Source organism: Balearica regulorum, chromosome 5, assembly GCF_011004875.1.
Source record: "Balearica regulorum gibbericeps isolate bBalReg1 chromosome 5, bBalReg1.pri, whole genome shotgun sequence".
Lineage (NCBI taxonomy): Eukaryota > Metazoa > Chordata > Aves > Gruiformes > Gruidae > Balearica > Balearica regulorum.
This window is the reverse complement of record NC_046188.1, coordinates 284055-426502: the sequence shown is the minus strand read 5'-3', so window position 1 is coordinate 426502 and position 142448 is coordinate 284055. Positions and strand designations below refer to the sequence as shown.

Here is a 142448-nt window from a genome sequence, read left to right as displayed (position 1 = left end):
ACGGGCATACTTCTGCTTACAAGGGTTATTAAAAATCTGGCAAATTTACCATGGACCTGGGAATTTTTAAATCAGGATAAGACTGTTTTTTTTTTTGTTGCTGTTGTTGCTCTTCAGCAGCACTCTAGCTCGGTCAGGAGTTTGTTGAAGGATCTCTCGAGGCCTCTGTTAGGAAGAAAGTAACACTGGTCCCTTCTGGTTTTATAATCTATAAATCCATTAATCTGTGGATAAAGCCCAGGCAGTGAATCTGAACAGTTAACAGGCTAAGTGGAGACTGAATTATTGTTCTTTAATTGAGAATGAGGAAAAGCACAGTTATTATGAGAATTAAACTTGACTTTGGGAAGAGCAATAGAGATTTTTAAGAGCAGACAACTGCTCTTCTCAAAACAGACTGTTTGCAGGCAGCTATGCACAAGTGATCAAGGACAGACCCACAGAGAAAACCACTGGCTCCTTTCTGAATAAAATACCTTGTTCATGGGAAATGAGGAAAAGAGAGAGAATGTGGATTAATGAGAACAGTTTCTAACGAACTGAGATAATCACAAGGTAGCCTTTACACAAGGGAAAGCAGCAGAGGGAAAACTACAAGCTGAGCAGGAGCTTGCTTGAACTCAGCTCACTCTCCGCCTAAACCCGAAGGCTCCTGGGAATACCTATTTGCTGAGAACAGCAAAAAAACCCCTGCAATTGGTGAAGTCTTCAGTAGCACACTCTGCTCAGAGGACGCGGCTGGCGAGGGGCAGGGGGCCGTCAGCACGTCCCTGCCCACCGTGGAGCCACCGCCAGAGCCATCCCCCGGGAGAGATGCACTGCTGGCTCCTGAACATCACCTGTAAATGACAAGCCACAAAATGCAGTTTTAAAACAGAGGAGGGAAGGATTAGAGTAACAGGATTAGAGTTTCAAATTGCCATGACACTCTAGAAAAAAAAAAAATTAGTTTTTTTAATTATCATTATTCAGAAAAAACAACAAACAAACAAACAAAACATTGGCTGCAATACCTTCTCTACATTTTGTACCACTGGTAGATATGTTGACAACTAACTGAGAGTCCAGAGAGCTTTTCAGGCTCTTCCTACATTGTGAATGGCTTGCCTGGACAAACTGTGATTGTAACAAGCCAAGGGATGCGATGCAGGCTTGTCAGCTTGTAATCATGCCTCCTACATGAGAAGATGTCAGCAGACAACAGCCCAAGGAAATGCCCTTCACCTTTTCACGCACATATGTACTTTCACAGCAGAATTCATGCTGCAAAGCTTCTGGCAAAGACCTTATTTCTTTGTATTCCCCAGCAAAACTAAAAGCGAGTCAGACGAGGTCACTGGAAGTACGGCACTCATCTGAGGGTGTCCAGCACATCTGGTTCCCGCTGCAGTTGGGTGAGCATGGCACGAACCCGGGCAGCCGCAGACCATCTCCGAGCACCCTCCTGCTCTCTGCGGCGTGCAGAGCCATCTGCTCGGTGTGCCGGCAGCCGCAGCCCCACGCCGGCCCTGCACCTATAAGTGCCGCTCCGCAGCGCGGCAGCACCGGCCAGGGGCTCGCGACGCAGCCACGGCTGCACGCCAGGCGCTTTTCCCGTCCGGTTTTCTTTGGGTTGGAAAGGCACCATATGGATTCTGAGGAGTCAGGGTATGTTTTTCAAAGTGTCCTCTTAGAGTTTCACACATCATCGGAGCTCGGTATTTTGAGATTCTTCCATTGGGAAAAACAAAATCATTTTCTTTCAAAATAATTATGAGGATCAGAAGTTTCATATATAAGGTTTTTTGGTGGTTTTGGGAGGGATTTTTTTTTTTAAGTGAAAATTCATGGCAACAAAGTATTTTTCAAGAAAAAGTACTTTTCTTTTTCATCCCCAGAGAAGTCTCACCTGCTCCAAAGCTCCACAGAGCAAGGCCAACGGTGAGGGCTATGCCTTGCTCAAAGCACAGATTCGGATGGGTGTCCCACACCACAGCCAAGTCCTCTGCCCGTGGGATGCAGGCTGTCCTCGAGCGTTGGCTGCTGAGTGTCCCCTTTTGTCTGCATAAAACTGAAAGCTCTGGATTTTGTTCTACAAGAAGGAAAAGCAAACACCTCCCATCTCCTGCCCTGGAAAAAAAAAAAAGAATGTGGTGCTGGAGTTTGCTTTCCAGCGGTGCCAAGCAGAAATGCTGTCTCTGTTAGGAGAAATGCGAGTGCAGCACGGGAAGCCTCTACAGTAGAAAAATCTCCTTTCGTTCTTCCCCCACCACCTTCACAGCACAATATCTGTCCCTGAAGGTGACAGAGTGAAACCTCACTCCTCATCCTGACTGCGGTCCCTGATGTGTGCACAGGATGGCACGGTCTTGAATTGCATTGGTTTATGGTTTTTTATAGGACACAGTTCTGCTCCCAGTCGTGTCTCCCCCGCCCCCCGCCCAATAGAGCAATCCTCTGGAATTACACTGCAAGATCAGAAGATCTCTGCTTGGATCTCTTTACTTAATTAGCAAAAACCCCTTTCTACACGAAATGACCTTACAGCCTCACGTCCCACGGCACAGAAGGACACGCACTCAGTTCTGCTGTAATCTCGTTACCGGCGATTCTCCCGATGATGTTCCTGAAAGGGTTTTACGCCCGTGTTAAACACGCCAGACCTCTGGGCAAGAGACTCACCAGGACACTGGGTGTCACTGGGGTAATGCTGTGCCCATTCCTCACCTGGCACACATCACCCACCGCGGTCCAGCCACGAGGCAAAACCACGACACGGAGCTGCTGTTTGGGTCTGAGCTGCCCTCCTGGCCCTCGGTCTCCAGCAGGAACGACGGTGTCCTGGGGCTGGACACAGCTCAGTGCAGCTCCCCGGCTGCCTCCTCTCCTCTCCTCTCCTCTCCTCTCCTCTCCTCTCCTCTCCTCTCCTCTCCTCTCCTCTCCTCTCCTCTCCTCTCCTCTCCTCTCCTCTCCTCTCCTCTCCCTCTCCCTCTCCCTCTCCCTCTCCCTCTCCCTCTCCCTCTCCCTCTCCCTCTCCCTCTCTGCACAGTAGGATTTATTTCTGGTGGGGTACTCAAGACACCTGTTAATTGTGTCTAAGTACGTCAATTAAGAGCTGACCTGATAAATAAAAGGTATGGGGGTTGCCCGATTTTCATGTTTGTTTATTTTGCTTTTTGTGTCAATGTCTGTTTTGCTTTTTGTTTATTTTAATCTATCTTGGTAAATTATACTGCAATTCATATTTGTAATTCAAAGACAGGGGAAAAAAAAGGTGTGAGGGCTGGCAGCACTTCCCAAAACCCAAGACCTCAGATGTGGAAACCATCATACATTCACAGGGCTGGAACCTGGGTTAGCCCAACGGAAGTGCAAGGAGATGGTAAGGGGTGCGGACGAGAGCACGCCAGCGCCGCAACGGTGACGCTGCTTCACCTGTGGGCTGCTTTCCAGGGAGCCCTTTGCTCAGCGGCGCTGGGCGCAGGCCGGACGGAGCTGGGCGATGCCTGGGGGTGTGCGCGGAGCCGAGCGGGCAGAGGCGAGGGAGGGCTCTGCCCCACGGGACCCCACGGGGTCTGCCCACACCTGGCAGCCGGCACGGCCCCGCCGGCACGGCAGGAAGGGCTGCCCTGGCACACGCTGTGGGTCTGCTGCCCGTGGGGATGGAGGGGGATCTGCAGATCGTCCCACCCGCCTCGTCTCTCCCCAGGGAGGGCACGTCTGAAACATCCCTCAATTGCCGGTTTGAAATTCCCAGCCCAGCTCTCGCCTCAGCCCCGGACGGAGCTGCACTGTGGTGGCAACGGCAGGCACCCAGCGCTGGCGGAGCTGGGCTCTCCCAGCCCGGTACGCTTTGGGCAGCCTCAGCTATGTTTGAAACCTGCCTTTCACACGCAGATTGTTGGTGGTGCACGCTGCTAGACAACTGTTCGTTTTCTCACTAAAGGCCCGTACCAAGGACGCTTTCTTACAAGTGGTGTTTTGCCACTCGTCCCTCTGCAGCTGCAGCGACTTTGTCTAGAAGGAAGTACGGCATCCCGTAGAAGATGGACAGGACAGCTCGCTACAGTGTGCTTCTGGCAGAAGGTTAATTAATCCTGTTTTACAGAGCTGTGCCAGCTGAATCCTCAGTACAAGGGTTGCAGAATTGTCATCACCAGAGTTCCTTTTTAATATAGCCCCAGAGTAATGAAAACATAATTACTCCACTTGCAGCAAATCTGGATCCCCTAGTAGTCTACCTGAAAAGCCTTTCATTTCCAGCTGTTCTCCTTGGGCTGTGGGAGCAGCTCATCAGACAGGCTTCTCCGACAATATTGTAGGATATTTTGGGTGGGCTGAGGGTCAGTCAAGCTGGTTGCCTTTGCAATAGCTCTGTTACTATCACTTACTAAATTTCAAACAACCATTCCTTTGCACTTATGCTTGAGTAAGACCTCGGAACTTGTAGCCAGGCTTCAGATCAATATTACAGCCGCCAGGAAGGATTACCTCCTGTCTTTTCACCCTTGCTGTCACACAAGTTGCACCTTCGTTCTCTACCCAGAAGTCACGGGAAGGAATCACTACACCTTCTGTGAAAGACAAATAACATCAACCACAGCAACGTAACTGCTTCTGATTCAGAGCGGCACATGTTTTAACGTCGATGGAAGGACTCACGGTGGTAATGCTGTACATGCACACAGCGTATGTACTCAAGCGAGCACAAAGCAGGAACACCCCATACCCCGTGCTGTGCAGAATGAGCAGGTTTTGAGTGCTAAGACACCATGGTTTATTTTTCACTTCCTTGTAAAGAACATTTTAGAGTATTCATAGGGTAAAGAAGGCAAAACCTGACTTCCATCCAGCATTTACTTTCCAGTATTAGACCAGATGAAGTTGGGGTTGTACCGCGGGAGCTCCTTTTAACACTCGTCTGCCTGACACACTCTTCCTCTTAGCACCGTACGGCTGGGGACTTCTAAACGACTTTGTACCTAGCTCTGCCACTCTCTCTGCTGCGTATCTTGGTGTTTTATTGTCTTGTCTTTGCGCTTGTGAGTCATCTTTCCACAAGAGACAAGCGCTGGCATTTTTCAAGCAGCGTGGTAGGTAATTGGACCTTGCGGCAGCGTGACTGTGCGTGCAGCACGTGTGGGTCCTTTGGGGGGCACAGGGAGGAGGTGATGCTTCCCAGCCACAACCCAGCTGGGCTCCCACCCTCTGTAACGGGGTGCGAAGGTGACGTACCGAGATCTGGCTGTGTGCTGGGCTGTGCTTCATGGAGTGTGCCTGATTCGCCTCGTCTCCTGCCCCCAGGGCTGTGCCTGGGCTCGGGGACAGCCACCCACGCCACCCATCCCCTGCGAGACTGCCACTGCCCGCAGGGACCGGGACAGGCGGGTGGCTTGTCGTCCCCCCCCCCCCCGCGCACTTGCTCCTGCAGCCTCTCCCACAAATAAACGCGCCCATAAAACCATGTTTGCAAACCCGGGGTTTCGGGCACATGGCAGTGATGCCCCTGAGAGCCTGCCTTAAAGGTCTATGATTCAGCAAAGGCAGAACACCTTAAAGGTCATGGATAATTAATTTATTGCTGTTTTCAGATAAAGCTGAATTTTGCAAAGAGATTCAGATGGTATATGTGATAATCCAGGTGATATACATGATTTAAAGTATTGAAGAGCCTCAGGGTAAAAGGAAAAAAAAAAAGAAAAAAATCAGAGTGAGCAAAAAACAAACAGAAAAAGCTAAAGTAAACAAAGAGAAAAGGAACATTATATTTTCAACCTCGTAAAGCACAAAGCATTAGTAAATAGATGCTTAAGGCTATAAAACAATAAAAAGATATAACAGGCACAGGGACGTTGTTTCTTTCATAACAAAATAATTATTATTCTGTTGGCCTCAGATGAACTTCCAGAGATTCAGGCAACCAAATTCCTCAAGTTGTAACACCATTACAGAACAACCAGGACTGCATCACTTGATTACCGTTGTTGCTTTCTTTGTAAGCAATACATCAACTTTCTTGAATTTTATCCCCATGTAACGAGACTAACTGTTATGACAGCGAGACATATGCGTCTTGCATCTAAAAACTTTGAAAACCACCTGTCTGGGTTCCTTCATCGTTAAATGGATTACAAAGAAAATAAAATACAATGTTTTTTCCGGAGAAAATACCTCAGAAAGTGTCAACAGTTTGGAAAGTTTGAGTAAGGAAGATGTTGCAGTTCTAACGCCACACAAGACAAAATGAGCACGTCCAATTACCACCGTGATGAACAGCTGTCAGTGCGGGGAAGGGTCGGGCTGCTGCAGAGGAGCAATTAATTGAAGGTCTCCAGACAGATTCTTGGCCGTGTTTGCAGAGTAGGTGGGTCCAGCACTGCCTGGTGCTCTGCGGGAGGGCTGGTAGGTGGCCAGGGACATCTCTGCCCGAGGGGTCCCCTCCAGCTGCGGCTTGCTGATGGGCGTGCTGGAGAGGTACGGAGGGGCTGGGTTACCGCTGCTCTCCCTCTGCGGCCACAGGTGGGGGACGACGCAGGACTTTCCCTGGTCACTGACACGGGACAGATGTCTTCACAGATCAGCAGAAGGTGCTGGTTGCTAACATTGTCTTTACCTTTTCAGCAGCCCCCCCGGACCAGAGGAGCCCTGGTGCGTGGCCACTGCTTTCCCAGAGGTCAGCCAGCCCTGACGATCTCCAGCGGAGCGGGATCATCACCGCCTTTGCAATGGTGACGACACGCAGGATGGGAAAGTGCTGGATGAGGTGACCTCAGGTGTGGTTTTGTACTTGGTCAGGTAAGGCCTAGGTTTTATGCAAAAGGGATACAAATAAAATAGTAAGAACTGAAGAGCATTCTGTCCGTGATCTGCGATCAGCGCAGTCGCAGAGGATGGTACTGGGTCTCAGTGGGTCTCACGAGAAGCCTTGAGGAGGATCTCAGGACAGCTCTGTGCAAGGCTTCCTCGGCAGCTCGCTTTGGCCACACAAATCGTCTGTTATGGGTGAGCAGGGGCAGAGCCAGCAGCTGGGACCTGGAGGGGCATTCGAGGAACTTATGCAAAGGGTCGGTCATTAGATCAAACGTGAGCTTTCTGGGAGGGGTGAGGATGTGTCCAGAGATCTGTGCGCTTGCACATCCCTCTGCTGAGCCTGTGAGAAACAGCCGCTGGTTCACCATGGGCTGCGGCCAGCTCGGGGCTCTGCTCCCGGGATCGAGCCCCGGGTGAGCACGATTAGATTTTAAGGGGGTTCGTTGCATAATCAGCTCTACTGGAGACCAATTCCACTGAGATGCGCAATGTACGGATCCCTAGAGCTTATGTATGTATGTACAAGTATATTTATACACTAGATATATTTGATGGAAATATAAAATTCTGCAGTCTGCGATGTGGTGGGTGGTGGCAGCTGAGAATTTCAGAACACTCGAGAAGTTTCTATTCAGCAATTGTTTTATTTCCTATATGGGATAAAAGGCCATGGGCCCAGACACAAGAATAATATATTATGCATGCTGAGACTTTAGCTTTTATTCAAAATATATAATTTCATAGTGAGTGACATTTTCCAGAGAGGTTTATTAAACAGCAAAAGCAGTGCCACTTAGACTCATGTAGAAACACATTGAAGCAATGTATTTCTGAGAAGCAGGTTATTTGATTTTCAGCCAGAGATGCAGAATTTCCTCACGGCTCCTGAGCAGCCTAGGGTTTGGTTTAACTGTTTATTTCACTTGCCACAGTGACCTTCCCCCAAAACTGAGCTCTGAAGATTAGGTATCACCTTCTCTTAGAGCTTTGCCTTTGGCTGCTGTGCTGATAACTGCAATATACTTCTGTATAGCCGACCACTGGCACTACAGAGTTCATATTATTTGCTCCATAATTATGGAATAAAATATTCCTAAGTGGACCTGAAGTAGCAGAAACAGAGTCTTGTCTGGTTTACACCATGGGTTTTCAAAGAACTCTAGACATATTTCAGCTGACGGCATCTTTTCCATTCCCCAGTGACCAGACATTCCATACATCAGTGTTTCCCCCGTGGGCTGACTTTCTGCACCGCCAGTTCCTCTGGCTCCTGCGCTCGGGATCTCCGCAGCCAGGTCCCCAGCCCGACACCGCTCCAGCATGGCCTGGCTGGCACTGAGGGGGCTGGAAGGGACGTGTCCCCTGGCTTGCAGGCTGGGCTGCTCTTCACAGGTGCCCGCACACTGGCTTCCTCACACCAATGGGATTTTGTTGAATTCTGGCCATCCTGCAATTCATATGAGCCCCCAGATCCTTTTCTGAAGAGCTGCTACTGAGCCAGGCATTCACCAGCCTTACTTTTCAGGTGATTATTTCCTATTCTGTTTCCACCAAAATAAGGAACTTTTTCCCTGTCTCCCCACTGAACTGAACACTGACTCTTTCATACCTTTTTTCCAGTTTATCTGTTTGAAGACAGGCCAGAAAATTTCCTCCAGAGCCCCTTGCACCAAATCCAGAGAACCTGGCTGAGACACGACACGCTGTTTCTCCAAATGACACGCAACCTTATGTGAAAACACGCAGATGATAAGAATTCATTCAGATCTCTGGGTAAAGAGCAGATTAAGAGTGCTTGTAGTTTATCTAGCTCTCTTCCAACTTTGTGCTTTTTGTCTGTCATATTAAACACTCGGCAGCTGGTCGCGGGTTGCTGCCTGTGCGGAAGCTTGCACTCGGGTTTCCATGCAACCCTCTCTCAAACACGCTGCAGCAGGCAGTGATTTAGCCTTTTTCTGAAATGCAGATTTTTCAGACCTCTCTGCATTTTCGGAATCACTTGGTTTTAATTCTGAATTAGTCCATGTGAAATGCAACTAGTTACTTCTTAGTAATAAGAAATTACTTCTTCTTAGCAGTTTCCTCAGTAATTCAGTAGAGCAAATTAAGGGCAGCCCTGCTGTCCTACACCAACAGAAGAACATCCTGACATTGACTTCATGGGAGCATCTTCGCATAAGGTGCATGTTGAACTGAACATCCACTGCCTGGAAAGAGGAGGTTCTTAAGCCCTCTGGCCTGCAATGCTATGGCAGTGCTTAAAAAGACACTGGAAATTCTCCAAAAAATGAATTTTCTTCAACAGCTCTGAGCAAACTTGTACCTACCATGTTTCTCCAAGACCCCAAAGCTGAGCAGGCAGAACACGGGATAATGTCACACTTCTCCTCTTCCTGAAAAAGAAAAGAAAGATGAATGAGTGACTGCACTCAGTCTCCAGGGATTCAAGCTTTCTGATCATCAAAACAAAGATGGGGTAAAAAAGGGAACAGTTTAAGGGCAGATGCTAAGTTACAAACCCACCACAGAGAGACAGGGTCTTCAAAAGAAATTCTTCTACATATCTGGCATTTTCTATCAAGAACAGTACGTCATTTTTCAGTGGCCGAGGATGTAGTTGTTCAAAAAAACCTTTTTTTCTTCCAAGGGTTACATGGTGATAGAATTTTCTTTCAATTCATTGCACAAAGATTAAGATTTTAGTTGGCAGAAAGTGAGAAATTAGTCCAATTTGCACAGTAATTAGTGGTTACAGGTGCCACAGGTGTTGCTTCCTGTACTTACTATGCCCCATTTCCTCCGAGCGTTTTCTGCTGTGCAGCATTAATCTAACCTTGTTCACAGTCTCGGGCAGTCTCGATATATCTCTGCTAGAGCTGCTCCCTTCCTGAAGTCTACAGCGGCAGAGGCATTCACACTGGTTTTGCACGGTGTATCACATCACTGATTAGTTTCTTACCCATCCAGCGTATTTCAGCTGTCCTTAAAAATCACTTTAATCGCTCCACTTTGGACAGAAGGCATCGCTGACATTTGACTGAACCGGTTAAGTGAGCCAGCAGAATAATGATTTCAGTGCTGAATATTTGATATTGCTCCAGGACCCTGATGTCTGGACTCCTGTCCTGCCGATTTACAGTGCAAGGACATGAAGGTAGCACAGAGGTAGCTGATGGAGACACTTGATCGCAACATGCCCTAAGCTCCTCCACTTAGAGCCAAGCGGTGCTGGCAGCCTGTGCAGTGCACGTCAACTCCTGAATTCAGGGACTCCAGAGCATCCTTCCAGAGATCCTGCTGAAGTCTCCTGGGAGTTGCACACTTTATTGTCTCCAGCTGCCCTTCATTAGTAGTCATGGTGGTATAAGGTGTCCTGCTGCCATGGCAGTGAAATTTTCTTGCAGATTTTTTTTTGTTGCTGTATTTCCAAAGCACGGTTCTGGTCGACATACCTTCTGCCAAAGCTAGGCTGATACAGTTCCACTGTTCTCTTTATGCTGATATTTGAGGCAAACCTCTGATCAGAATCATCATCAAAACTATTAATAGTGTTCTGTAACACTCTAATTTATGCACAACCAAAGCACGCTCGTTACCAAACGCCCTTTTGTGGAAGATCAGCTTTGTAAGATTTGTTTTAGCTCTGACGAGGAAGGCTGAAAAATCCACCCTTGATAGGGTGATAAAACTTAGCATCTTTGATTATTATCTCTAAATGTATCGCAGGATGCCGCATGGAAGATGATAACGGTGTAACAGTGCAAGCACAAGCCTGTCTCTGTGCTGTCTTAAATTATGAAACAGTTCTGGCATTACCAGGCTATTGTGAGATGATGAGCAGTTTTCACAAATGTGTCTGGGTAGCCAGATCTGCGATGGGAAGTCTGAAGTCTTGCTCAGCTGACAGCACTGAAGTTTGTTGGATTGGTTAGGTTTTACTCTCACTGCGTCCCTTGAGGGAGCTCGGCCATACAAATCGTAGAGACACAGTAAGACTCTTCCAGAAGCTGGAAGAAGCAATAGCCTACAGACGTTGCATCGCCCACATTTGCCATCTCTTGTTTCTAAAGCACGACAATGGCTGCAGAGCGTTGAGTTTCTGAGAAATCATCTCCTTGTGCCACCAGCAATAAATGGTTCCCTGCTGTGCCCACAAAGCTGGAATATGTTGAGAGGAATAACCCTGATGCCTGTTGTCTCACCCTATGACACTTGTTCAACAATCCACTCCAAAACGTTGGTGTCATCTTCTAATCAGATTATACACCCAAGCCCCAAAACGTTTTGCAAACAGCTTGTGCCAGCTGATAAGTTCCAGCAAGATGAGCCAGACTCATAACAAGGGGGGTCACACGCCAGAAGGGCCCCGCAGCGTTCTGCTCCCCAGCGTCGGGAGGAATTTGGAGGCTACATGGTGCAAAGTTCAAACCGCTCCTCCACTCGGTACTCTTCTTGCACTGCAAAATGACCCAGACGTGCAGGACTGTCTGGATATAGGCAGAGGGAAGTATTTAAGGAGCAGTTTTAAAGATACTCGAGTGGGGAGGACAAGGCTGTCCTTGGGCCTGCAGCGAAGGAGTGTCCAATCTCAATTGCTTCCCCAAACACATGCTTGCAGAGATCGTTCCTGCTTCACCTGTCTGTGAGTGGAGACCTCAGCAGCCAGGTCTGCGCTTTGCCATTGCTTTTTCATTGCCAGAGCACTTCAGCTGTCAAAAGAGGATATAGGAAGCACAATACTGCTGAAAAGCCTGCACATTAATTGACAACATCAGGATACATCTGCACGAGGATGGATCTATTCTCCTGCCCGTGGCTGTCAATACTTGCTGGTACAATTGATTCCATCAGGGTGATGATGACAGATAAAGATCGTTCCCAAGTGCAGCAGATGCATGTGATCTAGCAGTTTTCATACCAGGCTTCCTTTCCCAAATCTGAGCATAGATTGCTTTTAAAAAGAGCAATGCAGTTAAAAGCTGAGCAGCCTGTTACAAGCATAATCCCCGCACTCTGGTGTTAGTGCTTAGCCTTCAGAGCTGCAAACAAACTACGGGCAGGGAGCAAGATGTCTACATCAGAACAGTAGGTAGGAGTTTTGGAGTTGCCTCTTTATTAAAGACAGACGTTATAATTATTCACATATTCAGAGGGACCTTTTCCCAATCTGTTTGTCTATGTTTCATGTAACAGAAATTCTGTGCAAAGACCACTTCAATTAAAGACAGGAGCCAGAGTCACTTATTGAGGTCCCACCTTCCGCTTTCAGACAAGGTACATACAGGTCTTCAGCTCGCTGCGGGGGAAGCAAATGGTGGATGCCATCTGTGCAAACGAAAGAATTTTCAGGGAAATGTCCATCCACCCGTCCATTTTATTCCCCTTCTTTTGCCAGACCTGTGATTACCTTGGCTCTACCACATGTCCTCCTGCCCTGCCACCTTCCCAGACAGGAACCAGTGCCTGGCGGAGGCATGCATCAGCAAACCTCGCCGCTTCTCCAGACAGCTGTGTCTCAAGGATGGCTGCCCTGTAAACGTGCAAGGCAGGCAGGCTGCAGACAGGTTCTGCACATCCTCTGCGATGGTCTATAGAGAGGAAAGACAGCCAAGGTGGAGGCGACCCAGTTTCACGTTCCTTTGGCAGAGGGGACAGTAGATGCCTCACAGCCCCAGGATTCAGACATGAAGCACTCTAGGGGGTAGCTCCACATCTGGGCTCTCTTCAGCTTTTAAGGATGGAAGCCGAGGTAAATGCCTGATCTGCATTCTTGCAGAGCTGGTACACACGACGTCAGGTTACCAAGGATTGCCATATGATTTATTCAACCTGCTTTCACTTCCATTTGTTTTTATGTTTGCTTGCTTGTTTGTCTGTTGGTTTGTTTTTTCTAGTCATTAATGGGATCACCTGAAGACTGAAAGGAAATCTAAAAATTCATTTAAATGACCTTCAAGAAAATGTGAACTGCTTCAGCCAATCTGCCTCAAGTTTCTACCATAAGCTGGTGAGCAGGCAGATGAAGCATAGAATTGTCATGCACTGATATCTACACATTAAATTATTCATCTTAATTGGTATCTAAAGCTTTGCAATATTTGTTAATTTTATAAGAATTTTTTTTTTTTTTCTGTCATGGAAGCAAAGAGCATTGAAATATTAGAAAATGAAATAAGAAAAGGGATGTGTTATGCTTCTTGTTGTAAGAATATTCACTGGAGACACACAAAGTTTTAATGTTAATGTCTCTGCATCACTACTCTCTGCATGCTAAAATAGGTTTGGAAATGCTTGAAAGGTTAAAGCTTTTGCAAATTATGAAACCAGACCATTTTAGAGCTATAAATCCTGCTCATCTGGGATAGTGGTTCTTGTGTAAAAACTCATGTTTTCTTGAGAGGCTGAGCTGAATATTTATGCTTAGCACATCAAACACAAGGAAGGCACAGAGGTTCACTTGTCTGCAGTGGGTGTTTAAGAGTTTACTGTTGGTAATTAAATCTAGAAATTATAATTAGTCACTTATCCAAACTGGAGTGCCCAGTTTTTCCTCATTTACCTTTCCAGCACAGGACTAGTATAAGTTCAAGGGGAATCCTGGAGCGATGTCTTTGTAAATCCAACTTTTGTCATTTATGATTTAAATATGCCCTGGTGGCTCCCGTGCTCCCTGTTCTTTGCCAGCACACGAGCTGCCTCAGGCGGGTGCACTTTCTGGTACAGAACCTGATAAACCCAAACCGGAGACTTTAGAAAACACTTGCCAACAGCCAACGTGTTGGCCAAACCCTTGAGAAAAGGGCAAAGCTGATCCACCAGCAGAGGATGGCTTATGGTAACATAGACACCGCGTTCGGAGCTGGGGTTCGGTTTGGTCACCGGTGATGTACCAGAGGCCTCGCCATCACTCACCCCGTTGTTCTACAGGGAGATGAATGTCCCTTGTCCAGAGGAAAGTGTGGCTGAGGAAGGGCAGCACAGAGGACCATGACTGAGGTCGTGAGCCAGCAAACAAGCAAAGGAGGGGAATGAGCATCCTGAGCAGCAACTGAGGAGATATTTGAGGATGCCCTCTGTGCCATGTGTGCTGAGAATCCAGGTTGATGTCTTTGAAGAGTGCATGGATGTCTTTGGGTGGCTGCTAAAGCAGAGCCAGTTGTGGTCAGCAAGTGGGGATGGCTTGGTTTGCTAGGAAAACATCGGAAGAGGCAACCTTTCTGGGGTTTCAGACATGCAGAGGCAGAAGCACTGGTGCAACCTGGGGGCTGGTGCTTTGTGCTGCTGCAGCAATACCCAATAGCTGCAAATCCAGCTGACCGGGCAGCTAGACACGCTCCGGGGCCATGCTGAGCCGCTGCAGCAATGCCACTGGCCGGCCAGCCCTAACACGTGAACCCAAAGTCAGGTGAAAAGTTAGAACAGCTGAGGAAGGAGAAACCCACATGTATTGGGAGGATCTGATACTCATTTCAGGCTGAACTCCCTGAAGGAGGAAGAAAGGAGCCATACACAGCTTCAAACGCCTCCTGGCACAGAATGCCTGCTAAGGGCTTGCAGGAGACCCAGCCAGGCGCCTGACCCTCCGACACGCAGCTCAGTCCCCTGAGGCAGGCTGTGCCCGGCGTGCTGCCGCTGCCCTCCCTTCCTCCCCGCGGGACAGAGGTACAAACCTGGTCCCCGGTGCCATCTGCACCTCTCCAGCTCCAACTCACACCCATCCATCTCCGATGCCGCCAGCCATGCTCCGCAGCGTCTCAGGAGATGTCCGTACACCTACAACCCTTTACCACGGCACCGCAGACCAGCCCGTCGTCACTCCAGCCCCACGATTCCCGAAGCGATGGCAATGTTACAAGTGAGCTGCCATCCAGACCTCTCCACTGCCATCTGAAATGCAATCCCACTAATTGTGTGCCTCCCTACTCCTTTTTTCACTTTCAGTGTTATGTCAACACCTTAACTCTCACAAAAGCAATTCTGTAGAAACTTGCTTTCGCCAAATACAGTTTTGTGTGTTTTTCATTTCTTCTTAAATAAACACCTTCCCCATATAGTGAAATAAAATCCAGAGAGAGAAGAAAAAAACAACAAAAAACCCAACAAGCCTCTCCACAAACACCTCCAACAACCAACAACTATTTGTGGCTCTTGTGATTCTGATAAGTCAGAGCAGAAAGTATAGATTTATCGATTTGGTTGTTGCGGGAGGATTTGTAAACATTTTCTTGGCTCAGAGCAGGCTTTCCATGTCTCTCTTGGTCTTAGTGTTGCTTTCCAAAACAGAAACAAAATAATTCAAACCTTCGTTTGGGAAGTTTAACCTGCTGTGTTCCACCCGGGCCCTTCTGCCACTCCTGGACTTCCTGACTCTCACGGTTTTGAGGACACAACAGCCCGTTTCTCCCTGTGCTGTCCTTCCTGTCCTGCCTCTCATTGGCCTTACCAGAGCATGAGCAGAATGCATGTGCATAAAAGCACCCGAACACCAAAAAAAGTCACACCTACATCTCTCCCTAAAAACAAATGCCTTCGCATTCACCCACCTGCAGAACAAATTCTGCTATTGTCTACTCCTAAGCTCTCATTTCTCTTTCAGCTACAAGGCACAGTTCAGCAGCTGCTGACAGCACATCTCGCTGTCATTCTGGTAGATAACAGTGAAGAGCAATGGAGCACCCAGAGACTGATGCCAGAAAACACAGAAGAATATTTAATTCACTATCAGCGATGCAGTCGGGGTTGTACTACAGAACACCAGAAATGAAGAAGGGAACAGAAAATGTCTGTGGCATCTTGCCAGGGATCGCTGTGTCCCAGCTGAGTCTCCGAAATATGCCACAGCACAGAGCCACTGCACCAACTTCAAAAATCCAGATGCAAAAGTCTTGCATTGAGCCCGTCTTTCTATTTTTGAGCTAGGACACAAGGGATGGGGATGCGGAGTAGTTCTCGAGCCATGCGTCTAGGATCATCTTTACATGAGAAATGCTCCAGCACTTTACCCCAGACAAAACTGATTGAAGGTGGTGTTGCCACAGGCAACTTTTCTTCATTTGCAGCAGAAAAAAATAGTAGTCTTGAACCAACTTCTCGCTCCTGCTCTCTAAATCTGAACTGACTACTTTCATGTCAACAGAAATCCAGTCTTGTCACACCAAGATGGAGAATGAAGTCTCACACAACATCTCTGAACAAGTGCAATTCCTCCTCCCTGCATAAGATGAATGGAGAAACATTTTATCTGGAGGAAGGTGAAGGTTTGGCTGTGTGTGGGAAACCCAGACACCTGAACTGCTGCGGGATCCCTGCTCAGCAGGAGCTGTCAGACTGCCTCCACCTTCCCTCTACGATGAGCATCCTAACATCACTAAAAATAGAAACCGATGGTTAGGTTTTATACAAATAACAGCTGGAATGAGATGTGGTTTAGATACAGAATTTTAGACCTTCTGGAGGAGAGGAAGTGGACTGAGAGGAACCTGTTTCGCCACAGCAAGGGTCCCCTTGCAAAGCTGCTCCTCTTCTCCCATGTTATTTAATTTTATAGTGTCCACAGGAGGTGTCTTCTGCTATCACCTAGTCAAAGCATAATTACTTATTCCTTCTCATCACCACACAATAGGCACGAACAGTTGCATTTTTTGCTTTTGTGTGCATTTGTATGAGTTAAACAATTCATTGCTTAAATTATTACAATTTTAGACCAACCTTTTCTGAACTGAGATGCTGTTTTATGTAAACAATTTATGCATGATGAAATGGGAGAAGCAGGCTCAGCCATCATACCAACAGCATCCGCAGATCTTGGTCCCCAAGGAGCCAGTTCGCTGCTCCTATCACTCCATGTTTTCACCAAGGAACTCCCCCCAGCTCTCGCAGTGCACTGCAGAACAGCGGAGACTTGCCCCTTCCTTCTGTGCCAAGTGCAGTATCTGCAAATTTCACAGCCTGCCCGTCTAGCATTTATGTATTTCTCTTTCAAAGTTTAATTAGAAGCAGGGGTTGAGCACAGAGGAGGTCAGGCAGCAGCACGGAGCTGACGGGAATTGTGAAGCTTCACAGGGTGCAGCTGTGACTACATCAGCCTTGCAGCCCCCCGGCTCTGCACGCAGGGGTACCCCCCCCCCCCGCCTTCAGCCGGGCTTCGCCTCCCCGCTCACGACTGAGGTATCAGTGAACAGCAGGAGCCTCCCTGCTCCTTCCAGTCAGGGCAATTAATTTGTAAACTGAGGGAACATGCAGCTCTGTCCCTGGTGAGCCGCCCTCTCATCTAGTGACTCCCGTTAGCTTACATCGAAGGTGATTACGGTGCTAACCTCACAGCTCAGCTGCTGCTGGTGGTAACTGGAGTGGGGAGAGAGCCTCGCTTCGTACGGGCTGTCAAAGGACAGGTCTTGCATCCTGCTTGCCCTGTGGAGACCTCTGGCTCTACAAACAGTTGTTAAAAAGCAACCAAAGAAAAGGAAAAAAAATAATAGACAAAATAAAAAATAAAGCAAACACTGTACGGGAGCACAGGAGAAACAACCACAGCTACAACCTAAGGTCAGGGACGCTTAATTGTACCCATTAACACAAAGACATAACCTTTGCCTCATCCCTGCTCCCGTCTAGCTGTGCCTGAACACCAAAAGTTTTTCTTCATGTAGTGAGCTCTGTCCACCATTTGCGTCTCGTTCCTCAGCTCCATCTTCTGAACACTCTCCAGAAACTGCGATCATCCTGGAGAGCAGTCTTTTTTGTCTGAGCTTAGCTTTGCCGGTGCTACCTCTGTATCCACCCAATTCCCCCTCTGTCCTCCTACAGAGGATGCCGGGTGGAAAAAGACACATCTGGCTGCTTTTGACCTTGCCAGGGGTGTGGGAGTCTGTGTGGTCCTTCATCCCAAATTCTGAGCCTTTCTCCATCTCTGACTCCAGCAAGGTACAGTTTCACCGAGTTCAACTCATGGGACAGACCCCAGCGCTCACTCAGCAAACAGCTCTTCTCAGGGACGAGGGCAGAGGTGAGCAGAAGAGACCCATCCTCCACCTGGCAAAATTCCCCGCTCACCCCTCAAAGCATCCTGCCCAAGCCAGCAGAATAGGGGTTCCTCTGCCCACAGCACCAGGAACAGCCGACTCAGCTCTGAACTTGGCCGTCCTTTCCACCCCTGGTCCCGGGGGTGACGGTCTCCTGCTGTGGGAAAGACAGAGCTGTCCTCTCTCCGTTTCCCCGCACGCAGCCCGCATGGCTGCACAGCCATCCCCACGCTGGCCTGGTGGGGCGGGATGGGGGCAACCACCAACGTACCACGGGCCAGACGATGACCAGCACGGAGCAGCCCTGAGCGGCACTGCATCCCCGCATAACTGACCGTGGGCTTATGGCGAGCGTGTGCTGATGTAATGCCGGGGCTGCAGGGGAGGTGTTTTGATGGGGAGGCAGCCAGCAGCAGAGTGGTATGAATCACTGCCAATTACCAGGATATCTAAAATTACATGAAACATCTACAGACTGAAGAATTACAAGCTACGTACCAGGCAGTTTCCTCCCTGGTGCTAACAAGCTACAGACATGAGCTGATTTGGTTTTATCTGTTCCAAGCAAAAAACATTATGCTTGCTCTGCCTGGGTTGTCACAGCAAAAGCTTCACGGGGCTGCGGCCACTGGCCTGGGGCAGGAGACAGAGGGATCTGCCGCACAGCTCTTCCTCTGCCATCGCTCTGTGTCTTTGGGCTGCTCTTGTGATTCTCCCTGGTACAACAAAAAGGTCTTGTGAGCGTGTCCAAGTGCCTTTCAGACCGTGTGTTTCTGGAGCTTGACGCAGACAGACTCCGTTCCCCGACCTGTGAACTCGTGAGCAAACCTCGCCGGTGAGGAGCACAGTCACACCTCAGGAGAAGTGCAGATGTTTGGTAATGGCATTCACAGCTGCCTCTCTGGTGGCAGCACTGAACCCGTTTGCTAGGGAACCTCTACTTAGTGTTCATAATAATTTGCCTCACCCTCAAAAAATAATTCTACACTAAAAAACCCCATCTATTCTTCCTGGTATACATTCAGGTTAATCAGAAAGCATCAATTGCATACTATTGCTATGGGCACACAGAGCTTACAGCTGACAATGTCATTCTTGTCCTGTCAAGCATTCCAGCACGTTCCTTTAGGGCACCCATCGAGCAGGAGGCTGCACCCCCCTGAGCAGTGCAGGTCAGGGAGCGACGGGGATGCAGAGCTGGGGCAGCAAAACGTTCCCGCAAGCAGCCTCAGGCGTAACCACTTCACAAAAGAAAAAGCAACAGGAGAGGATTCGTGCTCTTGGGAGCGTTGGGCACTTCTGGAGGGTTTCCTCTGCTCATTGCCCTCTGCAACCAGCTCTGAAAGCAGAGCTGAGATGCAGCGTGCTCCTCCGTTTGGCAAAGGCACAGTCACTGTGGACAAGGATGAAGAAGGTAAATGTCCCATGTCCCGTGCTGCTGAACGGAGAGGTCACCCCTGCTCCTGGTCCTGCTCCCCCCATGCCCCAGGCTCCTTTCCTAGTCCTTCTTCTCACCAGGGCAGGCACCGCAGGGGAGCGCAGGGCCTTCGCTGGTGCCCCACGTCCCCTGAGAGCTCCTGGGAGCCAAGGCTCCGGTGGGGTGGGAGGTTTGGCTGTGCCCCCCCGGGGCTGGGCAGAGCGTTCCCAGCCCTGCTGTCCCCACAGAGAGCGGCCAGCAGCACCACAGCACCGAGCCCAGGGTCCTGCAAAGGCTTCCGAGGCTCTCGTCAGGCTAAAAGCGGGTGGTGTCATCGAGCTCACCCATCTCCCAGAGCAGACACGGATTCAGCCGCCGTAGCCATTCGTCCCTGGACAGGCATCTTGCTTTCCTCTTCACGCAGAGGGAGTCTTGCCGAGCAGGCAGCGATTTGCCTCTCCGGCAGCTTTTCAGGAGATGCTACAGCACTGAGACCACCCTCTCTGCTCTCCCACCCCTTCGCTGAGACCGTGGAGGCCCTCACCCCACCAAGCACCGTCCCTGCCAACGAGCAGGGCACCCTGACGGGGGTGGGCGATGTCGCCCTGCTGCAGAGAGCTGCACGAGGAGCAGGGCCGCGGGGACGCCGTGCGTGGTGCATCGCCCTCGCCTCCAGCCGCTCCTGCCCGGGGCGCACACAGGACGCAGCCAGCCACATCTGGAGCAGAGGTGTGCGCGGCAGGTGGGATGATGGTAACCACCGGAAAGATGCTTTCTATGTGCTTTTTGTAACATGCTAAAATAACACCCATCGGACTAGTTTCTAGTAAGACGTACGTTGACAGAAATGCTCTGAAATTTTTTAAAAATAAGCCTATGTATTTTGGAATAGGTAAAGTAATAGGAAAAATGCAGACTATGGCTCTCGCTGCTTTACAGTTAAATATATGTATTCCTGTTAGAGCCAGCTAGGTTTTACCACTACCTTTGTATAAGGATAGTTATATGACTAAAACTTAACAAATCAACATCTTTGATGAAAAAAATGAGGAGTCTTCATGAATTTAAAAACAAATTATTAGATTTCCTGGCATCTGTAAATGTTTCAGCCCTTTTACTGGAAACATTTGAGGAATTAATTTGCAAAAAAATATTTGAAGAAACCACACAGGAGTATGCAAAACAGCAAATGGAGCCGGAATATTCTAGGGGCTGAAGGTACCCTCAGGGCATCCCTGCCCGCATCCTCGGGCATTCAGGGGGGAAAAGATCTCTTCTAGTCCTTGCACTACAGATCCAAAAATGTAAAACTCATTGAAAAGATTATCTGAGGAATAAAAGAACTTGTTTAATAAAATTTCACCTCTTTGCCAAGGAGCAGAAACATGATAATTTAACATGCAAAATCAATTATACCATGGAAATAGCAAAGCTCATTAACGCAACATTGTTAAAAAGTGTTTTCACATACTATGTGAAGTAACTGTAAAAGCAGATTTTGAGTTTTCAGCAACATGGTTGTTAGCAGATGAAATCTCAGCCAGTAGTAGGCAACAGACAAGAAGTAGGAGCATTATCACTATCATCCCTAATTTAGGAAAACATTCTTGAAGAAATTGCTCCAGCCAAATGTGTGTAACATTCGGCTCCAATTTAAATCTCACCTAAACCAATATGCTGTAGGCAAGGCAGGATGGAATTTGAGATCTTTGGTCTTAAAACTACTGAGCTTAAGTTTCTCTCAGTTTGGAAACTGCCCCTTGTAGCTTTTTAACAGGATGGTGTGAAGTGAAGGATTCCTGTGTATTTTGGGGCTCAGCTTGCTTTTCAGACCTCTCAGGGACAGGGTGAGGGCTTCTGGCCCCAGCGCATCCTTCCAGCCTTACGGAGTGTTTTGCTGTCAAAAGCCTCTGTGCCACTGGAGTCCTCCAGCCTAATTCTGTGCGTGCGGCACCAGAGGAAATGGTTCAGGGTCTCAGATGGCTCATTCTGACTTTCAGCTCAAGCTCTGGCTTTAAGAACATCCAGCAGCATTCATATCTTCAGGACAAATTTAGATTTTTTTTAATGCTTTGTTATGGTGATTGCCACATTGCAGAGCAATTAAAAATTAAACATCAGCAGTGTGGCAAAGATGAAAGCACAGTTTCTGTCTTGGGGACAGACAGCATTTCCCCACCATTCCAAGATGTTTTGCAATACCTGGCTCCTTTCTGGCACTACAGCCTTTGCTTCAGTGTCATGGACGGCAGGTCTGCGGGCTCCTCTCTGGATAATCCCATCCGCACGTTCAGGCTGCAGGGTGCTCCGCTCACCCAGCTGAGAACTGTGAATTGGAAGCAACAGGCACCTGCTGAAAAATATGTGGTTCTTCCCACTCACTACAATGGCCACACTGCAAGCTTCCCCTGAAACCGCCTGCGTCCCCGTCCCCTGCTCCAGCCTTGCCCGGAGGAAGGGAAGCACAGCGTGGCGTTCCTTCAGCTGGCAGCCACCAGCGGGCAAGGAGAGGGGGCCGAGTACCCGGCTGCTGCAGTTTCTGCAGAAACCTCTGCTGTTGTGACTGCTGACGGCTTCCCTCGTGCAACGCGCCCAGCGGCCCTGTGCAGAGAAGCACCGGAGGAGCACCAGGTAGAGCACAGGGAGGAGGCACGGCTTTCCCAAGCAGCTCTGTGCGGCTGGCAGAAGCACAGGATGGGCAGCACAGCTCTGCAATGCTGCGATGCTCGTGCACAGGCGCTGGAAACATCCGGGGCGTTCACCCCGAGTGGCCCCGTTCAAAGGTGGTGAACTAGAGCAGCGCCTACACGCGAGCTCCGAGCCAAGGGCATGCACGGCGCGTTTCCTACCTGGAGTATCTCAGTCCACATCCCACCCTCACATCCCACCATCTCAGTGGCCACATCCCACCCTCCCTTCACATCCCACAGCTGCTAGTGTTCCTTCGGTCTCCTCTCAGATGGTAGCATTTTGGCAAGGATAAAGAGACACAAGTATTAATATGTTCATGTGGTGAGGGCAAATATTACAAAAGGCAGTAAAAGCATTATAAGACACAAAACTGTAAGTGACGATTCACACTGACAATGTGTGTGAGAATCACACACACATATGGAAATCAGAAAACTTAAAAACTTCACCTCCACCAAAACCACGGTTTTGTTATGTTGGTCTTTCATACTTAGTTCTGCCTACCATTTTGGAGAAAAGTTGATTTAAAAATACAGCATATCCATGTACCTCAAAAGAACTTAAAAATAAGGGCAGGAAATAGGTTTTAAAGTGTTAATACATAAGAAGCTCTTTGCAACATAAAATTATTAATTTGTGCAGTGACTGCATAATTAATACTGGGTCTCATCTCATTCTCTTTTAAATGTATTCCCACATTGCATAGAAATTGTTGGCTAATGAATTAAACAGTTTGATGTTGATGAATCACAATTTTGCCTATCAATATTAAAATATTGCCAGAGGTATGTTTTTCAGTTTGGGTCATGAAAGTTTAAATTGTAATACTGCCAAAAATGTAGACATCATGTTTTCCCAAGCCTCAGTGCGAAATCAGAAGAGTCCAAGTTTTGTTTTCAGATTTGGGGTTTTTGGACTATTTTTATTTTCTTTCTTCCATTCAAGCAATGACATGAACATAAGGTATCTTGCAAAACTTCAGACTTATCAATAATAGCATCTGAAATGGAGAAATCCAGTTACTCAGGAAACCTCAAGTCAAAACTAGTTTGTTCCTTGGACTATGATTAATGTGGTGATAGCAGATGGTAAATGCTTTGAGAAGCCTCTGCTCTCAAAAGAAGTGTTAATTACTTCCAAAGCTGCAGCAAAAGGATATTGGAGAAAGAACAGGTCCCACCCCAGCGTTAAAGGGACACAGGAGTGAAAGGGACCTGGGCACATGGTCCCTTGGAGAGGGACCCCATGGAACCGGGTGCTCCCACCCAGCGCTCACCTCCCGGGCAGGACCAGGGTCTCCGTGCTGGGTCTCCTGGGGCAGCTGATGGCATCCACACCACCCTGCTCGCCTCCCACGTGCTACCTCCAAAAGCCATCTCCTGCCTCCAGAGGAGGAGGGTAACTCCAGTCTAAGGCAGACAATAAACCCTTTATGCTCTCCACGATAAAAGACAGAAGACACTGACCTAGTAAGAGGTGAGCCACATACTTGTCTGTATTTTGGCATCACGATGCCTTTTAGGCACTCTGGGGTCTGACAGACTTGCAGAGTCCATAGCTGTGGCTTTGGTGGCAGGCAACACTTCTCCATTAAACACACGCTTAATTGCTGGGCCAGGCTGGTGCTGAGGTGGTCTCCACGCAGCACAGTGGGCTTAGTGTTATGAGAAGCTCTCATCGAAGAGACCGTAAGAGGAGGAGACCGTATGGCTGCTAAAAATTCTTTGATAGGCAAAATACTTGGTCATGAGCTGAGCATTTCAGCAGGAGAAGGCAGAATAGCTTATACCCCTTTTAATAGCTTGGGAGACCACCGAGGGATCTTCTCGCTCTCCGTGGCAGAAACCACCTGAGCCCTACCAGGACAGCCACTTGCACACGCAGTGATGCCCTGCATGTTTTGCAGACCCAAACCAGAACCCAGCATAACACAGACCCAACAGCGCAAGTGCGTTCTTCTGCACATCTGGGGAAACCGCAGCCCCCATCCTGTTTCTGGAGGTACAGCCATGTTGTCCTGGCTGACCTTCACTGCAAAACCATTGCTGGGCTGTCCAAGGGAGAGTGTGTTACCTTCTGCTGTGAGGGTAAAAGCAAAAACAAATACAGAAGTGAAATTCTTGAGTCACAAATAGCTTCAAAGGAGGGACACCAGTGTGAAAAGCTGCGCCACTCCAGCATGGAGGAGCAGAGCCCGGGCACGTCTGCTCTGCAGGAGAGACCAGCAGTGCAGGCAGCAATGCCCGGCCGTGGGTGCCTACCTGTCCCGCAGCCCGGCAGGGACACAAACCGCAGCACATCGCCGCTCTCTGCCCTCTAATGCTAACAGCCCTGGCCACCTCAGCACCAGACATCTCTTTTCTTTATTGACCAATAAATACATTTCTTGCGCACTTGCAGGTCACACACGCCTGCTTCCAAGGTTCTGTGAACGGTACAAATGCCCAAGTAAAACCCACACGAGGCACAGGGTTACAGATGGGAGCCCTTGGGAGCGAGGGCTGGGGCAGCAGGAGCCAGGGAGGAACAGGTCGGAGCAGCAGGGCTCCGGGATAACGAAATTGGGATTGCAGCCTGCTGGACTCTGACCGACAGCCTGACAAAGGGAAGGGGAAAAGGCTGAAAACGCCTGGCTGCCTGGGGCAGGCTGACTCCCTGGAGACCTCAGCAGGGCCCAGGCTAAACGGGGAGATGGAGGAGTGCAATCAGCTAATGATTCCAGTGACAAAAAAAAGGTGGTGTCAGTTTTGCTGAGATTCACCACGGCTTCAGCAGCTGCTGACAGCTCAGCCCTTGCTGAGGTGGTCAAAATTCAGCAAGATCAGTTGTCCCAAAGCCAGACAGGGCTTGTAGACCAATGGCCCATTTCATGGATTAAAGAGAAAAAACAACAGCAACAACAACAAAAATAGACAAGATTAAGGACATTCAAAGAGCATCATCTCTGCCTTTCTGAAGAAACCTGACTTTGTGTGTTGGATGGAGATGCCTCACAGGTACAAAAATGATCATAAGGTAAAGCAGATCTGAATCCCCAAAGCAATGAGAAATTGCTGTTTCATTATGAATTTCCTCCAGGGCAAAAAGAAAAAAAATGCAACTGCATCATGAAGTACCACAAATAAAACACCAGCAATAAATGTAAACTCTCTGTAAGGCTCAGCAGTCCTCCACACCTGTGAGCGCTGGTTGTGACCGCTGCCATGACACACAGCAGCGACAGCTCCTTTCTGAAGGGCAAACCAAGGAGATCTTCAGGTCCAAACAGGAACACGATAGGATCTGATACTGATGACAAATGCAGATCTTTCAGGTTGACAGCATATAATTCACAGGAAATTGAGCGGGCTCCTTGCAACTGTTTAATTTAAGACAGTAAGTGAAGACTTACTTGGATTATTTTACAAGTAGAAAGAATAAGTCTTTAAAGCGAGTCTGATGAGAGATCTACTTCTGTAATTTCACTGCTCAAAAGGTCACACTGCAGAAAAGTGAGTTCTTCTAAAAACACCTACAGAGGTGAGCCTCTGGAGTGAGTGTGAAAGTAAAGTGGTTGTTAATGTACACTTAACCTCTACACCACTGAGAAGGTAATAACTGAGAGCAATTGCACCAGCAGCAGTCTTGAAACATGTGAATTCATCTCCACAGAATGTTAGTTAAAACTCGAACAGCCCCCATCGATACCTTTGGGGACTGCAGTATTGGCCCAAAAGCTCTAACAGGAAAAGCTACATTTGGAAAAAGGGTCAGCTCTTAAGTTTCACAAACCTTGTTCTCTTTCTTCTGCGATACCGTGATAGACAGAGAAAGCTCCTTGCTTGCACAGCACAACGTCCAGCAGAGTCGAAGCCCCTCAGCACTGGCAAGAATGACGTTGTCCGACCCGCCGTGATTTCCAGCCACCAGCCCAGCCTTGCACGAGGCTCAGCTGGCTTAACTTCTACCAAGAAAGGGAAAGCGGTCGCCTCCTCAGAGCCCGGTGAGGATTGCAATGTACTGATCTCTACAGCTCCCGTATGTAAAGAAACACTGAAGACTCTGAGAAAAATCAAAGCCCAAAGGACATTTCGGTACTGCATTTGCATTACAGCCTGCTCCCACCGCTTGGTGAGATATTTTGGAGCAGGTACTACAGCAGTCCTGGGCATACTGATGGGAGCTGCCTGAGAGCTTCCCTCAGGGACTGTCAGACCAAAAAATGAGGAGAAAACGTACAACAGTGTCAGGGGCAGTGACGGTTTGCGCAAGCCTCCGACAAGTCTGGTGTTCAGCAGCGGTACCAACTGAAGTCGTGCTCTGACTTCTTCCAAGGGAAGATCCATTTCAGTGTTGGGATCAGCATAATGCAACGGGAAACTTGCGTCTCCTGGACAAACTGCTACACAGTAGGAAGAGATAGTGGTGGCTTCGTTATTCCAGAGATGTCTTGTGGTACGGGACACCCTTGCCAATAAAGGCAGCATATGCTGCTTCCTCTAGCAGGGCCGGAGCTTTACTAAAGATTTAAGATTTCTGGCCTCAGCAGAGCTAAGACCCTAGACAGTGGGAGACATGGTCTGGGGAATGGACTCTCAGCAGCCGCTCCGTGATAAAAATAATTTCTTTCAGTACATGTTCCCAGCTACATGGTCCAGAGCTGGTGCTGAGGGTCCGCACTGCAAGAGCCGGTGGCTTGACGTGACCTGCATCATGCTCCTGATGCAACGTCCCTGCCGTCCGCCGGGGATGGGGTGAGCCATTCCCAAAATCTGGCTGCAGGGCACCTTCCCCCCTCTGACCCCCGCAGCCACCAGCGATGGGGGAACACAGCCCCAGCCCGCTGCACCGCACAGCACAGGGTCGGCAGGGCACGGAGCAAACCGCCCAGGCTTTCATCCTCTGCACCGCTGAAGTCACCTAGCACCGCGCCTGCAGAGCCCCGAAAGCTGCGCGGTCCAGGGCGGCATCCCCCCCGGCTGCAGCACTGCCGGCACGGGGTGCCACCGCGACTCCAGCCCTCCCTGCTCTCGCCGGGATGGTTTCCTCACTGACTGCCAAAGAGCTTGCAGTTTGTTACCAGCAAACCGCTGCTTCACGAACATCACTGGGGTCTGCGTTGCCTGGCTGCTATTAGGAATATTTATTCCCTCTGCAAATCCAGCTCTGCAGCAGAGACTTCTCAACGACAGAAATTAGTATATCTGTAAGTGCTTAACCAGGCTAACACCAGCAAACCACTTTTAGAAGGATTAAGGATCTTTGAACTTACTCTATGGAGAATTTCAAGCCTTTAAATTTTACTCCTAAGGATATACTAATTCATATAAAAATTCATATAAATCTCACAGATTGATTTAGGAGTGAGTATTCAATTTTAGTTACTTCAGGGATTACCTTTCCTTGACGTCATTACCAACATACACAGGAGTGGCTAGATTCTTCAGCTATATTGAGGAAAGCATTTTACCAAGTACTGACTGTGCTTAGGAAAAGACCATTTCTACCCCAAACTGCTCACCATCTAAGTACATCAGACAGAAAACAATGATGTGACATACCATCTTGTATTGACCGGAAATATTATATATTATCTCTTCAAATATCTGACCTTGTTCAATAGCACATCATGAAATAATTTTAATAAATAGAAACTTAATACAAGCTGTGACCGTGCATAACCAAAAGTAGCAGTTTTGCACATTGCATATCAGGCATGTCAGAAGGCAGCCATGAAGACAGGGGAGTAGCTACGCTGAGCTGAGCTATTAAAGGTGGGGCCGAAGAAGTGTACAAAAAGGAAAATAGGAACTTCAGAGCAAGAGTGTTGAAATTATGGGGGTGTGATGTCTCTGGAGGAAGAAGGACCAACTGCCTAGCATCATCGCTCTTCAAGTGAGATCCCCCCATCTTCCGAAGCACTGGGGATTCAGCTCTGGGATTTCTCGCTCGTTATTAGATATACTGCATCTACAATCTACACTAGCCTAACAGAACGTTTGCCAGTCATGAACGACTAATGAATGAACAGTTTATCCTACTGTGCAATTCAGTCATCTTTCAAAGAGATTGTCAATGATAATGTCAGTGATCACTAAACCCAAGGAAAGAGGGAAACAATAAAAGGTCAAGATACGGATTCCTCTACTGGCATTTGAGTCACAACAGGTCTGAACCTGACTGAAATAAATCCACCTCCCATCTACACGCTGCAGAGAGTGGTCACTGCACACCAGGATCCCAGGGGAACGATCCCTTGATGGGGGTGAGGAGCAAAGTGCCCCCAGCCTCAGAGCTTCATCTTCTATGAGCCAGCCAACCCCCCCACCAGCAACCAGCTATTTAGGGAGACTCCAGTTTTGCAAGTGATAGAGAGCCTGCTATACCCCAGGGTGAGCTGCAGTTCTGGTTAATCACAGACAGCCATCAAGACCTGTGCCTTATGTCTAGTCTCAGGTTTTAGCTTTCACTGACTGGCTTTTGCGAGACTTTATTTCTACTAGATTAAAAGAGCTGTTAAAAGATGTTTATATTTCTAGCTGCCAGCTCTGCAAACCTCTCCAAGGCGCTGACAATTGAGCCAAGTTTCTTCCTGGGGATAGGGGAAGCATGAGCTCCAAATAATAGACTTCATAGGCTAAACTTAATCTTCAGTGACACCTGTGCAAACAAAATGCCTTCAAAGGGATTGCTAAAATATAATTAACTGGCCATGCAAGCGGAAACAACTGAAGATGCAGAAGGAGACGACTCAGCTCGCTGCTCCCACTGCACAGGTCTGCAGCAGCAGCAGAGTTAAGAAAAGTGCAGACAGGTTTTATGTCACTCGGACATCAGGGAACTGCTCACAGAGAAAGCATCTCTCTCTGAAAAGTGTCCTTTTAGCACGCTGGTGCATCCATTTCACCCATCGGGACGCGATCCAGAGCCGATGAGGACACGGGACCAGCGCTGTGCCGTTGCACCCGAATGCGATGCCCCGTGGGGAGGGTGCAGTAGCGGTCGCCCCTGCAGAAGGTGAGGGGACAGGGCTCAGGAGAGCGCAGGTGGCCCTGCCAAGGCCATCCCCAGACCCCTCACACCCAGTTTTGCCTGACAGCTGGAAGACAAACCAGGCTGGTCCCCCAGCGTGCCTCCGCCGGGGCACCGGCAGGAAAGAGTGGGGCGAGGTTCCTGCCCTGGGCCCGCTCGCTGCTCACCCGCAGCATCACCCCAGCAGACCCGGCTTCTCTCCGACACTGTGATTTCCAGGTACTCATGCAGAAAAGTGCAGTGTAGCCAATTATCTTGTGTTTGCGCCTCTGTGAAATGCTCTGTTCAATTGACAAATTGACCAGAAAAACAAGCGAGGAACTTCCCACCTTCCCCATGCCTTTGAGCGCCAGCTCGCTCTGCGCACCGAGCTCTCCTGCAGCAGGGAGAGGAGATCCTTTGAACAGGGAGTGAAGTGTTACCCGTACCTAGAAGAAATCTTAATTGGTTATAAGAAAAGATTTTGTATATTCAGTGTAAAGGAGTCTAAGCCACTTAGAAAAGGATCAAACAAATCCTCTGAAGTGGGCCAGTATCATTTGATCAGCACTTGGTGTCTTCAAACTGAGAAGAGATTTTTTCCTTTAGCTTGAGAAGGAGATGCTCTAGTTAAACGGCAGGTTCGGAGCCTATTGTGCCCACTTATGGAAGTAGGAGAGAATTATCCACGCTGCAGGAGTTAGGAGCCTCATATGCAAAACCTATCCAAGCAAACAAGCGATTCATGTGGTTTAGAATACAGAGCTGGGGATGCACTGCAGCCTGTGAATGAGGGAAAGGATGTTTGCATCAGGCTCGAGACCTGGGAAATGCGGCACCTCCTCACCCCTTGGGCTACTCGAACCAGGGAGGCACAGCTCAGCTGTCAGGACAACCCTCAGGGCTGCAGCTGGCCACGGCACAGGCACGTCAGCCCTCAAAGCCCACCGTGGCACGCTGCACCCAGCACCAGAGGACCTGCTCCCCGGCCTGGGATGCAAAGACACAGCTCCTGAGCTGAGTTATGAGCACTGCATGTCTCACACCATTGTAAAGGTCAGATGAAGTTTATTCCAGCATCCCTAGTCCTGTCCGATTTGCTGGGGCAGGAGCCATCCCTTGTCACTTGTCTTTCATCACTCAGCACCACGGCACCTGCGCAGGGCTGGGCCCTCCCAGCACCCAGGGCTTGCAGAGGCAGCAGGAGGCACACAGCCCCAGCAGTAACAAAGATGCCTCTTTTCAAAGACTTGTTCACCAAACGCAAAGCAGGCACATCGGCAGATATTGCAGGCTTCATGGCTTCACTTCTTCTGTAAAGAAGCTGGAGTTTTGTCCGAGACCTCAGCTTCCTGGCTCAGCAGCTCAGCTTTGCTTCAGCAGAGATAGTTTCCTTTGAGAAGGCTTAAGCTCTAACTACCGTTGCTAGTTACCAGGCTCAACAATCCTGGTAGAGAGGGAAATCATCAGCACAGGAGCCAGAAAACTCCTGTGCAAGTTTTTCTGTTGTGAAGGTAGTCACCCCACGCCCTTGCCCACACCAAGGGCCATATCCCCCTGCCCAAGCAGCAGCACTGGAGTGCCCAGGAGCAACCCACGGTGGCCGAGGGAGGTGCTGAGCCGGTCCCTGAGTGCAGGGCTGCTGCGCCGACACCAGGAGCACCAGCATGGGATACAGCACAGAACCAACACGGGACCACCCAGCCCAGGAGAATGACACCTGCCCTTCCTGGAGCAAGGAGATCCAACAGGTTTTCCAAGGTCGAGAATTCAGCCAAAAAGCAGTAGAGATAGTAAAATACTAGAATAGGGCTGAGGACATTTAAGCCTGTAGGACAGAAACTTGGCACTGCCAAAGAAGAACCAGCCCCTTCTTGTGTCAAGGAGTGCAAATGAACTGTGCTTAGACAATAAAAGAAGAGAAAAAGCACTTCTCTGCACATGCAGAAGTAAATGTGCTGACCTAGAGGTAACATTCAGTAGACACTATCTCTTCCGGACACTGACAGTAGACACCACAGAAATTCCATTAAAACCTGCCTTCCAGCCCACGTACTCTTCCCATCTGCACACACAGAAGCAGCCTTGTCTTGCCGAGCTCAGATTATTTATTTATTTTGATGTATGCTGATCTTGCAGCCTGGCAGTTCACCAGAGTATTTGTTTCACAAATGCCCTGATCCTTCCCAGGAGCCAGGCCCTCTCCAGCTCGGAAGACAGCTTTCTAGATGGCCTAGGAGCAAGCAGGTACTTATAAATTCCTATACACGCATAGTGCATTATTTTGGAATAAGGATGGTGTCTCAGAAGTGATGTGCTTGTGGTGCTAAGGAGCTTAGAGGTCTGTTGCATGATCCTGACTTTGCAAGAACGTATTTTCAGTGTCGCAGCAGTGTCTGCACTGCACCGTGGCCAGCGTCAAGAGCAACGGTGCCACTGCACAGGGACCCTGCGCGTCGGACTCGGGGGTTCCACCGGTGGGCTCTAGGGCAGCTGCAGTGGGTCTGTAACGAGCTCTGTAATTCGTTGCAGAATTTGAATTCATACTTGCATTGCAATCTATTTTTAGCACCTGGAACTTTTAAAATTATTATAGTTAAATGGTGAAGTTGGTATTCATAAACAAATATATGTATATAATTGTTTAATGGAACCAAGGTGCAAATAAGTAAGAAGATAAAATAATGCAAGGGTTTTAATCAAAAGGTCCTAGGTCGCTTAGCTTGGCAAATCGTTCATCATGAACACAATATTTAACTAAGTAACATCATAATGAAATAAAGCTATCCATCAGGGTCACAAAAGGACCAATTTAGCCTGTTTTACCTATGGTACAGATGATTAAACAGCAGCATAGTGCTCTCATATTAAGTGTCTGATTTTATTTCCAGCACAGGAAGGTCAGAATGGAGAGTATCTTCTTCTTTCTGCTCAGTTCCAGTTGGGCGCTAGTGACATCACGTATCTTACACGAGCTAATCAGCCCTCTGGTGCCCCGAACATTTCTAACAAAGACCTGAGTATTCATTTTATAGGTGTTAGGCCCAACGGTACGTAGGAATTCCTTTGGATTTAATGATGACTAAAGGTAGTTTAATTTATGTCATTCTCATGCTCATTTTATAATTCAATCCATGACATCAAAGTCCTGTGCCGAAAATACATGTAAGAGACACCAGCCCCCAGATGTCTAACAGAAGCTGAGCAGGGAAAGAGAGAGTGCGCACCGGAAACCCTGACCAAGGTTTTAGAGCAAAACACAGGAAGTGTTTGGATTGGGGTTAAGGACTTTGTATTCCAGTAATGTTTGCCAAGGCTTTTGGCATGAGCCAGGCTCTGTTGTGCTAGATGCAGCACATGTGGAAATACCAGGGAAAAGCATAGTCTGCCTGAAAAATGTTCTGATTAAAAAACTTGGGGGAAAAAAAGGTGATGGTTAAAGGCCATTACTGTTTCTGACTGCAGGTGGGAATGGGAAACCCAGGGAACTAATCTGTCCGAGGACTCTAGTGCTCTTCCCCCACCTCAGACCCCAAAACAAGGTTTCCCCTACATCCTGCACTCCAGTCCTAAAAAATCGCACAGCGTTTGTTGCAGGGCTCAGCAGATAAGTCAGCAGCTGGGCTGAGCCCTGAGGTTTCCCTATGATTTATCTGCATCATTAATACGTTAAAAATGTATTTATTTTCTTGTTATGAAGATTCATGAGAGTAAAACTCATAACATGGTCAGCAGAGAAAAATATTTCTGCTTTCCTCTCTGTTCCCCAGCCACAGCTCTGCATCCAAGCTTTTGGAGCACTGCTCTTCCCTTCGCTCACCAGTATCGAAGCGGTTTAAGACGAGAGGCAGCTGAACGCCCGTGCCCAGCTCTGCGGGAGGAGCGATGCGTTGCAGGGGACCGGCAGCAAGTGTCGGTCAGCACAGCGTGACTGGAGCGAGGCGTTTCGTCCTCTAAAACCCCTGTAGAAATGGCCTGCCAGAGCCATTTTCCGTGTCAGCCACACTTTTCCCGTATTTGATGTCTTCAAGGCTTCGCAGTCCCCCTGGATCCACTCCATCTCAGTTGACGATGACATCGCCTCGGTGCCGTGGCCGTGCGGAGCGTCGCAGCCCCCTTCCCCCTTTGCTGGGTGAGGAGCAGGGGCTATTGCTGCCCCACGTCCCGTCCCCGCAGCGGCACCGAGCAGCCGTGCAGCAGTCGTGTCTCACCATCATCTGCCCGGAGGAGCCTCTCGCGGGGCCAGAGCAGCGAGACACGTCCCAGGGACAGGCCAAGTCAGAGGGGCAGAGCTGGGGAGGTCGCTGTGGGGCTGCTCACGGGCGGACGGGATGCAGCCGCCCTCCCCACCGCCCACGGGCCGGTCGCACAGAGGACCCCGGAGCCCTTTTTCCACGGCAAAGGTACAGGGCGGGTATGCAGGGATTTTCCTAACGGGAGGAACGAGGCTCAGCAGAGATTTCCTTCCCCGTCTGTGCAATAACCTGTGCCAAAATCCCAATAAATGAGTTAATTTTTAAGAAACACTCTGGTATGTATGTCTGTGCAACAGAGCTGATACGCTGTGCCATTAGGGTAATAGTTACATCTGGAGGCTTTTCCAAGAAAGAGAGAAAGGAAAATGCTTTTCTGTATATACACTTTAAATGCAAGCTGCAACTTCAGCCCAGCACTCTGGGGTCTCCTCTGCTGAAATGTTTATGTAAAAAGCCACCCAACACCAGACTTTCTCCGAAAATGCATTCACTGAGGAGAGTGCCTCATTTAAGTACCAGTTGGAGACCAAATTCCTGTACACAGATAAACTGAGCTCAGGGGCTACTGCTTTATAATAGCACTGCATTAGGCACAGGTGATTTTCTTTTCTTTCCTTTTTTTATGTTATTTTTTTTTTAAATGGGCAGTCTGGCATGCTATCTCTTCCTACTAAACTGAAAAACAAAGAAATTAAGCCTTTCCTTCACCTACAGGAATGTTAAAGTCACAATTTTCCCAACATTACTCTTGTATGAACCTGCGAAATGGCCTTGGTGTCGAGTCATAGCGCTGGTGGTGCCAAAAGTGGGCAGATATTTTTTCCATCGCTGTGGTTTGTTATTCTTTCATCTATGCTTTAGCTAATACACTTCTGAAAATTAGCAAAGTTTCTTTTAAATTCTAACTGAAAATAAATTATATTTGCTTGGTGCATTTTGCATACGCCCAAAGGCACCCATGGGAAGTGTCTGTTTCTTGTACTTTAACTGCACCGTGAACGTTTCTAACGCCCCTTCAAACCCCCCCAGCACACGCTGGAGTTTCTTTCCCCGTAGAGGCAGAGTCCCCGCAGCCGCAGAAGCAGTGGAAAGGTGCAGCGTGGCTGCGAGCCGTCGGCCTTTTCCTCGGGGATGCTCTCCACGGGGGATGCAGCTGCCCGTCCCTACGGCTGCGGTGATGCCACCCCGTGCCCTGGTCCCCGGCGGCACTGCGATGGCACACGCAAGGCCACTGCCGCCAGCCCTCCCCCCTTCGCTGAGGTTCCAGCCTCAGCCTCCCTCCGTCTGGGATGAAACAGCCAAAGGAGGGACGTCAGCCCCGCCGGGAACACAGGCAGGGCACAGCCCCCACGCCTCGCCGGTGGAGGGATGCTCGGTTTGTCCATGGCGTTGGAATCACAGTGATGCCAACCGTCGAGCTGCCGCTGCGTCCCACGCCGGTTCGGAGTGCGTGCCGCGCTGTGCATGGGTTGATCCGTGTGTAAAGGAGGACAACTGCCAGGATCAAACCTTTTTTGAAATCTCATGTCAGCTTGTATAGCATCGTTCCTAGATAATGATAACGAGACTCTGCCATCGCCTATCAGTTCTCAATGCAATTAACGAGTCTCTCCTGTGGCGTTAGGAAGTTAATATGAACTTGGGAACTGTCAGCTGAGGCACAGCCCCTGCTCAGCACACCGCCCTGCAGCTCTCGCCCACAGCCTGCCCTGCCGCGGCCCCGAGGCCGGTCCTTACCGAACACCTCAGACAGCTTGCACCGCAGCCGGCTGAGCCGAGACAGGACGCACCTGCTCGGTAACAGCAAAAAAAAAAGCCAAAACCGAAAAAAGGGAGGAGTAAGAGAGGTGGAGAGGGGACGCTGCTGCAGGCCCCAGAGGAGGAGACACCCCGCTCCTGCCGGCAGCGCTGCGCTGGCCGTTCCTGGGGCCCCCCAACTCCTTTGCAGGGGAGCGCTTGAAGCAGCAGCCGGGAACAGGGCAGTCACCCGAAGGGACACGGTGCCTGGCGGGACGGGACAGACCCTGCGGCATTCGGCCGCGCCGGTGCGGGGGGACATCTGCCCTCATGCCGGGGCCAGGATCCCGCCTGGCAGCAGTGAGCCCTGGAGCTGCCAGCATCCATTTCTCTAGGAACGCTGCAGCTAACGCTCACCAGGGCATCAGCGACCCCGACCTGCGCGTGCGTGTCCCCCTGCCGCTCACAGCACAATACCTGCGGCACGGAGCGAAAGGCCCTTATAATCACGCACGTCACTAACAAAAGCGCTGCGGCACCGGCGCTTTCTCCTCACACTAATAGCAACGAGACATCGGCACAAAATGTACGAAAGCAGCGCCAGGCATCTGAATTAAGCACAGTCAAGTTAGTTATTATTCTTCAAACCAAACTGTAAAATTTCAAATGAATTTAGATGCAACTTCAGCTTCAATTTCTGAAAAAATAGATGTCCTGCGTGTCAGGGCAAAGACAATTTCTGAAGGGGAACAGGGGTGCTCTGGGAGCATGGAGGCCGGGGCTCACCTCTGGACCTACGTGCAGAATAAACCTGGTGTGAGGTGTAAGGTTATGGCTCTGCAGTCAGGGAGATGCTACTTGCAAGAAACCAGCATTTTGCCCAAACTGGGATGCAGATTTGGCCGGGTGAGTACTCTGCTGTTCCAGTGAGTTAAGGTGGATCAAGGCACCTGAAGCTGAAGTAAATTCCTTTTCAGTTCACAAGTGAGATCCTCCAAGGCTCCAGCTGCTGCTTCCAGCGGCACCAGAACAATCCCCACACGGACGCGTAAGCATGGCCTTGGCACGGCCAGGGCGCTGCATTTTCTGCCCTTTTATTTCCCTCCCTGCCCTGAGCACGGACCAGTCACTCCACGCAAACTGTCCCCCAGAGCCAGCCCCCAGAGCGGGGATGAGGGAGCGTGGCTTCCCGTGGGCCGTACCGTAAATTTATTAAGTCTCACTTTTCTTGGGGCCGGAACTCCGTTGTTTCCCCGATCCCATCGTGTTTGACTCACTGTACCATCTCTTACGCTCTTGACAGATACGAACGGCACAGATCCATATGTCAAACAGTTTGGTGCAGTCTGATCACAGGTTTTACATCAATACATGCGAAAAGTTTTAAAGGATTTGCAAAACATCAGTTCTGTGACTTCTGTTCCTTACATGTACTCTGCTTTGCATCTGTTTTCCTGTCAAAAAACCTTCAACAAAAACAGGGTAAAAGAAAACCTCAAATGACAAGATGACTTGCCTAAGCTCTTAGTCTTTACATAAGTTAACTTAAATCAGATAGTGAGAATGATTATTCATACTCTTAAAATGTGCTGTATTTTAAATCCTGTCTTCACTGAAATACCAGCAAGAAGATAAAAACCAGCCATCTCAAAGAAGATATATGCCCCTGTTAGGAATTACGTCTGCCACACCGACCTCTGCAAATCTCGTTTTCTGTGGATTTGTATTCCGTGTGTGTATGTATTCATGTAAACGCGATTGCTTTCACATGTTTGCAAAATAATCCTAGTGAATGGACTGTAAATTATGAACCAAAGCTGCGCAGATTTAAGAAAACGACTCTTCAGAAGGATGCTGGTGCTGCCCCCAGCCAAGCAGCGCGGCCGGGCTCTGCAGCTCTCTCCTTGCGCCTGGTCCCTCCAGGGCTCGGTCTCTCCCTGCCACTGTTCAGCTTCACCAGCTCAAAACGTTCATCCAGGAATTAAGACATACAGAGTTACTTTTCTACCCAGAGAAGTTCAGAAGACAAGCCCCACTCCAGGCAGACGACACAGTAATGATAATTATTGCCTCACATTAGCAGAAACAAAGAGGGAATGCCAAGATATTAAACACAGGACTCTGCAATGAGAAATTCCAGCAGGTTATTGCCTTTGAACGGTCACTTTCCCTGTCTAAAAAATCTCATTTCAAATAACAGCAGAGAGTTTTCTCTATAATGAATTCAAGGACAATTAGCTGGAATCATCCAGTGAAACCTAAGATACCTTAGAGGAAGTGTTATGGCTTGCCATAAAAATATATACACTTCATTTGTTATCCTCAAAATCTTGTTACGGGCAAAAGGGAGCGTACATCTGAGGTGCCAGGAATTTATTGCTAGTCTAATTAATGTTTTACCAGCCTAATCAAAATATGAGAAGCAGTTATTATAAGTCCAGTTACAACAGCACTAACACATTCCAAATTATCTCATCATTATTTAAAAAGTCATTAAAAATATCTTTATAGGTAAATTCCCTGGTGTTTTTGCAAGGGGGAGCTCCCCGGCGCTGGGGCTCTGCTCCCCGCCGGGACCCGCAGGGACCCCGGGGCTGCTGGCACCCTCCTGCGCCCATGCTCGTCCGCATGACACTTTCATTAATTATGGGGTCACCGACCGTTCACACCAACCAGCAGAGCTCCGTGGAAACCCTAGCAAGCAGTTAACAAAAAGCAAGTTAAACTAGAGCCAAACCAAAGTCAGGCAACAGGCCCCCGGCCAGCGGGCAGGCGCTGCCCCGTGCAAGCCGCTGACATCATCTCACACCTCGCAACGCCGACGCAGGGCTGGGGACCGCCTGGTCGGTACGGAGCCCACAGCACGTTTTTAGCAAGAGCAAAAGGAAAACTGCTGAGATATGGGTTAGTTAATTTGGTGAGGAAAGACTTGAAGAGAAGCAGAGCCCCTATAAAATACTGGGAGCGATACTCAGGGGAGGAGGAGGAGGAGGAGGAGGAGGAGGTACCAGCAGGGTGATGGCTGCAGGCACCAGCTGGCCCAGACCCACACACCACCTCCCTCCCTCCCGGCGGTGCTGGAAGCGGAGAAGTGACCCGTGCACGGGCGCTCCTCCGGCGGGATGCTCCCGAGAGCAGCCGGCACCGAGGGCGGGCACCTTCCACCTCCCCAGTGGGTCCGGCGCGAGGCTCCGGGCTGCTCGCCCCCTGCTCGCCCCTCGGCACAGCCCCTGGGATGGACTCAGCCCCCCAGCGCACAGCAGCACGTGGGCGGCCGGGACAGAACGGAAGAACGGGGAAACGCTGGTGTGGCGGCGTGACAGGCGTCAGCCAGCATCCTGCCCTCTGCGATCTGTGCACCATCAACGGTGCGTAATGCTTGAAATAGGCGGCCGGGTGCTGTTAGATGAGTAAACAGGAATTCAGAAAGCTTCTCACATGGGCACCTCGTGCTACAATGTCATATCTTACATCCAAGCTAATTGTTGGACTAATTAAGAATTTTCTTTGATTTAGAAATCTTTTAAACACAATGTTCTCATGGTCCTGGCCCAACTGTTTTGGCAGCAGCATTTCAAAGAACATACTCTGTGCTAACCGGCTTGTCACATCCAAATCAAAGCCTTCAGAGCTGCCCGGAGGAACCTGCTCAGACCTCGGCTCCAGCTACGAGCTCAGCTCTGGGCTACCCACAAACTCAGACGGAGGGTATAAATTTAAATTTTGTCTTTTAAGAAATTCGTACAGTCTAATACCATTGATATCAAAGCAACTGGATGTAAATTTGATATTCAGTATGTATTTGCTTATGGAAAAATAATTCCAAAGGGATGACTAAATTACATCTCATTTCAGCTTGGATTTATGACTTTCTCAAACATCACATGGATGCATTTGCCTGACTCTGGGGTTTTTTCACCCCTTCAAGGTCAGGAAACATTTTTAGTCCAAGTTTACTCCCAAACAGCCATGGACACACAATTTTTAGTATTTTACAACGACATATCTGTGATAAACAGCGTGACTGTTGGAACTTTTTGAACAGAACTAAAGTATTAAAGTAACCCATCGCAGTCTGTTTCCAGCCCAGAATAACCTTTGGTTCAGGTCCATGTGAGGTCTCGGACCAGGCGGTAACCCTGCCGATTGCCACAGCCCAGCCAAGCGCAGCCAGGCACTCTCTCACGAGGCACCGCCACCCAGGGGATGCCCCAGCTGCCCTCTCGGCACTCGCCTGGCCTGGCTTGGGGACCCGATGGCAACGCACAGCACAAGATTTATTGCTTGGACCCGAATGCAGCAGGAAAAAAATGAGCCTGCGCAGAATAACAGGTCCAGGCGTGCAGTGACCTGGCTTGTTCTGTTCCTCAGAAGTCAGCTGGTACCTTCCCCGAAAACGATAAAGAGCAACTAGTGGAAAGTCAGCTCGTCTCCAGACAGGCTCGGTTCGGGGGATGTGACGGTGCCGGAAACAAATGGGGAGTCACGGCATAATTCCTTGCCGAGACTCACGTGGGTTAAGTGTTTAAGATGACCAGGGAAGCACAACGGCATCCTCCCTCTAGTCCCAGCTGTTTGGAGCCGACTCCCCCCTGCCCAGACACGTCTGCCCGCAGGTTTCCCCGCGCCCTGCCCAGCGCCGAGGGAGGATGCTCAGCGCAGCCCTGCTCCTCCGGCAGCACCAGCTCCTGCCCGGGGCTCGGGGCTCGCTGCTGCTGGCCGTCCGTTCGCTGGCACTCTGCTTCCTGCGACACGGTCTGCAGAGACTGCAAGTGACACTAAAAGTGCAGGTGACAAATTCAACGCCCTGAGTGTTTTGTCTGCCCCATCCATCACCATTTTTGCCAAGTTTGAGTCCCCTATCACCAGAAGAGGTGCTGGGGGAACATCTCACCCCAGCTTAGTGAAGCCACTGAAGGAAAAAGCCCACACATAAAAAAGCATTTCATTTCAGTGGTGATTTATTTTCTTAACACATTTTGATGGGAAAAATGTATTTGCAATCACTTTGGTATCAGTGAGAACAACAGTGGGAAACATAAGAGAACTGAAGAGGTTCCAGCCAGCAAAGGGTCTGGAAAAAAACACATTCTCTAAAAAAAAAAAACCCACAAAACCAAACAAACAAAAAACCAAAACCAAATGAGCTGGTTATCCCGCTTTTGAAATAACTGTGACCGCTGTCAGGGAAGGCCCCATGTACCCTTGCTAAAATACAGAAACTGCTTCTCATGTAAATCTCCCTTTTTTCACTGGTTCATTGATTCTGAATAGGGTGTAAAGATGAATAATGCTAAGATAAATTTAAAGCAGAGGAAAATTTACTAAATAAGAAAAACTAAACAACTTTTGGGGAGGAAAAAAAAAAAGATGAGATGAAAAAGAGAGCTGTTAAAGACAACAATTTCTTTTTTCACATCAAATAGTTACATTCACCATAGAGATAATCTGGAAAAGCAGAAAAAAACCACCAGTTCCTCCCACTTTCTCTATTATTTCTTAAATATTTTCATTGCTTCAGACACAGGCTTGCAGCTGGGGGAGAAGGGACAGAGGCTTGACAGGGATCGCAGCAGCAGGGACCGTAGCCTATTTAATGGCAGTTATTCGTAAGGAGGGACCAAGCGAGAAACCTGGTCCCTGGCCGCAGGTCGTTGGCAGGGCCAGGCAGCCCTCGGCTTCACACCAGCGTCAGCAGGTTAACGCTCAGAGATGCTGGTGGGTGGGGGGTGAGTGCTCGCCCCACCACCTCTTCCCTCCCTCCCGCCGCGATGGGAAGCACCACGAGTCTCCGAAGCACTTGGCTGGGGCCACAGACCGAGGCAGCGATGCGGCTGGGCTGGGTCTCGTCCTCAGCCATGACACCCAGCGAGACCCCCTGCACTTCAGCTGAGACGCTCCCCTCTCCCTTTCGTTGGGCACTGCCAGGCCATCAGGTGTCTCTCAGTGTTTTGATGTGCTCCAAAGCATCCAGCTGCTCAGCAGCAGGCAAATGAAGCGGTGTCTCACATCCCCAGTGGAAGAAAGATAATGAAAATCTAATATAAACACATACTACTAAAGTGCTACAGATTCCCCCCCCCCCCCATTATTTTTTTCCCTCCTTTAAAGCATCAGTGTGTGCTTGGAAACCAGAATGTATCTGCCTGGGTCAGAGGTGGACTGGATTTTAGTATTTCACCATGACAGGATGGAATCTACCAGGAAAAAAAAAAAAAAACGGCAAAAAACTTTCTTACTCCCTCCCTAGTTCCTCCACATGAAAAAAAGTTACCAACATACAACCCTTTACAAACTTCTGATCAGCTCTGTTCATTTCTCTTTTCATAAGTGACATTGATTTTTTTTATTTTTTTAAAGGAATCACAGGGATCTGGGTTTTCAAAAAGACCCCTCCACCCCAGCCCTCAGGTGTGTGCCCCAGGTAGACAGAAGACCCACAGCTCAGATCCTGGGCCCGGGGTGCCCAGCCGGGGCAAGGCTGCTGCCAGAGCTGGACCGTGCTTCCCACCACGGGCCGTTCGGGATTCTTCTGAACGAACTGGCTGAGGGGAGGGAGGGAGGGAGGGAGGGAGGGAGGGAGGGAGCTTGTTAAAAGGTCCCAGGCAACTTCATTGTGAAATCTGTTGAGCGAGTGAAAACCCCCCGTGATCGAGCACCCACTCAGCATTCACCATCGTCTTCACGCACTCGGCTTCGCAGTGGCCAGCGCTGCTGTGAATGGTGGTAAGTATTTTATCGTGAGTGACAGTCACTGACCGTTGCTTCATGCCACAAGTACACTTTGTATAAAGCAGAAGGAAAATGCCTGAAGAATTGCAAATGCCTTTGATAAGATCCCCACAAGAGGCTATTAAGGACACTTAAATTTGCTCCACAGTTATTATTGACATCAGGACCAAGTGGGAAGAACGACTGAAGTGGCAGCAAGTACCTCCCCGGTGGAGCAGACACATCTTGACAGCGGTGGAGGGACAGGCAGAGCACGGTGAGCGGAGGTGGCTTCCTAGGGCAGTACCTAAACACACGGGCGAGGAAACGTGGGGCTACCACGCTTGCACAGCCCCGCGTAGTTCTGCCGTGCCAGAGGAAAATTCCTCTGTCCGGAGGGATAAACCCTGGAGCACAGGAACCTTCAGCCTGGAGAAGTCGCACGAGCTGGAAGCCACCCGCGTTGTGACCATGATTATTCTCCAAGTTCAACAGCGACGCACCACAGGCACTCGCCTGACTGTCAGCACCGTTTAGCTGCACTGAAGTGGCCCCGAGGCTCACGCCCAGTCTGGGTAACATTTCCTGCGATGGTTTCCTTACCCTTGCAGTCAGTGCCAGCATCGCCCAAACCAGCACAGGGTGACATGTTGTGGCTGGAACAGTGAAACGTGACGAAGGAAAACCTTTTTAACCAAAGGGTAGTGTGTGCCCTGGACGTGCTCAGTGACAGGATCATTTGGTCACTTGTTCTACTGCTCCATAAGTATTGTCTTCGCAGCCAAACTCCTCCTTTCCGTAAATTCCTTCAATTGCTGAGTGATTTAACATTCTTTTGCCCTAGATCCACCTCAAGGAAACTTTGGAGGTGGCACAGTGGGACAAGCAGCTTCATCCGCTGACTTGCTCCTCATTTTGCATGCTGGGCAAAATAGCTACCTAAAAGCAGCGAAGGCACATGCAATGGGTTATGAACAGAGCAAGAGTTCCTTGGTTCATTTGGTTTCCTTCCAAAATCAGAAGACTTCTGTTTAGAGGGAAGTACTTTTTCTTATCACAGAATGACAGAATCACAGAAAACGGCCTCAGAGCCCCGATGAGCCCCTGTCCAAGCAGGACCTGTGCCGTTCCTGGCAGAGGTGTCTGCCCTGGAAGGAGCCTCCTGAAGACCTGACGGTCCCCCAGAGCGAGCTGCCCCAGCCCACCGCCTCGGGCAGTTCCCAGTTCTCCACTCCGGGCCACCTGCTCCGCAAACCCAGGATGTGTTTCCCCGTCCATCACAGACACCGAGCAGATTATTCCTTTCCTCTTTGAAATCCTCCTTTCTCCTAAAAACACATCTGAAGACTATTAGCATATTTGATAGCCCTCAGTCCCAAGATGTCACTTGCTGGTTTATATTTAATCCAAATACTAAATCACCTGCTCTTTCCTGAGAGACTATCTTTCACAGACTGCTAACGATGCTGTCCCTGAACCCCCCCAGCCTGCCCCCCTCCTCTTACGGAGAGAGGCGCAGAGGGACCTGCAGCCCAAGGAGAAGTCCCTTGGTCCTCCGGGGAGCAGAGATAAGCCTGCCCATCTCGCCAGCCCAAAGGCTCCAGGGTCTGTGTCCCCGCCGTGTGCAGACATCTCACGGCAGCCCTGCTTCCAGCGCTGCTGCACACCCCCGGCCCCCCGGCCCGTGCAGCACAGCCCCCGCAGCGCTCCTTACACGGCTCCACGTGCTGGTTTCCTTCGGTCTGCAGCCTTGTCTGGATCACAGACGCTCCCTGGCATCGGCCAAAGCCCTCTCGCCCCCAGCTCACAGCGCAGGCTGCGTCCACTGGCCACAGTCAGGCAGCCCTTGTCTCTACGGAGCAACGCCCGTGCCTGGTCCCGCTCACGGCCAGGGGCTTTGTGCCCGCTCTTGCTCAGGACAGCTCCGGGTTGGGGCGGGGGTCATTCTTTTGGGGACAGGGCGCAGAAGTGTCCATCTCCAGCCAGCCCTGCCCATCCGTGATGGCCCACCCAGCACCGGGTACGAAGGCAGGGTACGGACTGCTGCACGCAGCAGGGGCAGCCGGCTGAGCATCCGGCAGGCACTGCAAACCCGGGTCCTGCCGGGAGCAGGGAAGGCAAGCCCAGAGAAAGCCGTCACCCCGAGGGCTGTGTTTTGCCAGCCGCGCCTGTCAGCACTCCAGGAACGCAACGGCAACAAAACCCACACGTTCCTCCAGCACAAAAATACCCCTGTGTGGGCTGAGCCACGCGAACGCTCCTTCCGCACCAGCATCCGCACCGTCACGACAGGCAGGCGAGACGTAAAAATAGCACTCCCCATCTCCCGCTGCCTCTCTCCAGGCAGACAGCCCGGTCCGCAGGGTTAGGTGTGCCAGGGGCCCGAGCGGCTGATCCGGTGCTGCGAGAGGAGGAAACACCAGCGCTCCTGCTCCTCACACTGCACATGGTGCCCCTGCTCCTGGTGAGGCAGGGCTGCGGGGGACCGGCGCTCCCCGGGCAGCTGAGCTTTGCTGGACATGGGTCAGCACCGATCATCTTGGTGGCGTGGAGACAAAGCCAAGTACTTCGTGCCATGGTAGGAAACCAGTTAACCTGAATTGCACCAGGCACTGGCTAAAAAAAGCAAAACTGAATAGAAAGGGGAGAACTGTATTCTGAAAGGCTTCGAAACTGGCATTTCATTTCTGCTCAGAGGCTGAACACCGAGCCTGTCCAGAACAAGTTTGTTACAGCAGCAAGATGGAGTCAGAAGGAACAAGGATGAAGGAGGACCCTGTAGCTAAACATGCACACACAACCCTCTGCAAGTCTCTGCTGTGCCATCCTACGCTGCTTCGACCCGCACGGTGTGCCGGACAGTGCTCGAACACGCGCAGACGCTTCCCTCATCAGGAGGAACTGTCGGGCCCCGCGTGCCCCGCGAGGGGCAGAGCAGCGTGGGGAGGAGCTGCCAGCAGTGCCGCTGGCCGCGTGTCCGCAGGGCAGGAGGGGTCAGGGCCAGTCGCCCACGGGACTGGCTGTACAGGGCGATCCCTCGGCTAGCCCCCACGCAGCCCTCGGGCTGAAACCGCCTCTGCCCGGAGCTGAGGAGACGGGGCAAGTGGCCAGAGCTTTCCCTGCCGTCTCCCCAGGGTCTGTTCCTCCAGCCTGCCCCTGCTCCCCAGCACAGCGTTTATCGTGATGCTTAGAGAGTGACATTGGTAACGCTGAGCGGGAAGTGACCCTAACAAAGCCCTTTGCAGCACCGGCTGGCAGGAGGCTGCACGAGCCCTTCCCTGGCAGGGACGCAGAAACAAGAACCTGCCCGTCTCTGAACTCACACCTCCCCTGACGAGCGAGAGCTGCGGTGTTTGCTCTGCACCATGCAAATGGGAAGCGGAGAGAGCGTTTCATAAACTCCATCTGCCAGCACACAACAGCAGCTTCTGCTGTTGTTTATTTAGAGGGGTGAAGGTAGACAGTATTTAGCAGCTGGATGGGTTGTCATGGAGCAAACACGGGAAGAGCAGAGCAAAGCGTGCCACTTATCCAGCACAAGTGACTAAGACGCTCAGAGTGCGCCAGGGCCAGCGGCAGCCCAAGGGACCTGCCTGCGTCTGCCCTGCTCAACAGAAGGTCAGGGCTTTGCTACCGTGTGGGCAGAGGAAAGGAGATCTCAGGGTGCCTACGTAAATCCCCAAGGCAGCTGTTGCACCCCTGGAGAGGGGATGTCCACGTGCACGCTTGCCGTTGCCGTTTCCTTCAGCCTGCTCCCCGGTAGCCTGGCGAACAGCACATCTCACTGTGCGCTGAGCCCACGGCTGGGATCTGCCTACGAGTCCCCGCACACGTGTGCGCCCACTGCCCAAGGGCAGGCTGTTCTGACCGCAGCGAGCACAGCAGCACCCCCAGCGCTCCCCAGACCCGGGCAGGGTGCAGAGCCCCACGGGCAGGGTGCAGAGCCCCACAGCCTGGCACCAGGATGTGCTCCCACGGTCCCACGCAGCCCCAGCATGAGAGCGCCCGTCCGTCTGACGGGAGGCACACGGGCTGCTAAAACGAGTGGGTATCCTCAAACGCCGGCTTTCCCTCAGCTTCCAGCAGCCGCGGGGCTTCAGGCAATGGAGAGCGTGCCGGGAGCCCTGCGCGGGGCAGGTGGTCGTGCACCGACTGACTGGGCACCCTCGGGGTGCTCGCCCAGCACCCAGCGCTCTGGTCCCAGGGGAGCTGTGGAAATACAGTTTCCCAGAGCTATTGAAATGAGCCCGTCCCGCTGGGTCGCACACCCCTCCTCACATGCCACTGCTACTGGCGGGTTAAGTACATGCAGTGTATACTAATGATTTGGCAGTAATTAGTTCCCAAGCAGAAGAAGCAGGCTTCTCTGGGATGCCCAGCTGAAGATTGCTGATCACGCTAGTTTTTGTAATATACAGATTTGTAGTTTAGACCTAAGCATGGAATAAATATACATTTATCTTGGTTTCTAAAGGTCACATTATTCTGTTAATCTAGGAAGAACAATTAACCTATAGCTGCATTTATGCGGCAATTTTGAATGTAAACAGGTAGTGGTTGCAGTTTAACACCAGGAGCTCCCACAGGACACGAGCAGAGCCAGCTCCGCTTTTCCCGCCGCCCCGGGCAGCAGCATTCCCCGGGGCTCTGCCAGGACACTTTGCACCCATCCTTCACAGCGCACAGCAGCAGTAAGGAAATTGCGTTCTTCTGCAAGGTTATTTCTGAATGTTGCCATTTACCAGGTTCTCCCTTCAGTATCACAAAAATCATAAGTATTTCCTTGTGTTCTGAGGCATTTAGGGATGAAGCGAGCAGGTACAACCCCATGGCTGAACCACACCAAAAGCAGTGTGCCCTTATTGCAGAACAGCCTCCTTTCACCTGCATCACATTTGAAATCTTGTTTTAGCACCTACATTTCAGATCCCTGACCAGTGAGGGATCTGCCATTAACTACAGCAACAGGAACACCACCTTTGCCACCAGCTGCAACCGGTGATGAACTGGGAGGTCCCCCCCGAGACACTGCCTGCCCCACCATCCTCCTCTCTGCACTATTCCAGCCAGACTTCAGGGATAGCGCAGAGCTGGCGTTAGTTATCATTGCATTAATTATCACTGCACTCCAGCCACAGGCACGTCCTCTGCCACAGCCCAGCAGCAATGCGCGGGGGTTGTGCACACCCAGCAGATGCAGGCACTGTGCTCAGCACCAGCAGACGGGAGCAGATTTCTCCACGCAGCCTCCCCCAACACCCTCTCAGGCCCTGTGGACCGGTCCTCATCTTTAGAGCAGGCAGCACGAGCAGAGGGGCTGGTGCTGTACCTCTCTGGTGCTGTACCTCGCTGGTGCTGCACCTCGCTGGTGCTGTACCTCGCTGGTGCTGCACCTCGCTGGTGCTGCACCTCGCTGGTGCTGCACCTCGCTGGTGCTGTACCTCGCTGGTGCTGTACCTCGCTGGTGCTGCACCTCGCTGGTGCTGCACCTCGCTGGTGCTGTACCTCGCTGGTGCAGCGCTACCTGCATCTCCTCAGACTGCTGCATTTAGCCTGTCACTTTTTTAATCAAATTCCTGTGTCCTACATACAAAGCACTCAGTAGTGTGTTGTTCTACAGTGGCATCAGACAGCAGTTTTCCCTAACTGCTGACGTGCTGGGGAAGGGGACTGGGACAGCACACCCGGCACCGCTGGGAATTCAGGGAGCAGGGCAGGCACTCTCACCTCCGCAGAGCTGGGGCATGGCGGGCCAGCGTGCCCGCGTCCCTCGGGCAAAGTCAGCGCACAATTAATAATGCTGCCTCTATTTCCGAATGAGAAACAGAAACACAGCTTCAGCTCTTCTATAGTGCAGGGATTTTTTAAGTTCAGATTATTGCAGCCTGTCAAAACATTACTTGCAATTTGTACCCTGCCGTACCACTCTGAAGTATAACCTGCATCTTCACATGCAAGCTAGAGTAGTTATTTGTTCTTTTAATGTTAGGGAATAACACGGACAGGAGAGATACTTGTGCACTAATTTATCTACTACATCAGCAACAATATACAAATATATTTCAACCCCATTTAAAAAGCAGCATCGTTATTCAACATGGCTACAGACAAAAGTTTATCCAGCACAAAGTAACAGGAACTACAACGCAGCATATTCTAAAATAGTGGTCTTCACTGTTGTACTTTATAGCATGATTATTCACCAGAGGGGACTAATTGTGGCGTCAGATACATTCGCTATTTAATGACTTCAAAAGCTTCACAGCACGCAGCTGGCGGGGCACTGCGGATTGCCCGAGCACCAAGCTGAGAGCACCCAGGGACCGGCACTGGGAGCCGCAGGTTCCTCCGGCTGCCCGCCCGCCTCCGCTTTGATCAGTGTATTTTATGAACTGCTGTGAGGGGACAGTCCGGTCAATCGGAACCCCAGGTTAGATGTTATAAAGTAAGAAGCCTTCTGAGTAAGGAACAACTAATTTATTTTTTCCTTTCAAGAATGTTTTTTAATGTAATTACAAAATAAATGTTCTTCTAAGTGTTTGCCTTCTACCTACTTGTTATAACCGGTTTCAACCTGACAAAAATGCTAGACACACACACATGATTTTCAGTTTTCTCGGGTTTCGGTGAGCTGCACAACAAACAGGGTACTTGCAGGGAAAGGAATCTCCCCTCTGAAGGTGAAGGCTGCAGGGCTGGGAGGGAAGGCAGCACATAGCTGCGAGCACAGAGCACCGCACGCCGGGGCACGCTGCCTGGGCAGCGTTGTGGGGAAAGCCACGGATTGCGCTTGGTTTTGTGGCTGGAATTTGGTGCAGCCAACATTCGGGGTACGAGGGGAGCGATGTGATGCAGGAGCTGATCCCTGCAGAGCAGCGCCCAGAAACGCGCTTGCCAGGCTGGGCCCCGTCTCCCATCATCCCGGTGCCCGCAGACCCCTGGCCCTGCCACCCTCCCGAATGCAAAAGCAATCAGAGATCAGAGAAAGTAAAAAACCAACAAAGACGCAGGAGAACAGTCTGTCACCCCCCTCTTTTACAGCGAAGGGGACAAAAAACTCAGCAGGCTGTTTGCTCGGCTGGGGAAAGCAGTGGATGCCAGGTTCTGCATTTCTAGAACTGGATACCACCCAGAAAGAAAAAGCTCGACAGCCTTAGAGCGTTTCATCAACCAAGGGAACTGAGCCCACCTAGTCCGAGCGTAAAGCCCAGACAGACGGAGCTGTTGCTCTTGCACAGCGCGGTTTTTCTGTGAAGCACCTGAAACAGCCACTCAGCAGAGCCAGGAGCTCTGATTCCCGTGCAAGAATCCACGCTGCCATGGATCCTCAGCTTCCTGCAATCTATTAACAGCCAAAATTCCAGAAGTTTTGTGAAGTTCTGTATGGAAAACCTAAGCTATTGACAGCAGACTGGCTTGTGCACACCGCCTTTGTCAGGGCTGTCAGCCCCGCAGAGCTGCACCAGCCGCCTCCTGGAAGGGCTCAGCGTCCAACCTGCCAGGGACCCCCTAAGCCCGGGCACAGCCCCCCCAGCACCCGCAGGGTCAGGGCTCCACTAGCACCAAAACACAGGGAAGCAAGAAGCTGTGGCAGGAGAGAGCAGGGCTGCCTCCCCCAAGCGCTATGCAGTTACAGAGCCCGATCCTGGGCACACGTGCGAGCAGGACGCAAGGCAGCTGTGCTGGCCATTGCTCGGCTTGGGGGGTTCCGGAGCAGCCAGAAAGAAGCTCTTCACACAAACCCATCAAAGTGCCAACATCGGAGGCTTCGGGGCTGCCGTCCTCCCGCCAGCACGGGCAGCGCTTGTGCAGGGCCCTCACAACCTGTCCCGGAGGGAGACGCTGCCCAGGACGTGCTCTGGGATGGCACCTCTTCCTTTTGATAACATGCCCTTTCATCCCAGCAAAGCAGACAAACTTCTCTCACGTGCGTTAAGCTGCTCCTGGAAAGCCTCTGTAGGTTAACCCCAGGTCTGCTCCTGGCCCCACTTCCCAGAAAAAATCAACTGCAGCCTCCCCTCCCCTCCCCTCGTCCTGAACTCCCTCCCCAGCCCCAGCTGGGGCACGTTTGTACCAGGTGGCTGGTGGGCTGGTCTGCAGGCTGGCCGTGGGACGGCTGGTTTCTGCCATCCTCATCTCTCCAGCTGCAATAGGCACCGCTCGTGGGCTGGCGTCGGGCTTCATCGCCCTAGGACAGTGCACCCTGAAACCCTGGGGGAAAAGTGCACGTTCGGTGTTTTGGGGATACAGTCGATGCAGCGTGCATCATGGGTTAGCTAGCAGCCCACGCATGCTCTGGGAGGGGACACCATCCTCTCTGCCAAGAACCGCCGGGGCTGCTGAGAGTGTCACGAGAGGCACACCGCATCTCCTGCAGACTGAATTAACCGAGACAGTGAGTTGTGTGCCAAGGCAGGGGGTGACTGAGCTGGTGGCAGACGTCCTCGGGAAGCTGGCTGTCCGCTAGCTGCAGTGTAAAGGACTTGCCTTCCCTCCCTCCCGTACGACGAGGGCCACAAAAGGCAAACAGCACCTGGAGGGGAAGAGCCCCGCTGCTGCCGGCGCTGCTGGTGATGCTGCATTCGTTTTCCTGCTGATTCAGACCCAAACTCACACCATGTCTGGGCAGGACCTCGGATGGCGAGGGAAGGACTTCCAAGAAATTGCCCAAGGCTGTGCCAGCCCAGGAGAGGCTCCCAGCCCCACGGCAGCCCCGTGCCCCATGGTGGCCATCGTGCTGCTGCCGGCAAAGGCTGCTGTTGTCCTTTGTCTTAAAAAGACCCGTACCAAAGGTCCTGTAAAAGAGGCCTGAGACGCATCAGCACTGATTTACAGCACAGGAGATACATTGGTTTTACCTGAAAATCACGTTCACCTTGACTCATTTCTTCTCCCTGAACATGCTGTGGGAGCAGGCTGGTCACCACAGAGGCGACCGAGCGGTGCCATTGCCAAGCACAACGACAGGCTGATGTGAGAAAACCGTGAGCGCTACACTTGCCTGATCAAGAAAACTGCACAACTGCAAGCCGAAATGTTGAACTAACTCGTGTGGCCAGAGTGGTGGAAGCAGTGGGGACTGCCGTTCCCCAAAGGCAGTGCCCTCCCCTCCTCTGCAGGTGTTCGTGTGACTTCCCTGCCCCGTCGGTCCGACTCGGCACGGGGCGATGCGCCGCATGGCCGGGGGCGGCTGTTACTGGGGGGAAGCTCGGGAGTCAAGGGAACCAAACCCGCCTCACCGTCACCTTTGGCCACCACCATCCCCTTGGTCCTGCGCTGGCTCACAGAAACACAGGACCCCCGGGGGTGGGACGGGACCCCCGAGGGGAGTCTCTCCCTGCCTTTCCCCAGAGGCCAGACACAAAACGCTAATACATAAACCCTGTTTATCTCAGGAAAGGTTCTGTCCCAGCAGGGAATTACCCACTGCCACCACATTTGTCCTCCGAGACAGACAGGGGACCAGCCCAGACACAGATTACATTCCATGTATTTTAAAATTCAGTAGGGTTTTAGGACTTTAAAGGTCAGACAATTTTTTAGGGATGAATACTCCTAAATAATGAAGATGAATATTAGACCACTTAGAAAAGAATGAGTGTTTAAGAGCTGTATAATTACTGCCATTCAGAAGCATGAGCACAGATGCAGCAGTGGATACTGCAACCTGAAACAATTCCAAAGGACTACATAATTTCCAACATAACTGGAAAAAGGGGTTGCCATGTCATTAATCAACAGTGAAATGTCTGCATCAAGGCAGATGACAGCAGCGTGTTGACATCCTCCTTATCTCTCACATTTTTTACTGTATTGCAGCCAGAGAAGGTCTCTTTTAGGAGCCTCTTTGACAACCATCATCTAGTGGCTTGTGTCCACGCTGAACCAGTCCACCTCAGATTTCATGTATGCAAAACAATCTATAGAAGAAAGCTAGTGGAAAACATGTGGTAACTTAAAAGGTGGCCCACAATTCGAAGATTAAAGTTTTTTCCCACTGGCCTCAGAACTCCCAGTGCATCTCGGCTGGGTGGGAACCGAAGGGTGCACTCACCACCTCTGATTGTGCAGGTCCTTTGCAGCCCCCGGAGACACCGAGAGCTGAGAGCGCTCGCCCTGGACCCCAAGCCCATCGTCACGCAGGTGGAGCTGCTGCCACGTGGTGGGACTCCTCCGGGGAAGGCACCTTCTCAGGTGTTTGCAGCTTCCTTGTGCTGTTGGAAGGTCAGTGCCACCTCTCCCGGTACGTGCTGTCGCAGGCAGAGAAGGATGAGCCCGACGGGGAAGGTGTTCGATCCCCTTAGTGCCCCTGCAGGGAGCTCGCCCTTTGCTGTGCTTCTGGTGCGCTCTCTCCTGCGCAGCACGCATTTGTCTCGGGTACAGAGGCACGGGGACAGGTTCTGCTCCAGCAGACTAACGGGGAGTGACAACCTCTCGTGTGCTCCTGCTGCAGGCTCTAACTCACCCCCCAACTCCTGGCTGCATTCGTGGTGCATGAGAACGGGCAGGAACTGTCTGGAAGAGCAGCCACGGGAGAGGGGCTGTCGGCAGGCTGGAAGGAGGGGGAGCACCGCCGGGACAGGGCTCTGGCCAGCACCAGCCGTGAGGCATGGGATTGCGTGGCTGGGCCTTCTGCTCCTGCCAGCGCCGGACCGATGACCGATGCTTCATCACTAACGCTTGCCTCCAGTGCCGAACCGGTGCACAGGGAGGTGTCTTGATTCCTGGGCAGCAGCTGCAATTAACCCGCTGAGGTGTGCCCTGAGCATGGAGCCTGCTGCAGCTCGTCCCCGGGGGGGGTTCCCAGCGAGGGCTCTGCGCAGAGCCGTGGCTGGGGGACGGGGACCCCACACCCCGCAGAGGCAGGGCACCCCGCGCCTCCCGGGGACCCCCGCTCAGCAGCCGGCAGACTCCTCTGGGACCCCGGCCTGAGCTGCCAGAGGCGCGAGGGAAATGGCAGGACGAATTTATGAGCCTCTGTACCTGTGTCTTCTTGGCTTTATTCGCTTTATCCCAATTCCAGCAATTTTTCTTTTCTGTTTTGTTTTGTTTTTTCACTATAAAATTGCTGAAATTCTTCTTTTAAAAAATGAGCTGTGTTTTGACCTCTTTGGTTTCAGTCTTCATTGTTTCAGGTAAAGGAGCTACTCACGTATCAGTAAGCGATAGCTATGCTTTCGCTGAAACAGGTTTTGTTCAAAGTGCCACTTCCAACAGCATCCCAATTCAATTCCACAGCAGTCAAGACACTGGGAACCATTTCCACATTCCCATATCATTCACCCACTTGGACAAATAACATTTTCTGAATATTTTGAAACTTGTACTCATCACTAAGGTTAAGAGGTGGTTTCCCTTCCCCTTACCTCGACCAGGTTTCAGGGACACAGACTGTTGCTTGCTCCCCGCAGGCAGGACCAAGAGCGACGGGTGCTGATCCCAAGGGAGGTGGCAGCAGATGGTAGCGGGACTGAAGGCAGCTCCTTGCTTCGATTTCCCAGCATACCCAGTCCATTCTCACTGTATCTCTGCTGACAGTTGGACACATTTTCACTGGCAAGAAAGGCTGATACTGCACGTGCCATGGAGGAAAAGCATCTTCATTGCTATCAGTCCTGCCCCCAAACCTGTTGCTGCACAGGCAGTCCTGGGACACGGGCATGGTCGTGATTGTTATTTCTCTTGCCCTGGGACAGTCTAATGTGTTTGCTTTCCACACCTGACTGAGCCTGGTATCCTAGGGCAGAGTCCTAAAGGTTTCCTGAGACACGAATACGTAATGTAATAGAGTTCATAGAAAAACAATGCACCGTCAGCCCAAAGACATGCCAGGTGCCAGACCCAGCCTGGTGCTGAGCGGCAGCCCCTTCCGAGGGGCAATCTGGGAGTTACAGGCACGGAGCGACAGGCAACCACAGCCCATGCAAACCCTCCCACAGAGCCGTAACTGTGGTCGCAGTGACACCATGCAAATTTTGCCCTGGTGTGTCATACCCCAACTAACATAGAGAAGAAAGAGGAGTTGGGGGGGAGCAGGAGATGGAACAGGGATAATTACAAGGGGGGTGGAGGCAGTAAAGGAAACCAGCTGAACAAGAGCAGGTATGACACGCTACAGGTGTGATAGTAAGAAAAACACCTAGGGGTGAAAAATGTTATCTGTGTTATGAGGCAATATCAGCAAAAAAGAAATGGCATGAGCAGGCAGCAAACAGAAATGTCTGATGAACATCTTGGAAAGATCCCTCAGGAGGATTTGCAAAGAGGAGAGATCTAACAAGGCTTTGAGCGGGGTCTGATTAATCTATGGGGAAGATTATGTGATGCGTTCCCTGCACTTGGAAAGACGGGGACTGAATGTCTCCAGCCACCATTCCCAGCCCTCCTGATTCGCATTGTCAGACTGTTTCGTATTAAATTCCCATCCTTTTCATTTCCACTGGACTCTTTGGACGAAGACGCAGTTCTGCTCTGTCACCGCATCCATCTTGTGCAGCTGGGAAGGGTGTCATCACCCTGTACAAAAATGCTGTATCCTGTGACTGATGGTTTGCAGCAGTCTGGCACACATAGACCCCATCCCAGGTGTTGAAAGGGTGCTGGGGGCTGACCGCACGCTCAGCAGCTGCCTGGTGTCCTTCCGTGGTCCACAGACAACATGTGCTCTCCTGGGGTCTTCCAAGGGTAAGGTGCACCAGCAGCTCTGGCAGTAGTGGCTGTCCTGGGGGCTTCCTGGACCACAGGTTACCACCTCATCTTCTCCCCTGTTGGCTTTCATTGACGAGTTTTCAGAGTTGATGCTGGAGAGCAGTCCTGGACCAGTGTGTAAGCAGGAATGTGCCACTCAGCCTTCACCACCAAGCTCTCACAGGAGGCTGCAGTGGGCTCTGGCAGGATGGAAGGAAACAGGGGAGGCTTGCATGTGTCCAGGGACCCTGTTAAACATGGTCTTAGACCGGGCTAGGAGAAATGACTACTAACTGCAAAGGGAAACAACTGCAAAGGAAATCCTGTTTCAGAAATGCCAGTGATGATGCTTCAGGAAATCAAGTGGTGTAAAATTTTACCATGTGCAAGGACAACAGGCAGAGCTGCCGCACAAGCCCACAGAAAAGACTGTTAGTGGCAAGCTGGGTCACAGAATCATAGAATCACAGAACGGTTTGGGTGGGCAGGGACCTCCCAGCCCACCCAGTGCCACCCCTGCCATGGGCAGGGACACCCTCCATTAGCCCAGGTTGCCCAAAGCCCCATCCAACCTGGCCTTGAACACTGCCAGGGAGCCAGGGGCAGCCACAGCTTCTCTGGGCACCCTGTGCCAGTCCCTCACTACTCTAACAGTAAAGAATTTCTTTCTAACATCTAATCTAAATCGACCCTCCTTCAGCTTAAACCCATTACCCCTTGTCCTGTCACTACATTCCCTGATACACAGTCCCTCACCATCTTTCCTGTAGGCCCCTTCAGGTACTGGTAAGCTGCACTGAGATCTCCCCACAGCCTTCTCTTCTCCAGGCTGAACAACCCCAACTCTCTCAGCCTGTCCTCATGGGAGAGGTGCTCCAGCCCTCTGATCAGCTTCATGCCCTCCTCTGGACTCGCTCCAACAGCTCCATGTCTCTCCTGTACTGGGCCCCCAGAGCTGGACGCAGTACTCCAGGTGGGGTCTCACCAGAGCAGAGTAGAGGGGCAGGATCACCTCCCTCGACCTGCTGGTCACACCTCTTTTGAAGTGCTGAAGCACCTCGGTTCCCGGCTCTGGGGGATCTCAGGAGGTGAGCCAGTCCCATGCTGAAGCAGGACATACCCACGGGCGCTGTCCCACACCATGATGCACAGTGGCTGCAGATGGTCTGCAGAAATGTGTAGGGAGCGACCAGCACACAGATCATCTTGTAACGTGAACTCTCTGAATTGGTAAGGGCAGGAGGGAACTTACCAACATCGCAGCCATTAGGGCTCAGTGGGTTCTTTGGCTATTGGCTTTCCACACACACAGCAAACACACCACAGCCACTGGCACTGCACGCGTGAACAAAATGGAGAGGTTTTCAGATTTCTGTGGAAGTGCCTCTGGAAAGGCACTACCCCTACCGCAGCAATCAGGAGGCTGGCTTGCAGTGCACACAACTCCTGCACGGTCCACATTCCCTGCCCAGATGGAAACATCCTGGAGGAGCCAACTCCTTGCTGCCCCAGGACCTGGCCATCCTAGGGTAGTGCAGCCTGAAGTGCTTCCGTAGTCTCATAAAGTTTCCGGGAGATTAAAAGCAAACAAAAAAAAAAACCCAAAACCACCCCCCCCCCCCCAAAAAAAAAAAACAAACCCAAACAAAAAAGACAAGGTAAGTTGTTAGCAGAGTCTTAAACTCAGTGTTGTTTAATCCAGATGCACCTTCAGCACGCAGGGCTGGTCCCTGGCTCCATGCCTGGTAAAGAGAACATCATCACTCGCAGGACACAGACACTTACGGAGAACTGGCCCTCGGGGCTGGGTCACACTGTTCTGCCGGGACAGTCTGAGCCGGGTTTGCGGTGGTTAAAAGACACGGTTAAACCAGGGCACCTTGCTGTTCTCCCAGTGCGGTGAGGTTAGGGCCAGGCTGGAGGGCTGTTGTGCAGCCAGGATACGGCCTCTGTCCCCAAAGCACGGTGCGAGGGCACTCCTGCAATCCTCACTGCGGGGACAGCAGGGAGAGGCAACCCCCGGCACGGCCACCGAAGGCCGGCGCAGCAGCAGTCATCAGTAACTCATTAGCAATTCCTGGGAGCTGAGTAAGACTGAAGCAGTCACTGCAGTCCTTCGGTTGCAGTAAGAACACGATAATGCAATTGCTTCCTGCCAGGAGCAGAGAGGAGGAGGAAAAATGCCCACACTAATTTGGCGTTACAGTTTGGAGCCAATATTTAATGACGTTTGCATTAGACATGGAAAATGGAGATTCAAATCCCTACTGCAAATCTGGTCAAATCTGGGTTTCCTGCTTCCCAGGAACTGATCCTCTACAGGCTGCTCTAGGGTTTAAGTTGTCTCTGAACAGAAATTTTTTCTTCAATTCATTTTTCCCCCACTGGAAAAAAAAGAAAAAAAAAAAGAAAACAAAGCCAAGAAACAACAAAACCAGAACAAGACCATGATGGGCTGGGGGCTGCCGCCTCCCCATCCGCCTTTCCTGGATCACCAACTCACCACCAGCTCCTCAGTGCCTATAGACATGTTTTCCTGACCTTTCCCAACCCATTCAGAAAAACACTTTCCAATATTAGTCATTCATTTGCTTTGGTGAGCACCAGTGGCAACACCGAGACGTTGACCACTGAGTGGTGTCCAGCCCATGGAGTTGCCCGCAGAGAAAGGCTCCAAAGCATTGCAGCTGTCTGCCCGGAGAGAAACCCACCCTGTGCCCCAGGCTGGGCAGAGGATGATGATGCACAGAAGTGTCAGCTGGTGCAGTGCCCACCAGCAGTAACAAAAAGCTGTTTGTGGGCCAGAATTTCCTTCAGCTTTACCAGCCGAGATGATTTGCATGATTCTTCAGTCAGTATCCAAGTTCTGGGTCTCTCTAACAGGTCACTTGTGCTTGTTGATACAATGATATTCCTCTAATCTCTGAATGTATGGATGAAATGCTACTAAAGCCACCCTGGGCAAAGCAGCCCCTCTTGCTGGTCCACCACCAGGCTTATTCATGACGGCGTACAGCTGGCACGCTCTACGCCACACACCTTCTGGGGCAGGGGGGCGAAAATTTCATTCACAACTTCAGCAAATCTGGGCACAGTGAAAGTTGGATTTCTAACCAACGTTAGGCTGACAGGTGGAACTTACCTTGACAATTAATTAAAAGGATATAAAAACGAATCAGCAAGGGAAAAGCAGCTCTGCTATGTGCATGAAAGCTTGAAATTGGAGCCATTGAATGAGGGTAATAACATGATATTAGTGCGAAATGGAATCCTGAGAGCTGATACGGTCTGTGCAGCAAGAGTTTGGAGCTTGTTGGTTTAATAAGGGTTTCAGCAGCTGCACAGCCTAATGCGGGATGTCAAAAGGAAGCCGCAGCCTTTCAGTTCTTCTTGTAGCTCACACTTCTGAGTCACGGACTCACTCTGCCCGGCTGTTTCGCAGAGCTGAATGTCATCTGCTTGCTCTGAGAAAGGTCAGCTGTCCTGTAACTTCACCAGCAGTCACTTGGGTCTGCAGTAAGAGAGGTGATGAGTTTGGGGACTCAATTTCCACTAAACATTTTATTGAAAAGTAGTTTATTTTGGGCTCGTCTTTTTCCAGAATTTGAACCCCAATTACACTCTGCAGTAAGGAAAGGGAAGAGCAGTATGTGCTGCTGTTATAATCCGCATAAAATCCAGGCTACGTGCAGCGCCAGAAGGATCCCTGGTCACGCTTTGTGAGAGTAAGAGCGATGAGTCCAACTCCTGATCAAAATCAATGGTTTTTTCCCCTGGAACTCTCCATTTGGCATGGCATTCTTGTGCGCTGGATGCACCATGGACCATTTATCCCCAAGGTCTGTGGGGCTGGACCAGCACCAGGTTTCTGCACGTGCCCAAGCCCTTGGGTGCCGGGCCCCACTGGTGAGCTTGGGGTCCCCATCACCAACACCTTGGGGTGAACCCTGGCTGCCGCTCTCAGCTCTGCAGCACAGCAGCTGGCCTCCAGCCGTCAGAGGAGAAAGGGTAAGAGGGAACCCGAAGGGTGAGGCTCCTGCCTTGGCTCAGACTCTCCTCCCATGGGCTGCCTGAACCTGGGGAGATGCTGGTGTCTCTGCTGGTACGGACAAACCGTGGGCAAATTGCTCAGCCATCTGCCCACCTGAGGTCCATCATCTGCACAGCGTGGCAGAAGCCACTGGTGGGACCAGACCCCCATGGGAGCAGCTGGGCCGGGGGAGCTACGTCTGGGCAGCTCCATCTCCTGCCCTTCGCTCAGGCGATGTGAAGCCAGTCCCACCAACAATAAATATTTATACTAGCTGTAATCTGTTCTCCAGAAGTTATAGTAAAGCTGGTTAATTCACTGTGGTTTTCATAGAAGCTGTAATTATATTTGTAAGCCATATGGGATTCTTGATGAGGAAGAAAAGAGAAAAAACCCCAAACCCTTTGGTCTTGTTTGAGAAGCAAGGCGTGATGGGGCGACTTGCTGTCACGCTGGGCTGGCAGCGTGGCCAAAGGGGCTGGTGCAGCTGTGGAGGGGTGCAGCCCCAGCACGGTCCTCGGCTGCCCCCCCCCAGGCTTTCCCATGTAGGGGCTGGCACTGCCCAAGAGCTAGCGGCACGCCGGTGCTCAGCACTTTGCCTGTTTCATGGCACTCCTGGCACATGACGCGGCAGGACCCCGTGGTGCCATAACCCACCACATCCCAGTTTCCCCCCCGGTGCCGAGGGGCAGCCCGGCCCCGAGGGAGGGGGGTTCTGCAGGGCCAGCAGCCCTGGTGCCCCAGGGCTTTCCCCACCACGGGCAGGGGCAGACGGGGCGCTCCGTCACTGCTCAAAGCCCGTGCCCTCGCCCAGCACCAAGGGGCAAAGCCGGGCGGCTCTGCCATGGCATCAGGGCCCGACCTGGGGCAGGCGGCACCGGGCTGGGGCTGGGGCTGGTGCTGGGGCCGGGCACACCTCGCTGCTGCTCGCTGAGCAGAGCCCCGCGCTGCGGGGACACGGGTAACCCCCGCCGTCACCCACCGCAGTGCCGAGCCCAACCCCACTCAACGCTGCCGGACACAAGCGGCACGGGGCCCTTCCGTGGGGAGCAGCAGCACCGCGCACAGACGGGCACCCCTGCTGCCGCAACACCCTCCGGATCAACCAACATGCCCACGCCGTCATAGTAAAACATTTATTCAGGTGATATAAGCTACCATGTTTACAGTTTGTGAACTCACCACTGGTGACATTTAACATGACTTGGGACTGCAGCTGCTGCCACCAGAGTTTTCATCATAACTTTTAGTTTTATAAAAACCTTGGACACCAGAAAAAAAGGTATTCAGACTTAATGTGGCAGATGGGAGATGGGCAATCTGTGAACAGGGGAAGAAAGTTTATCCGACGCAGCCAACATCGACGGCCTCTTGGCTTTGGCTGCAGCTTCAAGTAAAGGTTTCGGTGGGGTGAACGTGGTGCAACACGTTAATCTTCGGTGAGTTGGAACCGTATTGTTTTCTGCCGAGTAAGAACGTCGGTGGTAATGTTTTCGGGGAGCGGAGGAGGGCCGGCGTCCTGCAGATTGGCCCCAGCTTCTGTGCAAAGAGACAAAACAGACAGTGAGGGGACAAGGAGCAGGATCCGGCCCTTCCCCGCAGCCGAAGCCGACCTGCCGCGGGGCAGGCGATGCTGGATGGTGCTTGGCAGGGCCAGCCCAAGCGTGGCACCGCACCGACAGCCCTGGGAGCTGCCCCGGGCAGGGAGCGGGCAGCAGAGCCTGCCTTCAGCCCCAGCACCCCCCCCAGCTCGGGTGCTGCCAGCCCCGCGGGGGCCGGGGCACAGCAGGCAGAGCAGGGCGGCTGGCGGGAGAAAGGGTTAATGGCACCCGGCATCCCCAGCCTGGGCTCCCCGAGCCACCACCCGCCAGCTTTGGAGTGTGGCGGTGCTGCTGCTAATGGGAAAATCAAACCAACAAAAAAACCTCCCAAAAACCCAAACTGGAAACAGTAAAACTCATTATTCCAGAATCAGAGAATTTTCCAGTTTCTAGATTTGCTTCTGCCCTCATTGAGGCCAAGCTTTTCTCCACGGCAGGCATTTCAACTCTTTGCACAGTTTCAGAGGTTTGCACAGAACTGAAACCACCAGACCGGAGCAGCGGATGGGCAGGAGTCCGGCACCTGCCTCCATGAGGTTTACGTGCAATAGAAAGTCACTGTAGAGAGAACGTGCAGATGTTTAATTGCCCTGCCCTGAGCTCCCACACGGTTTACATCAACCCATGGTGTAGCGGACAGCCCACGGGGCAGCGGTTCTTCTGCAGGAGGAGCACCGCCTCGCCTGCGGTCCCACCGTGCCCGGCCTCTCCCTGCCGGCACGGCTTCACTTACCTTAGGGAACGCAAAGCTGCAGTTGTGCTATGGAAGTACAAACTAGACGCCTTGTTTTAAATTCCTCCTTGGTTTGCTGCGGGTTACAGCTCCCAGCTGCCTACGCTTGTGCAGGAAGCCAAGGCTCAGGCTTGGCGGGGGGTCCCTGCGTGCCCACACCATGGGCAGGCTGGTGCTGCCCTGCGCCACCCCCTCCGAGGGAAACCGAAGGGGCTGGGGCCACAACCCTTCCTGGGTTTCCTCATTTCCCTCTCCCAGTGGAAATTTCCCCTGCAGAGGAGACTGCACGCCTTGTGTCCCTAGGCAAGCAGCCTGGCGCTCATACGTAGAACTGGCAGTCCCGGAGGAAAACCAGCTCGGCACCAAGCTAGGCACACCAACGTGGTCTCACCATCCAGATTTATGACGTGAATGCTTTCTAAAGTGCAGTGCTTGAAATGACCTGCGGTGACACAGCCTGTTCCAGCACAACAAAACCAGGAGCTTATTCCATCCGTTTTCACACAAAGTTTCCGATATGGGGTCTCTCTGCAGCAAGCAGTATGTGCCACATTTGTTTTTTTCCCTTTTTAGTTTCCTTCTTTCCAAGCTAAGCTTCCTTCTTTCTACAGCAGCAGCCTTCACGCCCAGCTCTTGCAAATAATTATATTAAAAGTCTACAGTCAGCAAGACCAGTACGATTTGCCTTTTGTTGGTCTTGGATTACTGATGCCAGGGTGCAGGTGCTTTAACCCGTACCGCTCCAGCCCGCTAACCTGCGCGCTTTTGTTCGCGGATGTCTGTGCTGTTGTGAAAGCAAGCCCGCAGCCACCTTCAAACAGTAAAAGGACAGGGCACGTGTACTCTTACGGACCTGATTCGATCTGACACGCAGTGCCTAGTGCGATGTACCTGCCCATCGCCTGCACGGAGGGAAGGACAGCAGTGCTGCCCGCGGGGTGGGCTGGCGCCAGCCGGACCCCTGGGGGGGCCCGATGCCCAGAGGGACGAGTCAGCTCCGAGGGCAACAACGCTACAGAACGACTTGCAGACGGAACCGGCGCTTTGCCGCTGGAAGCCCCGGCTGGGCAGAGGTGCTGTGGCGGGTTACTTACCCAGCACGGCCCGGATCCGGCAGCACAGGCTCCGGCACCAGGCCCAGACACCCCGACACGCAGCAAGGCACGCAGAAACACATTCACAAAGGGAAATATGGGATACGTGTCTTCTGTAAGCAGGACCCTATTGACTTTGCCACGGTTTGCTTCTTTTAAACCAGAACTGTGACCAACACTAAAATTACTTCCTACGTTACCAGGGGAAAGGCACTGCGTGATTCCGTGGCTGCGGCTATTGCTGCTCTAGGAGAGCAACAGCACAGCCCGGGTTGCAAGCAGTGCCCTAGCACAGGACAGTAAATGTTCGTGAGCTATTGCGATGCTGACAGACGTTGCCACTCTGCGAGCGGTACCTCCGAGACTCCAGTTGCTCTCGATCAATAGGAAGCGAAGTGATAGTAAGCGCTAGCAGCCGTGACCATTACTTCTTCTGGTTGACTCAACTACTGGGGGCAGAAGCGCACTCCCTCTCGGTGCGGGGTGCCTGCCGTGGCTCTGGGTACGGTTCCGCAGCGGCGCAGGAAGGGCTACGCTGTGCCTTCTCGAGGGCACGCGTGCAGCGAGCGCTGGCTGCGGCAGGACTGTCAGCCGTCACGGCTCGGTGTCGCTCCACCGGCCCGGGATGCTCAACGCCAAGCGTCCGCCCGGCTCAGCGACCACGCTCGGGTGCCGAAGGAGTTACTGGGCGACGCTCTGTCCAGTCGCGAAGCAGTGACCAGCGGGGCTGCACGGGCCCCGGGAGGCAGGAACGTCCCTGTGCTGCCGCAGCAAGCCTCCAGCCTCCAGCAGCGTTGCAGCCGTCGGGGGACGAGACAACCTCGCGGCGGCAGCTCGGCAGGACCCCTGGGCAGGCAGCGTGCCCCGGCGGAGCCACCTCAGGGCGGTGCAGGCAGCGGGGGCTGCCGGGCCCTTCCCAGCCAGAGCGACGTGCGCCCAGGGGCCGCGTCCCCTCTCCCAGGCACGGGACACGGCTCTCGCTTTCCGGGTCACTCTTCATTATCGCAGGGCTGCCCGGGTGCGTGGGGAGGGCTGTGGAACACACGGGGACACGCTGGCAGAAATAAAGCCACATTGGCACCCAGAGCGGAGCAGTACCATATATTCACTGTAAAGAACATGCCCAGAACACAAGCAGACAGGCAGCACAGAAAGCAACTAACACAACAAACTTTTCACCCAACAAAGCCCTGCCTCTCCATCCAAACATTGTACCAGCCCTCTTTAACACAACACGTATGCTCGGAGGAAAGGATGAGGGAAAGGTGCAAGAGGAGGCATGTGCCAGCAATTTTAATAAGAGTAAACAAATTTCTGACATAGTTTCTCCTCCTCGGGTGCCTGTGAAAAAGGACACCGTCTCATGGCTGAAACCTCGGTTAGCCTGTTCTCAAGAAGCATCCCGAGGAGCAGACCCGCGGGCTGGGCGATGCCCCGGGGGCAGGTCTGCGCCCGCAGGTTCGAGTCTCTGCAACCCCCCGTGCGCAGCCTGGGGTGAAGCCAGGACTGCAGCCCACAGACTGCTCCCCCCGGCCCCGACACCCCCGGGACTGCCCTACGTGTGGGCACCCGTCACTGCAACGGGGAACACTCTGCTTGGCTTTACTGGACTCGTATTCGCGTTTCTGAAGCCTTAGGAAATGGTGCAGTACTGCACCCTGAAGACAGACGCACCAAAGTTATTCTGATCAGGAATATCTCAGCACTTTTTCTGCCTCAAACTGTTGGCAACCTCTGGTTTTGCAGAACAGAAAGGACAGAGAATTTCCTCCTTCGTTAGGCTTTCCACACTTTGACTGAATCAAGCCTGGATAAAACGAACCGTCCTGCTGCACAGTTACTCCAGTGGAAACGGCAGATTTCATGCCCGGTGCATTCCCGAGGGACGCTCCTCTCTGCCGAAGAGAGACCTGCGCGAGGCGAACTCCGGGCTATCCAGGTCTAACCGTTCCTACGCTATTAGCAGAGAATTAAATCAAACGCAGGAACATATGGTCCTTCTAAGCTGCTTATACAGATGCACTGTGGACAGAACACTCAGCTTCAGTGTTTAGAAAATGATTCCTTTGAATAAAAAATTAAAAATATAAAAATAAACCTCCCTAAACCACAAGAAGCTATTAATATTTTAGCACTTTCACAAAACATTAGACACATTTACGTCCAGTTTTAGACAACATATAAAGCATTTTCATTTGATGTTTTTAAAATGCACAATTAAAACAAATACTTCAGCAGAAAACCTTATAGCTATCTCCGTACCCAAGTGCAAAGCGAAGGTACTGTCTGCCGAGAGCAGCTCCTCCCTGGGGTGCAGACGCACTCGCTTTTCCCGCGCTTGGCAATACCTCTGTTGTCAGACTACCAGAACCTGGACAAACACATCACTGCCTCCGACAGTGCGCTGTTTTAATAGCTAGTTTCTGTGCATCTCGACAAGAACGTGGACTTCCAGAGAAATCCAAGGAGGCATTTTTTTACAAAAATTTTTTTTTTAACTTTTCCAGCAGGAAGCGGGTATTCTAATTTTGACGCTTCGTTTCCTTTTTGGTCTCTGCATTTCCCAAGGGAAGTAAAAGGGCTTTCTAAAAAAGAAATGGCCTCTTCTTTTTATGTCCCTTACACCACCCCGACCCGGACTCTGCCCTCTACGGCAGGCAGTAACACCACCGAGAGCAAGCCACGATGGCCAAAAGCAGCAGGGCTGACCCCGAGGAGAGACCGGGGGGCTGCCGGGGGACGCTCCCGCCACGACACATTCCCTGCCACGGCGGCTCTCGGGCCGACCTGCTGCCCTGCCTGGAGTCTTCAGGCGTCTGCATGGGGCACGCTGCCCGCAAGAACAGGCACGCGGGGCGTAAAATTTAACTAGTCTATCACTTTAATGGCCGCAAAGCCCATATCCAGCGTATTATTTGGCATCTGAGAATGCACCAACGTTGCAGAGTTAAGCTGTCTCTAATTTGAACATGATGACCATACAAGTTTAATTAATATTAATTGTAGACTTTTCTTTAGAACGAGCAGAGCAGCAGAAGCACGTCTGCCCTCCTCCCAACGTGGGGTTTTCAATTCCTGTCACCTATTGCCGCGTGTTTACGTCCTCACATAGGGGCCTGAAATTATTCCATCCCACAGGCACCGCACTCAAAGAGCAGGTTAAAGATGAGACCATCTTCCAGTGCCTTCACTGTGCACAGGGATTAAAGAAAACTGGAACAAACTGTGGAATTTACAGGAAAGATGCCCTAAAATGCCTAGCAAAGGAGATGACCATCATCATCATCTTGACCGTCACCACGGGTCGCTGAGCAGCTACGTACCCGCCGGCCGCAGCCCTGCCCTGCAGCACCGGGGCCGACCTGCCGGCCCTGCTCGCTGCTGCTGTTCGGCTCTCGGCCCTGCGCCCCGAGGTCCCAGCGCTCCGCCGGAGCTCCACCGGCTCCCACCTACGTCCCTGCCCCGGAGCAGGTCCGCAGGACGGGTGCTGCCACTGCGGCTGGGCTGCGGGGCTGCTCCCACGTTTCCCGTAGGCTCCCCTCGCCCACGTTCCACTCCTCGTGCACCTGCGCTGATGGGGAGGGGACAGCTGTGACCGCACCGGCTGCCGGGGTGGGGGCCGGCTCCGAAAATGGAGCAGCAAACCAAGCCTTGGGGTGGGAGCACTGGCAGACGCCCGCCCTGACGGCTGGCGCTGACCGGCAACGAGTTTTCCCAGCGCTGGCACCAGGCAAAGCCAGCGCCACGGCAGCGCCGGACCGGGTCGGGGCTGAGGAGGGTGCGCTGCGAGCGGTGGCCACCGCTGGATCCAGTGCCGCGGGGACCGTGGGTGCGCGGGGACCGCGGGTCGGGCACCCTCTCGGGGACACCCAGCGGCTTCACCGGCGCCCAGCCCCAGCAAGCCAGACCCCGGTGGGAGGAGAGGGACCCCTCGCCCCGGCACCCTCCTCCTCCTCCTGGCCTCCGCGGCGGCCCCCGGGCACGGCTCCTGGGCGGGCAGTTACCGCGAGGCTGGCTGGTGTATAGAGTGCGTATTTTATTTTACACAACATAACAACACAGCGTTGTTGTTTCTGTACAGCATCTGCCTAAAAACAAAGGCAACACCATTGTCACGGAAAAGAAATATACAGTCTGACCGTTTTAAAAAATATCATTTTACTGATTGATCCAGAAGTGGTTATTTGTTAGCTTGGAGGAAATTTTATTTCCTTTATAAAAGGCTTTTTCTGTGAAAACTCTCTCTTTTGTTTTCTGCTACTGCAGAACCAGGAAGCCAGTCCTAGAGTAGGGAAGGCACTGGTGCTGTTTCATGCTTTTTTTCACCCCTTAATCTTTTTTTTCCTTTTTTTTTTTTTTAATCTCTGAACGTTGCCTTCGGTTTTGATAAAATCAAATGAAAACTAAATAAAACCCTGTGTGCACTGGGTGGCTGATACAGAACCCCGCATGAACAAGCCATTAATCAGCGAGACAACAGTGAACTTCCAAATCCAATTCCCCAGGAGACTGAGTTTCACACAATGTTGGTGTTTTGTTTTTCATTAAAATAAAAATTAAAATTAAAAAAAAAAAAAAGAAAAAAAAAGCAGGTCACACAGTGCTTTCCAATATCCACTCAGAACTGGAGAAAGTTGCTTTTCCACTATCCACATCAGAGCTGTCTGACTGGACTAGCATCCCGTTCATAGACATGCTCCTTTTGGACCGCAATCCACCTGCGCCCCGGGCGCTGCCGGGGCAGCGGGACTCCATCAGCTCGCCGCCCAGGGAGAGCCTGCGCTTGGCTCGGGATGCGTCAGCTGGCAAAGTGAGGAACTTACTTGGCTTTGATTGTGCTCTTTTGTACGTGGGGGCCCCTTTGACAGAGTCGGGGGGACGGCTAGCTAACTGCAGGGCAGTGGAGTTATTTCTGTTAGTGTTTTGGGACTCGATACTGCTGACAGCTTCACTCTGCGGCTCACTGCTTGGCTTTGGCCCCGGCTTTCGCTTCTGCTTCTGGGAGACAGAAGTGCTGGAAGTCCAGGCGGGAGGCAAAGCGGAGGTAGTGGTGGCCGAGTCCTGGCTGGAGCCGGTCTCCGGCGACTGCGTCACGCCGTCGCTGGCAGCCTTGCAGCACTGGATGCCCTCTTCGTGCCCGACAGCCTGCTTGGACATCGACTGCGACAGCACCCCGCTGCAGCCCTGGATTTGAGCCCCGTTCGTCTGCGAGTACACGTTGCTGACCTTGGTGGCCTTCTGCTGTCCGTTGTTGTTACACACCTTGTAGCGGATCATGAGGATGATGATGAACACGAGCACGGAGGCCACGATGATCCCACCAATGATGATAATCATGGTCCCACCCAGGAACTGGGACTGCATGAAGTGGCAGCGCACGTAATCCTGCTCGGTGGTGAACTGCGTGCAGCCCACCACCCTGGTGGCAGTGAGCGAGGTGATCCCGTCGTCATAGATGGCCAGGACGCACAGGTCGTACACAGTCCCAGCGGCCAGGTTGTTGACCAGGAAGGTTTTGCTTGTGGGAGGTATCATTCTGGGGGAGAAGAAAACGAGCGTGAATGCACCCGGCAGACTGGCAGGCACCTCCCCGCCGTGTGCTGCAGCCCCCAGCCGCGCTGAGCACCACCAGCGCTCGGCTCTGCGGGGCTGCTCACCGTCCCTGCAGCAGCTGCTGCCCTGCGTTCCGTGCGGCAGCAGTCCCGCCAAGCCCCCCCGCTCGGCTCAGCTCGGCGCGGCACAGCCCCCCCGTGAGAGCGGCCACCTCAAAAACACCAATTACCCAGCAAAGACGGCTTAGAACAGTGTGGGTGTTACACTCGGCAGCACGCAGCCTCTCTGCACCCCGCCGGCACGGACACCGCCAGAAAGCGCTGCGAGGAACGCATTTACGGACACCTTTCTCCCCGCGTTTTCATAAAGCTGAGAGCGCTAAGATCCATTTAAGTCATCTAACTTTACAACATTTCTGCCAATCAGATTAGTTCAGAGGATTAGAGATCCATTTGGATTATCTAAAAATATCTACCGTTCAAGGTAAATTCCCTATTTGCGAGCAGCAAATTGCACGAGCCTTTCCCGAGGCTCCCACCGTCGGCTGCCGGGGCAGGGCTCTGCTCGGCGCGGCGGGGGCTCCATGTCTGCGCTGAGCAGCCCGGCAGGGCCCCGCGCAAGCGGGCTGGGGCTGCCTTACCTGTAAACAAGGGAGTCATCGTAAGTACCGTTGTACTGGATTTGGAACATACGTATCCCAGGTATATTCCTCTGAAAATTGAATTTCAGCAGAGCGGTAGAGGATGTTGCTTCTGCCACGACCACCTTCTTATCTTGGCTGACTTTAGTATCCCCGTTGCTACTGCTCGCGTTGGAGCCCGACTTGGTGGACGTGGAGATATCCGAGGAGCCGGGGTCGGGCTCGTGGATGTGGTTCGTGCTGTTCAGCAAGTGGGGGAGTTTGATTATGTGCAGGTCCACCGTCTGCGTGGCCTCCCCGGCCGGGTTGGAAGCGATGCAGGTGAAGGAGCCCGTGTCCTTCACTGTCGTGATAAGGATGTCGAGCGTCCCATTGTCGTACACCACAGACCTTGTTGCGTTTGAGATCAGTTTGCCCTCAGGTGAAATCCAATGAATTGCTGGTTCGGGGTCGCCCCGGGCCTTACACCGCAGCGCTGCCCGCTGGCCCTCCAGCACCCGCAGCTCGTGGGTGTGCCGGGTGATGAGGGGAGGCTCGCACAGGAACTCCTCCTCGGGGATCGACCAGAAGTACCGGCCAGACAAGAGCGTGGGAGAAGCGCAGGTCTCCAGGTCGTCCTCCCTCGAAAGACGCCTCAGCCACAACAGCTCGCAGTTGCAATGCAAAGGGTTCCCACCAAAGCTCAACGCAAACGTCGAGGGGCTGATAATTCCTGAGGTTGCTAGTACCTGAGCTCGCTGGAAGAGAGGATCAGGCGGTAGCTTCTGCAGTTTGTTAGACGTGACATCCAACCTGGTCATCTTGTGGAGGTGGGAGAAGGTCCCCTTGGGAATATGGTCAATCATGTTGTGGTCTAGACTGAGAGTGTGCAAACTAACCATCTTCTCCACTGCATCCCAGGGGATGGTTTCCAGATTGTTGTAAGACAAATCCAATTCCTCGAGAGCTAAAACATCATCGAAAGCTGTGGAAGAAATTAAAGTCAGCTGGTTGTTGTTAAGTATCAAGTGGTGAAGGTTGGAGAGTCCGCTGAACATGTCATTCGTGATCTTAGTCAATCGGTTGCTGTTCAAATGCAAAGCCCGCAAATTGCGCAAGTCAGCAAATGCGTGAGGTGTAATAAAACTGATTGTATTCCTGGACAGCGTCAGGTCCACCAGGCTGGTCATATTGGCAAAGTCTTTCCTTTTAATGTTTGTAACAAAGTTGTCTGCCAGCCGTAACTCCACAGTCCTCCTGTCAATGTTGGGAGGAACAAACAAGAGCCCTTTCTTGGCACAAAGGGTGGCAAGGTTCGGAGACAAAATCTGACAGACACAGCGCTTTGGGCAGATCTGAGCTCTCACCACTACGCCAATGAACAGCAGAAACAAAAGCAGTTTTTCCATTGTAGATCAGGTTCAAGAGCCTGTAAGGGAGAGCAAAGGTCTGTTAGTCTCTGCAAGATAAGCAAGTGACATCATAAAAAAGCAAAGGCAAGCTGCCTGTGGTTAAATTGTGAAACCGGGGTTCATGTAACGGTGTGCCATCCTCATCTTGTTACCTGATGTCTTTATCATTCTTTGTATCCTGGCACAAGAGGTTCTATACTACCTTCCAGAAGAACAACTGAGAGAGGGGGTTGTTTGCCTACGCACACCCGTACACCCAGCCACCCACGTGCAAACGGCCCAGCAACGTGGAAGCAGCTGGCGTCGGCAGTGCCTTCGGGGCCCCCCGCCAGAGCTCATCCCCGTGCGACGCACCTCCGCTCCAGACACTCAGCTCTGCGACAGACGCTCCTGACCTCACGGTCTGGAGTTACTTCGCCATAATGCCAGTTATGTATTGAAAATGGGATGTTTCAGGTGTGCTTTACTTGCTAAGCTAAAACTCTCAGAGGCCTCTACGTCATGGCAATTCGATGGGTTTACAGCCATCTCCACCGAACATCTAAGCTCTTCATGCTATTTTCAGAACAAACTTGGAAGGAGCTAATTTTATGTCATTCAAAACCCAAAAATGCAAATAAAACAAACCAACCAACCAACCAACCAAAAAACCCAAGAAAAGCCCCCACAACAACAGGCATCCAAATAAAAATGGAACATGGGCTAATTTTAGACCATTGCTGTTTTCCCGGCTGCCACAGCCAGCAGCGCTGCGCTCCTCTCCCACAAAGCCTGACAGTTCAATTAGCCTTATCTCTTCCATTGCCAGATCCAGGATCCTCAGAGTATGGAAACAAGGAAGATAACAACAGTGCCCACACCAGCTAAATGAAATCATCCGTCAGTGACTACGCCAAGAGCTGCGGCGCCGGTTTCTGCGCAGCCCTGCGTCAGCGTCCCCCACGGCGCGGGCAGGCGGACGCTCCTCCGCGGAGCACGGTCCTGCGGAGAAGCACCTACGTGTCTGAGAGGAAACTCGTGCAGTCGCAAGCAATGGAGCTCAGAGGGACTCCGCATCGGAAATGAAACACTCGGCTCCCTTCGGGACTGATAAAATTATACGTGTACAGATCGGATTACTCAGAGGCATTATCATCCCAGAAATGTACTAATGAAGCTCATCTAAAATAAAATAAAGTTTCACGGCCAGCCATAAGCTGAGTCTTGAATCGTCAGGGATATTTAAAGACATCTGACGTCACAACAATAATTACTGCTCCTATTGTCCAGTCCATCCACAATCCATCCACAGGGCCATGCAAACTCAGAGGAGCCAACAAGTTGCAAAAAGGATGAGTGAAAATACCAGCCTTGAAACCCTGCTCTTCAGCACTATCAATTTATTTTTTTTCTGATACTTCTGGGGACTGTAGGTTTTCATAACTAGTGGCTCCAACTCCCAAGTCCCCAGTGGAAAAAAACCTGGGTACGCTACCGCGGTCTTCAACTGAGTATGCTACTGCGGGCACGGCCCACCGCTGCCACAGTGCTGGGAACCGTTTCCATGACCGTTGCCGTCACTGCTACCGTTAATTGTAGCAGAAAGCAAACTTCCCGGGTAGTGTTCAAAGACGTTTTGTGGATTCGGTTCCATCCAGCCCGTGCCAGCACTGCAGGTTGGGGTGGTCCTGCAGCCGAAACGGACTTGGAGGAGCATGGTGATGCCAAGCAGAGGAGGAGGAAGCATGGCAGAGCAAACCACCTACCCCAACCCCCAAACCCGCTGGTGACGCCCGGCTGGCCGCCTCCGGACACGGCGGCTGCAGTCATGGCCGTGGACTGTCACCCATCCTTTCCAGGCGGGACTTTTTAAATCCAGACGTGACACGTACCGGATCCAAATGGACTCAGCAGCTCAGGGCATCCACAGCACGACTGCCGGGGTCCCCAGACAGCCTTGGCTGGGGACACCACACTCATTTACATTTGCTAACTTAATACTGCTAATTTAGATTGGTAGCTGTGATTAAAGTAATGTGCTTGGATTCAGCCAAGTTCATTTGAAGAGCTATACAAGATTAAAACCAAAACAGCAAGGGGCATTTACAAGTTTGGAAATACTGTTAAAAGACGAAACGGCGACATAAGGAGACACAGACTTAGACCATAGCTGAAGGACAAGGTTACGGTGTTCCCGGCGAGGTGTGGGAGAGTGTGCGGGTCCCAGGACGTCAGCCGTTGCTCTGGGACAGTCGGGCTCCAGAGCCGTCGCTGCCAAGAGCAGCCCCCTGAGCTGGGGTGGGGAGTGCTGATGGGACCACCCCGTGCCACAGAGATGGTGCTGGGCCAGCACCAGCACGGCTGTTCTATCACCCCACCAAGGCCATCAGCTCTGTCGTACTGCAGCTCGGGAAACTGCTGGGGGCAGGTGCTGGGGAGAAACGAGGAGCGCAGAGAAAAGCAGGCACGCCGTTTCTCTTGGACCGAGCCCCGCACGGGAGCCTGTCTCCACACTGAGCTGTCTTAACGAAAGCCAGAGGTGCCTGTGGGCTCCCACCGCTGCCCAGTGTCCAGCTGTTCCTGTAAATGGCTCCTCACCCACCCTCAGCAGGTTTTTTTTAAAGTGGCACCTAAGTTGTAATAGAAATGTGAGCAAAGCTTAAAAAAAAGTTGTGTGTTGGCACAAAAGCTCACAAGGGCTCCGAGATCTGCATGTCGTGCAAAGATGTGCTGCCGTTTGCAGCTGAAGAGCAGCACCGACACTCCAACTTACAGAAACAGCAAAACCACACTTGGATCTAAATGGCCGTGCCGGTGCCCCAGCCGGCGTGGAGCAGGGACGGCCCGTCGTCCCCAGGCTGGACGTCACCCCCCGCCGCAGGGACAGCAAAGACGTTTCACCGCCTCGCTGACAGAACGCAGAGTATTTCCTCATGGGGATGCTCGGCTGTCTCACGGCCATGGCCCACAGCTGAGATACTCCAGAAGACAGCAGGAGCTGCAGGATCTGGTGCCTTAGAAGAACAGCCGCCCTAAGAAGAGTTTTGAAAGTCAGCCAGGCCGTGCGTCCTCTCCTGCCCCAGCACGCCTCGTCCCGCACACAGATAACTCGCAGCGACAGCACCACTGACGCAGCTTACAGCTCCTTGCTGAAAAAGCTGTTTTGACTAAGCAAAGCATTATCTGATTCTCATTACTGGCTTAAAAAATAAAAAAGAAGAAAAAGAAAGCACGTTATTACCATAAAACAAATAGAGAAATGATAGTTTCCTAGAAAGGTGTGCATTCCTTTCATTTACAGCTTGGTGTCTGCAAAAAGATAGGGATAGTCAAGCTCCTCGTGTGACATTTGTGATTCACGCAAAAAAGGCTCCCATATAGTAATTTTTAAATCAATTTTGTTGCTACGTTTGTTAATTGGAATTATTCAATCTGTCTGTAAAAACTAACTACAAATTACAGCGAGCTGCATGGCTCACTGCCATACAGATGCAAAAATTGTGTCTCCGGAGAGCAAACCGCCCCGAGAGCCCCCTGTGCACGCTGCCTTCGGGACTGGGGCAGACCTGCCTGTGCCTGTGCACGCCTCGAAGGCACCCCATCGGCCGCGGGCTATGGAAATAAATGACCACCCACCGGTCCTAGCAACAAATTGAGGCCATGTAAAGAGCTAACGAATTTGAAATTTCTGCCTGGAATTGATCCAAAGGACATGGGAATGAAATGTCGTGTATGCCAGCTAAGATTGCTTCTTTTTCCCAGTATGCTGCTTGCTGGGGTGGTTTTTTTTGCCCCATCTTCTTTGGGAGCACTAGGTTTTATGAAACTTAGTGCAGCATCTGCCGATGGGTCCAGTGCTACAGAGGGTCATTTACATATTGTGAATTGCATAACACACGGAAGCAGCAGGATCCAGGAGACAGTAATTAATTAGCAAACGATTTCCACTGCATCCAATTCTGTTTGGATGGTAGGTGCTACACAAAGTCAGCGTGCCGGGGACACCCGACACAGCACACCGGTAGCTGTTTAGAGCCAGCTGCTAATACAGTGCCTGGCTCAGACATAATCTGTCATCACTAAGGTCATGACAGAAGCTATTGACTGCCTTTCCTACCCCTCCAGGCCTCAGCAAAAGTTGTGATTTTCAAGGTCTTTGCAAATGCAATTTTGTGGTGGGGAAAAAAAAGTCTAGAAGCTGATGATATTCACCTGCTGGGGATGAAGGATGGGGAAATATCTGGCACCAGTCACCAAAGGCATCCTGCAGCCATGCTAAAATGGGTGCATATAAATGAAGATGCTGTGATGTATGGCGTACCAGCTGCTAAAACCACTTAAGTGGAGAACAAGGAGCTTCAATTTCACAAAGGTCAATGGTTTGTAAACACACCTGAGTGTTTTGCTGAATCAGAAACAAGGCACCTAAGAAAACAGAAACACTCAGAACCTCACCCAGAGGTTTCCCTGGGGGCTCTGACCACGGGCCAGGACCATGGCCAGGACCACGGCAGGACCACAGACCAGGACCACAGACCAGGACCACAGATCAGGACCACGGATCAGGACCACAGACCAGGACCACAGACCAGGACCACAGACCAGGACCATGGCCAGGACCACGGATCAGGACCACAGACCAGGACCACAGACCAGGACCACAGATCAGGATCACAGATCAGGACCACAGACCAGGACCATGGCCAGGACCACAGACCAGGACCATGGATGTGCCGTTTTGGTTCTCTGATGTTTCTAACAGCTGCTGCAGGACTGAACAGGTTAATCACCACAGGGGCACAGGCTACAGAGGAGATGCTGTCGCCCCGTCTTTGGTAAAGGGCTTCAAACACTGCAACAAATACAGCTGCACCCCCTCTAACCTCTGGGACTTTGAAAAGCTACGGGACATCAAATTGTGCTTGCTGCAGGGCCTCCTTCGGTGCGCCTGATGCCACCGCAGAGGTGGTCAGGTGCACTCCAGAGGTTACGTGGCCCTGTAAATAACGAAGTACAGCCCAACGCCAGAGGCAGGCTGGCTAATGAGCTGTTTCACGTAGCTGCTCTCATTTTCCTCCAGCCTTAAGCTGCAAACGATACACATGCAAAGCAATGCATTCTGGGAGGCAATTTTTCTCCCTGTAATGAGGTCTAATTAAAGTGAACAATAACAATTATTTTAATTAAAGAGATTTCTAGAGAAAGCAAAACCGGTATCAGTAAGACCTAGACTGTGCCGCACGCCTGGCTGACGTCTGAGAGCAAAGCTTCCACTGTTCTCCCAGCCAGTGGCCGGGCACGGTGACGAAAATAAAGGGTGAGGCGGTCCTGCTCGTGAGCTTGTGGGGGTCCACACCCCTTCCCCGGAGCATGCAGAAAGGGGGACAGCGGCTGGGGGCCGCCCAGCAGCAGGAGCCAGCCGCAGACCTTGCAGCAGTGGGGTTGGCAGCGACTCTTCACCAGGAGGTGGCCAAGGAAGCAACAGCGCTGGGGAGAAAGTGCAGCCCCTTGCAGAGCCGGGGGGGCGAGCAGGGGTCAGCGGGCTGGAAGCAGTGCTGGGCATCAGGCAGTGCTGGGCGTCAGGCAGTGCTGGGCGTCAGGCAGTGCTGGGCATCAGGCAGTGCTGGGCGTCAGGCAGTGCTGGGCATCAGGCAGTGCTGGGCGTCAGGCAGTGCTGGGCATCAGGCAGTGCTGGGCGTCAGGCAGTGCTGGGCATCAGGCAGTGCTGGGCGTCCCTCGCCCGCTGCCTGCGCAGGGCTGGGGGGTGCTCCTGGGGACGGACCACACCAGCACATCCCGCCCGCCAGGGCTTCCTGTGAGTGGCCACGGAGCTGGAACACGGGTTAGACCCACCTTTCGTCTGAGCAACAAGGTCCCTCTCCGGCTCACTCTGAGGCAGAAAATCAACTGGTTTTTTCCAGAAAGAAATAAGGCTACCACAAAACTGCAAACTGGAGCTTCCAGGAGGCAGAGGATGCTTAAATCAGCAAGTAATGGCAGCAAGGAGGGCAAGGCAGGACAGAAGGCGGGGTGCGAGGGGGGGCCAGTCTCCCCCACCCTCTGGCCCAGCCGAGAGCCGGGGCAGGGGACGCTTCTGCTGTTCGGTGCCAGGCCCTTTCACCCTGCCTGGGGCTGCAGAGGGGAGGACAGGTGGATGTCCCACCAGCCCGCCGTGGCAGGGTCCAGGCCTGCCATGGCCCACAGAGCATCGCAGCACCGCACAGGAGCCCTGCATGGGAGCGGCACGAGGAGCCACAGCCGTGCTTGTACCAGAGTCAGCATCAGGTGTCCCAGGCCTGGGCCTGCTTCGGGCTGTGTCTTCCTGCCTGAGCACCTCTCAGCAAGGCCATGAGAGCACCACCAGCACCATCAGCACCACCACCAGCAGCACCAGCAGCACCAGCACCACCACCAGCAGCACCAGCACCACCACCACCACCAGCACCACCAGCACCAGCACCACCAGCACCACCAGCACCACCACCAGCACCAGCACCACCAGCACCAGCACCACCACCAGCACCACCAGCACCAGCAGCACCAGCACCAGCACCACCACCAGCACCACCAGCACCACCACCAGCACCACCAGCACCAGCAGCACCAGCAGCACCAGCAGCGCCACCACCACCACCAGCACCACAATGTGGCAGTGGGCAGTCGCAAGCCGGGGGCCCAGCACGCCAGAGAGCAGCGCTGGCAGCCAGAGCCTGGCTCGGGTACCCCAATGCCAGCTGCTACCCTCGGCTTCAGTCTGGGACAGCATCAGCCAAGCAGCTGCAATAATGGAACAGTCATTACTTTATAGCAGGACAAAATGCTCACCCTGACAGTATATTAACTTCTTAATTGTTTTCTTAATCAATTAACCATTTACTAAATGGACACAGCTAAATTTCTGAGGAAGAGTGCAAATATTAACCTGCTACAAAACCCACTGGCTGCTGCATAACGGTAGTACGGGCTGGCACGTCTGCTTCCTCAGGCCCTGCGTGGCGAGTCCCCAGCGATACAGGGCAGCCCCAGAGATGCCAGGAGGCAGGGCTGGGAGGAGGCTGCCCAGCCCAGCCCAGCCCAGCCCAGCCCAGGTCATTCCTCCAGAACACGATCAGTGGTTACTGTGGCAGAAGACGGTCAGTTAACCACTAACACCACTTGCCAGAAAAGCCTCACTAGCCTCTCCCTCGCCCAACAGCTGGACCTCTGGATACGCTCCAAGCATCTCCTGGGAGCACTAGGACCGAAGGCCCATGAGCTGTTGTGGGGAGCTGAGAGCACCCAGGTCCCAGACCCACAGCCCCAGCGTGGGGGAGGCAGCACTCCCCATCTCCCCCTCCCCTGGGCTGCCTCCGCTGGCACCTACCCAAACAAAAGGCTGTGCACTAGGAAGTGTTGGGCACGACAGTAAAAAAGCATTACAGCATCCATGAGTATAGAAAGTAGCATGAAACTACTCCATGCAGCATACATGGAAACAAACCCGTGAAACACCAGCTATCTCCAAGTGATTATTGCTTTGATTCACAAACACAGCACTTTGTATTCTCATGCGCACAGTATGCCTCTCCCTGAAGGAAGATTATGCAAACTATCAGGGAGCCCTTCACTCAAGCACGTACAATGTCTTAAAGACACTTTGTAAGAAGCCCCCGTACCCGGAGAACATTTGCCTGTGTCTGACTAGAGGCAGGCAGGCCAGCTGCACCCGCAGCCGCGGCACGGCAAGGCGCTGAGCCCCCGGTGACACGGCACGGGGACACCGAGGTGGTTTGTGGGGCACAGGGGGAACCACAACCAGACTGAGCTGAAACCCAGGCAGAGTGTTCCCGGGGAAGGGGCAGAGACGGCAGTAAGCGACCTTTCACTGAGAGGTTTGAAGTCTCTGCCGAAGGACCACCAGGAGGAAGCGAGCCACGAGCAGCCGTGCGGACACGGGGGCTGGCACGGGGGAAGTGCTGGACATTTCGGGCGGGCAGCTTCTCACCCACCCGGCCAAACACCCAACAGCCCGAAGCAGCCTGGGCGGGTTCACTGCGGTAGAAGAGAGGCTGTGCTTGGACTGTACTGAAAGGATACTAAACCCATTATTTTACACATTCCTCAGTTGCCCGTCTGCCCTGGAGACAGCCAGGCAGTAAGGAGCTGTCACGTGCCAGAGGAGGATGGAGATGTTGCAGCAGTTTGCCTTTTTATTCACCACCGTTCATCTGTTTTGTGAGCAACTCTGCTGCCTACAACTGTTTGTAATCTTCAATGTAATTTGCAAGTTGTTACTTGCACTTACTTTGTCTGCTGATTTTATTATAACCGTAAGATTAGAGTGTTTCGATAGAATACTTTGTTTCAAAATCTCACCAGTGTAAAACAGACCCGTGATGTATCAAGGGCACCAACTTCCTCGCACATCCCCTGGGGCGGGCGCCCTGGGCCGCAATCCCCCGTGCCCGCAGCTCCCCGGGAAGTGGCGGCTCCGTGCCTTCCCAGGACGGTCCCAGCACACGGGCGGCCCTTTACAGCAGCGAGGAAGGTAAGCAGACGCCTGTCCCGGCTTTAATCCAGGACGCAAGTTCCCGACTCTGGTCTCAGCCGTGCAGCAGGACCCCCAGGCACAGCCCCCTGGGCGCACAGCCCATCCGTCCCGCTGGGCCACGGCACCCTCGGCAGCGGGATGAGACCTCCCGCACCCGCTCCCATGTGCCGGCTGCCCCTGTCCTGTCCTCTCGCCCCGCCGCTGCCCCATGAGCAGAGGCAGAGGCAGAGACCCCCACCCGAAGCACCACGGCCGGGATGTTCCACCGTGTGCATCGACCGACTGTCCCGCTCCTCCCGCTGCCTCCCACCTGGCCTTGGAGGAGCACCAAGGGCCGGGATGGGGACGGACAGGGACACTTTGCAGAATTACAGTTCAATTGCTGCAAAGTCACCTGGTGAGCACCGGTATCGCTAACGGGGAACGTGGGATTTGCTACACAAAATCAGATCACTGGGACGTCTCATCCTGCACCTTGCTGCTGGAAGCGGCGGATCCTCACCCACTTCCAGAAGGCAGCCCCGAGCAAACAACACAACCGTCCCCAGGACAGACCCAGACCTCCTGTGTGCTTTTAACTTTCCTGTGCATGCCCTGCGACCTGAGAGTGGTTATCTCAGCTTGCCGTGACACCAATGATCTTAAAATTACTCATCCTTCCTTGATTCCCATGCCCTGTTTGGTCACTGTTCTCAAAGGACCCTCACATATGTTCTATCGCAGTTCTGCATCCTGGGTAAAAAAAAACTTCTGTGCATCATCACAGCTGTCCGGCTCATTCAGGAAATAACGGGAAACGAAGTAAAGGAAACTCGATCACGTGAAGGCAAACCCCTCCGCAGAAGACCCCTCTGCTGAGGTTGGCAGGACCTGTGGAGCCCACCTCGTCCATCCCCCCCCTGCTCAGGCAGGGTGAGCAAAGCTGCCAGGGCCACGTCCCTCAGATGTCAGGTATCTCCAGCGCACGTGCCTTGCTAAAGCGGGAGCAAGGTGAGACCCAGGCGCAGGGCGAGGGCCCAGGGGCCGCGCTGCCAGTTCACATGGGGATGCTGCACATCCTGGCACAATGTATGGCTCTTCCTCAAAAGCTCTGTTTCTGGATTTGTGCTGTTTCTCACCTGTCTTCTACAAAACAAAATGCTTCAGCTCTTGCCCTTGCAGAATGTAGCTTATAAACATGCCCATAAAGCTCAGAAATTGAGGAGAAAAATAATTATCCTTTATTTACTTCTAAAGCACTTCTAGAATTGTTTCATATTGTCTGGAGCAGACAACACTCAAAAATGCCAAGTCCTCAAAAAGGTCAAACGAATACTGGGTTCCCCACAGCAGTGCAAATGGAGCATGGCTCCCGCGTCACGGCTGAAGAGTTTCCAGCAGGAGCCGGGGAACACGGACACTTTCCAGGCACTGAGCTGCCCCCCTTCTGCTGACACAGCTCTTTGAGTCCTGCATTTCCACCGAGCACCAGAGCCTTCCCGGGAGGCGAGGGGACGTTCAGCATCCCCAGCCTGAAGCCGGCCCCGTGCTCAGGGGTGCTGCCCGATGCTCAGCGCCCTGGCCAGCGAGCCCCCCAGCCTCCAGCACTGCTGGCTCGAGCAGGCTCACCTGGGGCACGTGCCACACCGGCGGCACACGCCCTGGTGACACCCAGGTGAGCGCAGGTAACGCAGCAGGGATGCAGGCATTCCCAGGAATTTGGTTTGTTTTCCCTTTTTGTTCTGCTCCCCGCTACTCCCCCCCACTGACTGTCTCTCTCTCACACACACGTGTCCCAGCAAGGCGCTCTGAACACATGGGGACCTGCGCTCTCACCACCGGCTGCCCGCACCGGCAGCAGCATGGCAGGGTGAGTCCCCTGCACCGGGCGGAAAAGGCGGCAGCACACTTCCTGCACGCTCCCAGCACACCTCCTGCACGCTCCCAGCACACTCCCAGCACACCTCCTGCACACTCCCAGCACACTTCCTGCACACTCCCAGCACACCTCCTGCACACTCCCAGCACACTCCCAGCACACTTCCTGCACACTCCCAGCACACCTCCTGCACACTCCCAGCACACTCCCAGCACACCTCCTGCACGCCCTGAGCCCACAGCCACGTGCGAGAGCTCTGCACAGCGCTGCTCAGCTACCGCCACAGCGGGCTGAAATGAATGTGTTTGCAATGCAAAGTCCTAGAGGAAGGAGAACCCCGACACGCGGGGCGGCGGCGAAGGCAGCTCGTTGGGCACCGGTATCACAGACGAGTTGCTGAGAGTGATACAAGGGATGACTCAACGCGGCAGCGCAGCAACACGACTGTAGCTCTGTAATTTATTAATAGCTGTGTCGTGAGAAAAACGAGCTGGGCGATCCCCCGCGGCCCCGATACGTGGGGGTCTGGGGGGGCACCTCTCCCCAGGCCCGCCACAGCCTGGGGAGATGGAACTTAAACAAGCATGAACCAGAGCAGCTTCTGAAAAAGCCGCTGGTTAAAAGGCTGTGATAAAAACACACACTGGGGAGAATGGTAAGAAACGTGCTGCAGTCGCGGGCGGGCTGTGGGACGGCTGGGGGGTGCCGCCTGGCCTGGGGCGGGCGGTGGGCTCGGGGCTCTCCCCCAGCCCCGCGGGTGCTCCCACACGAGCTGCCCCCCAGCACCAGCAGCCGCTGCCGCTCCATCCCGTGGGGGGCTTCACAACAACTCACGCTTTGCTACCCGGCCCCCCCGGTGTTGTCCGGGCTGATGGCGATACTCTGCTACCGAAACACACCCAGTGCCTGGCCACACACACCCCCGCCCCTCCTGTGACACCGTTCCTTGGAACGTTCAGCCTCTGGTTTTAGGCATTTAACCTGTAGAGGAAATCACCTCCTGGCTTCATTTATCCTTATAAAAAGCAAGGGAGATACTCGCACTTCCATCCGTCCAGTGTAAACCCAACGCACCATGTTTGTCGCTGTATAACTACCCTGGGCTCAAGCAGGCGCAGCTGAGAGCCTGTTTTGGCTTTTTTCATTGTATTTCCTCCTCATCCTTGAAACAGAAAGTCTCAGCAATACATCCTCTGGGTCCAGCAGCAGCGTTCCCTCCACACCAAGTTCCCCCAGCAGCTCCAAACCAGCGGGCATTAGTAACTACCAGCAAGCAACAGACTTACCACCTGAATTGTCCATCACCTACGCAAGATTTTCCTTTCGCAGTGTGAAAGAAGTGTGCGCTAACAAAACGCGAGCAGCCGGGGCTGCCTGCTTGGTGTCCTGCAAACACAGCTGGGCTGACAGACAGTGCTCGTCCTTCCAGGCCCCCTCTCTACAAAATGCACATTATGAATTCCTTCCTTTTCTGTTCCTCGAGCCCCCAGTAATTACTCACGCCGCTGTATGCAATGCAGGAAAGGCAGCACAACCGCCTTTGCCACCTCCCGTTGCCCACTCCATCAGCTGCCGGAGCTCACAGCCCCGCAGCGCAGACGGGACAGGACTCGGGGGGCGGGCGGGAAGCCCGGCTGCAGCCCCCTCCCCGCACCCGGCCCGGGCTGGCAGCACCCCCTGAGTCCGTCCTGACCCCCGCACCCCCCCCATGCAGTGCGGGAGCCGCCGCTGGGCCGGGGCTGGGGGACGCTCCAGCAGCAGGGGCACACAGCCCCCCCCGGCAGCGGCCCCCACAGGGGCCAGAGCTCTGCAGAGGGGCTCTCACAAAAACCATCTCAAGTATGTCAGCAAACCAGCGTTGGGTTTTAAAGCCAGAAAGACCAAGCTATTGCATTTTCCAGCTACTGAGGTATTACCATATGAAATACTATACAAATATCCTAAATGACGACTGTAATATCGGCATTAATTGCACAGCTTAAAAACACGAGCAAGCCTAAGTGAATAAAGTGAATAATTGTTTAAACAAAACAGCTTTTAACTTATCAAAACATTTGTATTGAATTGGAATATCGTGGCATTTTCAAAACTAAGTGTTTTTGCAACATCAAAACACAACACAAACGTGAAGGGATTTGCTTTGACACTTCTCTGTCACGGAGTTTGCCAAAGCAGCCGTTCCCAGGCGGCGCGGGGAGGGGAGCCTGCCACGCTCGCCCCTGCAAAATCCGCCCCGCGCAGCGCAGTCTGCAGGGCGCGCTCCCCGTGGCCGTTGGCAGCAGACGGGTCTGCGCGTGGAGGGGCAAGTGGCAAGCCCTGAGGTGGGGAAGAGGCTCCTCGGGGCCACCCCCCCGGACCCCTCCCCAGCGTGGAGCCTGCCCGGGGAAGAGGCACCCGATGCGGCTGCGGGCACAGTCACCTCCTCGCACGAGCATCCTGCGTACCCGTTCTCGGGGCACGCACCCGAATCACTGGCTCACTGCTGCGGAAGGATGCAGAGAGCCAAGGCACTCACCTGACACACAGCATTTCTGAGTGGCAGGAAGCCGAGGAGAAGGGAGACCGCCACAGCCGAGGCTCTCTGGCCAAGCAGCTGCCGCTCGCCCAGTAAAAGGCGCCTCTGGCACCCATCGGTGTCCTCCGCAGGTGCCTTGGCGCTGCCAGGGCTGGGTTAGGGCACGGGCTCCCCTGGCGCTGCCTCACGGCACGACTCCTAGGAAGATCCCAGAACGTGCACTGCCAGCTTTCCCTTTCTCTTTTCACTTTTGTTTGAAAGGAAATGTAGGCTTGAAAACTCAGCACAACGTGGTTGTTTCAGAAATGTCTGCCCACATGCCGAAGCCCAGCAAGCACAGGTTGGAGCAAGGGTGCAGGGGTCAGACACACCGATCCCAGGAATGCCAAGCTGGAGCCGGTGCCGCTCGGCTCCTGCCCGGATGACACACTGCCACGTGCATGCTCAGGACTTGCCAAAGGATCCTGTCCTGTCAAGGAATAAGTCACCAGTTTGTTTTCTACTTAAAAATAAAGGAAAGGCATCTCAGAAACTGCTGAAATGCTCCTTATCAGGTTATCAGATGATCTTTAAAGGTTCCTTCCAACCCAACCCTGTACATATTGCCAAGGCCAATGGTGTCCTGGGGTGCATTGAGAAGAGCGTGACCAGCAGGTCAAGGGAGGTTCTCCTCCCCCTCTGCTCTGCCCTGGTGAGGCCACACCTGGAGTTCTGTGTCCAGTGCTGGGCTCCCCAGTTCCAGACAGACTGGGAACTACTGGGGAGAGTCCAGTGGAGGGCTGCGAGGATGAGGAGGGGCCTGAAGCATCTCTGGTATGAGGAAAGGCTGAGAGAGCTGGGGCTGGTTAGCCTGGAGAAGAGAAGCCTGAGAGGGGATCTGATCAACGATTATCAATATCTAAAGGGGGGGTGTCTAGAGGAAGGGGCCAGACTCTTCTCAGTGGTGCCCAGTGACAGGACAAGGGGCAACGGGCACAAACTGGAACACGGGAAGTTCCATCTGAACATGAGGAAAAACTTCTTCCCTCTGCGGCTGACCGAGCCCTGGGACAGGCTGCCCAGAGAGGTTGTGGAGTCTCCTTCTCTGGAGAGATTCCAAACCCGCCTGGACGCCATCCTGTGCGACCTGCTCTGGGTGATCCTGCTCTGGCAGGGGGTTGGACGAGATGGTCTCCAGAGGTCCCTGCCCACCCCCACCAGTCTGTGGTTCTGTGATTCTGTGATATCCAATAAGACAGAGCTCAGCTGGAGGTAGGCATCGATACGCAACACTTCAGCCCAAACGCAGCCTGCACACTCAACGTACAGCATTGACATGAACTAGTGAAGATACGGGTAAGATGTGGAAAAGTCCGACAGCCCTACTAACAAGCACAGTCACAAGGTTTTGTCTGAACATGAGGAGTTTATGAAATCAAAATGTTAGAACTATTCTTGAGAGAGCAGATTTTTGCCAAAGCTGCAGATCTGTTTTGCTAGAGTTTTAATCTCAGGTTACAAAATTCCATAGAAAATTTAACTAAAAAAACTTCAAAACAGATTACTGCATTTTTCTTTTGTCACAGTTTTTACAAAGCCCCGGAGGGAGCCCCATGGGGAGCCCTGGGTGCCACCGCCTCTCCCACCCTCGGCCACCACCACGGCTGCACGTGGCTGCAGGCGGCACGGCGGCTTTCCCGAGCCTCGCGGCTGGCCAGGCGGTCTCCACCTCAACAGCTTTTGACAGCAAACGGTGTTTCCCAAATTCAATTTTCCCATGAGGAAAATCTCATTATTTCTATCAAAAAAACTGATTTGCCATTCAGAGAACCAAAACGAGACACTTTGCCCCAGCTTGTTTGGACACTAATCGGGATATTTCACACCGCCAAAGGACCCCAGCGTTTCCACTTGTCTGAGAAAACGCCAGGCAGGGTCCCGGTCCTGCTGCTCCTCAGAGAGCCCCCGGCAGCGCAGCGCTGGGGCACACGTCTCCCCGGGCCGGGGCAGCCACCGAGGGGACGGCACCTGCCCGCCCCGCGTGGACCCCCCCTCCGCAGCACCAGGGGCTGCAGAGCCCCAGGCTCGAGAACCACTGCTGCCCCGCTTCCCCTCGCCCCCTCGCCCGCAGGGGCAATGCACCAGCAGCGCCCGCAGCGCCCGCAGCACCAGCAGCGCCCGCAGCACCAGGACTGGGCACTCGCCCTCTCCCATCCTGGCACCAGCCTGCTCTCGCCTGTAACGCTCCCTGCGGCTCTGCCCGCCGACTGCGACCAAGCGCTCTGACAGCAACACAGCGCACGCTGGCGGGTCACATCGTGAGGAAATCCGTGACTTTATTATTCTTGTCAAGCACCCACTGGCACCCAGCGAGCGTCAGCTGCCGGAGCTGCCCGCGCTGGCACCAGCAGCCCCTTCGGAGAGCGTGGCTGTGGGGAGAGGCGGTGAGCAGCGGGGGCAGGAAGGGCAGCCGCTGCTCCAGCAGCCCGGCAAGGCCAAACCAACATCCAGCCGCGTCCTGGTTGTGGTCTTATGTTCCCGCTCCCAGCCCTCCCACCCGGGCAGCCTCCCCATCCGACCGGGCTGTTCCCAGCACCGAACGGGCAGCAGCGGCCGGTGCTGCCTGCAGCCGGTGGTGCCTCACGGGGTGAGGCATGGGCAGAGCATCCGCCTCCACCCCACGGCCAGCATCAACGTCTCCATCCCCTTGTCACCTCAGGGTGGGAACAAACGCAGCAGCACAAACCACTCCACAGGACAGAGGCTCACAGGCACAAAGACTTAAAAAGTTCAAAACAACGTGTCTTGTATTTTAACTTGGATAATTTTGAAATTATACATTACATTAAATTGAACGGAGACTAAGAAAATGCTTCGACGTCTCCGAAGTTCAGCCAACTCAGCGCGCCCTTGTGCGAGGCTCTGTGCCCCGGCGTGCTGGTGGATGGTGCCTCAGATGTATCCTCCTCCCCCACCCAAGGTTCGGAGGCTGAAGCCCAGTCCCGATGTCGGACTCTGCCCGGCACACGTTGCAGTGCCACAGCCAGCGAGCGAGGTGAGGAAACCCCAGAGAGCACACGAGCATGCACAGGGATCCGACCGTTTATCTTCCAAGGAGTCAGATCAGTTTTTACTCAGGTACCCACACGGACCTGCAGTAGCAAAAAGGAGCGAGAAACCACACATCCCAAAACCAGGGACACCGAATGCCCTTTCTTCCCTCCACGGAGGGACGAGCAGGAAGCTCGGCATGAAAATCATCCAGCAGGATTATTTTGTCCGTGATCAGATCCTGACAGAAGGCTGGCACCACTGCACAGCAAAACCTGAAACGCGGCGTGCCAAACCCTGGCACGCGGCCCTGCGAGCAGGTACATAGAAGAGACAGCGGACGTGGCAAAGCCAGAACGTCTCCTGGACACTCTTGGCAATACGATCTCGCAAAGGAAGCAGGACAGCGTAGAAATGCCGGCACGCCCGGGTGCAGCCACCCACACCTACTGCCCCACCAGCCCAGACACTGCTGCTCTAAACAAAGCCAAGGCAAGAAAGAGCGAAGGCACGCCAAAGGTGCTGTGGTGGGCTCCGCTCCCCCAGCTAAGCACCCCACGAGCTTATCTGGCAAGCAGGAACAGGGGAGTGACTTGGGGAGCGGAAGGAGCGCTCGCTGCCCCCGTGCAGCCCTGCCCTGCAGCGGGAGGTGCAGACCCAGCGTGGACCTGCAGCCAGAGCAGCTCTGCACCAGCACAGCCCCCCGGCATCTCTGGGCAGTCTGGACCTGCAGCCAGAGCAGCTCTGCACCAGCACAGCCCCCCGGCATCTCTGGGCAGTCTCTGCCTTAAGCACGCTCTGCTTTCACAGGCCTTAACGCTCGAGGGCACAGCGCTGCTCGGCGAGGTCGCCTTCACTCGTTGCGCAGGTCGGGGACCCTCACCCACTGACCCTCACCCTGAATCAACCCGGGGACACCCCTGCTCTGGCTGGTGTGCAGCCGAACACGCAGGGGCAACGTGCTCTGTCGGGCTGTGGCTGGCAAACAGCTCGCCCCACAGCAGGGCAGGCTCCGCCACAGCCTCGTGCCCTCCCAACGCTCAGCGGCCACGCGAGCAGCAGGCAGGGGACAGCGGGCAGGGGACAGCGGGCAGCAGGCAGGAGACAGTGGGCAGGGGACAGGGGGCAGCAACCAGCCGGGGGGTGAGTTCAGGCAGGCCCAGAAGAGTGCTTGGTTGTACACAGACAGGTGACCCCAAGGGCTCCTCCGTCTGCTCCTCTCCAGCTACTTTTTAAAAAAATTTGCCCAGCATTAATAATCAGTTTTGATTAATCAAAATGCATTCTGCAAGGACAAAAGTGCTCGCTGAGTGAGACAAACCCCACTCACTTCAATTCTATTCATCCTACAATACCAGGGCCAAAAAATACTGTTTGTGAAGCATTCAAATACTACCTTGCTAGGTCTCCCAGAAGGACCCATGACAAAGTGAGTACTTACGCCTCAAGAAGGGGGTCTGAACGGAGTGCAGCGGGGCCCGGACCCTCACAGCAAACAGTGAAAAGAAATCAAAATACTCCATCCATCCCAATCGTATGAGCTGTCCTATCCGTACGCTGGCACGTACCGAAGGAGGGTACCACACCACAGCGCCCAGGAGGGAGGCAGGCGGATGCCAACAGCCCCATCCCAGCACCGGCCAAACACCCGACTCTGCAACCCCTGCGGCAAAGGCGGGAGCGTGCACGAAGGCATTGCGTCGCGGCTTCAAACCCCAGGTCTGGCACAAACTCTGATCTGCCTTCAGGATCAGCTTTGCAAGTATGATTGATTATTGCAGGAGAGAGGAAGAAACACGAGATTTTCAAAACAGCTCATTGCCTCTGAACCCCTCTGTGGGTTAAACCCCTCACCAGTGGGGCCCTGCTGCTCCTCAGCTCCCCAGGGCAGCAATTCCGCCGTGCTGCAGAGGGGAGCGACAAGGGCACCCACAAGAAAGTGAGGTGCTGCGTTACTCCAGTAAGGGTGAGCGAACGACCCCAGGAAGAATGGTGGATGTATAACCTGCCAACAGAGCCTGCCCCACACCCCTGGAAGCCCCTGAAACTATCCCTCCCTGACAGCCCTCGTACACCAGTACACGATGCCCAATGTTGGCAATTTCGAACTTATTGCTGTGATAAAAATGTAATAAAATTATTCCTGAGGTTTCCTTTACCAAACAAACGCCAAGGTTTGTAATGCACCAACACCCACGTTCCCCAACAGCACCAGTCTGGAGAACAAAAGGGGACAGCCACGAAGGGGGACCTGGGTACAGGGCACTGTGGCCAAATCTGTCATGCCCACCAAACCCAACATGCCCGCCAAATCCAGCGTGCCCACCAAACCCAATGTGCTCACCAAACCCAACGTGCCTGCCAAACCCAACATGCTCACCAAACCCAGCGTGCCCGCCAAACCCAGCGTGCCCACCAAACCCAACGTGCCCACCAAACCCAACGTGCCCACCAAACCCAGCGTGCCCACCAAACCCAACGTGCTCACCAAACCCAACGTGCCTGCCAAATCCAACGTGCTCACCAAACCCAGCGTGCCCACCAAACCCAGCGTGCTCGCCAAACCCAGCGTGCCCGCCAAACCCAGCGTGCCCACCAAACCCAGCGTGCCCGCCAAACCCAACGTGCTCACCAAACCCAGCGTGCCCGCCAAACCTAGCGTGCCCGCCAAACCCAACGTGCTCACCAAACCCAGCGTGCCCACCAAACCCAGCGTGCCCGCCAAACCCAACGTGCTCACCAAACCCAGCGTGCTCACCAAACACACAAGCAGCAGAGGAAACAGCACTATCGAAGAGGGAGGTCAGCAGTACCACATATCAAAGTAAAACTGGGGGGGTCAATCGTAAGTAGATTCCCAAGCCTAAACAGTTTGCAGGTTTTATGAAGCGCTGTAAAAATAACTCATTTCTTCCACTGCCCCACTTCTGCACAGTGTACAGAATTAAATGAAAAGTAAACTAACAATGATTTACTCCAGATGGACATTTATTATCCTAGTAATAATATCTTGCAATCGTTGCAGGATTAACTGAAGCCAATTCTTTTCTTAGTCACAGTTCTCTTACATAAACATATAGTAAATTAAACGATCTAAAACCAGACGGGCATTTATTAGGGTTGCCTCTACACTTGCCTGAACATCACTTGTGGATGTGAGTCATAAAACATAAGCTGGATTTTAAGTTCTAAAGTTTAATTTAACATCAAGTAATATCAGGTACAAACCATAGATCTTTCGCATGAAGGAATACCTATTTAGTATTTAGGTCTGGCCTGTTAACTGGTAAATCAAAACGGATGCGGCCAAATTAGCTACTGAAATGATATAAGATGCGCCATGTCTAAAGCAACCTCGACACTTCAAAGACAAAACCAGGGAATATCAAGGAGATAAAACATTTTTATCACAATAACCAATGATGTGCTCAGGCAAAATACATGTAATAAAAGAAGAACAACAAGAGTTGAAACAGAAATTTGTTTTGCAGAAGCCAAGAATAGTAAATGATTTATATGCACTTATTTTAACTTATTTTCAGGCTGAGTGCAATTTATCTAAAGTCATCAAAAATTAATAGGCCATACAGAAAGGAGTTTTAATAAATTCAAACTTAGGGGCATACAGCAAGTACATCTCTTCTCAATTGCTGTTAGCACTTAACTATCTAATTAATCCACCACGTTACCCTGCCTGGAAGCCCAAGCAATCCCCCTTCGTGGGAAGGGGACTCACCCGGCTCGGCTCCCGGCACAGCCCTCGGCGCAGGGAGGTCCCGGGGCGAGGGTGGAGGATCGCCGCGGGGTTCTCCCGGCAGGCAGCACTGCCTGCCCCGGCAGCACCCGGCGGAGCCCCTGGCAGGGCTGCGCTCTGCCTGCACCTGCCTGCACCTGCCCAGAGCACAGCCCCCGGCACTGCTCCCTCCTCCATCCCTGCCCCGCTCTGAGACAGCTCCACCGCTCGCTGTCCGGGAGGCCACATCAATCCAAATGCAGTTCGAAGCTGAGGCTGCCACGGGGTGCAGGTCGATGCAGAAAGTGCTTTGGAGCACTAACGAGGCCACGACTGAGACCGAGACCACTGAGGCTGCCCAGGGCGAGCTGCAGCCCAGCAGCGGTGCCAGCCCCCTGGCAAACGCCCTGTTTTAAGCCCCCAGGGTTTTCAGGTGACGACACTGGTTTTCCCCAGCCTGCCTTAAGCCATGGTTCAGAAAGAGAGAGCACTACAGAGTGGGGCAGCAGCGCTGGTGCTGGTGGGCTGCCCCCGCGCAGGCAGCGTGCGGGGCCCGGGACAGCCCCCGCAGCCGTCCCCCGCCTCCCCCGAGGAGCCCCGAGGAGCATGTTGTCAGGGTCCCAGGCCAGGGCCCTCCTGGGGGAGCGACGGGCCAGAGGGTACCAAGAGTCAGGAGGAACCGCGTGATCAGAGAAACGAAGCCCGAGAAAAGGGACGGCAGGGACAGGAGCCACGTCACTGCAGCTGGGCACCTCTGCACAAGGGCCAGGCTTCGGCAGGAAGGAGAGCCCCCGCAGGGACCTGCTTCCCTGGGAACTGCCGTCCCCAAAACTGCCGCTTCTTCAGCCACTGATATGTATGCCCCAAGCCCTGACGGTGCAGTCTGAGCACGGCACGCCCCGGGGAAGGAAACTCCCCAAAGGGACGGGTAGAGGTGACGCTGCCCAGGAGGCGAGTCCCTGGCAGAGGCTCTGACTGACCCTGCAGAAAATTCCAAGCAATTCCAGGAGATGGGAAATTCCTGGGATGCAGGAGCACTCCACGACTCAACTCGGCAAACACCCAGCATCTGACAATTGCGAACGGCACCATCACTGCGCAGCAGCAACGGGGCAGTGCCGGGACGGGGGGAGTGCCGCGCCAGCCCCCAGCCCCCAGGCCAGGTTCCCATGCACTGGTGATGCAGCCGGGGCAGGAGAGGCAGCGCGCGTCCTGTACCAGCACCCCTGCTTGACGAGGACCCTGGGGACAAGGGGTGAGGCTGGGAGCGGTGGCTGTCTCCGCTCGGCTGAAGGTCAGGGAAGAAATGGAGATGATTTAGTCCCCAGCGAAAAGCCAGCACGGAGCAGAAAGCCGTGCCTTTCCCCATGTTGATTCAGAGCGCGTGCACCAAGGAGGCTCAGGACCACAACGCAGGCGGCTGATGCCCAGATCTCTACGGCCTCAGGTAGCCAGCGAGGGCACAGAGCTCTCAGCAATTCCTCTGGCTGCACACCGAAATTCAAAGCGGAGCTCAACCACGGAGCGAGCCCGAAACACCGCTACTGGAAACAGGAACGCAAGAGCTTACTGACCGGGCGTCCGCAGCTGCAGCAGGAAGCCGAAGGGCCTTGGTCCGGGTCTGTATTTAGATCCAAAGGAAATCAACGAGCGTACTAAAAGGAGCCTTTTCCTTTACCTACCAAGGATGACAGTTTCAGTGAAATACTGGGACCCATATTTTTTAAAACTTCAGATACATCTGTCAGAGTTGGGCAATTTCGCCTAAAAGAGAAACTTTCAATGTGCCATAAGGGAGAAACTATTTTTGCAATCTTCCCTTTGGCTCAAAATCTGCTGCTGGGATTTTTTCAGGAGGTAGTACTCCACACGCTTGAAGAAACTGACGGCTCTAAAATACATATTTATGGTTTCCTGATATAGGGAAAAACAACAGAAGAAAGTAATGATAAGCTGCACAAACTGTTAGCAGAGCTCTGGAAAGAGGACAGCCAGCAAATTGGGGATCAGTGGCAGAGCCAGAGGGAAGACAGAAGCGAAAGGGTTACGTGGGCAGAGGCGCTGAACCCCAGTCACTGCCGCGGTGCTGTCTGCCAGGGGCAGGCCAGGCAAGTGCAGGGGTGCTCAGCCGCAGGGGTGCTCAGCCACAGGGGTGCTCGGCCGCAGGGGTGCTCGGCCGCAGGGGTGCTCAGAAACAGGGATGGTCAGAAACAGGGATGGTCAGAAACAGGGGTGCTCAGTGCTCAGAAATAGGGGTGCTCGGCTGGGTCTAGCAGGGAGCCCTCAGGCACAGCAGTGTGCACCAGCCCTGGCTTGCGCAGGCTGCGACGACCGATGACCGATGACCGCTGCCAGCAGCCCCATCCTGGCGGCACCCGGTGAGTTGCTCCCTCAGGCGACACACAATATAATTCATTGCACCTCTGCTGGACTCAAAAATCAGGGAGTTGACCCTCTCAGAAAGAATGAAAAGTAAATTTGCAGAGGATGCAGCAGAAGATAACACACTGCAGAAAGTCATTAAGCCTATCCCTGTAGTGCAATCAGGAAATTATAAGCCAAGCCTGTACTATCAGTTCATACCGGTTCTTTCCATAATTGCCAGCTTACGATTTAGAGGCAACAGAGTAACGATGCCAAAGGGCTTAAAAACCTAATATGCTTTATAGACTATAGGAGGTCCCTGGGTATCGGGAAATCACAGAACCCCAGCCTGGTTTGGGTAGGCAGGGACCTCCCAGCCCACCCAGTGCCACCCCTGCCATGGGCAGGGACACCCTCCACTAGCCCAGGTTGCCCAAAGCCCCATCCAACCTGGCCTTCAACACTGCCAGGGAGCCAGGGGCAGCCACAGCTTCTCTGGGCACCCTGTGCCAGGGCCTCAGCACCCTCACAGGGAAGGATTTCTGCCTCCCATCCCATCTCCATCTCCCCTCCTGCAGCTTCAGGCCATTCCCCTTGGCCTGTCACTCCCTGCCCTTGGCACCAGCCCCTCTCCAGCTTTCCTGGAGCCCCTGCAGGGACTGGAAGGGGCTCTAAGGTCTCCCCGCAGCCTTCTCTTCTCCAGGCTGAACCAGCCCAACTCTCTCAGCCTGTCTCCATAGCAGAGGTGCTCCAGCCCTCGCATCATCTCCGTGGCCTCCTCTGGACTCTCTCCAACAGCTCCATGTCCTTCTTGTCCTGGGGACCCCCGAGCTGGACGCAGCACTGCAGGGGGGTCTCCCCAGAGCGGAGCAGAGGGGCAGAATCCCCTCCCTTGACCTGCTGGTCACACTGCTGGACACGCAGCCCAGGACATGGGTGGCATGTGTTAGGAAAGCTGCCTTGGGCAGGATGGAGACAGGAGAACCCGCAGAAGGCTGTGAAACGTAAAGCCTTGCCTGCGAACAGAGGCCCGTGAGCAGAGCTCAGGACAGGTGAGAACCATGGCACAGGCCTCGCAGGTGCTTACGCTCAGGGACGGGGGCTGGCTGTTTGGCCGGGTTAGCACCTGCGATTGCACCGTCAGGCGGTCACGCCAAACAGACGCCCGGTTGGCACTTACCAGCTCGGGACACCAGAAGGTCGGTGTGGCAGTGCTCTGCGGGGCTGCGAGGGGACCCGCGCTCAGGGATTACGGACTCGGTATGGTCATACAGCCTCTGACGTCGCCAGTGAAACAGCTGCCAATCAATCAAATGCGAAACTCTCCAAACAGCTACGGCAGCGAGGAGCTTCCTGTGAGGGTTACCAGGCCTGGAGCAGCTCCTTCCACCTCCAACCCGGAGCGGGGGTCCCTGCCGCCGGGTGGGATTTTGTGTAACCAACAGCTGGAAATCACCCTTCCCACCTTTGTCCAGGTACAGTAAAACCTAACTGCATCTATCGGTGACAAGAGGAGACGAGGAGACGTGCGGTGGTTAAAGCCTCCGAGCCCAGAGAGCAGGGCTCGGGACGCTGGGGGCACCGAGGGACCCCCACCCCCCCTGGGAAACACCGACTGCTGAGAGACAGGCTGGGGAAAGAGACGGGAGAGGCGACGAGCCAGCTCCTGTTTGGGATGTGAAAGGGGGGCCGTGAGACCAGAGCCGCAGGGATAATGCCAGAGGAATCGGGAGCTGGGCTTGACGAGAGACCCCGAGCCCCTGTAACACCGGGAACGCTCCCGCAACGGCACGGCAGAACCCGGAGCACCCCGAGAGCATCTCCAGCTGCCGAGGGCGGCCATGCCATGAGCGGGCGCCCGTGCTGGAAGAGCCGAGCTCCAGCAGAACGTGCCAGTTCCAGCTGCCGGGGCTGGAGAGCAGGTCCCGGGCCGAGGGGCCGGCTGGCGCCCACGACTCCACGTCCAGAGCATGGGCCCTCTAACGCACCCCTGTTTGTGGGCACCCCGCGCCCCAGCCGGCAGCAGCCGCGATCAGCACTGCGACCCACAGAGCAATGGCCGGGGCGGGGGTGCCTCCCGCCGACGCTCTGCCGTGGGGGGCTGCAGATCTATGGCATCTCACTGCCCCCGGGGGAACCGCTGTCCGGCCCTGGGCTCACATCCCGGATGGCTCCAGGGGCTCCGGCTGCCCCGAGGGCGCCCTGGGGACAGCAAGCGCTGGGAAGGCCCAGAAATCCCGCTCCCAGCACCCAGCCACCCGCGGGCGAGGGCAGGGACCAGGAGGCAGAGGGGCTGGGGCTCACAGAGCGGCCGGCAGGCCGAGCGCCCAGCAGGAACAGCGGCCGGGACGGGGCGCGGGAGAAGGGGCCGAGCGCGTGCCAAGGGCTGGCTCCCCAGGAGCAGGAAGGGCAGGAGATGCCGGTGCTTCGCAGGGCCGGGTCTGCGGGGAACCTCTGAGGGCGTGCGAAGGGGGAGCAAAGCCAGCGGGGAGCTGGCAGGGAGAGGAGGGGGATCCGGCCCCGGAGGAGCTGACAGCACCATTCCCCCCGGACCCAATCACATTTAATTTACTATCAATTGTTATTAGCATTTTTCCATCCCTCCAGTTTGTCCACAGCGTTCCAGGATTTGTTAAAAATATGCCATTACTGTCTCGGGGAGCTCCTTGGCCAATTATTTTAATACTCCTGGGTACCAGTTAGCCAGTTCTGCCACTTTTAAAATGCCTTACTTTAACTGTCACTTTTTAACCTTTTTCTTAGTTCCTCTAGAAGTAGAAAATACCTCACTGTCTCCATGAGTTTGCATTTCTCTGCTTCTTTGCAAATGGCAAACAGAACTAATCACAAAAACTTCTTTTTCTCCTGCATCACCCTTGACGGTATTTCTCTCTTTGCCTACAGTTAGGTCCAGTCCTACGACAGGCTTTTATTTGTATCTAAAATGTAATTCTCCTCCTGCACCTGGTACCTCACCCAAGGATATTTAACATTTTAATTAGAAAACTTCCACTGACCTGAGAAGACAGATATTCAGGCACAAAAAAAGAGGCCCTCGGCATGCAGAAAATTTTCTGGGGAGCAGGGCCAAGAATTAAAACCGCACTCTGGCAGAAATGTGGCTCACAAAAAGGCGGCGAGAAGCGCGGCCCCCGCAGCGACGGCTGCCCTTCACCCCCAGGGACAGAACCGAGGGACGGGGCGGCGGGGTCCCGCCAGCACCCTGGCTCCTCGGCGCCCCGAAAGCACCCCGGTCCTCCAGCACCCCGAAAGCACCCCAGCCCCTCCAGCACCCCAACAGCTGCTCTGGGCCCGCAGCTTTAAACAAGTCGTTGCCCAAGCAAGTGCATCATCATTTCACGTGTTAATTGGCCATTTCTCCACCCTCTGTTGCTTCGCATTAATAAACCACGTTGTTGGGGCTACTGGGGTAGTGTTGACACAAGTGTTTCCTGGTCATTAAGCGCTGAGCTTTGCTAATAAATACAGCCCACAACTTAACACGAGGCTATTTCTTTTAATAAACCGCAACTCACAACTTGCAAAGACACCGTATTACTGATGAACAGCATCGCTGAAACGAGGAGAAGCTGTCTGGTGACTATTTCTATGACCTTACCTCATCTCTGAGTTACAGTTTTGAACAGATTCTGAATCTAATTATCACAGATTATTTTAATTAATCAGGGAAGGGCTGACAGAACAGTGCTGTATCTTTTTGTCTTTTTCCAAAAGGCAGATCAAACATCCTGTAGGACGAAAAAAGGAAAAATACGCAAACAAAGCGGGTCTCCCTTCAGCTGGACAAGATCAAAAATACTTTATACAGATTTCTGGAAAAAGAAATCCTTAGCCGCTTTCAAAACTTCTAGCCCAGAGGAATTATTCTGAAAGGTCTTTTCCCTCCTTTTCTACCTCTTAGTGTAAAAAGAAGATACCATCAAATCTGCACCGTGAGATCCAGTCAGTTTGCAGGTTTTATAGCTATCTCTTCTGTGCCAGATAATTTAATGGGTCTCTTGGTCCTAATGTTCTTAACTCAGCAATGTGTCTGAGCATTTTAGATAAGAGACATACTTAAGGCTTTGGCAAAGAAGTTTAGATTTTAATTGCTGCTTCAAAAATTGATCAACCGTGCTGCTGTGGCAAGATTTCTGTTGAACTCATGAAACAAACGCTGAATCCCCCCAAACCCGTCCCTACAGCAAGTTCAGACTAATCCTGGCTTGAGTCACCAGCGACGTCTCACGAGGGCTGCGCACCTGGAAGCGCTGCTTTTACACCGTCGCTCAGGGGCAGCCAGCTGTGGGCCAGCTGTGCAGGAGCCTGCGCGGCAGCTGCCAAGGACCACGCCAGGCTCTGACTGTCGTGCCGCACGGCCCGCAGCCAGCCAGTGGGTTTCTCCAGCTTGCTTCCCATTGCCGCTTTCCATGGTGACCTGGAGAAGACAGAGATCTTGGGAGATCTCGACAACCTTTCCCCCATCTTCCCACCCAAACTGTATTTCCATCGCTCGCAGGAGAAGCGCGGTGCACTCCAGACCGATGGTAAAAGGCAACTCTTGTGTTACATTTGGTGTGAACAAAACTAGCTGGAGTCGCACTGCAGTCTGCAGCTGGCCAGCTCAGAACAAAATCCTTTGCTGATTCGCAAAAGGGAATTCAACACGTGGAGCACGTCCCTGGGCGCTGCCCACTCACCTCCCAGCTCCTGGGGAGCAGAGCTGGCTGCTCCGTCCCCACGGGGCCAGTGCCTTCGCCCCTCGCCAGCCTGGCTCCCCGCACCCACCGCCACGGCACCGCCACGGCAAAGCGGCAAGCGTGAGCCCCCGCTCCCAAGCGTTTCATGCCAGCTCCCGGCAGGCAGCGGGTGGAAGCCACCCTGGCACCCATGCCACGCACACACCGCCGGCACTCCGGCACCTCCTCGCGTGCCAGAGCTGGCAGCCGGGAGGACACGGTCCCCGGGGTGCTGCGGGTGTGGCTGTGGGAGCCCGTGGGTCTGCCTGTGCGGCACGATGCTCGGAGGGGACACGCAGCCCCATGCAGGCCTGCAGCTCTGCCGGCCGTGGCCACGTGCACCCGCATCAGGCCGGCCGGTCGCCCACGCAGGGATGCTCCGCGGGAAGGCGCAGCGAGGGGCAATGCAGGGAGCTCAGCAGCCAGCCCCCCGGGTGCTGCAGTGCAGGGGACCAGCCCAGCCGGGAGCCGGTGGCTTCAGCACAGACATCATTCAACTCCCGGTGGCCACAGCACAGTCGCTCTCTGTTGCGTCTCTTCCCCACGTGAGCCTTCCCCAACTCTCCACAATTTTCAAAGAAAAATGGAAATGAAGTCCATGCAGACCCCAAGCGGCTCCGCAGCCGGCACCCCAGCTATGTCACCGTATCAGCTAACCGCAGAAAACCCCGCTGTTCAGAATGCAACCAGCTCCATCGCTGACCAGGCCAGTGATGTCAATCTGGAGCTCGGGCATGTTCTAAACTTATTTTCCATTGAATACATTTAGGTTTAATTGTCTCTTATCTTAATATCAGGGAAATTAGGCAGCTCCCTTTCACAAAAGGAGAAAGAGCAGCATTATGCAGGCAAATGCTTGTAGAAACAAGAAACCTCAAACTTTTACCGCAGGTAAATTAGCATGACTTTACTGAAGCTAATTGAGTTATCCTTAAATAATGCTCAGAAATCAAAGGATGTACTTTGCTCTCCCCTGAATGTCCTCTTTAAAAATGCATTACTTTTCCTCATTTCTAGGCTTCTAGGCACAGGAATGCATTTCTCCGTGCTGTGGTTCATGTCGTATCCTACTCACCGACCCCAGCAGGTTTGTCAGAAAGGAGCGGAACAGGAGGGAGGAAGGGGAGGACGCGCGGGAGAGCCCATCGCCCGAGCAGGCTGGCTGCGGCCCCGGGTGCCACCGACGCAGGGAGCAGCACACGGCCAGGATTCCCGTTTACTCCAGGTGTCCCACACCTTGCTCCTGCTGCTCAGACGCCCCTTAGATTTACACGGGGAAGCGAAAGGGAGAGACAAACGCAAACGGGGCTGCTCGTCCCTGCGCGACACCCGCAGCACCCCACTCCTCCGCTAAACAGCTCCTGCGAGGGGAGTGCAGCGGGGGGAGCTACCCCTGCCCAGAGGGACCCTCTCCAAGTTTTGGGATGGGGCATGAGCCTTTCTGATCCTTTGCTGTTGCAGGGGACCGAGAGGGGTGAGGGGACAATCCATGCTTGGAGATTTGCCAGATGTTTCATACTTTTTCATGTTTGTGTTTGCTACAGCAAAAAAGGGGAATAGCGTGCCCCCACCTGCAAACCAGCACAGCTGAGACAGAGGTGACAACAGGGGACTTGGCTAGGAGTTCTTTAACTTGTGTTTCACTCTGAACCGAACAAGAATCAATCTTTTTTCTTCAAAATTATTCCTGGGGAGTCCGAACACCTCAGACTGCCAGGGGGCCAGTCTGCACAGCGCCAGTGGCAGCAATGGAACATGCAGCCATCCTCAGCATCCGCAGAGGGCGGCCAGGACCCCCCGGCTTCGCACAGCGTGCTCGGGACGTCTGGCACACCACCCCACACTCCAGGTCCCTGCAAACCCGGAGTCCTGGGGCAGGTCACTCCAAAACTCGTCCTAAATGGACGGAAAAGTCATCAAACTTGAAACATTTTGAGCGGAGCATTCTTTATTCCAACAAATGGCATTTTTTAGCAGAAAAGTTTAATCAGACACATGCCGAGGTGTTTCCTGACGCGGAGGCTGCCCTCAGTGACGGTGACAGGGAACACCCAGAGGCTCACGCCCAGCTGCAATGCGGGTCCTGTGCCCCCCGGGGACGGGGACGGCAGGGCACCTCCGGGTGCAGCCGCGGGCCGGCGGGGCCGGTGCTGGTGTGGTGGGTGCCGGTTGTGTCCACCGAAGGACGGCTGGGGCAGGGTGCTCAGCTCCCTCCCGGCCGTGTGAAAGGCGAAGCAGGTTTTGGGGGGCACCTGCAGTGAGGTGCTCCAGCAGTGAGCGCCCTGCCTGCCACCGCCCATGCAGGCAACGCGCGGGCAGCTGCCCGCACCTCCCGCAGCCGCCGCAGCCCCGATGCCGCACAAGGCCAGGAGAGGATTAGTTGGGGAAGAGACCCTGCAAAGCCAAGGATTTCAAACCACCGCGAATAAACCACACAGGAGAGGAGAGGTTTCTGCAGCCCCTCCGCACACGGGTGACCGGCTCCTCCGTGGCACGGACACAAACCTCTGCTTTTGGAAACACCGCCAACAGCACGTTCTGCAGCTACAACAAATGTACCACAATTGTTTGCCAACGTTTCAACTTCTGTTGCTGATTGTTGTTTTTTCTTTAAGTTTTATTATACTAAAGAAAGCAACAGAAAAGCAAAAGCAACTTACTCTTCCCGTTGCACTGAAGGCTCTGAGATATGCAAATACTTTCTCATGAGCTTAATTTCTGCTGCAAAGCAGTGATGCTAATTGAATTTCTTTTAATAAGAAAGAGTTTTACTGAAAATAAAATTATATTTTAAGGAATCTAAAACTTATTTTTCTTTTAAATTTTCAACTTTGACATCAAAGTTCTCCCTTTTCTATCTCTTTCCCTTTCTGGTCCTCTTGTTTAATTTTGTAATTAAAAATGGGGTGGGGGACATGGAGAAAAATAAAGTACTTCAGTTTTCCAGCATGGGGACAGATAAGAGCAGAGCAATGCTGTGGGCTGCACTTTCAGTGCTCACAGGACTGAAAATCATTTTCGAGCCAGTTTGCCACTCAGCAGTTCAAGTACCACTGAATTTGTGAGCTCAGTAATGTTACATCTCTCCCAGAAACAGGACTTGTAAATCTTTTGAAAGATATACGCCTTCTACATATTGCGGTTATGCTTTATGGTCAGGGTTGCATGTTTTACTCATCAAAGAGACTTTTTTGTGGTACCAGTGCCACTACATTTGTTTCACATGTGCTAGCCAGGCGTTGCAGTAGGGGAGGAAGGTTAGCTCCTTCCCTGGGACGAGCCCTTTCAGCGGATGCTTCAGACGCCTCCCAAATGCTTTGCGAGTTGCTGAACTGCTTCAGAGCTCAGTTCCTACTAAAAATTCCCTCTTCTGCCCGTGCTACCCAGCTGGCTGCAAGCTCTTCAGAGCAGCACTTGGGTGGGGAGCGCGCGGGGGCCTGAGTGTCCATTCGCTGCCCCCGGTAAAGACAGGGCGAACGCACATCCCAAATCACGAAGCTCCGTGCCACAAGCCAGAAAAAGCATCACCTGGAGAGGTCGGTCTGTCTTCAGGGGCCGCTGCGTCCGTCCCAGGCTGCTGCTCTCCACTCCGCCTCCCCCTCCGTGGCACTCGGTGTGGGGAGAGCTTCCCTTGCACACACACCGCCCTGCACGGCTTCCTCCCCTCGCACAACGCGGGTGCGCTCCCTCACTCTTCGCCGACCGAGGGCTGCCAAGCGCCAGCTGGATGGCGGAGGGCAGGCCGTCCCTCCTCCTGCCGTCTCCAGCAGCACCGCGCTCTGCCCCACGGCACCACGCACGCTCTGCCTCCAGCCCCGCTGCCGCGCTGAAGGTGGTAATGAGCTGGAAGTCAATACTGGAACTGGCTGGAGACAGCGACTGATGGGGCTTTGGGCAACGTGGGCTGGTGCAGGGTGTCCCTGCCCATGGCAGGGGGGTTGGAACTAGATGATCTTTAAGGTCCTTTCCAACCCAAACCATCCTATGATCCTATGATTCTATGACCCAGGATGCTCCTGAAACAGCCACAGCTGATGCTGCTGGGGCCGGGGCAGAGGGTAACCTGCCTCCTCCCGCCGCTGCCTGCATCTCGCCCGTTGCTTTAGGAGCGAGCACTACGACCGTGCTCCAAAACCAACCTGCGCATGGGAGCGCTCGTCCCGGCTGGGCTGAGCTGGGGCTGAGCCCTGGGGTGCAGGGGGATGCCCGGGGTGCAGAGGCTGAGCCCTGGGGTGCAGAGGCTGAGCCTTGGGGCGGGCACCCACCTGGGAACCTCTTGGGAGGGGAGAGCCACACCAGCCACGTGCCAGGGCACACGCACCCAGGGCAGCACAGAGGAGCCAGAACAACATACGTGCCTGCTGTAGGTGACTTCACCAGAAAATAACTCTTGCCGTGCCCACACCGTTCCCACACAGACACCTGCTGCAAATGAATGAGCCAGTGACCTCGGAAAGCTCGCTGTTACACCAGCTCCAGCCCCCCGCTCCGCCGGGTGTGCAGATGTCACTTGCTGATCACCTGCAACCTGCACCCGCTTTGGGCAGAGGTGCAGCCTGTGCACCCGTCACGGGCAAGCAGGGCGAAGCCCACCACAGTGCTCACCTGGGGGCCAGGAGGACGGCGTGCCACGCTCATCTGGGCACCGGGAGCACGGCGTGCCACGCTCATCTGGGCACCAGGAGCACGGCGTGCCACGCTCATCTGGGCACCGGGAGCACGGCGTGCCACGCTCATCTGGGCACCAGGAGCACGGCGTGCCATGCTCATCTGGGCGCCAGGAGCACGGCGTGCCACGCTCATCCGGGCACCAGGAGCACGGCGTGCCACACTCGCCTGGGCGCCAGGAGCACAGCATGCCACGCTCATCCAGGCACCAGGAGCACGGCGTGCCACGCTCATCCGGGCGCCAGGACCACACCGTGCTTGCCTGGGCACCCAGTGGGTGCCTGGCACCTGCAGGGTGGCTGCCCCCACCACCAGCAGCTCTCTGCCCAGTTTGGACACCTCCGTGCCAACGGCATCTCTCGGCGCAGCGCCCCTGCCATGCCCCCAGCTCGCCAGCAGCAGAGCCCTGAAATGCCTCCCCTCCTTCTGGAGCCCAGCTGCCTGCCCCTTCTCCTCTCGGTGCCCAAGCCCTTCCTGACATGGGATGCTGAACCAGCACCTCTCCTCCTCCAGCACTGGCGCTCCACTGCTGCGAGGAACCACCCAGCACCTCTGCCCCAACCTCTGGCAGCACCTGCTAATTATAAGCTTTCCAGAATAAACTTTCTCAAAGTGTTTGAGAAAAAAAAAACACCCACAAACAGTAACACTAGTAACAATGACTATTATTATTTTGAAAAGGCCACAGTGCTGTTGCTCTGGCAGATAGAGGCAGTAATCTCCATCCTCTTGCTCCCTATTTTTCACAACCAGGGCCAAGCAGCATGGAGAGACAAAGACAAAAAAAAGAAGGGATAGTTGTGTATGGGGAGAAGGAAGCAATAAATCAATGGTCTCCATAGGCAGGAAGAGCTGTAGGCCAGCCAGAGCCCGCAGGCAGAGCCCCAGTCTCTCACGGCTGACGACCCCCACCCCTGCAGAGATGGTGGTCCTGCGCAGGGACGGGTGCTGAGCTCCACCCCAGCTGAGATCTTCCGTAAAGACAGATTTGCCCAGGCTGAGCAACACTGACTCGGAAACACACCAGGGCAGGAGCTGACCCTTGGGTTTTATCTAGTCAGTGAAAAACACCATGAAACTTTATGGGACACATAAATACCAGTAGCGGCAGACCAGCATCTCTCAAGCATCACCAAGAGCAGCTACGGTGCTCCCAGGACCCCGCCGGGGGCAGCAGTGACAGCCTGGCCAGCTCCTGCGGTGATGGCTGGACACCACAGTGGCAGGTGCGTGCCTGCGCCAGCACCAGCACCAGGACCTGTCAGCTTTGACAGTGATGGGCCAAGAACCGACACCGGAGCAGCAGCAGCAGCAGCCCAGCATCACCCTGCCGTTCTCAGATCTACGGTGACCAGGGGAAGGACCAGGAGGCATCAGCGACGGGTCCATCGCTGCCCAAACAGCACGGGTAGCACCCAGGAGCTGCTGGGAGAAAAACAGCCACAAACAGGCTGTGTCAGAAACAGCAGGCAGGAGAGCTGCCAGGAACATTGCCCAGGAAAATACCAACCCTTCTGGAACCCCGGTGTTCTCAGGAGCGATGCCCTTAGGGCATGAAATTACTCTCTGAACTGAAGGAGAGGAAGGAAGCGAATGCCTGTGATCCTCCTCGGCTCCAGCAATCTGCCTCGGGTGCTCGACCCACCCCTGGGGACCCCACAGTCACCCCCACCCAGGGAGGCTGCCCCGGCTCCCGCTGAGGCTCCCCCAACCAGACTGGCGCTGGGTGCCCACCCCAGCCCCTGAGGAAGCAGCCAGGCGCTGGCCGGCTGCACCCCAGCCGCGGCAGAACGGGGGATGCGCTGCAGAAGACGTGGAGTGGTGCCAAGCGGCACGAGCGCGTCTTATCTGCCAGGCTCTGGCATTTAGAGACGACATGGGGGAAATGGGTTTCTTACCCAGGAGTGCAGCAGAGCCGTGGCGTAAGACAGCTCGCATCACTAGAAAGGAATATTGCAATGCTTCACTCCACTTTACCCATTGAAATCAGGGGAATGTGCTGCTTTGCTGTTTGCAATCAGTTAAACTCTCATTTACATATGCACACAGAAAAACAAACAAACAAATCCCCAAAGCACTGAGCAGTATCTCCTAGCGATACCCCCGCAGCCTTCCTTTCACACAATCTCCGAATGAGATCTGACTGTCCTTACTGCATCTTCTCGGTGTAAAGAGCTGTCTTTATGTGCAATTTCCTTCCAACATATTGACACTCAGCACATGCACCCACCACGGCACAGCTGGAAATATATTGGAAAAGACTTTTCACAAAGCAAAGTGATTCCATTTTGAAGCCTGGTGCCCCTCAGTAACCAAGTCTAATGAAATAGCAGAGCGGCCCACACTCACCGTGGAAGGATTCAGCCATCAGCTCCGTCCTCCGTGATAACACGCGGGAATACATTGATGCAATGTGAAAAGCGGGCACTGCGTGGGCCACAAGCATCATCACCTCCGCAGAAGTGATGAGAGGCCGCGGCCCGACAAACGGGAGGTTTCCTGCAGAAGGACGCACCCCACCGCCCGGCTGCCCGTGCTGGCAGGACAGGGCCACGGGAGCGCGTCGCCCCGACAGCTGTGCCGCACACCTGGGCGCTCCCACGGCTCTCCTCCTCCTCCTCCTCCCCCAGCATCAGCCTCACGGCGTTCAGAAGGAAGCCCAGGAACGCTGCACACAAGGAGGTCTGCACAACGCCCCCCCCTTCTCTCTCGCCGTGGGAGCCGGCATCACCCGTCGGCACGAGTTTCGGCTGCCCCTGAGCCACGCTGCTCAGCCCTGCTCCAGAACGGCTCCGGGAGCACCGGGATCCTGCCCTCCTTCCCACCCGCAGCCTGGCTGACACAACTAACCCCCGGTTCCTGGGTCAACGCAAACGTGTCATCCCGCCATGGGACAGCACTGGCAAGGCACAGGCGGTCTCAGCCCGCTGCACCGAGCGGAGCACCGCACGGAGCAGGGGTTTGGGAATCCCGGGCTCTGCCCTGGTTTGCTGCTCCAAGCACATGTAGCCGCTGCTCGAGAAGTCGCATCAGCCTCCCGGGCTGCCGGACCCACAGCAGTTCCCTGCTCAGCACCGGCTCCAGCACAGTGCTGCCCCGCTGCCATGCTCCACACCGCCAACAGGAATGACACCAGTAGCAGACTGCCGGGAAGGAAGAGCTTGTGTGAGCCCTCCTCCGCGGCCCAGGAGTGGGAAAACCCCGCTGTGCTCAGGGGTGACCACGGCAGACCCTGCCAGCGTGGCTCCTGTGCAGGAGGCAGCCCGAGCCTCGGCCACCCGCTGCCACCCCAGCTGGCCTCTCCTCGCCCAAAGCCTCGGCCACGTTAACCCTTCAGGAGGGGTGCGCCGGCTGCTGCCGGCCGAGCCCCGAGCATGGTGCTGTGCCCCCCTGCCACAGCAGACACAGGGTTGCTGTCTGGGCACGCAGTGGGACCGCCCTGCCCCAGGAATCGGCCCCAGTTTTGGGGTCCCCGAGGGTGACGGGTGCAGCATGGGAGGCGCACGGCTCTTGCTGCGGAGGGCAGATGCTCCTGGCAGCCCCTGGGCACAGGAGCTTGCTGGTGGCAGGGTCAGCTCACCAACCCAAACCACAGAAGCCCCCCAGCCCCAAAGGTGGGGCTCAGCAGGGTGGGCACAGGGGCTGGGGCACAGGGACGGAGCACACCCGGACGGCTGCACGCAAGGAGCTGCCACCGACCGGCACAGCCGGGACCGCTGCTCTGACAACCCAGAGACAAAGCCAACATCCGCAAGGATGATAACATAACTTTAAATCAAGTCAGGGACGTAGGCAGGTTGCCGTTTCCATTCCTGTCCTCATTTGCCGGGGAACTGACTTCCCTCCATTGTCATTTTCCCCGTCATTAACTGGTAACAGGTATCCTCCCCCCCAGCCCCTCCAACCACCGCTAACTCGCTCATACACCATTATCTTGGCTGCGCGAGTGTTGGCTGGTAATTGGGAGCGCTGCGGGGACTGTCGCTCCTGGATGCCCAGAGGTGTTGTATTTGCAATTAATTTCATGACGAAACAGCATCCGTGCATCAACACGAACTGACATTTAGAAGTATTTAGATACCATCCTAGTGCAACATGACTGTACCACATCAGTGTACAAACTGCTTTGTGGGAACGAATGCCAGGTCAAAGTTTTGGTGGACTTGGTAGTGCTGGGTTAACGCTTGGGCTTAACGATCTTAAATGTCTTTTCCAACCTAAAGGATGTTATGATTCTACGGAAGTTAACAGCCTTAACCAACTGCACATTTTAGAAGCAGCAGCAGGATACAGGTAAATAGAAAATAAGACATTGCATCACGCAAGGATGGGAAAAGGAAAAATGTCAGGAGAGCTGATCGCTGCCAGCACATGGAAACTCACACCAAGCGTCACGGGAGAGCTGCTTGCTGTGACCGATCACGGAGATCCCAAGCTTTCGCTTCTGCCCTACAAGGAAATGGGCTCAATTCTTGTAATTTTGGGAAGGATTTGAAGAAGCTGCTTGAGCTTCATGGAGAGAAGCAGCACCTGGGAGGTTTAAAGCATTACAAATACTGCAGCAGAAGGCGTCAGTCCCAGGGTAACAAGGCTGCGGTGAAGGGAGCCGGCCGGGTGAGCGTTCTGGGCAGACATGCTGCCGGTGCCCACCCGTCCGGCCAGCCGTGCCCTCCGCCGGGAGAGGGGCCGGGACGGGGGCGAGTCCCTCTGCTCCCTGAGCCCGCACCTTCCTGGGAAAAGGCACTGAAAGGATGTCTCCTCTGCCGATACCAAAGTTGGGAAACCTGGATTTTAACCCCTCGTCTTTGAAGCCTGGTTGCCATGGTTACCACAGACCAGCCTCACAGCAGCTGGGAAATCAGCATTAATTTCCCCCTGCACCCAAAAAAGTACACGCTCTTCTCCTGTGATGGGTTTTCTACAAGGAGAGTCAGGATTTTACGATCTAATATCTCGCCAGCTGTCAGGATGGAAATCAAGGCTTTACTCCCCTGGGAAGGCAGGAACCGGTCTGCTGAGGGCTGGGGCTTTCCCCTGCCCTGCGGGGCCAGGGCAGCAGTGCGGGGGGGTGGCAGCAGTGGGGTCAGGGCAGCAGTGGGGACAGGCAGCAGTGGGGCCAGGGCAGCAGTGGGAGGGGTGGCAGCAGTGGGGTCAGGGCAGCAGTGGGGACAGGCAGCAGTGGGGCCAGGGCAGCAGTGGGGGGGGGTGGCAGCAGTGGGGTCAGGGCAGCAGTGGGGACAGGCAGCAGTGGGGACAGGCAGCAGTGGGGACAGGCAGCAGTGGGGTCAGGGCAGCAGTGGGGACAGGCAGCAGTGGGGACAGGCAGCAGTGGGGTCAGGCAGCAGCGGGGTCAGGGCAGCAGTGCGGGGGGGTGGCAGCAGTGGGGTCAGGGCAGCAGTGGGGGGGGGTGGCAGCAGTGGGGTCAGGGCAGCAGTGGGGTCAGGGCAGCAGTGGGGCCAGGGGAGCAGCAGGACCAGGGCAGCAGTGGGAACAGGCAGCAGTGGGGACAGGGGAGCAGCGGGGACAGGGCAGCAGTGGGAACAGGCAGCAGCGGGGACAGGCAGCAGTGGGGACAGGCAGCAGTGGGAACAGGCAGCAGCGGAGTCAGGGCAGCAGTGGGAACAGGGCAGCAGTGGGAACAGGCAGCAGCGGGGTCAGGGCAGCAGCGGGGTCAGGGGAGCAGCAGGACCAGGGCAGCAGTGGGGTCAGGGCAGCAGTGGGGTCAGGGCAGCAGTGGGGACAGGGCAGCAGTGGGGTCAGGGCAGCAGTGGGGACAGGGCAGCAGTGGGGTCAGGGCAGCAGTGGGAACAGGCAGCAGTGGGGTCAGGGCAGCAGCGGGGTCAGGGGAGCAGCAGGACCAGGGCAGCAGTGGGAACAGGCAGCAGTGGGGACAGGGGAGCAGCGGGGACAGGGCAGCAGTGGGAACAGGCAGCAGCGGGGACAGGCAGCAGTGGGGACAGGCAGCAGTGGGAACAGGCAGCAGCGGAGTCAGGGCAGCAGTGGGAACAGGGCAGCAGTGGGAACAGGCAGCAGCGGGGTCAGGGCAGCAGCGGGGTCAGGGGAGCAGCAGGACCAGGGCAGCAGTGGGGTCAGGGCAGCAGTGGGGTCAGGGCAGCAGTGGGGACAGGGCAGCAGTGGGGTCAGGGCAGCAGTGGGGACAGGGCAGCAGTGGGGTCAGGGCAGCAGTGGGAACAGGCAGCAGTGGGGTCAGGGCAGCAGCGGGGTCAGGGGAGCAGCAGGACCAGGGCAGCAGTGGGAACAGGCAGCAGTGGGGACAGGGCAGCAGTGGGGACAGGGCAGCTCCTCGCCTGCAGCATCCCCAGCCGCTCTGCTCCGCTCCTGCAGCCCCCGGCTGCCCTCCCGCCCTCCTCTGCCTTTTACTTTTTTTTGGCAGAGGAACAGTTGACTGCCGGGGCCTTATTTATTTTACCTTCTGTGCCTAGTTTACTGTAAAGACAGCTGCCAGACTACTGGCAGTTTGGGGCTTTCCTTCTGACGAACAGTAACTGGCAGACAAGCAAACTCCCTGCAAAGTGCTACCGAGAAAGTAAGTGCTACAAAATAAGAGCAATGTATTGCAGGGTTTACAAGTCAGTCTTTGGTCTTTAGAGATAATTCTCTTCTGCTGTCAGGTGCTTGCATTACTCCAGCACTGCCAGGCTACATCAGCTGCTTTCATGTCTGTATTTACACACACGTGTGCAGATGCCCCCTTTTATCACATTATATTTGCATTCAGCATGTAAGGAGAGAGGCTTCCCTGATCTGTGCTGCAAACCAAGCATCATTTTGTTATAGGGTTGCATGGAAAACCAGAGCGTACTTCTGACCAGTATTCATTATTTGGGACAGTGAAACCTACTGGTCTTTCTGGAAAGTTCTGGTAGTCTGGAAATGACCACCCGCCCGGTCCCAGCCACACACTGCATTGGTGCTGGCCAAGTTTCATGGTGTATCTCGCACCTCCGAGCAAATCACCTCTCACTGAGATGTAGACTTTAATCTTCAAATCCACTGATTTAGCCATGTTCAACTCTTGAGCTACTCCTGTACAATCTTACTGATGTAAAAGATTTTTTACATTTCTATTTCTTCACCTCTCGTTGCTGGCAGAGGTGTGCCCAGCCCGTGCACTGCTCTGATGCCAAGTCAGAAACACCTCTGAGCTGCCCTTTCAGAGCAGGGCCACGCCATCGCAGTGGAAAACATCCTCAGTCCTCTGCCCTCCCTGGACTTCTGGGACGGACTCACACGGCCCAGACCTGAAGGACTTTCCTGTGCACAGGACTCACAGCATTTAGGACCCCATCAAAGGGAACAGATGTTTTAGCCCCCATTTACATCTCCATCGGGATTGTGACCCTGGAGCAGCGGTTCCCAAGCCCACACCGTGGTGCGATGGGCTGCTGGAAACGCGCTGCGGCACCAACGGCAGAGCCTGAGCCGGGGACGGGGACGGGGAGGGGATCGCATCACCCACGGTCATCCATGTGGGGGGTGCAGAGGGCACAGGCCATGCCCTCACAGACCATGTTTTGGACACTATTTGATGAAACGGTGCTTTCTGAGCCATGCTGAACACGAAATACCCAACCTAGCTCGAAACCATTTCATAGAGGAACACAGTAGTAAAAGCCTCAACAAAATCCCCAGGTTTAACTAGCGCCCAGCAGTAACCCGGGGCAGCTATTCCAGCGCAGCCGTGCGGGGCTGCACACTGGTGCTCTGGCAGCCCGGGCGATCCCGGCCCTGCTCTCCCCCTGCCATTCCATACATCCTGGCCCGTGCCTGGAGCAGCCCCGTCCGCGGCCCCTCAGCCCAGCGAAGGCGCCAGGGCCGGTGCAGCTGGGCAGCGCCTGGGTTTCAGCTCCCCGCGGGGCAGCAGCAGAGGCTGCAGCAGGTTGACGTGGTGCGGTGAGACGTGGTCAGGGTGGGTACCGCTGCTGCCTCTCGCAGAGTCCCCCCTCCCCTGGCTTCCCAGCGGAGGGGTGGCTGCTCCCTTCAGGTGCTGCCATCCTGGTTCGCAGGGCAGCCACCAGCGAGCCGCCACGCTGCAGAGCTCAGCTCGAGCCTCTGACCTGGCCGGCATCCACATCTTGACATCAGCAGGTCAGCCTGTCACTAATTGAATTATACCTGCATTACTTAATAAACAAAGAATACTCCCCACATTATAACGATGTAATCCCTTAATTGGTTTATGAGCACAGAGTCCCACGGGGAGTGTCACAAATCCATCAGGATGCCCTGAGCACTGCATTTCTGAGCTGGAGAGATAAGGAGTGTCATACACTGGTGTTCAGCTCTGGGCTGAGCCGGCAAGGGAGCCAAACCAGCGCTCTGCCCTGCACCGCACTGCTCAGCACCGGCACCAGCACCGCTCCCCCAGGCTGCAAGGCCACCACCGCCGGCCAGAGCAGGCAAGTCAGAGCCCGTTCCCTCAGCCCAGCACCCTGCCCGTGCAGGCACGCTCCGTGGCCCGCTGGCTGCCCACCCCAGCACGCTCAGCGCAGCACAGAGCTGTCCCAGAACAGGCACACGGGGCCCCTCCCAGGCACAACGCAAGGGGCAGGTGAGCACCACAACCTCCTGGGTGCCCTCCAGCCCTAACCCGCACTCAGTCCATCAGACCTTACCCACACCAGTCCTGCCTACCTCCCCAACCACACGCAATAGGGAGGGACATCAGGTCCTCATCACCCACCATCTCAGCCTAGAAATCCTCTTCTGTTGTACCACACAACTTGCTAACGTAGATGTCCATGAGACCTAGCATGCTTTGAAAAGGCAGCGGAGCCTTGGCAGAGGGAGACCACGCTTGGCAGAACTCAGATCTCCTGCTGCAAGACGTCTCCTGTGCGAAGATGTCAGTTCAGGATCAAGCCTCTAGTGCAAAACCCAACTTTCGCATCTTAATACTCAACATTACTTCCAAAGTTTGCACTGCTGGCCAAACCAGAGGTTGAGGAGAGGACAGGGCACAGGGCAATGCAACTGCAGCTGGAACCCTGCGCTCCCACACTCCACTGCCCTGTGCCGTGCTGCCCTGCGCTGTGCCGTGCTGCCCTGCGCTGTGCTGTGCCGTGCCCTGTGCCATGCCGTGCTGCTCTGCGCCATGCCGTGCCGTGCCGTGCCGCACGGGTGCCATCCGCTCGCAGGAGGATGTGTGCGCTGCTCCACAGGGATGTTTGGTTTAGATTTCCTGTGTCCAGCATTACAGGAGAAACACGCTGTGCCCTCGGAGTATGAGTGATTCTTCTGATTCATGTGGTAATTGTAATGCTGTTGCCCTTCACTCTCCTCTTTTATCCTTCATCTCTCTTCGCATTCGCAATATAAATCAAGGAAGCATTACTGACCATCGGGGAACCATGCAGGTATCTGATTTCGTGTATGGCCTGAATTTCAGCTGGCAATGAGCAAGTCTACAGCATCCTGCTGCTCACAATTTCACTCCTCATTATTGCTATTTATTTATTATTAATATTTTTATTTTCCAGATGCAATTTAAATACAGTCACATGGTCTGTACATAGGCTTCTTTAATGCTTCTTAGAAGAAATTAAGCTTATTCAGCTCAGCTCTTTGTACCCTTCAGTAAAACCGTGTGAGACAATAATACAGCCCGTCTGTGAGCAGCAAGGGGCTGCGATGCTCGAACAGAGCTACTGCGGATCACGTGGCTGAGCAATGCAAGCAATCAAAGGGCATTTACCTAAGCACTTTATCTTTTACTCATTTTTATATACTGCACAATGCTACGCTAGTAAAGCTTATTTAAAAACTATTTTCCTAATTTGTTCTCTTAGAAATTAATACAATCTTCATCTGGAACGAGCAGGCAGCTGTAACTATCCATCCTGACCTACTGTGTCCTTTTCCACAGTATTTCTCATGTTTTCCTTCTATGAACAAGGAAGGACATGGGGATTACTTCAGTCCACAGAAGGTGTTTGTTTGCAAAATGCTTCTTAAATAAAACAAGTTAGAAAAAGAATGTCTGACCCAGGGCAGTAATGGGCAATAATGAATACAACAGAAATGTGAGCCTTGGAGGAAGTAACCTCCCAATTCAACCACCGCATCAAAATGTCTCGAGGTCAGGCTGCCGAAACACAAGCAGCAAGCCGGGCATGCTCCGCTTGCCTACTTACAGCCGAGCAAACGGAGCCTCTGCGCGGGACGGCAGGGAGAGCCAAACACGGCGCCATGACACGCGCTGCTGTCCCCGCGCCTGCACGGCAGGCAGGGCGTCAGCCAGGGCATCCCCCGTCCCCGGGAGGTTCCCCGGTGCCCAGCGCTTCGCTGTGGGTCAGAGAGGGCACCCCAAGACCCCATGTCCGCAGCAAGGCAGGGGGTGAATCCTGGAGGTGACCTCAGCCCCAGGCAGCCCAACATCCCGCAGCTGGGTCTGGAAGCGCTCTGGGAAGGGGGGAAGTAGGAGGCGGGCAGCGGGCAGCTCTGCTCTCGGGGCTCCTGGCCGTTCCCAACTCCGGCACCCCAGGGTTCGCCCAGGCAGCGGTGCCCCCAGATCCCTCTTTGCACCCCCAGGACTGAGCATAGCCCCTGCGCTGGGCAGAGCCTAGTGGGTGCCCACCACAAGCAGCGCCCGTGATGAGCAGCCAGCCCGGCAGGCCACCCGCGAGTCACCGCCCAGGGTCCGTGCCAGCGCATCGCACCACCCTGCTCGGTCCAGTGAGACCCTGTCAGGCTGGGGACCATGGCACGACTCCTCTAGACTCAACACTAATGGCCAACACTCACTGAAGACTACTGTATGTCAGGCAGAGAAATACAAACCTCCCCCTAAGCTGGTAGCCTCTGCAGAGACGTATTTCACTGCAAACCTCCCACCCCGCACAGAGAACTGCTAGGCACTGTGATTTTTTATGGCTTTCTATTAAATTTTTAAAAGCTAGTGTTTTACAGCACACACAACTCCTCTACTATTTCCAGGAGCTTCTCCATGCCAAGGGGTTTCAGAGAACACCCTGTGTGCCCCCCACCCCGGGCAGCACCGCGCCTCAGCAGGGACACGGCTACACAGGCAAACGCGCGTCTCGCACACGTGGCGCTGCCCCACGACCGATGTTACGTGTGATCCTACACGCCTGCAGTAACAAGGGTAATGGCACAGCCGAGAGTGCCGGGAGCCAGGAACACCCTGCGGCGCGTGGACAGTGCCACTGACTGGAGAGGGATTACTCACGCATAGAGTTAAGCCTGCGTAAGTGTGTTACGTGCCGGTCTGGAAGGAGGACTACACCGCCCGTGCACCGGGCCCTCACCAAGGATGCAGCGAGACAAGAAGCCACGCTCGGCTCCTACACCAGCGCAGCTTTGAAATGGCTCCAGTGGAAGTGCTCCGCTCTCGTGGCACTGGAGGGACAAGAATTACACCCTGGGGTGCTGAAGTTTTCTGAAGAAACCATTAAAAACCCAAAAGACTGCTTTATAGCACCAGGATAAGACAAAAGCATTGCTCTGCGACTTTCAATTGCAGAACCAGTTGTGAGGGTAATGGCTGGGCTGAACAGTCGTTTACACCAAGTTGCTCACTGTGGGAGCACAGTATTCACCCATCGCCGCACGCACCACGTACCCCTGTTTACCATGCCGTAAGCTGAAGTATCTTCTGTCCAGAACAGGAGCAAACCTCCTCATCTCAGACAACCAAAGAGATGCTGCAGGGCACTAACCAGCTCGTGGGTATTTCCGAGATGCACTAGAACCCGACGGGAGGGCTCCTCGCCGCTTGCCAACAGAGAGGGGAGGCGTAAATGGGGCAGCTGCGGTGCCCACCTGCGGGGGGGGGGGCCGTGCAAGGGAACAAGGAGCCATTGGAAAAGAGACTGCACCCTCAAAACTGGTCAGTAAGTGCAATCCTTGCCACGTGCCTGGGGACAAGGACACATCTGTTTGGAGCAGCCTGATCCATCGCTGCTAAATTCAGGGCACCAAGCGACAAGCAGCTCAAGGAGGGGTCCCCCACGCGGGCGCTCCGCTCACAAATGCTGGGCAGAGCCTGTGCAGCAGCACGTCACCCGGAGGGCCGGTCCTCTCCACGTACACCCCGTAGTCCCGGTCCCCAGCACGGCACATCGCAGCTCTTCCCAGCCTGTGCACCGGCTCCCTTCCCGCTACTTCCCCCAGCAGCAAGGCACGCACACGCAGCTCACACGCAGAGAAGTGACGGAGGTGCAGCATGGAGCTGGGATGTGCAAGAAAACCTCACTAGGAGCCAAAGCCACAACCTGCAGGGCCCGAGTGCTGCCAGACCCACAAGCAACACTACGAGGAAAGGTCGTCATCTGGCTCTAGGCACAGCACGTCCCCAGCCCCACCGCAGGCCGTGCCAGAGGACCCCTGCACAGCACCGCTCAGGACACCCTGCCGTTGTGCATTGGCAAGCACCATGAAGCCTGAATTGGGGTGCTGTTCTCGTCTTGTTTCCTTACGCCACAGTGTTGGAAGACGCTCAGTTTTCTGTGTTGTGGCATTCAGGGCCCCGCCGCTCTCTCGACCAGGTGCCGCCGGTTTGCAGACCCCTCTCCCACGGCCGAGGCTCGGCTGGCAGGAGGAGAGCGGTGGTCGCTGCTCTGGCGTTGCAATTTGGAGCCTGGCCCCGACCCACGAGAGCAGCATCGCTGCAGCCAGGCTCCGGCGGAGCTGAGATGCGACGCTGACGCGTCAGGAGGAGCCCCGAGCCCAGCAAATCTGCCCACAGCGCAGCGAAAACAGCTTCGTACAGCGTGGCAGAGCTGAATCACGGTCCCGAATAGAAGGCGCTCTTGTGAAACACCACGTACCCGGCAGAACCACTGAGTCACAGCTGACAAGGCGACAAATCCTGCTCGCCTTACTCAGACCTGCTCCCACGGAGCCGTATCAGGGGGTCTTTACATCAAGTATTTTAAAAGCACATTGGTGAAAACAAAAACAATGCAGCTACCAGAGCACCGGCAGTGGTGCCGATGTACGTGCCTTTCTTTGCTGGGGCAGAGACTTCACACGATGGGTAAACTCTGGCTAAGCCCCAGAGAGGTTTAACCCACACCTCACCCACGTGCAGCAGAACATCTCTGCATTCCTTCTCAGTGCTGCTCAAGAAATCCCGTCCCAAATCCCGGGACCAGCAGCACTGCCACAGGGTACTGAAAACAGATTCTCGGTGTGACTTTTTCTACCACGCTTTCTCTTTCTGGCATGTGTTTTCCTTGTACAACTGCTGCATTACAGCCGGTGGTCAGTGTTTCTGCTCCGGGAGGCACACAGCTCTCACTGCTCACTGCTGTGGGCTTCTGTGTCTTCTCCATCCCCCTTGGCCAAGCACAGGGACTAGGTAGTACAAAGAATTAGAAATAAATAACCAGGGAATGTCAGATATCTGGCAACGTAACAATGCTGAAGCAATGCAAATGAAAGAGTTTTATCTGTCTCCAATCCATAAGAATCTTGACAGAGGAGCCTGAACAAAAACTTCAAGGAAAAAGAAAAAAAGAAGAAAAAAAGATATTCCACTTTAAAGTAAAGCTAGCTAATCATGTGTTTTCATGGAAATATTTTGCTAAGAGACAGTTCCCAGTGAGAAACTTCATCTAGATGAGCAACCTCAAAGGAAGGCGTTGGACATGGGTTTTGCAGCTTCAAACACCGAGAGTCACCGTTGGCCACACGCTACGCAATTAGAGAGGCATTCACCGAGGTTCCCATTATCGCTTGAATTAGCCATTTGACAAATCACCTTTTGCATTATTCAGCCTGCTCGGGGCAAATATTATTTGTAGAGTGATTTATTCCACGGGAAGAGGAGAGCTGCCGCCCGGCGCAGGCCAGAGGCACGGTGCTCCCCAGCCAGCCGCCCGAGGCAGGGGACAGCGGGCCAGCCAGGACGGGGGCACGCGGGCAGGGAGCCCCTGGGACACCACAGGCTCCCTTAGACCCGTCGGGATAATGGGACAATTCGGCAGTTAAAGCAGCTGCCGTGTAAATCCGTGCCCACCGGTCCTTGGCAGGGCACGGCTCCTGGCACCACGCCGTTTCACCGCACCGCGTGCCTCTGGCTAGTGGAGCCCGGAGCCCGGGCCGAGGGGCCAGAGCCATCCCGGGGGGCACAGCACAGCGCCGGTCCTTGGGCTGCCCTGGGTGTGCAGCAACCAGGCTCACGGGGCTGGGTGCCAGGACCTCCTCTGAGAGCCCTGCCTTCACCCTCTCCTCGCTTCATCTCCTCCCTGGTGAATTCCAATCCTCTCCCTTCCTCTGGAGTCTCTCTTAGTTCTCCAAGAACTGCCAGCGAGAGCTGCCACAGAAAGTAAAATGATTGTCATTACTCTTTCATGATGGGCTGCCGGCCAGTCAGACGGCCATTCCTACCATCACCACAACCCAACGAGCGGTCCTGTTTGGTTTTGGGAAAATATCAGAGGTCTTCGTCCCTCCTCAGGAGCCCCCCAAGTCCTTCGCTAGCTCCAGAGAAATGCATACATGAACACAGACTCACCCCTCTGCAGCAGGGACACGTGGGAATAGTTATGATAGCCTGGAATTAGGGCACCGTCTGTCACCCCTGGGTCTGCAACACCACTCCAAAACACGACCTGGTCAGCCACCACCATCCCTCTCCACCTCCACGTGCAAGGAGATCCTGCTCAGAGCAGCTCCTCCGCGAGTGAACAGGGAACAGGTTGCCCAGAGAGGTGGGAGATGCCCCATCCCTGGAAACATTCAAGGTCAGGTAGATGGGGCTCTGAGCAACCTGGTCCGTTTGAAGATGTCCCTGCTCACTGCAGGGGGGTCGGACTAGATGGCTCCAGCCGCGGCAGCTGCCGTGCACCGAGACCCGCAGCTCTACGGGAACGGAGCGTTGAGTTGATCCGTGAAGGAGAATCCCGCTCCCTTCTCTCTGACCTCCTCCCTGTTTCCATCGCAGGGTGGGTCCCACCTCCGAGTGCCCCCTCAGACGCACTGACGCCAAAGGCACCCGCCGGCTCCCTGACCTGCTAACCACGAGCAAATCAGAAGTTTCTTCTTCAAGATTTGTCATTTTGTTTTCAAAACGGTATCTCGAACTTTGGGGTACCAGAAGGTATATCTGACTAATTAGAAGCAAATGTTTCTGTTTCATTGCAAAGTACATGACTATTTCATATATATTTCTAGAAAGAATGGCTCACTCTTAAGCAACAAAACCTTAAACTGGTTTGGATTTGGCTTTCCAGGCTTGAGCATGTCTCCAGTATTGCTTCTGTTTAACCACATTTCTTTCTGTTATCCATCTACATGGACAACAAGTTTTTATTTCCAAAACATTTTAGTTAACTACCTCAAGAAACACACACACACACCCCTCTCTCAGCACAAAACTCATCAAATAGTGTCAGCAAGCACATTTTAATAGCACGATATTGAAAAGTGATTTTACTACTAGCTAGAAAAGTCTGAAGACTGCAGAGGATATATTTAGATGTGTATAAATAGACAACACTCAGTGATGTCTGGTCAAAGGAGTACAAATCTTCCCTAATGCATGGAATATGCCTGGCCCAAAATGCTTCAATAGCACTTAGACAAGCCTTTCCTATTTGGCTCAGGTTCTGCAGGCCCGTTAATAGCAAAGCTATTAGAATTATTTTCTGGACCGGTTGCTTGCTCAGAGAATATTTAAAAGATTGCTCTATAAAACTGAACCCGTTACCACATCTGAAGGCATAGGCAATATTGATCAGCAATGGAAAGCCATTAGCTCTCTAGCGTCTGAAATATCTCCGTGTGCCCCAGCGGATGGACAAGCCCTCCAGCACCTCAGGGTGCTCCGTCTTTCCAAGGCGCTTTCAGCTTGCAGGCACCCTTCCCGGCCAAGCCCGTCCCTCCTGGCACACCTGCCTTTGCGTCTCCTCAGCTCCGGGGCGGGAACCACACTCGGCCACCCGCAGGAGGTGTGTTTGGGAAGATCTGGTTCCTCCTTGCCGTGCTGCTCTGCCACGTTTCTTCCCGGGTTCCACCAGTTTTGTCCCACGCGCCCAGCCAGCACCGGCCCCTGGGTGGGACAGCCACCCCTTACCCTTCTTCCCCTGGCTTATGACCGCAGCCTGTCGCCGTTCACACCTACGGGGGCAAACGGGAGCCTCTCCAGACGACAAGAGGTGCACAAAACATTCAGCCCAAGCCCCTAGGACGCCATCCGCGCAGTGCTGTGTCACAGACCCAGCCCTTCTCGGGGTCACAAACGAGACAGGAGCGCTCAGCCCACCAGCTCTCGTGGGAACAGGACAATTTGGAGGCCACTCCTGCAGCTGCACGTGTTCCGGTAAACAGGTAAACTAGTTCAGCTTTGAACTTGTACTGGGCGCGTGAAATATCCGGGCTTCGCTCCACCGACTGCACTGCCACGATAAAACCAGTAATTGCTCTTTCTGAAAGCAGAAAGGCGAGGAGAAGCTTCCTAGTGAGGCTTGTGACTCGAGGCCTAACTGGCAAGCTCTGGTACGCATTTTGATACAGTCTTACGCATTTAAATGCATTTATTATGCATTTAAACAAACGCATAATCCCTTGAGTACAGTATATATTTAGAAACCTAGATCAGAAAGGTGTTCGGGCACTGAGAACACTCGGGCTCTGGCACGGCTCTTTGTGCAGAATTGAACAGTTCAGCAGAGGAGTCGCCTGGCCTTGCTCCGGAGCCCACCAGCACACCTCCACCTGCCAGCACAGACCGCGGCAGCACCGCGGAGCGCGGGGGTGACACCAAGGTGAAGCCCTACACGGCCCATGGCGTTCGGTGGGCCACTGGGGAGCCCAGCCAGAGTCCCCGAGGCAGCACAAGGCGCACACAGCCCCACCACACCATGGCAGAACCGGTCCCGGCACGCGTCGTCCGTTTGGGCATCCCCACACTGCCCCCCTGGACACATCCGCAGCCAAAATCGGTGTTGCCAGAGCCAGCCAGGGAGCCTCCACGGCCAGGCAGCCACTCGTGGACACGCAGCAGCGACCAAAACAGCTCTACAGACCCGGGCTGGATCCACCTCGTCTCACAGGCTTGCTGCCTGGCCGCGCTGACTCCAACAGGCAGGCACGCCAGCACTCACCCGAGGATGCTCAGAAGGAATGAACCGACACCACGTTCTTTGGGAAGATGTGAGACGTAAGCGTGGGTGGGAAAGATCACGATCTACACGGCACGATGACCGAGGCGCGGGGACTCCCGGCCCGTCCAGCTCCGTGCAGTCAGCCGGAGGCACCCAGCTTTCCCACCCCCAGCCTGGGGCACTGCGGGGGTCGTGTTCATACCCACAACCGACACTAACACGTCCTTCTGCTCCAGACACTCCACACAATGAGAAACAGTCCCTGCCCAGAGACACAGAGGACCAGGCGAGAGGGAGGAGACAAAGGTGCAGGAGAGGAAACACTGCTGTCCAGTGCCACAGATGGCAAGAGGAGAGGGCAGCGCCCACGCTACCTCTCACGGCAGACCTCGGCGGGCTGCGGACCCTCTGCCTCCCAGCCTGTGCTGGCAAGCAGCAGCACTGGAAGGGGCTTTCGTAAGTGCTTCTAGCCCAGCGTGCCCGTGCCTCCCTAGGTGTGACGGCCCCAAACCGGGCCTGTGCCTCTGCACGCTCCCCCTCCACGGCTGCTCCCAGGAACCAGGACGTTTGTGCGCTCCTGACATCAACATGGCTGCGAGGTTTCCGCCGGCTCCGCTGCAACCGCTCTGCCATCTCCCCTAACAGGAACCTTCCAGCAGGAAAGAAAGGTTCATCTTGCCCTACATTTGCTTTCCTGCAGACGAGCGGTGTTCGCTACACCGAGGACGGAGGGCAGGGGAAGGGAGAGCCGCGCATACGTATCCTGGGACGCTGGGGACAAGCGGCAGCCCTCGGCCAGAGGGGCAGCGAGAGAGGGGTGTGCCTGGGCGAGGGCTGCGGGACGGGGCGACCGTCAGGCGGGCAGGGGCTGCGGAGAGGAGCCGCGGATTTCCCTCGCTCTCCGGGGGAGCTCCGCACCCCCCACCGCCGGAGCGGCCGAGCCGGCCGCGGCCCCGGCCCTCGCGGGAGCGCCCCGGGGTGGCTCCGCGCACGGCGGCGGCCCCGCCGCGCCTCCGCCCGGACACGGGCAGCGCCTCGCCCCGCCGCTCTCCCGCGGCACCGCGCGGGCGGAGACTGCGCGCCCGCGGCTGCAGACGGCCCGGCCGCGCTCCCGCCGAGGGCCCGGCCCGGCCCGGCGGTGCCGGCGCTCCCCGGGCGGCGGCAGCAGCGTGCCGCGGAGCGGAGGGGGCGGCGGCCGGCGCGGCACACGCGGCCCTGCAGCACCCCCAGCCGCGGGCGGCCGCCGGCGCCGTCCCGCGGGCAGCGGCGGCAGCGCGGCCCGGCCCGGCCCGGCCCGGCCCGGCCCGTCCGCGGAGCACCCGCCCCGCCGCGCAGCCTCCGCGCCGCTCCGCGCCCCGCGCCCCCCCCCCGCCGCCGCCGCCCTCCCGGGAGGGGCGTCCCGCTGCCGCCGCCACCGCCCCCGGCCCCGGCCCGGCGCCGCCCGCCGCCCTGCGGGGGTTCGCCCTGCCCGGGCCGGCTCGGGACCCTGCCGCGGCCGCGGCGCCCCCCCCCCTTCTCCCCCCCCCCGCCCCGGCCCCCCGTCCCTCCGCGCCCCCGTCCCCCGTGAATAAGTACCGCGGGCTGCAATGCAGATGGAGCCGGGCACGGCAGCCCTCCGCGATTACCTGGCGCCTCCCGGGGAAGGACGGCGTCCGGAGCGCTTCCCCTGCAGGTGCGGCCGCGGCCGGGCTCCGGCGGGCTCCGGGGTCTGGCGGCAGGCAGGCTGGCCGCCTCTCCGCCCTGTGCCGGCGCTCACCAGCCGCATCCTAGAGCGGCTTCGCGGCGGCGGCTGCCCGCGGCCGGGGCGGGCAGGGCAGCCCGCGCGGACGGCCCCATGCGGCGCGGCGGCGCGGCTCCGGCGGCGGGCAGCGGCAGGCAGCGCACATGCACACACGCACAGGCGGCGGCGGGCGGGAGGCGGGGGGACGGCGCGGGGCACGCAGCGGCGCAGCCCGCCGAGCCCGCTCGCATCGCCCCGCCGCGGGCAGCCCGCTCCGCGCCCGCCGGCCGGTGACCTTGCCGTGTACCTGCGCCAGGTTAATCCTCGCAAAGCGCTCCCGCTCCGCGCCCCGCTGCGTAATCCTGCGCGCCGGGGCGCTGCCGCTGGACGGACGGAGGAACGGGCGGGAGGACAGACGGACGGGGACGGGGCGAGGAGCGCGGCCGCGGTCAGCCCCGCCGCCGGGCCGGCGCCTCCCGGGGCGGGGAGGGGGGGTTGGGGGGGGGGGGCGGGGAGGGGACGGGGGGGGCAGCTACAGCGGAGCGGCCGCGCAGCGCGCAGGGGCGGCCGGCGGCAGGGCCATGCGGCTCCGCACCGGGCGCGCTCAGGCGGAGCAGCCGCGGCGCCGGGCGCTGCGGCGGGGCAGGGCGGGGTGCTCGGCGCCCGCGGCTCGCCCCTCCGCGGCGGCTGCTGCTGCGCCCATCCTCCGCGCCGCCGGCTGCCGCCCGGCCCCGGCCCCGGCCCCGGGCAGCCGCGCCGCTCGCTGCAGCATGGAGGCAGCCGCCGCCTCCCCCGCGCCGCGCCGGGGCGGGCTGGAGGAGCCGGGCGCCTCCCCGCCCCGCCGCACGCACGGCTGAGCCGCAGCCGCCCGGCCGCCGCGCAGACGTGCCGCCGGGCCGCCCCCCGCCGCGCCGGGCACGGGGCTCCGCTCCGCCGGGCGGGGAGCGGGGAGCGGGGAGCGGGCACCGACACGGGCACCGGCGCGGACACGGACACGCTTCCGCCGGCCCCGCCGCTCCGGGGCCGGGCTGCGGTGGCGGGGACCGAGAGCGGCCCTCGGGGCGCCCCCCGCCCAGCCCCGCACCGGGAGCCCCGCGGGGCAGCAGCGCCGGGGCGGGCGGGGTGTCGCGGCGCCGGGCGGGGGCCGCCGCTGCCGGGGGCGGGGGGGGGGGGGGGGGGGGCGCGGGGACCGCCGTGGTCCTGCGTGGTGCGTTCGGGTTTTGACCTGATCGCTTATCCGGCAAATGCACTCGCAGAACTGGCCCGCGGCGCCAGGAGCAGACACGCGAGGGTCAGAGGCGGCGGCCGAGGCTGGGCCCTGACCTGCACGGTGCCTTGGTTCTGCGCACCCGCCGGGAGGCAGCCAGCCGGCAGCCTGCCCGCGCCCTGCCCGCGTCCTGCCCGCGTCCTGCCCGCACCCTGCCCGGCGGGCCCGTCCTCCAAGCGCCTGGTCTGAGGAGACGGGCCGTAACACCTGACTTGTAGGAGGGGATGAGCCTGGCAGGAAAAGGAAAGGCTGGCTTATCTTCGGGGTCAATAAATTTGGGAGCTTTTAGGGATTTAGTGACCGTTATCTGTTTCCAGGGATCTCTGACGGGGAGGAGAGTGCATTTCATGCTAGGAAATACTGACACCTTTCTCTGATGCTCTTTTGTGAGAAAATGTCGGTGGTGGTGCAGGACCCGAAGCAGAGCAGCAAGAGGAGCCGTGAAGAGGAGCTAAAGAACCTCGTCAGCTGCCGGTGACCCTGCTCTGGGAGGGAGGCACGGGCACACGCCCTGCACCCGCCGGGCTATCCCTGTCTCCTCGGACACCCTCCGGTTGGGATGGCAGGCAGCTGCCTAGGTCTGCTTGGCTTCTCCAAAGTGCTCAGGATGCTGTCTGCAGCCGGACCAGCACGCAGGACGGTCGCTGCCGCAGGGTGCTGGGGAGAACTCCTCGACTGCTCTGTGCACTCAGAGGCAACAGAAACGGTGCTGCTGGGACACGTTGGCATTTTGCTGGAGACGCGCGTGGGGGAAGCCCCATCCCAGAAAAGGAAAGCTGCAGTGACAGTCCTCATGCCTCTCTGCTGACACTGTGCAAAAGATGTTCGTGCCCTGGGATGCAATGTCTGGTGTCAGTGCGGGTGAGAAAAGAGAACGCAGCACTGCTCCCGGGCGCAGGTCCGTCCATGCGGCCTGAGAAAACTGCTCGCCCTGCGAACTCTGAGGTGGAAAGGGAGTTTGGTTTTGTGGTCTCCACAGCAGCGCGTGACCCTGGTGTAGGGAGGAGCACACCTCCCGGAGCAGCAGCCATCTGCTGCCCTTCAAACAGCCTCTGAAGCTGCCCAGGGCCTGGCAGCCAGGCTGGGTCTCCTAAGTTAGTTTTTATCTCCACGTCCCAGCTGCTGTTTCATGGAGCTGGTTCAAATTGTTTTAGGGGCAGAGAGGCTAAAATGCTGGCGGGAGGGAATGACTAAATCTTCTACTCCCTTGAGGGAAAGCTCATGTCAACAAGCTGGTTTTGCTAGAGCTGGCTCTGCGGTTACTCGGTTCTAGCACGGTTGTCCTTTGGAGCTGGAGACAGTCTCATGCTCGGCCCTGGTTCAGCTTTCACAGTGTGCTCTCCTCTGGAGAGAGTAGAGAGACAAGAAGATGCTCCATGGTAAAACGTCTGTTATCTTGGCTGATGTCTACCAGATTAGACAGTCTTCTTGGGCTTCATGTTCGAGCATTTGCTGCTCTGTCAGTTCTCTGCTGCCCCAGGAGCAGGATAGCTGGCGTGACGGTGATACCAGCTGTGCGGCTGGCATCAGGAATGGAAGCAGGTGTCTGGGTGCGGCTTTGCTGGTGAAAGGGAAATGAAAAAGCCCAGTGGGAACTCAGGGGAAGCTTGCACTGAGAGCCTTGCGTATACTGGAAGGTACATTAGTTTGCTACAGTCCGGCACAAACACCACGAGGACCGCTCATGGTCCTCACATGGCACAAACACCATTCCGGACCACTCTGAACTGGAACCGTTACAGCACAGCCCAGAAACTCCGCGTCCTTGCGGACAGCTATGATAACATCCTGCACTCTCTGGCCTCAGCGGTCTGAGCAAGGGCTGCTACGGCTTCTTTGCCAGCCTGAAATCCGTGTTGGATGTGGGACTGAAATGGCCTCGCTGCCTTGTTAGCGTACCCAGTGGAAAAGCTGCTCCTCCCTGGAGTGTCTGGGAGCGTGGGGAGCCGTGGATGTGCTGGGGAGAGGGACAGGCAGTCTGTCAGGTCACTGGATATGTCTACAGCGATGGCTCTGACTTCATGTACTCACGTGTCTCTTCCAGCCACCTCCACTCCCTCACCTTGTCGTCGGGCTGCCTTGTGGGTGCCGTCCCACGGCAGCAACAGGGCAGATGCTGGGGTCTTTGTGTGAAAGCAGGGCAGCCCCGAAGGCACTGGGATGCTCTTGGCTGTGTTCTGCTTGCAGAGACCAAGCCACTCCAGCTGCAGGAGATCGCGTGTCCCCTCCTGCGAGCACAGCGGCAAGCATGGACTCTGGATCTGGAGGAGCAGTGGTTATGTGGTGACTTGCCTTCAGCTCAGCTGCTCGGTGGGTGATGCTGCTGGGCAGTCCGGCTCTGCCCCTGTCCTGGAGGCTCTTTGTGCTGGCGTAACTGGGTGCTTACCCACCGCCAAGCATAGCTTCATGGCTAGTTAGAAGTGGAGCGAAACCCCAGCAGCTTTCATCAGTGCATTTTGTTCCACGTCAGAGCAAATCAAGCGAATCCTGGACCCAGACCTAAGTGTCGATGTGTGACTGTTGTGCTGTTTCTTACCCTGAAACCATTCCCCTCCCTCTTGTTCGCCCCTCCGCTGTGGTCTCTCCCCAGGATGCTCCCAGCTATCCAGGGTGACGCCGCGGGGGGTGTCTCTGCCTTTACACTCCCTTTGGTGCCTGGGGGTGGGCTGTTTTGGGAAAGACCTCAGTGGCCTAGGAAGGGGCAGGTCTGTGTCCAGGGGAGCCGCCGCATGGTGCCTGGTGGTGTGTCCCCATAGACGGTGTTGGCCTGCGTGGCCCCCAGAGCTGAGGATGCTCAGGATCACTCAGCTGAGCTTTCACGTAGCCCCGGTCAGGACTCGCCCTGCCTTGGGGACCCCTCGCTCCCACCGGGGCTCAACCACCACGTACCGCACCCAGTACGCTTCCTCGTACGTGCTTACTGTGAGTTTTGTCTTGCTCTGGCCTCCATAGCATTAATGCCTTTTTCCTGGTAGAGCCAGTAACTCCTTAACCTAAAATCTTCCCCCGCTCATAGCTATCATCTTAGAATTATTTCATAATTTCTTCTTTGGCTGAAATAAGGAAAGCTTCTTGAGGGAAGTGCTTTGTACAAATAATACATAGAGCTGCTTTTATGCACTCTTTCTCACCCTTAATCACCTCGCGAAGGGACCTCAGGCCTGGGCGCAGTGGCACCTCACTGCAGCTGGCTGGCGGTGGGGTGCTGTGCCCACCGAGCTGGCTCCCAACACCTTCCAAACCCACGTGTGAGCCCTCCACAGTGGTCACAGGGGGCTGCGTGTCCCTCATCGCTTCAGACCTCCTCCCCAGCCCCGCATGATAAACCAGAGCCGTCCTTCGAGCTGCGGCCGAAGCAGGTAGCATCCTCGGGAGCCGCTGCCGAAGTGCTGGGCAAGCAAAGCTGAGCACTGTCGTTGGGGAAAATGACAAACGAAAGAAAGGGGAAATGCCTCTTCTCTGAGGTGGTGATGCCTGTGCGGAGGTCTGAAGGAGCGAGTGCGTCGGCATACATCACTTTGCACCCGGCAAAGGGCTTTACATTGGCCCAAGCGGCCCTTTCTCAGCAGGCACCTCCAAGCGTTAGTACAGCGTGCTGCGTGTACACCCTAAAGGAGACCGACAGCAGTGCAGCGTAGCAGGGAGAGCAACACACGGGCGGCTGCAGGTTGTAGCAGCCGTGCTAAAACTCTAAGGCAAGAGGCGGTAAATGTTACTCTTTAAGATAGACTGTTGTACCTCATCAGAAATTATTTGGAAACTGCAGTGTTTACTCATCCTTACAAGAAGAAAATTCAAAGCCTTAATCACTGAAATGTCAAGTGCCGTGCTGCGTGGAGTGGATTCCTCTCCTCCAGAGCACCTGGGAAATGGGAAACGCTGCGGGCATGAGCGTAGCGCCAGCCTCTCCCTCCAGAAGAAGCAGTGAAGCGTGTTGCGTTACCCTGGTACTCATTTCCCGGGCATTTTTTTTCCGTTTTAAGTTCTTTAGTCTGTAAGATGGGGGAGCTGTTGCATTGTACAAAAAATGGCAGAGACCGTTCCTGCTCGTCCCTAGGCGTTCCCTCTCCTTTTAACCGGGCTGCCAGGCGAGGCTCCAGCAACCCCGGGCCTTTCCGGAGCCGCGGAGCACCCGGCTGTCACCCTCACCAGCCAGGGAGGCACGGGGCGAGTGGTGCGTAAACCTGGCCCAGGCAAACAGGTTTTGGAGAGGCCCCTTCCTCTTCATTAATGCTAATATTAATTAAGGCGAACTGGCGTTGCGTTTCTCCCCAGGGTACGTCAGCGAGCGGCAAAGCGCCAGCACAGATTGATTCGCCGCTCGTCGGGTGCCCGCTGGCAGCCCCGCTCTGCCCGTCCCTGCCGGGGAGTTGGGCCCCGTGCCCCAAACGCCGCGGGGAGGAGGGGGGACTGGCGGCGGGTTCGTCCTCAGGTGGACTCGGTTCACCCATTGAAACCAAACCGAGTAAAGAGATACTTATTAGCTGCAATGTATCCTTTCGTAGGGGTTTTAATCTATTAAAAAAAACAAACAGCAGTTCCACCTAGATTTAAGTTCATGATTACAGTAATTGCCCTGTCTGTTTGCTCGATCTTTTAACAGATTTGCTTTTTGAGAAGTAAAATATACTTTGGATTTTTTTGAAATCTCTTGCATGGTTATATGAAGACTTCTACCAATTTTGGCTTTAAAAAAAAGTGGTTTAAATCTTTCAGGACTTTTTAATCTGTAGATGTAAGCTGGAGGACTAACACCCCTAAGTTGATGCTGTATGTCCAGTAGCAGTGATCTAGCACATGCATCACTATCGCATTGCATAAGCACATTTTTTTTTCCAGGAAAGACCCTGAGGCACAACCGAGACAAGTTTGCTGTGCCTGCTGAGAGCCAGCCCCAGAGCTCGCAGGCAGCGCTCTGCCCACCCTCTGGGCCAGGGCTCAGGGCACGGCGGCAGCGGCCGGCCGAAGCGCTGCATCTGTCCTGAGAGCTTCACGCCCCACGCGATTGCTTTGCTCATCCCCGCGGCTGTCCGGCCCCGCAGTCAACATTCTGCTCCGTGGCCGGGAGCCGAGCTCGTCCGAAGCGTGGCTTGTTTAATTCGGTGTGCACGGATATAGGAGTGGGAGGAAACATGGCAGATGGAGACTCTGCACGTGAAATGGGAGGAAAGAGATTTATTGCAGGGCTGTAAATCAAAAACAGAGAATAAGCCTAGTCAAAATTTAAAAAAACCACCCTAACCCCAAAATTCCCGTACCCTGCAAAAGGCAGTTTCCTCCGACTGCGTTTCATTGTCACGTCCAGGCCGTGGGACAAGCGCTGCCAGGGCAGGCAGGACCGAAGCAGTAGGAAGTGCCGCACGGACACCGGCGCTGCCAGCAGCCCTCTTCTTCCAGGTGTGAACAGACACAGAGGTGCGGGTGTTTGTGAGGGGCCAGGCCCTGCCCTCAGCGCACAAACCCCGTCCCCTGCCGCGGGAGTGCTTTCTGCTTCCCCGTCCTGGCTAACTGCGGGAGGCGGGAGCCAAAGCAGACCAGTGGCCCCAGGAAAGGGCTCGGTGCTGCAGTGCAATGCTGCTGTCTGATGAGCTGGTTTGGGGAAAAACAGCTCTAAATTTCTTCCCCAGAGGGACATTAATCCCCCTGGATCCGAGGGCAGCGATTTCCCATCGCCGAATGAGGAGTCCGATCGCCCGCCGCTGAATGCCGGCTCCTCAGCGGTGCATGGAAGGTGCCACCGGCCCCTCTCCGTGTTAGACCTCACGCCGCTGCCTGCCAGCGGCAGGGCGTCTCGCCGGGCAGAAGGAGCCTGCCGATTCTCCCAAGCCAAGACAGGCACAGAAGGGTAGGGAGGATGATGCAAAAACGGCAGAAGGCCACTCGAGATGCCTTTCGTCCAGGTTGGCAATCGCTCAGGCCCACGTACTGTCGGTTGAGCCGACTTGTGGTGCGTTTGAGCAGACAGAAGTGTTGGGGCCGTGCGGATGGGATGGGCTTCACCTGGCCGAGAGCACAGGCGCCCCATCCTGCTTCACCAGGGCTCAGCACCCCCGCCTTGCCCCTTGAACAGGACGGAGCAGCTGAGCCAAGGATGCACTACAGTGCCTGTCTCCTCCTCCCTTCTTCTGGTAGTGTCTGCCTGCGCCCTTGACATTTTAGCAACGTGCTCCCGTAACACTTGTGCTCTCTTTGTGTTGGGTTTTGGTCTTTAAAAATTCTTTCTTATTCACATTTCTTTCTTATGCAATTTATTCCTTCTTCGTTGAGGTGACTTCTCAGTAGAAAATAGCAAAATCAACATCACCAGCCTGCTCGAATTCCCTTAGCATACTTGCTGCTCTGTAAGAGCCATGCGGAGAGCTCGTTTCCATAATAGACTGAAAAATTGTTTGCTCTTCTACCAGTTGCTGATTTAAATGTTTTCCTTAAGCCAAATCTTGCCTGGGAAAGAATATCCAATAATACGAGCCGTTTGCTCTTCCTTCTTCTGTGTGTCCCGTCTTCCTTCTTCTGTGTGTCCCATCTCCTCTCTTATATCCAAGCAGCAAGCTGAGAGCTCATGTTCAGCTGACTGGGATGGGAGAACGCAGAACTACCAGAGACCTCATTTATGCATACAAGAAAAAAAACAAGAACAAAAAAAATCTTTCGTTTACAGTCTTTACAGTCTTTAATTTACAGTCTTTACAGTCACAGTTTAAAGCCTACAGAAGCTCACCACTGCCATAACCACACTGAAGTGAAAAAGCTACGCCAAAAATGAGTCAATTGTCACTGCAAAATTTTAGTCCTGAATGCAGACAAGGTCTAATTTTGTCTGATGTTTTGCTCCCCAGACAAGGAATGCAATATTCCATTGGAACAGGAGGAGAAAGCAGATTTAATGATTATTAGGCATAAGCATCCCAAACAAGCAGAACTGGAAAAATAATAAGGTAACTAATATTTTTGGGAAGTTGCTAATTGGAAAAGAAATACAGAGACACACAGGCAAAAGAAGTCTAGTAATAACTCTTCAAAAGAGAGTGAGCTGGAGTCTGGCATGGATCCCTGCAGCTTCTGAGCTTGTTCAATTAAAATCAACACTGAATGGGTTTTCTTTCACTTCCATTACTCAAGCTGCATTCTTCAAAGGGATAGCAAATGAGTGATATGCATATGAAAGAACTATGGAGTATGAAATTACAAAATGATACAGGGTTTGGATATTTGCACTTTGAGATATTAAATCTTCTGAAGGAAAGTATTTGAGCAAATTCTGAATAAAGAACCCTACAGAGGAGGAAGGAAGAGCTGCGCGATAAATCTAATAAGGAAGAGACTAAGCAATTTCCAAGCGCTATTGAATTACTCGGTTTAACCATGAGACAGTGTTTCCAGCCTAGGATTTACTCTCCTGTCTGCTCAGGGCAGCGAGCACACTGTAGCGGCCTTTCAGACCCATCTTTCTGCGCACGGCTGCGGTGGGGCAGTCTGCGGGGAGCCCCTGCGTCCTTCCCGTGCGGTTTCTCCTGCCACCACAGTGCCACCGAGTCGGGGAGCCCCAGCTGGCCCGTCGGGGCTCCGAGACGTCGTTTGGGGACGGCAGAGTCTCGGGCTCCGCGTGCTGGGGCCGCGCTGAGCGTTCGGGATCAGTCACTGCCCCCCAGGTCCCCCCTCCCCGCCCCTCCTTCCCTGCTCGCTGCCTTTGGGCAGACAGAGCACGGCTCCATCAGGCAGCGCGCGGCCATGTCGCTGCTGCCCACGCAGGCAGCGATGCCGAGGGGCCGCGCACGCGGCGGGACTCGCGCTGCTCTCCACCTGGATGTCCCTGGGGTCGCTGGCTCGGTGCGGGCTTGTCTGCGGGTGGGTCGCAATAGTTCACATTCGCTATCTGGGTCTGCTTCATGTTCACGACAAACTGGGTTCAAGGTGCTGAGTCAGACTTGGATTTAGCCCTTTCTGGAGATCTCGAGGTGCTAGAAATCACTTCCTTGCTCCCTGGCCACCCTCCTTTCCTTTTTGCAGACACTGCGTTGTGGCAGCAGCTCTCCGGGCAGGTCGGAGCCATCCCTCCTCGCTGCCCTGCACGGCTCCGCGGCGTGGGGCAGAAGGCAGCCAGCAGCGGCAGGAGTCCGTGCCCCCGTTCAGCCACCACTGCCTGTGCAGCACATCCCTGCTTCGCCTGCCCAGCCTTCGCACCGCACGGCAGAGACAGGCGTTGCCACAGCTGGCAGCTGGTACAGAGACCTAACAGGGGTGCGTTGCGGCCTGTTTGGATCTCTCAAATTTACCGGACAATGTACTCTGTAAATTAAAATCTATTGTATGAGCTCATTAAGAAATGTAGCAAACAGACACAATAAACAAGGGCTCAATCCCCTTTGCCCAGACTAGTCTTTCATATGAATTCACTGATTCACCACTCGTCATGAGGTTCCATAACTTATAACCTGTACGTCGTAACTCGTGCACCGATGAGCAAAATAGTTCCCTAGCCGAGGGTGAGTGTGCTCATCCTTCCTCCTCCGTCACGGTGCGGGCATCCCCTGCATCACACCGGCAGGCACGAAACCTCAGCCGTCCTGCTGCTATTGGGCCCATTTCAAAGCTTTTTGGGTAAGCTGATGCTTTATACCTTCTGGCTTGGAGGTTCGCTCTGTACCATTTCCAAGAGTTAGCAGATTCTGACGAAAGCGCCCAATAATCGACACGCAAAGGTGCTGGCTGCAGGGGATAGCGCTGCAGGGGACAGCGCTGCAGGTCATGGCCCTTCAGCTCCTTCTGGTCGCCCGTCTGCCTTCCTGGTGCTCTCGCTCTGACCCAACGGCGCTGCTCCCCGCTCACACCAGGCCGTGCTTGGCATGAGCTGTGTTAGCCAAAATCCGAGGCGGAGGGATGTGAACAGTCACAAGGTGCCAGGTGTTCCCATCGTTTCTTTATTTTGAGGGCATAGCTGTGCCTGTTCTTGGTCTCAGTATGCCAGCCTGCTTTATTTTTAATGTTATATACAGATTAAAAGGTACCAAAAGTCACCTGATTGGCACCGAATCATTGCGTGTTTTCAGGAATACGCTGCATGGAAAACAGACGGTTGCCTTAGAAAGCTCCTAGCCCTGACGGTCTCTCTAATCACACACAAGACTTCCATGCTGTGTTCAAACATCTCAGAATACCATGACTTGATGGTAATTAGTGATAATTGTTTCACACACAGGCACTGTATTTGACTAATAACTCCCTTTACAAGAGTCAGGGAGATCAGGGACGCCTGGGTCAGGAACCGTCACTGTTAATTACCCTTTCACTCCTCCTGTAGCCAACTCAAGCTTCTCCGCAGCTTCTGCCAGCGTTGGCCTTCCCGGGAGGGGAGGCTGGGTCCTGCGAGCCCCGAGCCCCCAGCACCGCGCAGGAGCACGTCCCAGTGCTGCATCCCAGGTCCCCTTCGAAGGCGGCAGACACGGATTTGTATTTCTTAAGGAAAAGAGGCGGCTGTATAACCCCCAGTCTGACCTGCCACGCAGCGCAGGCCGGGAGCCACGCGCTCCTGGTTTTACCGCTGTTTGAAGTTCCTGTGGAGACGAACCCAGGCTGGGTTAGAGAAAAACAACTTCCGTAGGCAAAACGCAAATGGCCCCTTGGGTAAGTTGCTCCGATGACTTACTATTCTTATTGTTAAAAATGTGCATCTTTCTTCTACTTTTCAGTTTCCTACTGTAGCTTCCAGGCATGGGGTTTTATTTTCCTTTTTTTAATGTCTAGCCCCTAAAGAGAAACGTTTCTCCGGCACCGGGTAATGTTTGTTAGTGTGCTGTGAAGGGCCACGGGATAACGGGAAGGGGTCAGGACACACGAAGACCCGCGCTGCCGTCTCCAGCCAGAAGCCCTCTGCTCCCCGTCGGCGCCGTGCTGCCCTGCTGTCACGCATCTGCCAGCTCTGGAAGCTCACCCAAGGCGAGCTGGAGCGTGGAGGCGTTGCTGACCCTGCCACACAGGCTCGGGAAAATGTGGCTGCGAAAAAGGGGTTGATCATCTCAAAAGGTCGAGGAACTCTGCAGATCAGAGGAAATTCTTTATGAGACGGCTTTCCCCTTGTGTCAGCACTGCCCGACTGCGCTGGGGTCGCACCGTCCTCCCCGCTGGGAGATGGGTCTCGTTGCACGGTGAGACCCCGCTCTGGGGCACGTTGGCCCCTCCCAACGGCACAGCGCCTGCTGCCCCGCCGTCACCCCAGCCCGCCCGGGGGGGGACAAGGGCTCGGTCCCGGCGGCCTCTTGGAAGAGGCTTCTTGGGAAGAGCTGCCCAAGCACAGGGAGAAGCCAGGGGATTCCAGGCTTTGCCTCGCCGTGATAAACGGCCCCATGGGGCACAGCGAGCGCCCAGCCCCACAGCCAGCTGCCTCCCCACGCCGGCCTGGCCCACGGCCCCTGCCCGGGCTGCTGCTGGGGAAGGGGGGGCTCCTGGGGCACCCGATGCGCCGGCACAGAGCCCAAGAGCCGGGCACCCCATGGGCACCCCCTCCCACCAGCACCCGGCCACAGAGCCAGATGCCCCCTGCACCCCTGGGCGGGGGTCAGCCCCCACCCCCTGCTCGGGGTCTGGTCCCCACAGCCGGCTGCCCGCACCGGCCTGAGCCCGGCTCCCGGTGAGGTGTGGAGCCGCCGCCACGCTCCCCGCTCCTGAGCATCGCCCTCCTCCGCTCACACGCCTGTTTTCCTGCCTGCCCAGCAAAGCCGTCTGTCTCACCCAGCTCTGCTCTCCAGGAGGAGGTGTGTGAATATCAAGCAGTTAATCAGATGCTCTGTCTTCTAAAAAAACCGAAACCTCCACCACTGGTATTTCACAGACTCAGAAGGCAAGATTGCAAAGATGCAGTGCCCTTACGAAATCCGTGAGCAATGTGAACACGCAATGCGAATATGCATTCAGCGTGGATGGGGACATGACATTATACAGCAAATGGGAACTGTATCTCCAGCAAATGTCCTTTACACAGCAATGACCAAGCACTTCAGATAGCTGCGTGGAACAGCAGTTGTCCCTACGCACCGAGTAAAAGGCAGTTCTGGAAACACTCCCCTCTGCGTTAGAGATAGTGCCGCTCGGAAATGCCTTTCCCATTACCGAGAGACTGTCCTGCCGTAGCGGAGCCTCCCCATCTCAGCCTCTCCACTCGCAGAGATCTATATGAGTTTCTGCAGCTCAGTGTGAATTCTGCATTGCCAATGGCAGACATCTTAATGAAAAGCATCTTCCCGTCAGCAGCGGCTCCCGCCTGCTCTCAGCAGTTCTCCTGATTAGCCTGCGCAGGAGCTGCCGCTTGGCGCTGACCTGAAAATCTGCTTACCTGATTTCTGGGTAGGAGGGAGCTCGGGGCTGCTGGCGGCTGAGACACCAACACTCAGCACAAAAATCTCTGCTCAGCTTACCACCTTGCTACCCTTACCCAGCCCCGGGCGGATCGGCTGTTGAGGTGCTGGGAGCAGGCGGAGGTTTGCCCACCTTTCAGACCGCTGGCGGGGGGCAGCGGTGGAGCTGCGGGCGCATCCTCAGGGGCATTGTGGTTTCTTCTGCTTTGAGGAGATGCATCCTTGGATTTCCCTGAGATTTCTCTTCTAAATAAAGCCCCAAAGGCGCTCGCTGCGCTCAGGTTTCCAGGTACCGCGCAGGAGCATCTGAGGCAGGGGCTCTTTTGCCTGTTGTAGCACTTTTCTGTATATCCCCACCAAGAGACTCCTCCCGTGCTCCCCCGTTGGAGTACGCAGCAATAAAATCTGCAGATGCCTTTTTGCACGTTACAGGTTCCTGTCAGTGCTGCGGCAGGACCTGGAGGTGCCACCAAGCACCCGCGTCCCCACGGCTCGGTGCCGGGCGGGCACGGCGGCGAAGCGAGAGTCGCCGAGTTTAACTGCCAGGCTGGCAGGGAGCAGAGGAGCCCCAAGGCTGGGAGCTGTGTCTACATGAAGGTCACAGCTGTTCGTGCCACTGTTCCCATTTTTCCGTGTTGGGACCTTTCTCCCTATTGAGAGTTACTCCCTGCCACCGTCCTCTCCAAGCTCCTGTGCTTCGGTTCTTGGCGACAGCTCCTCTCGTGGTGCCCCGCGGTCCCCCGAGGAGCCCCCCACTAGCCTTTCCCCAGGCCGGCCGCCCCCCCCAGCGCAGCCAGCTCCTCGCCTGCCCCGCGGAGTCAGGTGTGGCTCCGTCCTGCCCAGCTTATATCAGCATTTTCCCTCAGTCAGTTAGCCGCTGGTGTGCGTGCCTTGCCCCAGCCATCACACAGAGCAGCCGCCTTCCTCTCCTCTGTGTTGCTGATCCACCTTCCGTGCGGTATTCTACGTGCTTTGCAAAGACCTCTTTTTGCTTTTCTCCTGGAAATCCTTGCTTTCTCCAAGGCTTTCACTGCCTCCAAGATGTAGTTCCCTTTAGTGGATAATCTTTTCCCCCCCACACTCTTTGCAAGTTTTCTCACTCCTTATGTTCTCTTTAAAACTGTTCACCCATTTGGGGCAACTTCACCCAAATTCTCCCTTTTGTGGAGGAACCTAAATAAAGCAGTGCACAGCTAGATTTCAGAAAGGCATTTTGTGATATTCAAGTGGGATTTTTATCTTTATTCATTCCAATGGAAAGATCTCATATACAATAAAGAAATAGATACTATTGTCTCCATTTAGCTTTCTCTCTCATCATTCCCCTCTCCGATTGCAAACTCCATAGCAAAAGGAACTGCTGCCAGAAAAGCTTTTCACCTTCTGGAAACCTGCAGATACTCGTGGATAAGATGTCCTTGATCAGCACAACCAAAAATCTGCTCCATATATGATCACCAAAAATCTCTTCATTTCTGAGACAAGCTTGTTGAACCACTGGCTCTGTCCAGGGCAGGATTGTATTGCTGGTCACATCCGAGAGAGCTGCATTTCAAGGAGAACTCCGACTCTGAAACAACAACAATGAATTAATTTTCTCTCTCAAAAAAAAAAAAAAAAAAGAAAAGAAAAGAAAAAACAGAAGAAGAAAAGAAGAAATAAGCTTTTACCTTGCTCATCTGACTGGAAAAGCATTTCTGGAAATTTTATTAACTCTATCTGATTTTAGATTAGTTTTTAAAGCAAATTTATCATGGCAATTCAATAAACCTAAGTACATTTCCAGTAGAAAGCCAGAAGAGAGTTCTGTCAAACCTGTTTTTATCTCCAAACATGAGAAACACCAAAATGTGCAAAAGAGTTCACACATGAAATACCAAGTCTTATTTCTGCAGTATTTCCATATTTAACATAGGTTTAATGAAAAATGTGTAAAACTACCCTGCCGGCCAAATACTGCTTTGCCGCTTCCTTCGTGCGCGGGGAGGCAGGCGGTTCCGGAGACCAGATGCTGGTGGCAAGGCAGCCACAGCTCCCAGCCGCCGGCCGGGGCCCCGAGCCCCCTCCTGCTAACCCCCGCCGGCCGGGACGGGCTGCCGCCGCTCGCACGGAGGAGCCGTCTGCGCCGGGGGCTGCTTTTGGGGCCGGAGGGACCCCAGCACCCGCGCAGGGCCCCCGGGCAGCGGGGCCGCAGGCTGTGCCCGCAGGCACTCTTGGGGCAGCAACAAGATCAGGGCGCTGTAAATAGCCCTAATTAATAAGCTCGTGCCAGGGCACGCGTGGGAGGGCAGCCGTGGCGTGTCTGGCTGTCCTGGTTCCACCGCTGGCTGGGATGGGGCTGAGGGACGGGGAGAGGATCGGGAGGGTGGGAGTGAGAAAACTCCTGGGCTGAGACAGCGACAGTTTAACAGGCAAAGCAAAAGCTGCGCACACAAGCAAAGCAAACGCAGGAATTCATTCACCGCTTCCCTAGGACAGGCAGGTTCAGCCATCCCCAGGACAGCAGGGCTCCATCACGCGCGAAGGTCACTTGGGAAGACAAACGCCATCACTCCGAACGTCCCCCCGTCCTCCTCCTTCCCCAGCTTTTATTGCTGAGCACGACGTCCTGTGGGCTGGGAGATCCCTTGGGTCAGTGGGGTCAGCTGTCCCGGCTGTGCCCCCTCCCAGCTCCTTGTGCACCCCCAGCCTGCTCGCTGGTGGGGCAGGGTGAGGAGCAGAACAGCCCTTGGTGCTGTGCAAGCACTGCTCAGCAGTGACCAGACCACCCCTGTGTTATCAGCACTGGTTTCAGCACAGATGCCCAGCACCACGCAAGCTGCTATCAGGAAAACCAACTTTATCCCAGCCCAAACCAGTACAATGGCTAATTCACATACAGCTGCTCCATAATCGTCAGCACTGCTTCCGTGAGATTAGTAAAACACAAAGGCTATCCTTGGATGAATTTTGAAGTTAAACTCCCACTAAGGCCAGAAAATGGTACCAACAAATGTCTCCTGGCATCTCCCTCGCCCTTTGCTGCAGAAGAAATACAGCACACCCAGAAGTGGAAGCAGGACGAGGAAGAGGTGGGTGAGAAAGATTTCCCCTTGCAGTGGCAGCTGGCTGGTGGAGCCATTTAGCCTGGGCTTGTAACTTCATCTGCAAACACTCTGTGAGGATGCTGAGCCACTCACTTTACCAGCCCCAGACTTATTTCAAGCCTGCTTTCTGTCAGAAGCCAGTAATTAGCTGCATTCTTTACATTGTTATGTGTTTATATAGCAAGCAATTACCAAATTCTACATTACGATTCTACAATTAGCAGTTCTACACTGCTAATAATGAATTTAAGACTTGCGTAACAACTCTCGAGGGCTTCCCCTTCTCCTGGAAGGACCACGTTTCATTACAAAAATGAGTCTACACACTGGCCAGCCCGTTGCTAACTTTGTCTAGCTCTGAAAAGGGTTGACATTTCAACAGCACAGTCAAACTCAACGGCCAGCATCTTTTCATGAGCAGGGAAGTTGCAGTTCAGAGCTGTAACTGTGATTGGGAAGGCTCACAGGAAAGGTGTGATGAGGCCATAGTACCGAGTGACACCCAGCAGTCCAGGGAGGAGCCCTTACGCCGCGCGAGCGATGCCTGTTTGGGAAGACTCTCCTGGTAAACAGTCTTTGTGGTTTTTCCCCTTCTCCCTTCCCGCTAGCCCCAGAGGAGAAGGCTGTGCTGCTTTCCACATCCCGCCAGCACCTGACCGAGAGCAGCGCCAGCCGGGCACCGCACGGCCCTGTGAGATGGGGCACGGGACACCGAGGTGCTGGGGACACCCACAGTCATTCTGTGGTTTTCCCAGGCACGTTCTGCAAAATCTGGCTGAGACAGTCCTGTGGAAACAAGTACGGCAACAGTGCTGAAGCAAATGGTGCTCGAAACGCTGTTACAGCCTGGCCTTGTGTTTTTCTTCAGCAGCGGCTCGGAACAACTTGATTTCCTATTAGCTCTGCAGAGTAGATTTTGTGGGCATTTTGTGATTTATTTAAATAACCCACCAGTATTGTTACAGTTCTTTGACGGTGAGAAGACTGACATCGAATAAAGCTTAAATTAAGGCTTTTTCCCCATTGCACTTTCCCAAAACCCAGTACTAACAAATAAAAGAAATCCAGTCATGAATTTGTTCTTCTCCTCTCTTCTCTCCTTTTTCCTTTCTCCCGTCATTGTTAATGAACAGCAGATGCTAACTGATTCCCTAAAAAATACTTGTTGCCACTGCTCAGTACTAAGTTCAGGAGAACAGGAGCTATCGTTAAATTCATGAGCACAAAAGGATCGAACCCAGAAGCTGGATGGACGGTGAGTTGCACAAGCAAAGCAAACTGTGGTTTGTTTGCCTGTTCCAGACAGACTGCCCGGACACGGAGGGGACAGCTGCAGTCGTGAGTACGTGTGTAGCCCTGCGACACGGCTCTGCCGCGGCAAGTCACGGCCGTGAGCTCTGCACTGAGTTTGCCAGGCCTCAGCACCAAGCCTCAGTGCTCTGCCTGAACACGCCGTCACCCGCCTGCAGCTCCCCTTTCCCGGCCGAGCTGTGGCACTAAGTGTGCACGTAACGCTTTCAACTACTGCTTTTTCTGCAGCAATTGGGTCTGCACCAGTAACGATTAGATTTCAGCTGCGCTCCCAGTGCTGTGCTGGCTTTACTCACGCAGAAGGTGTGCCCAGGAGCAAGACTGAGCGTAACGCCCGACTGGCCGGCGGCGCCTGGTGTCGCCCCTGGAGCCCCGGAACAGAGGAGTCTGGCGTCAGCAGTAGGCTGCAGGCTGCAATCCGTCGTTTGGCAATATCGTACCTGAATCCCGCACAACTCTTGGGTGCAAATCACTTCATCCCCGTGGTTCATTAATATTAATCAGTTTAACTAACAACTGTGTTCCTAATGCAATGAGCTACCTGGAATAATCCCACTCCCGTTCCAGGGGAGAGCCTGGAATTATCAGTAATCACAGATAACGCCTCAGTTCGGATTGTGCCTTCACTCTGACGGGACACGGAGCTATTACCGTCCGTGTAACACTAACAGAGGACGGGTTGCCAGTAGTTTCTGGAGGACGATTTGTCTACCTGTACTGGCTTGACGACAGCTCTAGGAAAGCGCTCTGACAGCGAGAGCAGACAGCCGGCCGCTCCCGCCCGACAGCTTGGGGCCAGGCACGCGGTACGTTGCAGCAGTCCACGCAGGGCAAGGAGACACCTCGTTTCGATGGCAGCGGGGCGGTTATGCACTAAACCCGACTCCAGTCCTGCCTTCGGGTCACTCCTGACTCCCACCCCGCAGCGGGTAGAAACGTTGAGAGTGGAAGAGCGACGGCACTCCGTGAGGCAAAAGTGACATCGTTAAGATTAGCGAGAGAGAAAATGTCGTTCCTACCCGGAGCCAGGGATGAGATCTCATGGGAAGGAAGAGGCGATGGAAGCGGCGACCCAGCACCAGGGGGTTTATCTGGGCGTGGACAGGGCAGAACCAGCTTGTAAAAGCTCTGGGCAGGCAGGGGGGCAAACCCTGTGAAAAGTGGGGGGCAGTGGCTCCTCAATGACTTTCCACTTCTTCTGACAGCTCAAATCTTCAATATTTTTGTTTCACTTTCCATTCTCTCTGTTCTTGTTTTAATACCCCTTGTCCAGCAGACACAGCTGGAAATGAACTGGGAGGCGTGGGGGAAGAGAGACCTGAAACTGCAGGTGGAAGGGGCTCGGCACTCAAAACAGTTTCCGGAAAAGAGAAAGTCTTCCCAAATGCTTGAATCTTATTCAATAAAAAGTGCAGGAAAAAAATATTGACCTATATATTTACACTTTATTTGTGTGTTTGTTTTGCAGAATTATGTATTTATCTTGCAGAAAAATACGGTGTATTTCTGAGGAGCCATGGTGGCTTATGACTTATGTTCAAGGCAAACACAAGATAAATGAGGTACCTCCAGACAGCTGAATACCAGCCAAGCAGGGTTCACTGCCATGTGGTCCAGTGATAAATAATCACCACTATTCAGTATAGGCTGAATAAATGCATAAAAATCAGGAAAAATAAATAAATCATGAAGGGGACACCTGAACAGGCAAAACTGCACAATATTGCGGCACATAAACTGGACTGTGAAGTTTAAAAAAAAAATGTAGAGGACACGTCTGCAATGAGTAATAGTTTCTCTGATGTGTGTAATATATCAGATCTTGTTTGATGTATCTTTTGTATTCCATTAATTATACCAGCAACTGAAAGCTAAAATAACATTTGTATCATGAGAACTGCTAGTTTCGGGAAGGCGAGGCTCCTCCAGCATCCGGTGCCCGGGCAGCCCCAGCAGGACAACCTGCCATCCCAGGGCAGGAAAATGATGTCGCCAGTACCGCTAAGGTCACAGGCGCTCTCTCATTCTCAGCATTCCCAGAATTTAATTCCTCGCCAAGTGCTCCTGCAGAGCCACGGCAGCCCTGCCCCACGCCACAGGAGGAGGTCTGCTTGTGCCGGGCTGGGGTGATGTGCCATGGGGATGTGCCATGGGGATGTGCCACGGGGATGTGCTACGGGATGCACCACGGGGATGTGCTACGGGGATGTGCCATGGGGATGCGCCACGGGGATGTGCTACGGGGATGCACCATGGGGATGTGCTACAGGGATGTGCCATGGGGATGTGCCACGGGGATGTACTACGGGGATGCGCCACGGGGATGTGCTACAGGGATGTGCCATGGGGATGTGCCACGGGGATGTACTACGGGGATGCGCCACGGGGATGCACCATGGGGATGTGCCATGGGGATGCGCCACAGGGATGTGTCATGGGGATGCACCACGGGGATGTGCCACTGCGATGCACCACGGGATGTGCCACAGGACGTGCCATGGGATGCGCCACGGGGATGTCCCACAGGACGCACCACGGGATGTGCCACAGGATGCACCATGGGATGTGCCACGGGCGCTGCTGCAGCTGCTGCCCATGACCAGCTTTCTCTCCCTGTGACGCCTCGTGGCCCCCGGGCAGGCACCCACCCGGTGAGTCCCACGGGCTTTCCCCTCCCGCCTGCAGCCCAGCAGGCTCAACCTGCTGCTTTCAGGTTTTTCACAGCCAGCTGTGGAAGTGCCATTCTGCGGGTCAGAACTGATGAAGTTGGTAGGTGGGAGCACCAACCCGCACCTCCCTGCGGATTTCCAGGCACGGCTGCACCCATCCCTCCCCGCTCCGTGACTGCTGCAGTGCCTGACACCTCCGAGCCAGAGGAGCCTTCTCCCAGGAGGCGGCTGGAGGGCAGCCCGGTGCTGAGGGGTACGGCGCTGCTCCGCCACCTGCGAGACCTGCCTGGGTTTCCTCCGTGGCAGCTCTGCAGGAATATAACAAACTACGTTCACATTCAGCATATCTTGTGTTAGGGCAAAACAAAATGTCGCTTCAGCAAATGTGAGGAAAGCCCCTGAAACATTTCATATTTATGGTATTTCAACTTTTTATTGTTGTTTGCAATTAAAAAGAGCTTGGAGCATAGAGTTAGCCAGAGTAATCCTTAATATGTGTAAGGCTTACATATATTATCAACAGCTCAGTGCAGTACCAAAAGTAAAAGGGGCTTCTTCCTGAACACATTCTTATGTACATCTAAAGAACGGGAATACAAACATTTCTGTCTTACAGGGGATTTTTTATCAAATTAACATTTACATAAGCAGCTTCTTGAGACTATTTTTAAAACCGTCGATTGGGATTCCAAACCTGCCATGTTTTTCCTCAGCGGACCGGAATGACATCGCTTGTCTCACATGGTACAGCAGCAGGGCTGCTGTAGCCACGATGCTCTAAGGATGTGAGCAAGGGAGATTTATAGCACAGACAGGATCTTTTATTTTACCACCTGATACAGCTGGAAGAAAACAGGCAATATTTCAGAAACAAAAGCTCTTCAGATCTGAAATTTCACCTACCGTATCAGTGGTTCTATTACAAAATATTACCTCGCTGTACAGATTTTACCTTACTTATATGTTTAGATTATATGGGCTGTAAGGCTATTATTTCTGCAACATGGAAAGATAATCACATTTTCCACTGTGAGAGACACAGCAGAAAACACAAACAGGCACTGGGTCCAACCAAAAGTCCAAATAACCATTTTTCCAGCATGAGCTGTGTCAGAAAGCAATGTACTCCCAAATCCTGGATCCTAAAAACCTGTGCAAATCAGTGTACCATATCATGAAAAGAACTAAAGCCTAATGCTCGGAATAACAGAACAGAGGTCTGGAAAACCTGTTGGAGCGAGTCCAGAGGAGGCCACGGAGATGATGCGAGGGCTGGAGCACCTCTGCTATGGAGACAGGCTGAGAGAGTTGGGCTGGTTCAGCCTGGAGAAGAGAAGGCTGCGGGGAGACCTTAGAGCCCCTTCCAGTCCCTGCAGGGGCTCCAGGAAAGCTGGAGAGGGGCTGGTGCCAAGGGCAGGGAGTGACAGGCCAAGGGGAATGGCCTGAAGCTGCAGGAGGGGAGATGGAGATGGGATGGGAGGCAGCAATCCTTCCCTGGGAGGGTGCTGAGGCCCTGGCACAGGGTGCCCAGAGAAGCTGTGGCTGCCCCTGGCTCCCTGGCAGTGTTCAAGGCCAGGTTGGATGGGGCTTTGGGCAACCTGGGCTAGTGGAGGGTGTCCCTGCCCATGGCAGGGGGTTGGAACTCGATGGGCTGGGAGGTCCCTTCCCACCCAAACCAGGCTGGGGTTCTGTGGTTCTATGAAAACGCGTGCTGACTTTTTAGATGAAACCCTGAAGCCAGAAAGTCTGGCAATCTGGTTTATAAATGCAGAAAATGCACCAAAATTAATGCAAAATACGAAGAATATAGGAATGAGAAAGACATGAAAGGAGACTTGCATGCTGACTTACAACACAACTGGAAAAGAGATTAAAGCATGCAGTACTAGGATATTCTCCCAGTTTCCAGTGATTTGTGGCTCAAATGGTTTTGTTTAAAAAAAAAAAAAATCCAGCATTGTTTTTTTCTGTTATAAATTTACTCAATCACTTTTGAGTTCAAGTGAACCTTTATCATCAACACGAGCAATGCCTAGTTCTTGAGCTCATGAAGAAAGACAACAGGCTCCCCAGAGGATGCACCATCCGCAGCCTCCTGGCAGCCGCACGCAGCTCGGCACCTCCAGGGTTCACCGGCTCAAGGACTTCTCTTCCCTCTCCTCAGAGTTTCAGCAGGTCTCTACAAAGGCACCCTACGGCACCCCACGAGTCAGGGCTTGCTCCGGGTGGGACCCTGGCGGGAGGATGCGGGCAGATGGGGGGCTGTCCCCACGCCACCCCGGGGGCTCCCGCAGACTGACGGTCCCAGCAGCTGCCCAGGCTGCGGTCGTGCTGTGGCAGCGGGCAGATCCCCGGCTGCGTCACTGTGCCGGAGACCCTCAGGGTCTCAGCAGTGTTCGTGCAGTTGGAGCTGCCACACCACGGCGCGCTGCGGCCAAGGGTGACACGCACACACGTGGCTCCTGCCCCTGTCCCCAGCCTCCGGCTGCCCAGCCCCTGCGCGTGCTGGGGTCGGGCGCTGGCCCTGGAGCTCTCACGGCGTGTGTCGGCATCGGGGCTCCTTCACCAGGAGGAACGTGATGTCCATGCGGATGGTTTTTCCTCCTCACCCCAGAACCTGCTTGGGGTCTTCTCTGTGTGTTTGCTCACGTGCTTTACACATTTTCTCCTTCTTCAGTGCTCCGCAGCTCCAGGTTACTCCCCACTGCACTACCTGTGGTGCCTTCGTGTGTGGTGGATGCCATGTCTTCCTTTCCTTGCTACCCTGAAGCCACTTGTGTCCAGCTCCAGCTCTGCCCCTCCTTAACGGCCCATGGGGGGGTTGTGTACAGCCGTGGGGTCTCCTGTGCCCACCACCCCTGCGCCCCGGCTCTCCTCTGCGCCACGTCCCGTGTCTCCACATCCCAAGCCCCTGCTCTCGCACCAGCCTGTGCTCCCCCGCACGACGTCGGTGCGTCAGACCTAAACGACCCGTCCTGCCTGGAGCAACCACCGGCGGCTGCCGCTGCCGGCGCGAAGCTGTGGCTGCACCGCACGAGGGAGAACCGTACGTAAAGCAGATCAGATGAAGATGACCGGTCAAGGAGAGAAATTGCTGTCACAGCTCAGCTGAGTAAAGGGGAGCTGCAGGCAGGTGATGGCGAGCGCAGGCAGAGCAGGCAGAGCTCAGGCAGAGCAGAGCACCAAGCCTCCGTGCTGAG

The 142448-nt window shown here is 54.3% G+C and overlaps 1 protein-coding gene across 3 annotated transcripts; it reads right to left on the bottom strand.

The window, feature by feature from the left end:
* Positions 1-59450: 59450 nt before the first annotated feature.
* LRFN5 (leucine rich repeat and fibronectin type III domain containing 5) lies at positions 59451-119989 on the bottom strand. 3 transcript variants are annotated; one of them, XM_075753035.1, is made up of 4 exons: positions 119473-119611; positions 67951-69358; positions 66581-67293; positions 59451-59868 (listed from the first exon to the last, which is right to left on the bottom strand). In XM_075753035.1, exons 2-4 carry the CDS (start codon positions 69336-69338, stop codon positions 59759-59761), a joined length of 2211 nt encoding a protein of 736 aa, XP_075609150.1. In that variant the 5' UTR covers positions 69339-69358; positions 119473-119611; the 3' UTR covers positions 59451-59758. The 3 variants fall into 3 exon arrangements, with proteins under 3 accessions (XP_075609150.1, XP_075609149.1, XP_075609148.1); XM_075753034.1 differs by lacking the exons at positions 59451-59868; positions 119473-119611 and adding an exon at positions 119875-119989 and having other exon boundaries at positions 66048-67293; XM_075753033.1 differs by lacking the exon at positions 59451-59868 and having other exon boundaries at positions 66048-67293.
* Between the last annotated feature and the right edge of the window lie 22459 nt (positions 119990-142448).

What these genes read in the sequence shown, in the direction of transcription:
- LRFN5 (XM_075753034.1), bottom strand. Translation starts at nt 69,338, where the DNA reads ATGGAAAAACTGCTTTTGTTTCTGCTGTTCATTGGCGTAGTGGTGAGA. An exon ending in GATGACTCCCTTGTTTACAG is followed by an intron (nt 67,294 to 67,950) that starts GTAAGGCAGCCC and finishes CTTCTCCCCCAG; the next exon opens with AATGATACCTCCCACAAGCA.